Source organism: Scleropages formosus, chromosome 21, assembly GCF_900964775.1.
Source record: "Scleropages formosus chromosome 21, fSclFor1.1, whole genome shotgun sequence".
NCBI classification, from domain to species: domain Eukaryota; kingdom Metazoa; phylum Chordata; class Actinopteri; order Osteoglossiformes; family Osteoglossidae; genus Scleropages; species Scleropages formosus.
In genome coordinates this window covers 8,975,935-9,118,380 of record NC_041826.1, presented here as the reverse complement: position 1 = coordinate 9,118,380, position 142,446 = coordinate 8,975,935, and the positions used below count along the sequence as shown (strand labels likewise).

Below are 142,446 nucleotides of genomic sequence, written 5' to 3'. Positions count from 1 at the left end.
TTCCCCTCTCCGTTCCGCTCTGCTCCCAAAGATAACAGACATGACCAATGGATTATCTTCATAAGGTGTCAGAGCAGAAAGATATGTAATGAATATAAAGCAGATTCCATTAACTCTGGCACCGAGCACACCGTTTCATTAATAATCCAGTGCTGGGAAGCTTAATGCGATGGACCGAGTTTCCGGGTTCCTTGGCTCTGAGGGGCGGAGTGGAGGTGTATCTCTCTGCCGGGGGTGGTACTCTAGACAGGTGGATTTATGGCCTTTAGGTCTCCATATCGCTGTCCTGTCACCCTCTTCTTAGACCCCTTAGTGAGCGCACACACACACACACACACAGCTATGCTAATAATTTTGAAGGTTCAAGTGAGAGCGGGGCCCCGTTGTTTGACCCTTTGTCAAAGTGCTTAAAATAACTCGGTCCTGTAAAAAAATTCATCTTAAGAAATGGGTAAAATTTTGAGTTGCACATAACTAACACAAAGTGTTAAACAACATTCCAAAAGCCTACATTATAACCCTGTCACAAATATTCCAGCATACTCCATGGATCTATCACAAATAGTGCCACGTGTATGTTTGGTGATACTGGTTAACATGTGGAGTCTGATGGAGGATGTTACTCAGTGTCACTGTGCTCTCCTCGCAGCCCCAACACACCAACGTCTGTTTCTGGTACCTTCCCCCCAGCTTGAGGGGTATGCCGGACTGCCCCGAACGCCGTGAGAGGCTGCACAAGGTGGGTCGTTCTGCACATGCCGTCCCATCCCCACGCGACACAATCGCAACCTATTTGCTTAGGCAGCCGGCACCCTTGAGTGTCTAACCTGAAGGTCTTCATCTTTTTGCGACGACACAGGTGGCACCCAAAATCAAAGCCATGATGATGGAGTCCGGAACCACCATGGTTGGCTACCAGCCTCAGGGAGACAAAGTCAATTTCTTCCGGATGGTCGTATCCAACCCTGCTGCCACAAAGTCGGACATCGACTTCCTCATCGAGGAAATCGAGCGGCTAGGGCAGGACTTGTAGGGACGCCGTGACGATGGCCACAGCCGTTCCCTTTTTGTTACCAGGTTTTACGTGACCAGCCCCAAGGGGACTTGATGCCAGGTCTCTGGCTCCTGATGTAGTCCAAGCGAACCCGTAGGACTTTTAACCTTTGACCTGTAGGTTTTTTTAGGCACTGTTGACTTTCACAGATTCTGGCAAGTGTTCAGTTTAATGTGTTTTAGTCTGCTCTGTCTTCTAGCAGTGATTGTTCTGCCACGTGTCCATTGTGTGGAAGGACCCGCTGAAGCCGGCGGCAGCGTCTGCGTAGCTGTAGGCTCCCTGAGCGACCCTAAGTAACCCCTTCAACATCCGTGACATGTGTAAGTACAGTTCAGAGACCCTGATGTGGTGTAGAAATATATAACGCTGTACGTGTTACGATATCTTAACTATGGGTGCTTGCTGTTGTACTTGTAATTACGAAGCCAGACCAACCATCTTATAATCTACCTGTTCTTCCCATGTGGTGTAATACAGTGTGGAAGCTGTGCGATCCATTCATTGTAACACATATTACATTTTATTTCCGTGTTATGCCGTCTGATTCAGTTTTGTGCACATTGTATATTACTCTAACATTGCCTTCGTGGAAGTCATTTAAACATTATAGTTTTAATAAAAGAGACACTGAAATAATTGTAAATCTATGACATATAAGTATATAACGACATATATGTTTATATTAAGGAATTACTTGTGTTAAAAAGTTGTGTTGTATTTTCTTCCATTTGTAATGTACCCTCATTTATATTCCAAGATACTCTATTACCTGAAGAGGTTTTAAGTCATATTAAAGTATTTACGTGTTTTTGTGAGCCAAAGAAAGACAGAATTAGTGGTATGTATGTACATATGCTGCCCTTAGAATAACAAATATGCATACTGAATATTCCAATAATTCTGGCACAATATTTGTAGAAAATGTATTTTACCACCTTGTACCTTAGTGAGATTTTCTATGTTGTGTACCTGTAATATGTGGCTGTATATCACACTGGCTGAATGTTCTAGACTCATCCGTCAGACTAGCTGGCACTTTAAATAGATCTTTGAGCTTTGGCAGTTGCAGTACGGCCGGTTATTTCTTTTGATAGAAGCACAACGCTATACCAAGATGGGAAATCTTTTCCCAGGGAGATAGTAGGACTGTGTGAACTGTTTAAAATACATTTGTATCAAAATATATGTTTTCCTATCGAATGGTTTTAATATAAAGGGGCCGATTTCACCAAGGTGTCAGACTTGTCAGGCTAAAATATTGCACATTGAATATAGCACTTTATTTCGCCGTGTGTACATTCTGCTTTTTTGTTTTCTGATTTGAAATTAATCATTTTGTATGTTCTCCAGACTGAAGAATTCATCGGTGTGATGTAACCTTGTGTTGTCTGAATGCTATCCTAAATGTGAGATGTTGCCCACTCAAGCTCTGGCACTTTACAAATCATTCCATGTGCAAATTTTTATCATATTTACACTACCAATAAAGTATCTATTTAAAAATCTGCACAAAATTACTTATTGTGGCAATTTTAGCATCATCTTGTATGAATGTGCTTTGTGAGGTTCTGCAGCTGTTGTCAACATATTTGGGCCAACGCGTTCCTGTGTGTTTTGCAAAGCTGGTGTTAATAGTGTGAAATGCCCTCGCGGCCTTGACACCGAAACACCGGGGTATATGAAACGGAACGTGGCGTTTGCCAGAACGGGTTTTCATGCAAAACTACTTCTCCAACTGTGCACCTTTCAAGCTATAAATGTCAGGGTTAGTAATGTTGGTGCATCTGAACCGCATTACATTTAAATTTGCGTTTATTCTTTTCACAGACTCTTTAAACTCTAAAGCGACGTGCAAAAGTGCACTCAATTGCAGACGAAAGGGCTTCAGACAGAGACAAATGATTATTAATGCACCGCTTGATTGTGTGAGACAGCCGTTCTGCTGGTACACATATCTTAGGTAGAACTGATCATTTCAGTATTGGTCAAGTCCTGGTCCCAGGCTTGTATTCTAGCAAGAAGGACACCTTAAGGGGCCTCACTACCGCTTTCCATGCAGTGTTAGTTTTCAAAGATGTGCTTCGGCTTGTCTATTGCGAACACAACAGAGCGTGAGTTAGACGTTTGTGCTGCACTGGCTTTCACTGCTGTTTTTGTGAAAAAACCTATAAGTCAAAATCGAAACCTCAGCATCTCACTTCACCGTGTTCCCAAAGAGCTGTCTGAGTCTCGAGGGACCACCGAAAAAATATCTGTGGAAACTAGAATTAAAAAGTGGTTGACTGCATGGCCATTTGAGAGGTGGGACAGCTGGTAGTGTAGTGGTTAGCAGTGCTCCCTTTAGATGCAAAGGTCATAGGTTCAATTCCCCCCTCTGGCTGTAATACTCTTGGGCAAGGTACTTACTCCTGTAAAAATGACCTTGCTGTATACAGTGGGATAGGAAATGGAACAAAGGTTTAAGTGCTACTAGATTTCCTCGTTACTAAACAACAAACTACCACTGTTGGGCTAATCCTAAACTTTACTGTCTCAAGTAGTTCAATCAAGAGAGCTATTAGTTTTTTTTTTGCATTGACTTAATGATGATAATATTGTCTAAGCTAAATTGGGCTTATGCATAATTACTGAGCTAATGAGGAAGCAGGTGTTCCAGGCCTACGGAAATAATTGGAAGTTAATGAAAATTGATAAAGCAGCTTGCACTGCTGAGCCACAACCAGGTTATTTGGTTGCCTTTACCTCGGTCGCTCACAGACTCAGAAAGTCTTGAGAAAAACAGCTCGCCCTAAATAATTCTGCCTCAGAAGGTTGAGAGTTTGTCATCAGAATCTCAACATACAGTCCACTGTTACCAAATATTATAATATTACTCATATTATATTTGACAGATTCAGGGCTTCATCTTCAGGTAATTAAAACCAAATTGTATTTTAAAAAAAGCTGCAACTATTAAAACTGCAGCTTTTTAATTCCTGGACCTTAATGCGCGGTGTTCTAAGACTTAAAACAGTAAAACTATAAATACTAGCATATTTTTGTCTAATCCGTTCAACAACAATATAAAGGGCTGTTAAAAACAGCCTCTGTTGCGGCGCATAAAATCCAAGACAAATAGTGCTTTGCATTGCTCCATCACTTTGGTCAATGATCAGATATCCCATGGGTTTCAGCGACAAGCACTGTTAACCATGGCAGCGCAGTATAAACCACCTAGACGCCCTCATCCCACCCCCACCCCCACCCCCACCAGCACTGAAGACAGACTGTGAAACGTCTGCATTGTTGATGTTGCCACCCCCCAGGTCCTCTACAGTCTATTTATTCCCGCCGCCACTCCAGGAGTTCTGTCCACGGGGCTTTTGTGATTGTCTCTGGAAGGTTTCAGTATTTCAGTGTATCGTTCATGCTTTATGTACTCCGCTTTAACGTTGTTATATTGTTATCATTATCGCCAAAAATAGAGCTCTTTTTTAAGAAGTGCTTAGAGATCACTCGTTTCATGAGTTATATGGTTGTTTCTTCATGAATAGGTTCACTTTGCTGAGAAACAACAAATAAGATTTAAACTACTGAAATTAAAAATATATACTAAGGACACGAAGCACATTTTAACACAGCGACGCAGAATATGCGTATACCACATATTTACATACAGTATTTGTACATAGTAAATATTTGCCAATGACACATTACTGTATACCACTTATTTGCCATTTGACGTGCTTTCATTTGTGTTTCGATTTTTCATTTGCATGGGATGTGTTGTGTTTTATGTTGAGTTTCCTCTGCTATGTGCTTCGTGATAGACTCAGTGTTTACTATAAGCATTATTAGCAGAGTGATCGCAGAGCACAACCGAGGGTAACGCATCAATCATCGTCTACTGAAAATGAGTCTGAATTGTGAGAAGTGCACAGGCAGCTAGAACATCAGCTATGGACATACAGTATCTGAAGTGTTTGAAGCGTTTAAATCAAATGAAGGCAAAGAACTTTTTCTACTACTGACAGCAAATGTTTCCATCCAAAATTGTTTACACTTTTCCATATTACTGATCTACGCGGCTGGAGATTTAAGGAGAATTCAGGTTAAATACCTTGCCAAGCTTTTTCTTGGAATCTACCACCTTTGCCAATCGTTTATCATCGATTGTCACGAATGAACAGGAAAAGCAATCACAACTGTTAATTATTATTTAAATGCATGCTCTTTGACTTCCAGAACAACAGTAGCTGTCCGGTTCTCTTTCAGCGGGCCCCTTTTTTCGTTGCCTGCGTAGTTTTAACTCGGTGCACGAGGCCTCGTCTGTCTGGAAAAAACAATTTAGAAGGAAAAAGATAAAATTCAGTTCATCATTGACTGACTCATCTTTCAAGCTATAGTGGCTGAATTCCTAATAGGTCTCTTGTTAAGGCTGAAAGGATGCTACTTGTTCCCCTCATGGATGACTTCTATCTCCTAAAGCAATCAACATTTGCCAAGTCCAATTATGCTGCGAAGAGGACCGGAGCCCGAGCACCCGAACGCGCTCACGTACACAGGGAAAGAGGCAGACGGAGCGGCTGGACGTGAGCACGGCGCAGTCCCAGACACATCTACCGAACAAATCGTGGCTGCGAGAGCTGGACAGACACGGCTCCTGGGGCTAATGGACCGAGGGCAGTGCTGTTCCCAAAGTCAGGGCTAAAGAGACGTGCTGCAAGGAGCTGTTTTTACAAATGTGTAACGTGTGCATCTGACATGTCAATACTTTGCCGTCTTAGGCTTCCTGTACTGAGGCATCACTGTCTGCATACAAGGTACAGTACAAAGTGCAAGCTTGTATTTTATTGCTCTTATGGCTGGCAAAGGTGCAATTAAGACAAAAATGAATATTTTATCATTAAAAGCTTTTCACTTGTCTCAAGCCGCAATTACATTTAAATTTGCACATTTGCACATTTTGCAGCTGAAAGTGAGAACTGTGAAGAAAATTTATGTTTTTCACTGTTCGGCCAGCAGTGTTTTCCCCCTTCTCTACCCCGAAGCACCCATTATCTGGCATCCAGAGAAATGCAGCTGCCCCGGCCTGGCCGTTGCCCCAGGGGCAATGAACTGTCACAAGGGGACGTGTCATTAAAACGCAAATCTGCAGAAGAATCAAGGTGATTTCCTCCTCGTGATGGCAGTCGCCATTAATGATGCCAAAATCTATCTGGCGCGCAAGTCTGAGCCCGACAGGCACAACGTAATGGAGCGGGAGCAGCATGGCTGAGGTGCCTTCCTCCCGCCTCCTCCCGCCTCTGAGCCAGCAGCGCTGCCAGATGTGCTTCGGTGCACTTCTCCTGTCGTTCTCACTCTCACCCCACACAGGCCACAGCTCCTGCTCCTGAGCACGGCTACTGATCACCCAAAAACAAGCAAGTAGCGCAGAATACAGCCCATGTCCCTTCTCCTTTGCAAATGCGTGGTACACGTGGTAAAAAGGAACGCAGCGCAATATCAGGACTGCTTTTTTACTAACCTTAAAAGTGCTTGTCACATCCCAAATATCTCTTCTATTTTTCTACTTTTACCATGTTGCAGTGGTTATAACACCATTTAAGTAATGGTAAAGTATGGTACAGTGTTTGACTGGGCAGAAATTGCAAAGCCATTGATATTTATCTCTTGATTAACCATAATCACAGCAAACTAATTTCAGTTTCCACAAAAGGAAGACGAAAAGCAAAGCAGAGCTCTATAAATGCCCACGGACACAGAGCAATTTTCCTCCTGTGTTCTTGAAAGCATTGCCTGGAAAACGCGGCCATTTCCCATGTTCTATTAGAATGGATCAAAGGATAATAATCATTTGTATTTTGACTTTGAGAAGCTATTGGACTGAAGAGGTGCAGTATCTGTGAAAAGCTGAGTCATTCGGCTACAGAGATATTATTCCATTTAGACAAATTGGTGTGCCTAAAATGAGGGAGAAAATAAACTAGTACTTAATATAAAGAGTACATATTGTCTGTCTAAATCAGACTTGAAGCATCTCTAACAAACCTGTGTTCCTAAATACTTCCTTGCAACGTTCTTCATTTATTTTATCATCATAGTACACACACACACTTTCTGAACCGCTTGTCCCACGTGGGGTCGCGGGGAACCGGAGCCTATCCGGCAACTCAGGGTGTAAGGCCGAAAGGGGAGGGGACACACCCAGGACGGGACGCCAGTCCGTCGCAAGGCACCCCAAGCGAGACTCGAACCCCAGACCCACCAGAGAGGAGGACCCGGTCCAACCCACTGCACCACTGCGCCCCCAACCATCATAGTCTTATATCTTATTTAATATTTCAGATAGAAAAATCCTGCTTAACACTGACACAGAAAAAAGCACATTGTTCATACTTTTGTAATATTAAGTCGAAAGGTTCAGTTGAATTAAAGGGGCAACAGGTAGTGCAATGGTTACACCCAATGCTTTGCACCCTAAAGGCTCGGGTACAAATCCCATCTCTTGATGAGGTACTTCTGAGGCAGGTTCTCACCCTGAAGTGCTTCAGTAAATTTATTAGAAAAAAGATGGGAGAGCAATCTTAAACTTTGTGAAGTACTAAACGACTTAATTTGCATGAAACACAAATGCGGTTCAGCCAAGTGACTTCATCAGCAGACATGTACGTTACGTAAAGCGATACGGTATATATAGATATAAATATCAGGATTCGTCTATCCTGAGTTTTGTGCACCTGCCTGTGTGATGAACATTGGTGCATAAAGAGGAAAGAAACAAACTAGGTTTACTTAAGATTCACATGTCTGCGACTATGTCTCTTTCTCTTAACGTAATGCACAAATTGGATTTTCTCTGAGATGTGCGTCGCTTTGGAGAAAATCGTCTGCTAAATGAATAAATGTAAATGTAAATATATGCAGTATATAAATGTATATATGTAGTATATACAAAAGGATGTGTGACAAGTTATGACATTATAACTATTCAACAGCTGACTGAATGCATAAATACATAAATCACAGGAAATAAGGACAGTATGTGGATAAACATAACACCCATAGAGTTAAAATAATGGGTGACAAAGTAAAATGAAAAATATGGTGGAGGGATGAAGTACAAAAAAATTGATAAACATAGTGCTGGACATTGAGTTTTTTATATGTCAGCCCTCTATCAATAGTTTATTTTTGTGCCTAAAATGATGGAAATTCTTGTAATGAAATATATCCAGGCAACTGTGATGCTGTGGATCCTGCAAAACACAGCTAGAAATGTATTAAGTCGTCCTTCATTTTTAACAGCTTGAAATGTTAAGGAAAAAGTGGTGTTATCCCCACAGAAAGGACTACTAGGACCACACGGTATGGCAAAAGCAGAACGCGTTGTTCATGTAGGTGACAGGGCTCTTACTTACTGCAGGCTCTAATCAGGAGTGACGCACAGTAATGGTGTTTTCTCCGTTTACAAGGCACACGTTATCATAGAAAGACTATATATAGACTATAAGATGCTTTCCAAGTCATTGTGCGGTAAAGAAAAGGTTTGATCTGCATATGTAATGATTTGCATTTTCAGTATTCAACAATATATTTCTCGTAATGTTTTAATGTGCAGAATACTCCTCAAACACGCACACGCAAAAGAAAAACAGGATTGCGATGTGTATGCGTACGATGGCACGGAGACTTTGGTTTAGTAGCACCGCAACTAAGATACAGCAAAATGGGTTACCACTGAGTAAAGAAAAGGGGTGGGATGGAATGAGATGGTTTAATGTGGCATATAAAAGACAACTGGCTGTATTTGTATAGTAGAATAGTGCCACATGATTAATAAAGCAACAAATAAAAATATTATATATTAAATGTTATACTTATTTATCACCAAAGTTAAACATGTAAACTGCATTTCTAGATCTCCCCCATGCTCTTCTTGAACTCTTTAAAGGTTATGTAAATGTCCACAGTAACACTTGCACAATCTATAGCCCTAAACACACATCATTCATATGTGTTTTTTTCCACCCAGACTACAGAAGCTGACTCTCTTTATTCTTTCTGCATTTGTCCGGACATATTACTCTTAGATACACACACGTGAGCCGGAGTCTAATCTGGCAACACAAGGCACAAGGCTGGAGGGGGAGGGGACGCACCCAGGAGGGGACGCCAGTCCGTTACAAGGCACCCCAAGCGGGACTCGAACCCCAGACCCACCAGAGCACAGAACCTGGCCAAGCCTGATGCACCCCCACACCCCCTTCATATTCCCTATATACATACTCCCTATAACTTGGACTTAGATGGTTTCAAAATTAATAGCAGCAAGTGATTCATTGAACAGGGCTGGTGTACAACCTATATAAAGGTAAATCACTGTAGTTGACTAGCTTACACTGTAACTTAAGTCACCTTTGGTAAAGGCATCATCTAATCAAAGGTTATAATAATAACAGTAACTAACAACAACTATTCTTTTTAACAATAACCTTATTATTATTATTATTATTATTATTATTATTATTATACCTGTGGCTTTTGAAAAATCTTTCTGGTTTTATTGGCCTGTTGTGGCCGCTGAGCCCTCTGCGCCCTCCTCAGGCCGCTGAAGGAACTGCAGCGAGCCGGGCCGTTCCCGGTGTTCTTCCTTCCTGCATCCGAGTGCCACGTAAGAGCAGCAGCGGCGCTGCGTGTCGAGTCCGCTGGAGGAGACGCCACAGGAGCGCCTGAAACCCGTCGAGACACAGCGAGGAACCGGACAAACATGGGCGGCTCGCAGAGTGTCGAGATTCCCGGCGGAGGCTCCGAGGGTTACCACGTCCTCAGAGTGAGCAGTCTCACCCCGCTACGCCGTCGAGCCGCGTCGTGTCGCACGAAGCCGCAGCAGGACGAGAAGAGACTCGGCGGCGCCACAGCCCCAGCCGGGCCAGGCGCGCTAAATGAGGCCGAGGCGTCTGCTGTGGCCTCCTAGTGATGCCCCAACCTTTGGGGTTTAGTTTTAATTTTTGCCGGACTTTTCGGGTGAATAATGCGTTCAGTGAAACACGCGCTTAATTAGAAGTGTGAAGAACGATACGGGCTCGCTTGTTTGTCATTTTACCCCCGGTTAATATCGGGTCACGAGAATCATCATCAATGCTACCTTAAGCTTAGCCAGTAGCTAAGTGGCTAACCTGACAGCTCGTTCTTAATGAAAAATGTTCAGCATTTAAACGAATGTCCGCACGGGCTGCACTCTCTGACACGTGTTAGTTTATCATCACTCGGCTGTCCAAATGTAGTCGTGCGTGTTAGTGTTAGTTAGTAGCTGTCATACCTGTACAACCTGTCCTCAGACGTGTATTGTCTCCTGAATTCAATTGGTAGGCAGGAGGGTGTGGAGCTCACATACTGACATAGCTTCTTAACTTGTTCTTTCCTTACTTGGCCAGTGTGTGTTGCTAGGGGTTTGATCTCTACAAAGAATGCAGATCTTATGGAAATTCACACTGGCCTCTCTCTCTCTCTCTCTCTCTCTCTCTCTCTCTCTCTCTCTCTCTGTGATTCAGCTACTAATGCTTGTAGTCCACCATACCGATGAGAGGCTGTGAGCTGAACACATGCATTTGTGTGTGTCTTTCCTGTGTTTGCAGGTACAGGAGAATTCCCCTGGTCATCGGGCAGGATTGGAGCCCTTTTTCGACTTCATTGTGTCAATTAATAATACTAGATTGGTAGGTCCTTCCTGGTCCAGTAACCCAGCAAGAAACACATATTTCCTTATTCAAACACACATTTCCTTATTTTCTGTGAGATGTAAGTCACTTTGGAGAAAAGCATCTGCTAAATGAATAAATGTAAATGTGTAAATGTATTCATTTAGCTGTTAATTTCCTCCAAAGCAACTTACATTGTTAAGCTGCTACTGTTTTTTTCTTTCTAAACTCATTCTCTTGTTATATGTCCATTGACCCCCAAAAGGAACATAAATTAAGGTTGCTTAACTTATAGGGAAAAGTATCGATTCCTAATGAAATTGCAGTGTCAGAAAAACCTCACGCAGCTTCATAAGTTACAAGTCCCATGAAAAGAGTAATAAGACCCAGAGTGATCATTTTACTCCTTTACGATTCTTCATAAGGGTTTGAGTCAGCAGGTCACTTAGACCCAGCCAGCAAAGATGCAAAGATCTCATTAATCCTTGCCGAACTGTACATTCTGCTCTCGCTGTTCATGCCAATATGAAATAGGCATTATCTGAATGTTAAATAAACTCATGGATTGCATGGCATGAATTATCCTTTATATAACTTTCCTAGACAGTGCAGTTTCATCCTGTGAGTCGTATGCTATTTGCGAGTCTTCCATTGCTGTGGAATACCAATGTGTTTTATTTTGGGGACGTCCGATGGGAGCAGAACAAAGACAATGACACTCTGAAGGACCTGCTGAAGGCCAATGTGGAGAAACCGGTCAAGATGCTGGTGTACAGCAGCAAGACGCTGGAGCTGAGGGAGACCACCGTTACCCCTAGCAATATGTGGGGTGGCCAGGGCCTTCTGGGAGTCAGCATCCGTTTCTGCAGCTTCGAGGGAGCCAATGAAAACGTGTGGCACGTGCTGGTGGGTGCTCTGTCGAACGGTCGGGTCGACCCTTTCGCTCTTATGACACAGTACGAGTTACGTTGCCTAGATGCTGTGAACCAGTCAGATAAACCTTTTAAGTGAAGCAAAAAATTAATTTAAACTCTTGCCGAGTCCAGCGACATGTTGTCATTCATAATGTATAAAATTTATTTGTGGAACAAACCAAGGACAGTGTAAACTACTGCTCTGTTTGTTGAACCCTCTGTGCTTCGTGTTCTTGTTCTTTCATATTTCAATTAAAATTCTGTAGGGCTCTACAGCTTTTTCCATAACCCGGTGCATGTTGACATAAGGACTGGGATGGTGCTGTATTTCTACTGCAGGCAATTGAACTGTGATCCCAGCAGGTCGCACCATCTGTTTAATTTACTGCTTGTAAACACTGCACATCTACTGTGCCCAGGAAGCTCCACTCACTAAATGATCATGGTGGTAAAACGTTGCAACTGGCATCTTTGCGTGAGGAAATATATTAATAAGTGCTGACTTGTTCTTTTATTGCTCTTTGTCCAGTTAAAATTCCCCCAGTCAGGACTACATTTTGGGTGGCATGGCAGCGCAGCAGATTGCGCTGTTGTCTCACCGTGCAGGTTCGAATTCAGCTCAGTCCGTGCAGATTTTGCATATTTCCTTCAGGCGATTCAGTTTTATCATTGGCTCTGAAGCATCTGCAGCATTTGCATGTCTGAGTGAAGCTGTGGCTACCCTGCGATGGACTGGTCTTCCACTCGTATTTTTGGAGTAGGCTCCAGACTACCGCGACTCTGACTAGGAAAAGCAGTTAAAGAAACCGAGTGAGAATTTTCATTGCTGTCTCACCTTCGTTTCCATATTTGTGTTGTCACTAGGAAGTGGAGCCCAACTCCCCTGCTGCCTTGGCAGGATTGAGACCACACGCAGACTACATCATTGGAGCGGATACAGTCATGAATGAGGTGCGTCAGTCCTTTGGCTAATTTCTGCAAGGTTCCTTACGTTACTTTTGTAAATTCAGTGACTGGTTTTACAGAAAAGTCTTGCAGAGTGAAGACGGTTGTGAATGAATGTCTTGCGTTAATTTAGGGTTCTATAACTCATTAATTTCTCCAGTCAGAAGACCTGTTCTCACTTATTGAAACGCACGAAGGCAAGGGTCTGAAGCTGTACGTGTACAACACGGACACGGACAACTGTCGAGAGGTGGTCATAACCCCCAACAGCGCGTGGGGTGGTGAGGGCAGGTACTGTATGGCCCTCGTCCTCCAGGGTGGCGGTGCACAAAAAGAGAATGTGCCCTAACAAAAGAATATCTGGTCTTGTCCTCTCCAGCCTGGGCTGCGGGATTGGCTATGGTTACCTGCACAGGATACCCACCCGTCCCTTCGAAGAGGGCAAGAAGATCAACTTTACAGGGCAGGTTCCCAGTGAACCTGTTAATCCCATGAAGGATGGTTTCACAGAGGTGAGGCTTCACACAGACTGCTGTTTCTGAAGCCCATTTTATAGCAATTCGCAACCAGAGAATAGATACCAACAAACTTTGCCATTTTCACTCATCTACAGGAAGTCAGATGTTTAACTGTCAGAATTTTGTGGTGACACTTGCAAGAACTTTAAAGATTCTGAGCTCCCGGGTTTTGTGGAAAAGCTGTTGTGGAAATTCGCAGCCAAAATTAAGTCGGCAAGGCCTGTGTAACAGGTCTCGGGGAGAATTAGTAAACTTGAGTAAAAGTGTTCAATGCCTAGAGTCTTAACACCCTTAAATGGCTGAAATAGTAAAATTCCACCATTTATATTCATTTGCATTTTGTTGGGGTTTTTGGCCAATTTTCTGCCATCTGCCACAATAATGTGGCCTCATTTCACTGTCCTGTAGAAAGTCTCTGAACTGCTGCACTTGCTCAAACCCTCATCATGAGTGCAAGTGGGATTCGAGTGCAGAAGGTCATGACTGTGAAATAAGGTGTTCATTTTGCTTATTAATTGCTTGGCTAGATATTCCTTCCCTGAGCCATCCATCAAAAACTCGTCTCTCTCTTTCTCTCAGGTGCAGCTCTCTGCTGTCACTCCCCCACCTGCTGTGCCTTCTGCTGCCCCTGGGCTCGAAGAGGGGTTGTCCAGCCTGTCAATCACCTCAGCCACACCCACTATCCCAAGTGTTTTACACACAGGTAGTATCTCTTTTTTCATACCATAATGTTTCATGCGTGTCCTTTCTCCTCTCATGGTGAAACCCACAGGTTTACTACATTCCGTTGAAGTAGTTTTCTGTGTAGTTACTGGATCAAAATAAGCTTGAACCCCTACCCCTTTTGGACTGCTGTGTTCATGACTTTTTTGCCTTGTGTTAAAAGGTGTCCCAACTGTGCCTCTATTGCCCACACAAGTGAGCCCGTCATTGACCACAGTACCTTCCATCGGCCCTGCCACCACACTGCCCGGTCAGACACACTCTGTCCCGTAGAGCCATTGGCTCAGTTATTTAATACATACGCTTGTGTTTGAGATTTACTTACTCTTTGCTCCTTTGTACCACACAGGTTTGACTACCTTACCAGGGGGTCTGCCTCCCCTCCCCAGTCTGCCAAACATTCATCTCAGTATACCAGACTTCAGCGCAGGTTCATTGCCCCCCATAGGGGCGCTTCCACCAACTTTAACAGGTATTTTAGACTGCAGACTGTGTGTAATGTGTATCAGACAGAGGGATTCGTTCTAACAACGGCCTTCATCAACTAATCAGCCAGTCTCTAAAAAACAAAGGGGATTCTTTTATTGATTTTGAACATGACCATTTTGAATATCAAATTAGAGAGATGAAATTGTTAGAATTCTTAAAAGGGAAGACATGAGTACACATCTGTGGTTACAGGTGATTTAGAATCCTTCTTGTCTGTGTTCCTACAGGCTTCACCCCGCTGCACCCCATGCCTCCGATCAACCTGCCTGGCATGGCCCCTCTGGCTGTGCCCACCATGCTGCCCCCAGTCACAGGCATGACCCTTCCCCCATCTATGACCCCTGTTCCCACTGAGCAGACCCCAGCTCTTATTCTGGATGCCACGTCCTCTGCCAGGTCCCTAGGTGAGGACACACCCACAGAGACGGTCACTGCGGAAACCCATTCCCCACAATCAACAGAGGCACAGGTGTCCTCAGAGTCCTCATAATAGCAACGCTTCCCCATCCACTTCCGGCTCTCGCTAGAGTATTTATTAATTCGCAGGAAACATCACACAACCTGTTCACATGAACCCCACGTACAGCGCAACACACATCCAGCAGAGACGACGCTAGGAAAGACAGCGCTCTGCTGCCTGCAAAGTACGTTCAGAGCAGAACAAGGACATCCCTTCCTGTCTTTCTGTACAGCAGTGATTCCCCCCCCTTCTTCCCCTTGTCTTTGCATCACCTTTGCGCCATTTCCTGTGGTAGACCCCCATAATCTCCCGTTCATTATTCATTTGAATGGTTTGTGATGGGAAGTGTTAGGCTTTCTTTCAGTTTTTCTTTTTTGTTTTTCATGACTGAGTTTTGGAATCTGGGAATTTATCAGTGTCTCTTGAAGGAGGGATTAGCCATCCTTTTCCTCAAAGGTCCCACTCTACAGGTTATATTTACTTGCCAGTAATTACTGATGGGTCTGAGACACAAGGTGATGTGATTTATAAAAGCAGTTCACCTTTGAGACTTGGGATTTGCTGTCCCTTTCTAGTGCAGTCTTGGGTGATTTCTCACTCTTAGCATGTTGTTTGCTGCAGTAAGGTGAAGTGACTGAAAATTACAGGTGCTGTTTGGTTGGAAACCAGAGGAGGTCACTGTAAACCACATATATACAACACCTTGTTCACATACTCGAGCAATAAACTCAAGGAATTTTACACTATTCCTCCACTAGTCATTGTCTTTTGTTCTATTTTCAGTTAAAATCAAAACCTGTGTGTATATACATACATATATATATATATATACATATACATACATACACACACACATTGCAGGTTTTGGTTTCAAAGGGTGTTTTCGGCGCAGCAATCTTATGCTACACGATTTCTTGGTGGTAGAAGACTGGTGAATAAATGTTAAATGAATGATATAAACATGGCTGTGCAGCAGTGTAACAGGTCAGTGGAGCAGGATTAGTTTATTTAGCGGATGCTTTTCTCCAATGCAACTTATAACATTACCCCATTTACAATTATTTGCCCATTTATATAGCTGGGTAATTTTTACTGGAACAATTCAGAGTAAGTGCAGTACTAAACTTTGTCAAGGTTACTATAGCAGGAGGTGGGATTCAGCCCAGATCCTTTGAGTGCCAGGCTGCAGCTCTAACCACTGAATCACATGTTGGGCTGCTGGAGGCTGGTGCTGACGCTGAACACGGGGCAATACCATGACTAGCAATACAGAGGAACCAGTCTTCCAAAGCAGGATTCTGTTGCAGTGTCAACTGATGGATGTATTGATGAAAGCTGGCCAGAAAAAGCTCGCTTGCAGAAAAAAGAGATCTCTTTGAAGGAATGTATTAACACCTGAGGCAAAAACAAAAGCAAGTAACCTCAAATACATCTCAAAACTAAATAGCACCTCACAGAGGTTTAGTGCGGTTTTAGGTTACACGTCTACAGGTCTGGCAATTGGCCAATGGCAGACAGGTTCGTCCGCTAGACTTCGACGGCCTCTGACACTTAGCGGTTCCCCCGTCTGCATCTGGTCAGAGACTGACACCTCCAGCGAGATTCAGATGCATGCAGTTCTTAGGAAGGTGGAAACTTCAGGTCAGTGTTAGTGTGAGGACATAACAGACAAAAGGGGCTACTGCTGTCACAATTACTTAATCGCAGCTGGGCTGTAAATACATTAATTCAGTTGCCCAGGGGAAGCCCACCCACCCACCAGGGATGAATAGACAAATTTCTCATTCGTAACAAAAATAGGCAGCCTTGGAGGAAGAGTTCTGTGTTTTCAGCCACGCAAAGTGTGAAAGATGCACTTTGCTGTCAGGTTAAAGTTTATCTGACACCTGAAGGGTGTCCAAAATCTGCTGCTATGCTACTGTCTGTAGTGTGTCACATGCAGCTTAACTTGTAAATACATCTATGCATCAGCAGTCCGTAAACAACACCTTGTTGAAATGCATAATAGTGCAATACTGTATCACTACATTCCATGATAAACTGGATACCTAAAAGTAAGGAAAACTATTGTTTATACCCAAAACACTTATTTTGGCATTTTATTCATTTAGCTGATTTTCTCCAAAGCTTATGAGGTTTGTATGTAATACTAAGTACAATGATTTACCGAGGGGAACAGCAAGGTATTCTTACTGCATCAACTTAGGGTTAGCATCTTAAGGGTACTATAACAGGAGGTGGGACTGGGATTCAAACTATAAGGTCCAGCTATTGCAAAAGGTCAGTTCTATGCTGCCTCCGGACCATATATGCAAGAATATCCTTAAAGAGGCGTTTAAGTTTCTCAATATATTTAATCACAGGATAAGATCTCTGCCTGACTGTGGAAAATTGAACACAAAAATGTAAAACCAGCTAAAGGTAGTTTTCTAAATGTAAATTAAAGGCCATTTGCAGATGCACACATTCCACTCCAAAGCAGCGTTGCAAACTCCAAGCACCCCAGGTCTACAAAAGCCCCTGGACTGCCAGGCTCAAGAGTGAGAGGAAGGTCAGCCAAACAGCAACGAATGTTCATGCAGGAGTTTCCCATTAATTCCAATTACGAAAGAACTGCTCTGCACCAGTCGGCTCAGCAGAGCAGGACTCAGTTTTGCTATGTCATCATCTACTCCTGGAGAAACTTACCCCATTTTGACGACATGCATAAATGAAACCAGTGTTATGGAAGCACGTGAACTGACTGATTTTCTTTAATGACAAGTATTTCCAGAAAGCCATGGTGCATTGATGTCTTAGAATCATGGTTCATGTTGACCCTTTAGCCTACATTCTCTACAGTTTCAGCAGCACCTTGAGAGACAGTCATCCTGTTGAATGTACAGTGGAGAGGACGCTTGCTGCATAAAGCGGTATGAGCAGTACCTTGTACTTTGGGCACGAAAGTGCAGCCTGTCAACAACTGGTAGTTTGCAAGAAAATATATATATATTTTTTTAAACAAGCATTAAATCTGGTTCATGGCCATGAAGCCAATACTGCTAATACTGACAAAAGGGAAACCAACTGGTGGTCTTCTCTTCCACGTCCAGATGACTAATTCTGGAGCATAAAGAATGTGAATTCGTTCCCTACCGCTACAGCAAGAGAAGTGACAGGACTGGACTCTACCAGGCAGTATCGGTAGTTTCATGGCAATGGCTTTTTCAGCTTCTCTGAAGGCAAGTGCCGCAAGTCACACTGCCCCGCAGCCGACTCCCCTCATCAGCATGGTTGGGAATGGAAAAAAATTCGCAAGACAGCTTCTAGCCCAAGAAGAGTCTCATGACCAAATTTTACACATGCTGCAACTGGAAATAGTTTATCAGAACTATACAATTTGTACCTAAAGTAGATTCGATCATACTGCCTTTCTGAAAGTAAAACATCGATAGCAGCAAAATAAACACATTCCAGGGAATAGGATTTATAAGAAAAGGGGGAGGTTCAAAATTTGTACAGAATATATCAGATCAGAAATTTGAGAATAACTGAAATTGACTCCTGTACAGTAAATATACATTTATTTTCTAAGAGGGATTTTTTTTTCTTTTCCCAGTCTCCCTGCATAGGATTCTGTACATTGCTGTTTGTCTACATTTGGTTGCTCTGTGCGTCTCAATGTGACTCTGCCTGTGGCCTCCAGGGGTCGCTGCTCTGCTCCCATTCAATTCCCTTGGTCAGTCAAAAGCAAAACACCTTTTCCTCAAAATAACTAAGGGCACAACATCTGGTAGCAACACTGCTGTTCATCTACAAAAGCTTTGAGGGGGAGCTCCTGAAATAAAACTTGTAGCAGGTGAACCATTCATGCCAAAGCAGGCACAGAGTTAATTTTACCTAAACAGCAGGCGGGCGAGTCTCCCTCTACGCCTTCCTAGTCTTATAACCAGAAAAACGTCCTGTTTCAAGCTACTTCATTGCAGTGCTCTAGTTTGTGGCCTTCAAGAAGCCCACTTCAAAAAAAAAATTGTTTTTTTTCTCCACATGTCAGTTTTTGTTGTGTTTCAGTGAACATCCATATCTAAAAGAGTACAGCCCGAGCAGTGAATGAGCCCGGTCGTTCTCCTCCGTATCACCATGGCAACAGTCGAGGGACCGGGCTAGTCCTTTCACTTGCTGACAGGGGGCACGCCTGGTCCTGCGAGGCGTGGCTCAGGCAGGAAGACGGGCCTAGTCCGTCAGTCAGCGCAGGCTCTTAGTAGGAGATGATGCTAGAGGAGGCGGGGCCTGAGCAGCCAGACCCACCCATCTGCAGGTTCCCTGAGGAGCTGGACCGTCTCATGTGAGGAAGCAAGTAGGAGTCAGAGCCCAGCTGGTGCACATCGAAGCGGTCCTCCTTTCGGTAGGCCAGGCAGCGCCTTATGAAGCCCTGGAACACAAACAATCTCTTATGTACACTTTGCATATTTATTAACATTTCAGATCACACCTGCACAACAACAAATCGCAAAATCACACCAAAACCAGAGACGTAAATAAGATGACAGTCAATATCAGCCCAGAAAAAAAGTCAGTGGGACAACAGGTGACACAGCGGTTAGAGCTCCCACCTTGCACTCAGAAGACCCAGGTGCAAATTTCACCTCCTGCTGCAGTGCCCTTCTAAAGTAAAAATTACCCAACTGTATAAATGGGCAAATGTCTTTAAGTAGCTTAACACTATGTTGCTTTGAAGAAAAACATTAGCTAAGTAAATGAAAATGTTTAAGTTCATGGTCAGAATACCAGGTGAAACGCTGATGGTTATAACAACCTTAACCAGCAGAGGCCACCTGAGACACTGACAGTTTTCAAAACTATAATTATAGCATGCACATAAAAGCAGCGACAATTTTACACATCCATGTGAAAAACATCCGTATCCATAAAACAAATGCATTTCCTTACTGTAGAATTTATATCTCACCTTGGCTTCATTACTAGCAACAGGCTTGACAGGGAACTGAACCTCCGTGGCTTTCAGTATTGTGTTCTCCTGCAAGATGTCCTGCTGAGACTGGTTGTGGCCAAATGGCTGGAAGAAAATGAGGACATGCGTTATTTCTAAAAATCAGTGCATAGTGTTCTGCCTATAACGTAGCAGGAATGCTCACGTAAAGCTCTTACCTTCCTTCCATACAGACACTGGAAAAAGATGACACCCACTGACCAGACATCCACTTTGTTGGAAATCTTTGGTGGTTCTTTGCCCACCACAAAACATTCAGGAGGCAAGTACCTAAAACACACGGACGACAAAGAAGTGTGTGTTTAAGCCAAGAGGAAGAAGAGGCGAGTCAGCGGCGACTGTCAGAAGAGCCCTGGCAGAACGCAGAGCTCAGACCTGGGTACTTGCCAACAACACTTCACATTACTGCAGTGACCAGAAACCTATCAGACCCTTTAAGAGCCATGCTGAGAGCCCAAGCTGGACATGGTATTTATCAGACATATTGAAGAGTCTTACCAATAAGTTCCTGCTCCTTGCGACGTCAGGTCCATGCCATCCACGCCATAGTTGTCGTCATCCATGATTTTGGACAAACCAAAGTCTGTAATTTTGATTTCTCCACACGCCGTGCCATCCACCAGCAAAATATTACCTTCGCACAAACAGCAAACATCTGTCATCAATGATCAGTATAACCAGTGTATAGCGTTTTCTCTTGATTGTCCTTCTAAGGAAAAAAAAAAAAAAAAAAAGATTTAAAATCCAACTGAAATTTATAGGGGGGGGGAATTCTACACCAAACACATTCCTGGCTAAAATCCACAAATATACATCCAGTTATTAAAGGCCTTTGTTTTAACATATATTTATCTATACAATGATGTAAAAAGCACCCAGTCTTTCAGTTCTATGGTTTAACATATGACAGAACTAACCCTTCATGAAGTCCTTCCCAAATCTTAACTGGAGATCAGTTTAATTTTGTGACAAATAAGATTTTAAAATTTTATCAAATTTTACTTTAATATCTGCTCAACCTAAAAAGTCAACAGGCAGAAGGAGCCATCTGTGGAAAAGAAAATTAAGCCCATGATTCAGAACATCCTTTCAGAGCAATAATTTCAACAAACTGCCCTCAGTATTTAATTCAGATGTGGAAAAGGTCCTCAGATGTGCTGATGTATACTCAAGAAGTAAGACTACAATTGGTAGAGGTGGTATTTTCTAGAACTGTATATGGATGCAAAAGCTGGGACTTTTAAGACTCCCTTGAACTGAGATTCGCGATAAAACTTTCAAGGACACAGTGGACAACAAGGAACGCAAACAGATGGATATTGAATCAAATCAGGCTGCACTTTTATTAGCAGCAAAAATTATGAGACAGGATATTGTTGTTTGGACATATCACCCATAGATCAGATTCTCATCAAAAAAAAAAAAAAAAAAGACTAAAAGTTGAAGGGAAAAAAAGAAGTGGACAACCAGCAACCAGGCGAATGAACTGAACCACAGCAACAAATGGACATGCCTTTCAACACTAAGGATGCAAGAGGAAGACAGAACTTTTATTTATGTGGTCACAAAGATTCATCATTAACTTGATGGCACTCAATTCCAGTTTTTATTGGCCTCCCTTCTCATTACACAACTGCTTCAGCTCAACGATGTTTCAGGGAATACTTTATGCACAGCTCTCAATGTCCCACCATGATGTTTGAACACGGTTGAGATCTTGACTGTGATTTAACCATTTCCGAACCCCGATTCTCTTACTTTTCATTCTGTGCCGAAGCCTCTGCTGCAGAGAAAGGGTGTTTTCCTGTTTTCCCTTCTACAAAATCCACACTCGTTTAGTCTTTTTGTAAAGATAGTTGAGAAACTCCTGCAGATACCATGCTGATTGCAGCCAGTTGATCCCCGGTATAGCTTTTGATTTCTTTTTCAATTTCTCCGAGCATCACATTGTCTGATCTTAATAGTGAATTTACTGGCATTCCCAATCCATGGATAAACCGTCTTGAATGCACCACTTGTAAATCATCGCTTTCACTGCAGAATGCCTAACTCTGTATTGTTCAGAAATTACATTATAACCTATTCTAGACTGATGAACATCTCCGAGATCATCACAGACATCTTTATGTCCTCGACATCCTGTGAACATGAACCAGAATGTTCCAGACCAAACCAGCCAAGTTTCTGCTTTTACAGACAGGTGGCATCCCTTCCTAGGGATCAACTAATCATGTACACTTTATTAACAGAAATTCTAATTAATTACCTTGATTTGGAAGCACTAGTGGTGCACACTATCCACATATGGATTCTGCATGCTGACTTATCTGTTTGTTGCATGGTATCCACTCCATTAGATATAAAATGCTAGTTCCAAAACTAGCCATTCTGTGATATAAATATTCCCAGCAGACAAGTTGAGTGCTTCGCAGAGTACAATTGATCTCAAAGAGCATCTTATGACCTATAGCTAAAAGACCCAAGGGATGAAATGAGCTGTACATGATGGTGCAAAGATGCGTATGCATGTGCACGTGTGACAGGACCTACCAGGCTTGAGGTCGTAGTGAATGATGGGGGGCTTGATCTCATTCAAGTATCGCAGCGCATTCACAATCTGCATGACGATGGAACGAGCCTCCTTCTCAGACATGAGTTTGTGCTGCTTCAAGTAGAAGTCCAAGTCGTTGCCTTCACAGTACTCCAACACCGTACAGAACCTGCAAGAAAGGAATACAAGTATTTTAATATTTCGGACACCATCTAATGTAAGAATACTGAACAAATGCAAACGTACAAAAAGACCCATTGAGGAGTGCATATAAACAATGATGAAGATCCATGTCTTCACTTCAACCTACTGCTGACAATGACTCTCCTAAACTGGCAAGTACCAAATGTATCATGCAAAGGTGTACGCATACTCCCATACTCTCAGTTACAAGTTTTGTGTTAAGTAGCTACAACTAGTATGCCTTTACTTGGTCATTTAACTTTTTTCTCCTCTTCTCTCCACTGCAACAGCAGCACCGCAAAACCAGTTTCTACTCTATCACAATTGATCATAAGCAAACATAATTCCAAGTGGCCACAGCAGCCTCTGAACATCTAAAAACAGAAAGATGAGTCACTCACGTGTCTGTATCTAGAGAGAAGTAGTCATATAGCTTCACTATTCTGGGATGGTCCAGCTGCTTGTGTATTCTGTATTCCCGACAAGCATGTCTGCAACAGGATGACAGTGACATGAGGACAGGGAAGAACTCCTGAATGCTAGGACTGTCAGTGTGAGTTGAGAAAGGAGGGGAATTCAGATTTTCAAAAAACAGAACAATCAGTTCTCTCACTGCAGGCAATATAAATCCACCCAAAAAATGAGATTCAGAAACCACCAGCCTAGTCATTGAGCCAAGAATCCAAAAGGATATATCTGTGGTACAACATGGCATGTTTTGACCGAATAACAGTCTTTCACGATAACTGACCCACACAGTAATAAGCATGTCAAGTGCACATGTACTGTTGTGAGATAGTTTGTGAACCCTGTGGAATTATCCAGACTTCTGTGTGAATGGCTAACATGCAATCTTTTCTTTATTATTAGGACTTGGATGAAGAAAGGTTAAACAAACCTGTATATTCTTATACATTGTCATGTCTTTATTGAACATTGCTTTTTTATTTCCAAGTTTAAAAGTACAGAAAAGGTGCTTTTGAATATTTATGAATATTTAACATGCACAACTATGTGCATGCTCTTCTTTATTCAGACTATCTATTATCATAACTTGGACAAAGACTCAATCACATTATAGAAGTCATTCATGCAGAAAATCAGATAATGCAAAGAGAAAACTTCTTGCAACTGTATGCACAAGTCAAGAAGAGGAGCATACTTGTGGTAGTTCTCCTTCTTCTCCTCCCTCCAGTTCTTGTTCAGTTGGTGGATCTTAACCGCAGCGTACCGCTGTTCAAACAAGTCAAAGGCCTAGAAGAGAGAGCAGAAGGATGCAGGACCACCATCATTTCCCTGGCTGTCACTTGGTCATGTTCCCTCCTTAAGAAGCAGAAGTCAGGATCATTAAACAGCCTACCTTGTAGACTTCACTAAAACCTCCTCTTCCCAGAAGATGTAACAGCAGATATCTTTCATTCAGAGTTGGGTGATCTTTAAACCTTGAAAGAAATGTCAATTAATATTCCCATCCACATTTAAAATATTTTTCTAAAACATCTAACACTATAACTGATCAGTATTGTGCATATTACAAAAAATTACTTGCATAATGCATTCAATATAATGCAGAAACACTGGTTTCTTATTACTGAGATCCACAATTTGGCAAGTAGCATAAAAGGCACTTCTCAAAAGTTCCTCCGTAGAAACAAAGAAAGTTTTCAAAACTTTCAGTACAATCCCCTGTTGATTTGCACATATAAAATTAAAAGCATCAAATCATATTCAGCTCCTTCAAGTGTATTCTTACAACCTTCCTAATCTCACATTCCGAATGATGTTGAAACGCAGCAGCAGTATATTCAAACTGTAACGTATTTTACCATGTCTGGTTCCCCCCTACCTCCCCAGCTGATTCAAAATTCAGAGGCCCACCTGACTGCACCCAGTTCATGGCAGCTCCACAGACAGGCAGTCGTATGCAGTGAGAACGTCATCCTAGCTGTTTGCCACACCAGGCCCAGAGTGCCCTACCCCCCTTGGTCCTACTCACTGCGAGCTGTCCTCATTGTTGATCCTCTTCAGTTCCCGGATGTGAAGGTTGCGCACCCTCTCCAGGCGCTCCAGCTCTGCCTGGATTTCAGCTTCCTCCTATAAATGATTCACACAGCCGCATGCAGACACAGACGGAAAGATGATGTTCTTCGAATTTATTTGTACTCAAGATGACTAATCTCACATTGAATATTAATGTGTTATTTGACAGTAAAATAAAAAAAAATAAAAAAAAAATCTTCAAACATAGTTTGAAAGCAACAGAGAAAACCAAAGTGTAGCTGGCTGATGGAACCTATCTATTCAAAGCCCTGTCGGTTTCACAATGTTATCCAGACATAGTGAGGGTACTGAATAATATAATTTGATTGGACAGGGCATGAAAAGGGTCTATGGAGCCTGAAAAAGTGAGCAAACCTTTTTAAGATGTCCAAGTCGAAGTTTAAAGATTTCCTCCTGTTCATGATACTCAGCTAGAGTCAACCTTTGAGATGAAAGAAAGGGTCATCATACAGAGAGAGAGAAGAAAAAAAACATTCCATCAACACAAAAAAAAAAAAAAAAAAACCATCACTCCTCAAAAAACACATCACTCCTCAATGGACAGAGCAAAGCTGAGAAAACCCTGCTGAGACAGAAATGCAGGCCAGTTACGCACAGCTGAGGGAGGCTGGGTTTGAGGAAGGGGTCGTTTTCCGCCCCATTGACAGCCTTAGCTTTCCTCTGCTTTGGCTCAGAGTTTGTGGTTGGGGCCTGGGAGCTGTTGGTCGATGGAGGTTTCCTCTTAGCCAAGAGCTTCCTCTGCCTCTCAATCTCCTCTCGTTGCTGGTTAATCCACTCCTGCTGTCTGTGGGGTGAGGGGGGAAAAAAAACTAAATGCACAACTTTTATAACATCCATACAAACACATCACAACTGATGGCAGAGAACAACATCCAGCTTTTTCCTGATCCATTTAGCAAGATGAGAGGTGACCAGTGACAGGGAGAATGAGCAGAGCTAGGAGACTCACTTGACCAAATTCTGGAAGGCGAAGCCATCTGTCCACTGCTCAGTGAAGGAGGCCCCGTGTCGCACCGTTGTAAAGTGACCCAGCCGCAGACGGTCTTGCATGCTTTTCTCCCGGCATGCCTGCTTCTCCTGGGTGCTCTGAAAACAGGACGACAAGGCAAAACATGGTCTCTGTCACAAAATACCAAACCCTGCTGTTTATTAATGAAGCATGCTCTACACACACGGACTTCAGCAGCTTCTTGCAATAATCTTTCAACATAAAGGAACATTATTTTCAGATTGCTTTAAGGGCTCTCTAAGAGGTTACAAAAGGAAATTCATGGGATACCAACTAGATTTTGAAAAGGAAAAAAAAAAAAAAAAAAAAAAAAAGGCACATTATGACCACCTAACCACATTTTTGTCAAAGAATGAAAAGACACTACCTTTTCAATGAGCAGCTTCTTGCTCATTGTGATACATTTATTTAAGCGTTCTTTGTACTTCTCAAGTAATTTTTGCTGTTCATCTATTTGTCTCCTGAGATCACAGTTTGCCTATGAAAATTAAAAAAAATACAACATTAAAATTAAGGTACAGAAAGTAAACCATGTATTAATCCAACAAATTCCATCATGAATGCATCCATCAATTTATGAAACTATATTTTTTTTTTTTTTACAATTAATCCTGGTGTTAAATTTTGTTCATTATCTTGGCAGAAGAGAATACAAAATCTTCTGGAGAAATGTGTCCATCAAAAGCATAGCATACTTCCCCATACACAGGTACAGCTCCTGTTTTTTATTGCACAAGTATAGCTCAGTGACAAAGAATTATGTGGGACTTCCTACAAATACATTTCCCTGACCAATGAAAGTATTTTCTCACCCTAAGCAAATCATCTATCCTGCCCTCTTTCTTCTCAAGGTCCAGGTTCTTATTACTTTCAAGAGCAGCCAACTTGAGCACAGTAAGGTCAGTCTGTGTTGAGATAAAATAACAGTGTTCAGAATCACATGGCAAGTGCAAGTCGCAGCTTCAGCAGCAACAGAAGGGACTCCTACCTGAACACATTTGAATGACAACTGCTTTGAATGGATCAGGTGGTCCCCAAAAGACAGACTAGTAGGAGATGAATTACTTTGCCTCATCTATAAATAAAAGAAAGAAACTTATTAAACTATTTATGAAAGAGAAAATATTCTGCTGGAGAAACATCGAATGTTGTCACTCACCGTGGAGCTCGGAGTGGAATGGGAGTTCTGGGGAGAGCGGATGACTGGTGGGAGTCCCCTCACTGGACTGGAACCGTTCCCCCCCTGGAACTTGGAAGAGAGACAGCATACAGAGATGGAGCCTTCTTCGTGTATGTCTCAATTAACATGTCTTAGTTCTGCGAACATTAGGCTGAGCTCATATAAATGGTTAATAAGGACTCTCAGTGATACAGTGAGATAAACATTTTTTCCATTTGGCAGACACTTATCTCAAGCTGCTTACAAGGTCAAAGTGGTGCAACACAATCTGTGAATATTCCCAAGAGCAGCTACATTTAAATCACTAGTGACAAAACTAAACAAGTAAAAAACAGCTATAACAAGTTATACACATGCAAGTTGGTAGTGACCTGAACAACATGACAAATCAATATTACGATGGTGGATAAAATTCGTTTAACAGTCCCCACATTGCCTCAGCAGTGGTACATACAGTACTGGTGAAAAGTGAGGACATGTGGGCAACCTGGGCCACATTTGTATGGCACAAACTGGACATGAGAGAAATCAAAAAACCCACAAGTGTCCGTCATCCCTGGGAACCGCTGCAGAGGAGCTGGGAAGACGATGCAGCTCGTCCCCTGATTGGTTGACACATCCAAACGCCTTGTGACAAAACCAGTTTCAGCAAGTGTACTCAAACTTTTCACTCATACTGCTGACAGTTAAACTGTCCCCAAGGCAATATGAAAGCAGTATCTTTACTATACGCTGCTTTCAAGAGGAACATGTTCGGATTAAGATGTAAAATGAAACGGCTGATATGTGTGTAACATGAAGCCACAGTAATACAAAACAGTGCTGAGGCATGGAGACTGGAGCCCTGTGCTTCCTTCAGCAGGCCTTGGCATCCCCGTTACCTCAGAACAAAGAAGCATTTTACTCACATCAAAGTAGTCACTAATTTTGGGTCCTCTGGCAGCAGACTTCCCTGTGGAAACAGAGTAAAGGTAAAGAGAAAAACATCACTACGCAGGCTGATATCCACTCCCAGGGCCTCCGCTGAAATCAAGCCTCACCTTGACTGCACTCAGACTGGCTCTCCGCTTTCCTCTTCCTCCCCCTGCCTGAGTCCGAATGCTTCTTTTCAGGAGTCTACAAAAGGACAAATTCAGCGGCTTCGGTAAAGAGTCTCGAACAACCACTACGACACACACTATCTGTGTCACACTCGATTGTGTCCTTCCTTAAGCCACAATACGTACCTCTCTTACATTTACATTGATTCATATAGCTGACCCTTTTCCAAACAGACTCATAGCATTAAGCTACTTACGCTGATTTACCCATTTGTACAGCTGGGTATTTTTTTTACTGGAGCAATTTAGGGTAAGTACCTTGCTCAAGGCTACTACAGCTGGAGGTGGGATTTGAACCTGCAACCTTAGGGTCCAAAGGCAGCAGTTACCAGCTGCCTCTTAGCCGATTACAATAAAAACACAGGGAACAGCCTGACAGGAAGACCGTTACTAAATGTCACAAGAGCATTGACCTCAACATCACCACAGGTGGAACCCCTGACTTTATAAACAAATCTTTTCTGCAGACAAAGACAAATTGGTCAGTCTTGGGTTTCCTGGCAAGATGTTACCTGTGGAAAGAACGAAAAACCCGAGGCTAAACGCAGGTTGGCTTTGCATTGTCCACGAGTGCAACCAAAATTCTCCGCCGCATCTGAGGCCTGGCAGGGCTGCCAAACAACGCACTGTGGGAGCTATGTTTGCTTTCCAGCGCCGAAGCTCACTGTACATGCTGAACTACCACATGTCTGCTATCTTCATTAAAATGTTACACTGAACACAAACAGTCACATATATATGCATGCATTCTGATTTTTTCTTTAAAAAAAAAAAAAAAAAAAAAAAAAAGAGAGCGAACAAGTGTTGTTGCGGTACGTGCCACAAACAAACATCCCCTAAACGGATTCAGCCAACAGGCCTCAGACAGATTTCTGAAATATGCATTTGAACCCTCAAATGAGACGCACCAGCAAGGAATTATCTGTTCACCCGATAACCAGCTGTGATTTCGAGTCCGTAAGAGACGCTTGTGTCAAACCGACACGCGAAAGCTGTGGTCTGAGGAGAAACAAGCATCCCCAAACCCTCGTCATGCAAAACCAGCTCCGGCCACTTGCTTCCTGTCAAATGGCCGCTCAGAGGGAGCCGACTGCCGTAGCTCATCAAACGGAGTCATACGTACGGAATATGCAGGAGAACTGCCCCTCTTCATGTCTGAGCCCTGCACAGAGACGTAGCGAGGCAGCAGCAGGAAAGAAACAGCAGAAAAGGGGTTTAAATGAATCACATTAAAATTGGGAGAGCACGCCAAAGCAACTGCACGGCACACACTCTCATATTTGATCTATTGTGACAAGTACAAAAAAAGGTAACAGACCATACTAATGAGGTCTCAGCACAGCATCTTAGCAAAGGGAAAGCAGCGGACATGGATGACCTGAACCCTCACTGCTGCCAAGTTCATACCACAATTAGCTACAGAGACAGTACAAGCAGAGTAACAACATTTGTAAAAATGGTTGGCAAAATATGGATGGAGCAGTGAAACTGTTTTACTGTACACTGTTTTACCGTATCCCCTCTTTATCCCATGAGCATGAGAAGTTATTTTCCTCTATTAATTGTGTAGCGCTATATGCTTACAGATAATGCAGATTATTTTTCTGAGAAACCCAAGATATATTTTTCATCCTGGTTCATGAGTATGCCTCATAAAAATTTAATAGCAGAAAAAAAATATTTCATATCTAATAAGCCATGGCCTGACTGCAGCCCCCAACCCCGAGGACTACAGTCTCCTCCCACCACATATGTGAGGATCTGCCACAATCCAAATTGACTCTTGTGTTCCAAATGTGGTACATCAGTGCCTCTTATTTAAAACAAAAAGCCGTAGGAAGCAGAAGCAGGATTCCCAGGAGGCCCAGACACTGCAGAAGCACCCAAGCACCAAACAGTCGGCAGACGAGACAGGGCTCTCGGCAGCGGCGCTCGTGACAGGTGCCGCTTTGATGGAGAGCGTGCTGGGGCTTCGTTAGGAGGTGTGCGAGCTACCGTGAGCATCTGTGCCCTGTATCTACTCACACTCGGTAGCTTGGTACAGGAGGACAGGACAGGGAGGGTGCATGCTCTCTCGGTTAAAAATAGACGCATGTACACACAAACGTGCACAAAAAAAAAAAAAAAAAAAAAAATGCATTCAAATACACGCACACCCGTTTTACGCAGTCGCACATGCAGACATTTGACCACGGCCCGGCACAGCCAGGCAGGCAGACACACATCCAGCAGGTAGGCAGATGTGTGTATGCCTGGCTGTGCCAGGCCGTGGTCAAATATCTGCATGTGCGACTGCGTAAAACGGGTGTGCATCTATTTGAATGCATATGCACACACACGCACACACACACAAAGAGGTCTCCAGCAGTGATCAGTGACCTAAAGAGAGACAGGCAGTGGCCTAAACAACATGGTTCATGATGAACCTGCACTCCACACTGCAGCGGTGCCACTGCTAGCGTCTACCGAAACAGAGGGCCTCTATGGGGACAGTTAGCCACCACACCAAGGACAGGCAGACAGCTGGACCGAGATACATTCTAGCAGAACCACTGTACAGCAGGGGTCAAAGCTCAAGGCACAAAACAGACTGACACCATTTAATTATTGCAGCGGTTCGCCGATTGCTCCTTTACTTCATTTCCACCAGTAAAAGACATATAAGAGGACACCGCGAGGACTCCATACTGTCCCGTTTACCCTGGTGACCCTGCAGTTCCCAGACAGCTATATGTTCCACAGCCAGTAAGAACACTCAGATAAAATGGTATGAGTATGCAGACAGAGCAGAGTAAACTCCTACAAACCCAAAGATGTGCCCAGCAATGAAAAATGTACCATGTCTATATCCAAACACACACATGCACACTGCATGCTATAGAAACACTTTGGGAGACCCAATTCTGACAAATTATAGCAAAAAAAAAAATACCTACCTCGGATTCCTTGTCACTTGATGAGCCCAGACTTCCAAAACTGTGGTTGGAACATTCATTGTTTGTTAAGCCCTAGAAAAGGGGGAGGAAAAAAAACAACATAATTTCAACATGATATGCTGCTCAAAGGCATGTTATCAATTTATATGTAAGAAAATTAAATTTGGATTATGAATTTAAAGAAAAATCAAAAGTCAACATCTTATACAAATTAAAAAACAAGATGTATAAAAAGCTATGAAATAAGCAACACCACTAGTCCCCCCTAACATTGTGTTCATTTTGAGGACCATTACAATACAGTCAGTGACACGCAACAGATTTTGCATGGAGGGGTTAAAAGTATGCGAGCACCCTGATCTTGGCTACATCCTCTCACCTTGGTGCCCCCGCTGGCGCTGCCCGTACTGCCCCCGGTGCTGCCCCCAACGCCCCCCATGAAGCGGGCCTCCAGCAGCTCCTGCCTCCTAGGGTCCAGGCTCTGCAGCTCGTCCATGGCACCTGGGAAGAGGAACAAGGGTACGGTCACAGAGCTCCGTACAGCCCTATGGCCAGACCTGCCCTGCGGCACTGAGATACGGAGAACATCAAACCTCAAACCCAAGCCCCCTTTGTACACCTCACAGTGGACACTGTGATGGACACTTATTAACAGCACTCTTCGAGAAAGACCCTGTGTACAAACACAAGTGCGTTATGCAACCACATAATAACCATTAGCTCCCTTCAGCGTTCGCACATGGACCAGTCCACAGGACTCCACCAGTGGCTCACTACATATTTCCCTCACTTTCATGACAGCTGGAAGCACAAAGGCATATTGCTGAGAGATGAGTTTAAATTATTCCAAATGAAACGGTTTGGAAATGCATCAAACCCATAAATGACTCAATCTTCTTACTCACAGCACACTGCTGAATTTAAGGATGAGGAAAATGAAGGGAGGGGGGGGGGGGGGGAGTCAAATTTTTACCAATGTGAGCGCTTTGAATTTAGAAATTTCGGTCCATTTCAGCTTGCCAGGAAATCTGTTGGTTCACACTATCAACTTGCAGGGAGGGGCTCGTTTTAAAAAGGCAACAGCGAAAACATGTTAAAAAGCATAAAAAAGCTAATGGGCCAGACAGCTCCCTTGTCACACATAAATAACAGCTCAAAGTAAAGTTTGGTTTAGACATAAACTACCCTTATCATCATATCAGAGCCAAAAGGGATATATAACTGCATTTATTTTCAAACTTACTTCTCTCAAAGTACCACTTACCAACAGTAAACAAGAGTGTTAAACACAAAGCACGTTGCCATAATAAAAGCCTGGGCTCCCTAGACTGAGTACATGACTGAACGAACCAAGCATAATGACAAAGATATATTGAGGACATTAGAAACAAAAAAAAAAAAAAAAAAAAAAAAAAAAAAAAAACTGTCTTCGATTGTTTAAATGGCACTGAGCTGGGTTCACCGAGTCTTGACACCGTGTGGGGCCAGGGTTCGCCCAGGCCTATCTTGACTAAACAATCCTCGTGATTTTTGTTTCCCCCATTTTTAGAGACAGAGTGATGCATTTGGCAGGATAAAACCCAACATTTGCTTCTTTCAGTTTCACAGCACCTTGTATAGGATGCTGTGACCCTCAATGCTGATGCAAAGCACACAGACTTAGAATAATGGCTCCTTAACCACTGATCACACCTTTCTCAACATGAAGGTGTCGGAGCAGTTTGCGAGTCTCGGACGTGGGAGGAGTCTCCCTCAGCCTCCCACACTCGTAACAGATGTCGTTTGAGACCAAATGGAAAGAAACAGAAAGAGAACAAAAGAAAACAAGGTCAAACACCTGCATTCTCATTTCCACTAACTGCTCTGTTCAAACTGACATGGAAAATACATCGAATTAAGACATGCAGCTCTTTCAGCTCATTGGGATATTCACGAAACTGAATATGAGCCCTACAAACACACAAAAGACCCAGAGAGAATGGTACAGAACGCCAAACACTTCCTGATCAGAATCAGACAGTCCTGCACTCAGCGCACCATTAACTGCAAAACACGAGAACCTAACGTCCGACAGGTTTCCAACTGTGGTAAATCCGACACGGAGAAACCCACTGTGGACTCTGTCAGAAACAGGCGAGTCCCATAAAGGGGATTCAAGCTGCTGCTGCGCCCCCCCACCACCACATCCCTGAGCACCAGCACACGAATCACAGCACCTGCACGAGGACCCAGCGCAGCTCCTCTGTTCGCACCTCCACCCGCGCCTCCGTCGCGTGGGCTGGGAACACAATGCAGGCCTGTCTCTGAGAGGACCATGTCCTGTGCAGCAGTCCTCAGGGACGGCACTCCGGCTGCCTCACTTGGCTGGGACACAAAGGCTGGAGCAAGATGACACTCCGCATCCCTGTCTTCTCCTCACACCGGCACGCTGAATGCTGTCAGTGCCAACAGCCTCTGACCCGAAACATTCAAACAACGTGAATTCTGAGGTGCGTCAGTGTGACAGACCGTATCTGAGGACCATGTTCCAGGACGCTCACAGGGACATAAGAACGGTGTCTGCCAGCTCTGAACAGGACCTTAGGGTGCAGGGAGAGCCAATGGGGACTGATAAACAGGGCCTTGGGACAAAACACAACTGGTGTTAGAGTCGCCATGGTTTCACATCGTCATGGTACCATAACTAGGGTAATTTTAAAGAGGTTATCCCAGTTTTAATGTAATGTGAAGAAGGACTGAGACGATCCAGCAGTAACTCAAATTAGCAATGCGAATACTGACTGCTGTACACTCATCTAAGCTCTGTCATCACTCACAATCACTATTATTGAACAAATCTCTCAAAATCAGCAGTTAATGGCACAGCCAATGCTAAATATGTTGGAAATAATGTGCAGGATATTAAATATGTTAGAAGAAATGTTCTTTTCGTTGTGACATCAGGAGTGTTTTTGAAATGAAATCCACAGATGGACTGTTGAAAACGACTTGTTTGCACATGGCTATCATACTAAAGAAAATGGAAAAATACAAATCAAGTTTCCCTTTGTCATCTCCACATGAAACATGTTCACAACATGCATCCATATGTATTCTGTGTAGTTTGGTGCTTACACTTCACCAGACACAAGTACAAGGACGCCATATGCTACAGACACTGACACGCTTGTCGGTTGGTTGTGGTGGGATCTAGTATTGAGACAAGATTCTGGATCTCATCACAGCTTGGATGGAAAAGACATTGCAAATTTTAGCCTCTGACCAAGAACTGCCCATCTCTCCAAAAGAAAAGAAAAAAAAAAAAAAATTACAAAACTGAAAACAATCACTTCAGCAGCTGAACAATATAAAGTAATAATTAGGATTATATTATTAGAACATCAGAACCATTCCCGATATTATTGAAACATCCAACGTTAAACATCTGGCAGCACCTCCACTGCAGTAAAGGCCATCATCTGACACACCCACAATTCAACTCACCCATCAACTCACCAGCAGTTTGTTACCTAGCAACCACGGAAAATACAGGATGGGAACACAGGAACTGCATCCAAAAGTACGGTGTGAGTGGAGCCATGTTGGCTGTAAGCAAAAACTACAGAGCAAAACACATGTCGCAACCAGTAACAGTTACCTTCCTATACATTCATTTAACTGACGCTTTTCTCCCAAGCGACATAAAATGTTAAGCAACTTACAATTATTCACCCATTTATGCAGGCGGGGAATTTTACTGGAGCAAGTACCTTCCTCAAGCGTACTTCAGCTGGAGGTGAGGATGGAATCTGCAACCTTTGGGTCTAAAGGCAGCAGCCCTAACCATTACGCTACTAGCTGCCTCCTATTAGACATTACAATTATATTACATTTACATTTATTCATTTAGCTGACACTTTTCTCCAAAGCAACTTACAATGTTAAGGGCACAGTTATTACATGCTTACAATCATTTACCCATTTTACTGAGAGATGAGCACCACTATGGATAAATTCAAACTGAAAGGAAATACACACGTTTATTTTCTGGCTTTGTTGCTAAAACCTCGAGAGCCGTGACAGCTGTCAACCTGGAGAACTGGCTGGCTGAAGTCGTCCATTACTACTGCTTAAGTTGTGCCCTCTTGAAAGAAGAAGAGCTCATCAGCGACTGTCCCTAAAACATTAAAAAAAGACAACCTCAAGAAGAGCACAGGTGAATATGGAGACCTTCTCACACATCCACACACTTCTACCACAAATGGAAGACCGTAGTAGTTCGCCGCAAGCCTTGCCATCAGCAGCAGCCAATCCCTGCACAGAACGAGACCCCACCCACTGCTCCCGAGCGCACCTCCCCGTCGCATCCTCCTCCGCCACTGTGCGCCTCCTGCCGTTTGCCTTGAAGCCTGGGTTCCACTGTCCGCCCAAGAGGTACTCCAATCACCCAAACACGGGGGGGATTCTAAGTACAAGCGTAATTGTATAATAGGCCTAATGGCTTGTAACCAGATGTAATTTCAGAATAGCTTTATTAAGTCCTCGTTAGCCTCTAGCCTAATTTTCCCCCTCAGATGTGAACACTCAGAGACACCGCATTTAAAATATATTACCGTGTTAACACAGCGTGTCAGGCAGACACCATTAGAGTCGACTACTCATTCGAATAAGGGTTGGAGATGAAACGGCAGCACAACGGGGAGCTGCTGCTGACCTTACTACGGGGGGGGGGGGAGCGGTACCCAGGAGACACAAATGATCAAGTGCTGCAGGCTCTAAGACGCCCAAGATGGATGCCACCTTTCCATATCGTGGGGGGGGGGCCTACAGTTGTGGAGCTCTCGGTTAGCAACCATTGCACCGCATGCCCGATATTGATCTTCAAGGGGCTGCGAAACAAAATGCCATTAATCAGATGTTCATTAACAAACAGCATTTTAAGAAAACAGCAAAATGGTCAGTGTGTGTGTACTCATCACCAATGATCAAAGAGGTACTTCCTCATTCTTAACCAGCAACTGTTCAACAGTAGTACATCTCCATAGTCAGCATGGAAATTAATAACCTCATTAGGTAGCAACACAGGCGCCTTTCAGCAGCCTGCCAAATACTCAAATACATTTTTAAGGGCACCACAATCTCTTGATACGGGACATAACAAATGGCCAAGGAGAAGCAGCTCTTCATAGTGATCATAGGAGAAAGGGAACAATGGGGCAGTCACGTGACCGGCATCAGACGAGCAAAGAGCGGACGCCACATTTGTGACACTAGCTACGGAACAATGCGTGCTTGCCAACCCCAATTTGGCAAAAGCACTCTGAATTCAGCGCAGCTCTCTGTCCGCCCACTTCAAAACACAACGTCAAAAACCCAAAAATTCAGTTAAGTCACTGTGGTTACAATAAGAACTTGCATTACAGACCGGGGGGGGGGGGGGGGGGGGTTGAGCTTGGAGATGGTGCTGAAATGCTGAACGTTAAAGCCGATGCCTCCCTCTGCTTTATTAAAGCAAGCAGGTCTTCTCCAGGTTTGCATGCCAGCTGGGTGTGGAGAGGCAGTGTCACAAGTGAGTCAACACAAACACATTTACACTCATTTGACTTGGTTACACAAGACCGTCATCAAGGAAGAAAACTGATTGCAGGGGTTCGTGCATCTCATAAAGAAACAGTGGAGCGCCCTTAACAGGATGTGTTTTTGACAGGTACTACCTCAATGTGGGATGCTTACGTCAATACTCATTAAATCTAACGTCACACTCACTGGCATTTGTTTACTCTTCACTGGACTGACACTGAACTGTAATCTGCCCCCCCCCCAATTATTTTCACAAAAATTTTAAGGAAGCAAAATTAACTGGAGCCATTGTTACGATTTGCCTAGTTACAACAGTAACCACAGTAAACGCTTGCTGATTAAACCAGGCTGAGTAATGCTGTATGTTCTGCATTCTGCTTGCAGAGAAGTAGAGGAAATGCAACAAGAACAGAAAACTGAAAATGAAACACAAACAAAAGTACCCATCCAGTTTTACGAAGTACCTATAAAGACAGAAAAGGAAGGAGGGTAAAACACGAAACATGCAGTTTAGTGCAGTGCTCAAATTGTACAAATATTTCACAACTGTTCTTGAAGAACTACCAAAAACACTGTGACCGTCTCATACTAAACACCCTCTAATAAGATTGAAGATGCCATCCTCAATTCGGAAGCACAAGTTAAAGACAATTACTAAACGGGAACAAAAATCATAGCCCCAGTAAAAGAGTACATTTCAACAAAACTACCCTTACAGTATTAAGACTAAGTTCAGCTCACTTCACTGTATATGTCTGCTTAAAAGTGTCTTTTTCTTAATATAGCAAACATTTGTTTTTTTTGGTTCATAATCAAGGCATTGGCATTGCTTAAGTCCCCCCTTTAATTAAAAAAAAAAAAGTCTAGTACAGTATACAAGACACAATGGGGAAAGACAAACCCACTAGAGAAACATTTTGTTCCTTCTGTTAAAGAAATGTTTTTGTCTGTTAAAACATTAGCAGACATATCTATTCCTTAGCGCTGACACAAAATATCAAACATGACATCATGGTGTCTTCAAAATCTTATTTCCTTCTGGAAAAGACCAGTCTAGAAAAAGTGTGATGACAGAAAATTTTGAAGGAAACTAAGTTCCATTTGAAGACACTAAGGAGCAAGCAGAAAGGAAAACTGACCAACATTTATTTACTCACTATGACAATATAAACATTATAGAGGCTAATCTGATTGTTGACCAGGGTTGCTATGACAACCAGAATCCTCAACAGGCACAATTTCCAGAAAATGAGGATGCATCATCCAATACTAGGAAGGGTGTGGGGGGGGGGGGGACAGTTCCCAAATATGAAGATGTGCCCTTTTCGTAACACCCTTCTTAGTAAATCAACAGCAATTTGATTACTGTGGTGAAGACAAGGTCAAACTGAGGATGTAAAATGTCAGCTACAGCACTTGGACAGAGGAACACAATGATCCCAGTTAGACATGGTGCTCCCGCCATTACTGTCCAACGACTCATTTGGCGTGAGCCGTCGGTCCTGCCGGGCCATTCGATGCCGAGGACTCGAAAAAGGTGTGAAGACAGGCAACGCTAATAAAGCGAACAGGGTCCATTCGAAGACATCAAGTGCTCAGAAAACACACGTAAAAATGTTGAAGTGAAAATGTTTAAATCGGCACTATTGCACTGCCTCTAGATGTGTTTCAAATTTTTAAACTTTTACAGGCAATTGAATGAATACTGTATATTGACCCAACCTGTAAATATGTTACTTTGATTAAACAGCAGGGACATAATAGTTGTACTATTCAGATTGAGATATTTTAGTGCGATTCATAGTAATGTATAATATTAACACTTTCATTTTAAATGTATAACGAAGTTTTTATTTTAAACATATGTGTGCTAAAGCAGGGGGGCGCAGTGGGTTGGACCTGGTCCTGCTCTCCAGTGGGTCTGGGGTTCAAGTCCCGCTTGGGGTGCCTTGCGACGGACTGGCATCCCGTCCTGGGTGTGTCCCCTCCCCCTCCGGCCTTACGCCCTGTGTTGCCAGGTAGGCTCCGGTTCCCCGCGACCCCGTATGGGACAAGTGGTTCTGAAACTGTGAAACTGTGTGCTAAAGCTTTAATTTTTTTCCTAGAGCAAATCAATTAAATCCATTGCAACTAATCAAACAAAATCAATTTGGGATTTCTTCTGCACTGTTAGGATATGGGGGGGGGGGAACCACACTATAAAAGAGCAAGCTACTTAGCTGTAGAACTCCAGTGTGTTAAGATGTAGCCGAAAGTGGTTTAAATACGTGTTGTGAACGGAATACAGAGAGGACTCAGCCTGCTGCGGTAGGGTCACATCACCATCAGTCCTCAATAGGCTGACACATACCATTGCTGTAGGTATAAATTATTTAAATAATACATATATTTAAATGCGCGCACACACAGATATCTGTGTGTGTGTGTAGATATATATATATATATATATATATATATATATATATATATATATATATATATATATATATATATACACACACACATACACACACACACACACACACACACACACACACAAATACACATAAATTTGCTGCATTAATGTGTACCAGTATTTATAAAATAAATCATTGGACAAAATGTCAAAAAGAGGCAAAATATTTTTCGACCTACAGGCAGTGTTGTGGTTAGAAGAGGTGTTGCTATAGAGATTTCCCTTGCAGAAACTTCCGAGCCATCAGGCAGCCGACGCAAAATAGGCAAACACAGAGCTGTGCAAACACACTCACGCACCGAACATGATTTGCCTTTTAGAAGCTTGTTCAAATTATTAAACTGAATTACTCTTACAGGAATTTATAACTTACTTGCTGTGACAGAGAAAGTAACAACTCTGCCATTTTACCAGATGTAAAAAAAGCCCTATCAGCATCTTCACATTTTTACTGAACCTGAATAAGGTAATAGAAATAAAAAAAAAAAAAAACACCAGTTTTATAAGACTAATTTATTTATGTATTACTTAGCTAACCCTTTTACCCAACGAAACAACAGTCAATATACACAATGGGGTATATTTACTGTGTCAGATGAGGGGTAAATACACTGATGACGCAACCACAGCATAAGTGGGATTTGAACCAGGAGCTTCTATATTACAAGACAATGGTCATAACCACTACTACTGCCCTCTGCCCACATATAACTTCAATAATACAAAGACCAAGCCCTGCATATCTGGTCTTCGGAGCAGGCTGCACCCATACTGCCAGCTCTCATCAACATTTTTTCCAATACCCAAAAGTCACCCATCGTCTGGTGTGGTACAGACCTCTGGCACATGACACGAATGCTCCTACGAAGCACTTATTAAGCAGTAGCAATATATAACTTGAGTAACAGTAAAAAGAAACAACATGCCCTTCACCTTGGCTTTAAGCCTTGAATGGCTTACAACACATTTCACTATTTAATCCAACTGCATGTGTAACAAAGCAGTTCCAGAGAAATCTCCCATTCACTTGCACAACAAATTAAAGTTTTAACCCATGCGTGGAATGCCATGGATATTATGTGGAAATCAAACAGGGGGGGAGCAGATGATACCGCAGGACCACCACAGCTGTAAACCGTTATTTCAACCTGCAACTTTCTCATAGCAGCTTCAACTTTAGAAACAGTGACATATGGCTGAACCCCTAGTATTTGTACTCTGAATTCATACCACACAAGAGAACATATGCCAAGACATATACCTGTACATCACAACAACCAAGCAACAGATCAGGAATATTTCTTGTAACATTATGACATAATTGGACCACACTGACAACAAACTGCAGTTTTTCCATTAGTAAAGTTCCTGTCATTTTTCCAATCCATCTCCCCATTTTGTCTCTCTCCACTGGCTGTCTGTAGTTGCCTGTATCGAGTTCAAGACTCTGGTTACAGTGTGCAAGACCACCTGCACTCTGATACCTACGACCTGATCACTCGCTACACCACAACCAGACTGCTACGCTCCTCCACCTCTGGCTGCTTGACAGTCCCATGCACAAGGGGTCCAAAATCAAAATCCTGAAGGTTCTCGCTTCTGTGGTAGAATGATCTCCCTCTCTCTCTCAGAATTGCTGAATCCTTCAGGAGGTTCAAAAGAGTTCTAAAACACATCTCTTTCAGACTCACTTTTCTCCAGATCTTAATTTCCATTTAAAAAAAAAAAAAAAAAAAAAAAAAAAAAAAAAACTTTTTGTATTTCCTACAAATGCTATATTTTGCTACTCATGTAATGTTATTGTTACCTGTTTTAAAAGTTTGAACACTCTATAAATTCTATATGCTGTCATCCACTTAACATATCCTGGTTAAAACAGAGAAGCAAGGTAAATTTACTGTACTTCAACAATCAAGTGTAAATCTATGTCTCTTTGTTGGCAAAATGCACTTTTGTTCTTTCTGAGTTGTACTGCGCTTTGCAGAGAAGTGTCTACTAAATACATAGATGTAAATGTAAACTACACTGTTCTTTTTTGAACACTATCAGAAATATCTTCAAAATTATACATTAAGCTACACTGCCAAAAATCCTGTTTACAACTGCTCCCTCTCACAATCATATCTGAATGCCTGAGAAAGGAGTACTTCAGATCCCTGGGTTATGATCAGACTGAAAGCCCTGCAGGCAGCATCAATATATTTCTATATTTGTGCGTGTGAGAAAAATCTGGTAGAACGATGGCACGTCCTGTCCACATCCCTACACAGAAACCAAAAATGCAAGACCAGTCCATCCGCAGAGACACACAGAGATCAAGATGTGAGAGACAGATGGAGACAACAGAAAGGTGGTACCTCACAGTGGAGGTTCACCTTCCCCTGTTTGCTCCTCTGGCTTCTCAGAGCCAAGAGCTGAGAGTCAGGTGCCAGCTGCAGCGGCTTTGCGACAAGGATCAATTTCCTTAGGAAGCCAAGACGTCACAGCCGTACACCAGTTATCTCGAACGACACATTAGCGTCAGCGGTGGCCCGTTTAGGGACATCGAGCGCAACAAGCACAAAGTCTCCTTCAAGAAGCATTGAATTACGGGTGTGAGCTTGTTTATTGCCCAAAAATAGCCTGAACTTTGTCCTCATGGAAATGGGGAGGGGGTGGAAAAAAAAAAAAAAAAAAAAATCACTACAAAAGAAAACAGATGAAACTCAGCATAACACAAAAGGACCGAGAAATTCAAACATACAAGAGCAACACACAAATGCTGAAGTAGTGTCTGAACGCACTCTGAATTCCTTTTTGTTTAAAACAACTCGCCGTCTGCTTTTCAACAAAATTAACGATGTTAAACGACACAAAGCAGTCACCGCAAACATTCCCTGCTTGTGTAGCACAAAAGATATTAACACGGTTACTTTCCGCATTACGAGACCCCTCAGTTTAGCAGATGTGCTCCCCCTTATCTGGACTCATCCAATGAGTATCACAGTTAACACGCTCCTGTAAATTTCCACTGCTCGGTTCAAGACAGCAAAATTACTGGACCCAGGTATGCCACCCTTCTGACCCTGCTTAAAAAGCCATTTTCATTTTTACATATATTCATTTAGCAGGACGCTTTTCTCCAAAGCGACGTACATCTCATAGGAAATACATTGTGTGCATTACAGTAGCAGAAAGAGACTTAGATGCAGACGTGATTCTAAAGTACAGTTTGTTTTTTTTCCACCATTTTTAAATAATCAAACGGCTAACTTGCCAAAAAACCAGTAGTCATGTTCATGATGACTCATCATTAAAAGTTTCCAGATTCGGGTCCAAAGAGAGGCCAGCAAGCAGGGCCAGCAAGCGGGGCATCCTTAACTAAGGCACTCGATGTTTGTTCAATATGCTCTGGTGTAGTCGCCAAAGGCATCGGCCACAAGTCCAGGTGCTCATTTTGTGAAGTTCAATTCTGAAATTCAGTCCTCTTCTTAAGGAGTTCTAAACGGGACATGACAAATGGCACATCTGCTGACAAATCATGATTAAAACAATAAAGTAAAGGACCACGACTTAGTGCTGGGAAGAGTCCCAGACTCATTGGAGGGCACAGGGCTAAGCAGACTGTCCACGCATTCGCCCTGCAGGCCGCCATCAGACCCTCACAGCAGTACAGGATCCCCGCATATATTTCCGATGCGAGTCGGACATTTTCTGACACCGCAGGCAGGCCCTGCCATCAGGCTGGGCACGGATACACAGTCCACCATGACAACAGCAGGACCGAACAGGAGGAGCAGCAGACAAACGCTCTGTCAGGTTAGGCGAGGACTGACAGGCTCAATGGGAAGGAGGTGATCTTTGAAACCGTCTGGTCACTCGTGTTCTCCCTCTTACTGTATACTCCGGTGCCCACAAATATTATTTCTATATTTAATGACGTATGAGATATAGATCCTGTTTCAAACTTCTACCACAACGCATTCAAAATCGATCCACTCACAATGAACTTTCAGTATTTTGCCAAATATATGTGAACTGACAGATCTAGAAATTAGCATTTTACGCAGTCAAACATTTTTAAATATTTGTGACGAGGAGGCTGCTCCTTCCAATAAAATTATTCATAAACAACAGCAGAACACGTTTGCAGCATGCAGCATTAAGGCCCCGGGTCGGTGAGAACACCATGCATTTCACTTCCAGCATGTGCAGTCCGGCGCCGCGGAACGTCCACCTGTTTATGGCAGACGCTTAAAACGCTCATTCTCAAACATAAGACTTAAAATGGAGAGCTCCTTTTTCACGCCGCTCCACAGCACAGGCCAAATCTTTTTTGCTCAAACATCACCGCGTCCGTCGTGACCTATAAAGAACGCTACAGCTGCATGTTCTCCGTCTTCTCGCCTTTGAATGTCTACCAGGAAGCACTGTGCACTTTAACACACAGTTAATTCTATCCACTTCTGTTATGATCAGGAAGCTACACAAACCAAAAAATAAATAAAATTATTGCAGACTAGATAGTAGATACGATGAAAAATCTACCACTCATCTCTTAACATGATGTCTGCCCATATAATATAGAAGAGCTTACATTTCAATTAACCTTTCCTTCCATCACAGAAACATATAGGTAAATATTTGTGTCTTAGGAGGAGTTGGATTCTGAACCTTTTTCAGTTACTACACAGTAACTGAGGGTGAACAATCAGTCATATGACTGCTAAGTCATATTTCTTGTTTATTATTTTCAGCACTTAATACTTCACATTCACCCCATACTGTACAGGTCCTTCTGTTGGAGGTCACGGCATTTATTCTCTCCACTGACGACAAGACACTACACCTGCAGAGAAATAACGTATCAAATGAGTTTTAAAGTTCATTAAAGACTAATTAACCAGTCTTGTTGTAAAATGACAAATAACGGCTCATTAACATTTCAGGTCACGCAAACTCCACAGTACAAGTCGTTCCTGACTTAAAGAGGCTGTTTAATTTTCTTCCACCATTTTAGCTAGTGAAAAAAAATCTCTCCCCACCGCCAAAGGTTAACAGTACAGTGACAGATCCCAGAACTATCCGCACTGTGATTAATGACCAGCATTCGTGTGAAAGCACAAGATCCCTTTGAGCATCATGGTAGCGCAAGTCACAGCAAACCGTAGACCCCGCAGATGCAGGGCCGCGCCGCGAATGACAGTTTAGTCACTGCTGCGAAAAAGCGGCTTCTCCGTAGAACACGACGTCCGAAGGGGAGGCAAGTGGCCAGTCGTCAGGCGTACGTGCATACACTTCGATAACACGCCATTCATGCATTCTCAAGATGATGCATGCATGCACACACCTTACTAACACCACTGTCAAATGTACGCACATACACACTCCAACAACACACCACTTTTAAGATGCAGGCACACACTCCAACAACACACCGCTGTCAGATGCATGCATACACCTTACTAATACTGTCAGATGTAGACACACTTCAATAACACACCGCTCTCAAGATGCAGGCACACACTTCAATAACACACCACTGCCACTGCATGCATACATATCATCAACACTGTCACTCACACACACACACACACACACACACACACACACACACACACACACACACACACCAATAACACCACTCTCAAGATGCGCACAGTCACACTTCAGTAACACACCACTGTCAGACGCGGCATGCACGTTGTTGTTAAAAAAGCCTACTGAAGCTGCCGTGCATCCCTCCATGATGCACGCGTGTAATACAACAGGGGGGACACAGTGCCGCGCGCGCACGCACGCGCGCAGGCACGCACACGTTTAGTAACACACCGCTGCGAGACACGACTGTCACCGATGCCCAGAGAGAGCGAATCGAGTGGCCGGCTGCCATGGATGTTAAGAGCAGAGAGAGCGCCGCGGCCAGCTGCCCTGTGCTGTGTGCGCGCGCGCACGTAAAGAACACAGACTCTGACTGAGCGCCGTCGGACGCGGCTCGCGCGCCGCGCTGTCACCAGTTTGGCTGCCGCCCGATCGATTCGGGGAAGCACAGCATTCCAAACGGTCTCCAACAAAATCCGCGTCCCCTTCCTCCGGAGACGCGATCCCTTCATCTTCTTCGCGCTCACACAGCGAGCAGCGCTAAAAAAAAAAAAAAAAAAAAAAGCCGAACGCACTTGTAACGCGGAGCTCACACTGCTGACCTGATGCTACTCAAACTGAGGCAAAATCCGTCATGACGCCTCCGCCGCGACCCGCAAACATGCGTTAATTTAGAGGGCGAAATATAAGCACATCGCCGGTGTTCTAATTCCGCGCGCCCCCCGGGAGGGTTGTCTTGTTGCCGTTGTTGTTGTTGTTTGTCTTGACACTGGCCGGGTACGAGGCAGACACCTCCTGACTGCCGCCTCCACTGTACTACAGTAGCCACCTTGCTTGCCCACGGACGGCCTCGGCCGGCGGACCCCGGGCTTCGCGTCTCGCGGCGCCGCTCGCGGGCTCGCACAGCAAGGCCACGGCAGCCGCGAATAAGAAGAGGCGGTTAAAGAGCGAGAAAAGCCCGTACGGTACCTTCTCTGGACTTGAGCGGCGCCGCGGGAGGTTGCTGAGAAAGCGAGCCCGGCGCTGGGGACGTGCAGAGCTGGGACCAAGATGGCGTCCCCTCCAAACTTCCACCACTTCCACTGTTACTTTGGACACTCATCAAGCTACTTTTTAGGACGAAAAAAGCGAAACAAATGCATGCGTCAGTGGCCGCGCAAAGCGTGCGATTTCTCGAACGAGGCGGAGAAGAGAAAGAAGAGAGACTTTACACTCCGCCGGCTTCGGCGAACCTACGAAGTGCGTCCGTGCCCACATTCCAAACGGTACATTTTTTGACACATACCTCCCCGCACCTCTGCAGTGCGTCTTCAAGTAGCTCGCGAGTGTAACCTTTTGCATCGCGCGTCACGCGCCGCTCCGGCGAGCGCTATCGCGAGGCGCGCGCGCGCACCCCGGGGGCGAAAACGCCGCTGAGGAGGGAGGCAAAACAAAGAGGCCTCAGCAAAAATAAATAAATAAATTAATGATTTTAAAAATTAAAAAAATGTATATATATATGTACGAATGCAAATAGTCTATTTTGGGGTTGCATGTTACATATTCAGACGGAATAGTTTATAGTGTATTTACGTTAATTAACGTAAAAGATTCATTCGCCACTTTTGCGTGCTCAGTCACAGTCAGTGGACAGAGCAGGCAACGCAGTGTCAACATATATCATAAAAAATATGTGCGGGGGTATTGTCCAACAAAAGGTAAAATGTACACTAGCCGTCCACTTTCGATAAATAAAACTGGAAACTTCAAAAATATTTTTTGCGTAAGTCAGTATAATACATTCGAACTAATGAATACTAAACTATTTAATTCCTCACTTGGGCTGACCGTTTGAGGGGGGAAATGAAGTATTTCAGGTTTATTTTACCCATAATTCACTCTGGTCGTTAAAAAATGACGTCAACGAAACCCCTGCTGGCGTCGAACAGGATTCCCAAGTCCACTGTCAATCACATAGCCATTCGTTAAAAAAAAAAAAAAAAGGCAAAAACATTTGTGGTGTCAATAAATGTGAATATTTACTGTTGTCAGTTTTCCAATCAGGATCAATATAGAATACAAGTGAGCAACAGACCACGTGATAAGTGGCTCTCGTCCAGTGACGTCCAACATGGGGTCTTGTTCTTTAGTCCTTTGGCAGTTCTGCCATAAATGCCATTAATTGTTACGCAACAGAACATATTAGTGTAGACATGACAGCAAAAAAGACTCGTCCCCATTTATGTGTTTGCTGTGAGGTGTTGCTGTGTCGCTCCTTTTTTAAGAATGAACTGGCCTGCGGAGACATTACATCACGGAGAGCGTCATTTTGCTGAAAAGTAAATAGCGTAATAACTCTCCAGGTGAGCATTAAGCACAGATACAATGTGATTCGTATTGCTTAGGCACTGCAGTTCCCACTAAGTACTAAATTTGCAAAAGTTACTGAAAAAAGTGACCAAAAACCTGGAGACAGAAGAACAGCATAGTACAAGTAGCGGGGGTCTCTTTCATGAACAGAAATATGATGGTAGTCTGATAGTATGATAAAAATAGTCATACTGCTTAATGCGGCAGTACTGGACAAAAGAGAGTTTCATTGCATCCAGAATAAGTCAGTACACATCGAAATTTCATAAACTTTGCAGACGAGAAAGGTCAGTATCAATATTGGTACTTTGTTTACCTATAATTAACCAAAGATGTAATATGCAAAGTATGATAATTCATAAATCTGATTAGAATCTCATTGAAAGAGTAGAGAAACTGGTGTACCCATAAATATGTATAGACCACTGACAGATTCACATGGGATAATAATAAATTATTTATTTCCTTTTTAATATCTTTTTGGTTTTCTTTGTGCTTAGAGATATGGACATTACACAGCATATTTATTGCACTGAACACCACATTGCACAGTCCAAGTTTTTCCTAAAACTTGTAAAAAAAAAAAAAAAAAAAAAGCACTTTTTCTGTCTCTGATGTGCTTTAAATTTTTTAATTTTCTCACCAAAATTGCACTTTGTTCTAAAATGAGGAACATGTTCAGTTTTGTTAGTTACGCTTACAGTTAAGATACTTGTACAGCTCCAACTGAGTCATTAAATACATATATGCAGTTTTTTAATTCAGCCCTGTCTCTGTGCTATGTGTCTAGTGACACTTGGTCCACAACCCTGCTCACTCTTTGTTTAATGCTGTCTAGGAGGGGTGACCGCAGTGGCTCTTTGGTAAGGAAAACACCCAAGCTTAATTTCACACACTCTACACTAAACTCCCTTTTTCAACTCACAGTCCCAGAAAGTCACATCCTCCAGCCCCTGCTTTTGTCTGTTCACTGAACACTCTGGAACTTCTTCACAGTATTACTCTATTGCACAGGAGGACATTGTGGCTCAGCATAAACACTCCAAAAATGGAATAAATAAGGAAAGATCCAAGTGGTGACAAACCTTGTTATAACTCTTAATAGGAGGGCAGACTTCAAACCCTGCTGCTGTGTGTTGAAACAGCAGTTGTAGTATAACTAAGAAATTCAGGCATATTTGTCTTTGAGATGCAGAAATGCATCATATTTTCCAAAGAAGGTCCAGAAGGGTGCCCCAGTAAACAAGCTCACTTGCATTCAGAATACAGTACAATCTTTACTGGGCATTGTAAACGTTTGGTAAATTTTTGCAGTTCAAATGAAAGGGTTTCCATCCAAGTTGCATATGCATAGGCAGTGAACAATTAAAACAAAAATAATTATTGAACAAAGAAACAGCTAGAAACAGCAAACAGAACACTTTGTCATGACATGGTGGCTCACATATGCTCCAGCCAAAACCATCCCAGAGGATTACACATGTTTACCTTGGGTACTCTGGATCAGGTAAATGCAGTACATCTAATATGCGACTTAACCCCTTATTTTCAGACAACAACCAAAAGATGAAATGTATTAAATTTCTTGTTGCTAACCTAGCAAGGCAACTTACATAATCAGAACATGTTTCTTATACATACAAATGGTTAGCAGAATGAAATAGTATGAACACTTTTTAGTCACGTGCATGTTTCCACTGAAGGATATTTTAGAGATTAGCAATTAGATGTTTTCTCTCATAAGAAAGCAAACCCTTTTCTACATGATTGCAGACATTAGACAAATTAATGCCTATTATTATCAGTGTTATTTCTAGGTAATGCCAATAATATCTTTGTGACAAAAGCATATTACAGCCATATTTACTTCCAAGACAGCTGGAGCTGGGGCAATATGTGTACCAATGATTCCAAATTTTACCTTGAAATCATAAAAGTTTCTGAAAGCATTTATATTACAGATATATATTTCAAGTAGTAGGAAGGCACCTCCTTGAAAATGTATCTGCAGTTACTGTCTCCATCAGTATATATACAGGGACAGGCAGGAATATGTTGAAGTAAAGATGACTGGTACTGAAGAGTACGACTGCGACACAAACACAGCTGATGGCAGCTGACTCTTCAACTTCTGACAAGGTCTTCTCACAAGGATCTTTTCAGAAAGGCAAAAGGCAGGACAACACGGTAAAGAATACGAAGTAGACGTTAAGATTTTAAAAAGGGTGTGTGCTCGCCGAAACATATTTGCGTGACGTTTATAGTTGTGGGCGAGCCTTCGTTTGTTTGCCGTGCCACCGTGTGGCTTTTTGTCTCGGAGGGAGAGATTTCAGATGATGAAAGATGTAATCAGACCAGTGTCAATACCAGTGGAACCCCAGCATTAAGTACTCTATTCAGACAGCTCCTGAGAGAAGCGACCAGATGTACATCTATTTAATAGCTACAGTTACACTCGCATTGTAAAAGTACCAAGTCGCTGAGTTTGATAGAAAAAACACTCAACATCTTGAACTCCAATGCTTGCTTCTTTTTACATAGGCACATCTCTGCAGGACACTCGGCACAAGCTGAATACATGAAAGAAGCCTGTTGTCCGGACACCGAATTGCGTGACGCATATTTCTGAAATTCACAACATTTCTAAATGACAAATGATACCCACGTAGACTGATGCTGTCAGAGGATAACTAAGTGAGGTTTTCACTGCTTTGACACCGAAAGGTTTGTGCCTTCAACACTAAGCTAATACATCTTGTCTGCATAGTAGCAGCCATGTCTTACAGTGTGGAAAACAAGGAGTGATTGATTTGCTTAATAATGTGGTTTCCATATGTACCTGTGAACTGTTCAGTGAGTTCTAACCACAGGCCACGTGCAGTCCACTAGATGCCTTACTCCATTTCAGTTTTTGTTGTGGTTGTGTGAAGCTGTGGGTGGTCCAACTCAGAATAAGGGTAGCCGGCCTAGGGACTTCAGGGAACATTGACCGACGGACAGGTATCCCCTGAGAAGCGCTTTTGTTTTTTGTTTGGTTTTGTTTTGCCTGGAAGGGCCTGTTTCAGTTCTGTTTGACTGCTAATAAACCCTCTTTTTGATTTAAAGTCCAGCTGTCCTGGGTCTTCGTACTGTCATGTGGCTGCCTCTGCCCCACAATCGGCCACAGGTATTTTTTTTCCCCTCTGTCTCTATCTAGCTATATTTACCACAAACAGAGGCCACCTCATCAAGCGTCAAATCATAATTAGCTGGCCAGTTCAAATATTTATCTATTCAAAATTCACCATGTCAGGGGCAGTATATATTTTCTGTAGGTAAAAGTATAGGTAACATACTGTAAAGCTGCAATGACAAATTCTCATTTTCTCATACATCTCAGCCTAAAGTTAAGGGGGAGGGGGAATTTACATCAGAATATGATGAAATAGAGGACAACCTGTTAAAGCTTGCTTAAGAGTGTTTGCTGCCAACCAATGTATAACTAGAATTTCAATTAGCTGATATATGTTAGCAGCCTCATTTTGCAGTGAAAATGTCACTACTTATCAGAAGGTCAGGCCAGAGGAAAGTAAAAGTTCTTTACAGTTTAAACCTAATTTTCTTGGAATCATCTCTCCACATTAAAGCAATCTTTCTTCTGCGCTATTTCTAATCGCGTACTAACATACCTTTTCCATATCCTAACTGTAATTTTGCATAGCAAAATTTTATCGGCATTCTGCTGCACGTAAATGTTTCACTGCAACATTAAGTTGTGTACTATAGGCAAAGACATCATAGCTGAGCATCTAAATGTATATGATATGTCTAAATCACAGAGGTCTGACTGGTGAGTTTTGCTGTTCACTGTAGGCGCAGCATAAGTATTATATGGATCGTATCATTCAGCAGTTATGAAGAGCAGCCCTTGGCCAGAGGTACATGTTAGAGACCTTTCACTGAATAATGTAAGGGTTAGTCAGCCAGGGTATCTCTGCTGTCTCTGACAATGTAAGTCATTGATCTGTCAGGTGCCTCAAAATTGACTGCTACCAAGGGTGAGGATTGTGTCACCCGTCCCGTGGGAACTTTCCAGCAAAGCGCCATGTGATTAGCGGTGCGAAAAGAAGGCAGACTTGGCAGCGCTGGAAACGGCTGAGCACGCATCAGATGCCCCCCGTATCCTTGGAATGGAGACGGCGAATGTGTGTAAGGAGTGGTGGACAAAGCAAACGAGTGAGTGTATATTCCGAAACTTCACCACACATTTATATCCGAAGTGTGGTGATGGTCAAATTGGATGGGCGATTAATGGTGCGCCCACTGCACTTTTGTCTCCCAGCCATCACAGTGGATTACGTTCAGGCTCAGGGGAGGAACGGGAAAGGTGGACGGGCTGCAGTGTCCTAAATAAACGCATGACACAGAGATGAGTTGTTACAGGCAACACTATATATATATAGAGAGAGAGAGAGGGGTCTGAAAAGAGATAACATGCTTCCAGAATAAATTCAGAACTGTTCCTTGTGTCAGACGAACATCTCCTGTGGAGGAAATACGAAGGATTAATTTATAGAACAAATGAACGGAAAGGCAAATTCAGCCGAAATTAAAAAACAAAACACGCAGACACAGCGTGTCCCAAGTGGGATCGCGGCGAACTGGAGCCTAACCCAGCAACGCAGGCTGGAGGTGGAGAGGACGCACCCAGGACAGGATGCCCGTCCGTCACAAGGCGCCCCAAGCGGGAGTCGAACCCCAGACCCGCCATCCAGTGGGACCCAGCCAAACCCGCCGCGCCACCGTGTCCCCCCAAAGTAAAACATTAAAAATCTTAAAAGGAGAAAAATGCGAGAATATCCCACACATCCTCCAGTCCAGGAATACTTAAAGAAGCGAAGCTGCTAATGAGGTTTAGAGGTTATTGGTCCTGCAGCCTTCCTGTCATCTAGTTCCTGTTGCAATGGGATGACATCAATAACAAGGTCCGGTTAAAAACGGAGAGAAAGACCAGTGCAACGTGTTTTTGCACCTGCAAACTGATGACATGAAAGGAAGCCTGAAGTTTCTATGGAAACTGAGAAAATGCCCAGACAGGCATAGCTGGTTCTAAAGCTTCAAAACTTATATTTCTTTGGGGAAATACCTATTGCATAATCCACGCAGCTAGACATCGTGCTTCACGAGTCCAACAACAAGGTGAAATCTAATTATTCTGAGCTAGATTTTTTTTTTTTTCCTCTGAAAAAACACACTCGAGCGACATCTTTTTATGTATTGGATCTGTTTTTAAAAGGAAATGTATGCAGCCAATACGTTTTTACAAAGCAGGGGGCATTGTCCTAGATAACAAATGACTGGAATACACAGGTTGTTCCTGTGAGATCCTGTTAAATCCTTTCTTCAGACAGAGCCGTGGCGCTCCTTACAGAGCCGCTGTTCAATATGGCTGAAATAATGAATTCAGTCAATTCAGTGCCCGCTGCCATTTGGTAAAAGCCTGAGCATTCCAGGAGCATCAGATGTCTGCTGGGCCACGAAACAGAGGGGGAAAGTTGGCAGCTATTTTTATAGGCTGACATGTCGGTGTCAGGGTGACCGGGGATGAGCACAATAGCAGCTGAAAACCGTGTTTGTGCTATTTTAGATTTAAAAAAAGACATTTTGGGATATTTTGCAAAGACTATGGTGTTCCCTCCAGATCCTCCAAGACTCATTTGAATTATTTCGAACAAAAACGTACCGCTGTTTTGTTTGATTTTGAAACGATATTCTTAATTCATGAACGAAATGCTGCAGAGACTCAATAAACAAACAAAAATATTTAAACGTATTAAAGTTGAATTATTTTTTCTGCGTATACAGAATGCTTTCAGACATTTGTCTCAAGAAATAGCGTTACAGACAGCTTTCAAAGAAGTAACACATTCTCTTCCAACAATAACTGTGTCCCCATGGGCCATACCAAATGGCTGTACCAGGGACGGATCTGGCTTATAAGCCGTTTGCTTCAAAGGAAAACTTTCAAAAATGAAGACCAAAAATGTACTAAATACTGGAAAAGGACAAAAGCGCATGAAAAAGCACAGGAGTTGCCCAGCAACATTTTATTCCTGTGGGACCTACGGTAAGATCCTGCCATGACTGGTGTCTTGGTTTTGCACAAGAAGCACCTGTCAGGAAAGTAATATTCAGCCCAGCAAAACAGCGCTCAGGATTTCTCTATGTAACGCGCTATTCAAAACGCCGAAAATAAATAATATCTTATTATGGCATTTCCGAGTGTGCAAAAACTGATAGATCACTTTACCTTTCAACAGTTAAATGAAGGACAATGTGATTATAGGCTGTCTTGCGCCAACGTGGTACAGATCCTGCTGTGTCACATTACATCACTGGAGCAATTGCTTGTAGAGTCGAAGGTCAAAGGTTGCATTAAATTCTCTTAATTTCGTGTAAGGTATAAATGCTCATGCCAATAGGTATACATGTTCACGATCATGCTCGGATCAGTCCTTTACACAGCCACTCCTGCAATGTAACGTAAATGTTTATATGCATCTCAAAAAAAAAAAACAAAAAAAACAGAAACTACTAGGAAGGTGATTAGAAATCAGCGATATTCTGGTAAAATTTAATGCAGCTACTTGTGTGATGAACGTCGGTGCATATGGTGAAGGAAACTAACTACTTAAGAGTCACACATCTGCAGCTAGTTCTCTTTCTCCTAAGGTAATGCATAAACTGTATTTTTGATGAGATGTACATCACTTTGGAGAAAAGCATCTGCTAAATGAATAAATGTAAATGTGCATTAGAAATACTGATAAAACAGACACAACGGCCTATAATTGGACAATATGTTCAAAAGTATGCCAGAATACCCATATCTAGCTGTAAAATGCCCAGTTAGATAAAGCAAATTAGAATTTCAGAAAAATAATGCAAAACCCTGTCGCAATTTATTTCTTCGCTTCTGAACATCTTCAGAAAATGACAAATTTGCAAAACGTCCAAGGTATGAAATATTAAAGAACAAAAACATACGAAGAGGGGAAAAAAACATGCACAGTTATGCACATTTTGTAAAAAACAATAACGTTTTATTGTGCCGGCAATTATACAGCATTTAACGAGTAACAAAAACTATTACAATTGACAGCTCGCAAGTATTTGAATGTTTATATTCATGCCTGACATACCTCGGCAAAGAACAATGTTATTCTGTGCCATGCTGGGATAACAAAAGAGTTCTCTTTTGAATAGCTGAAATAAAAAAATGAATAGCCTTCAAGAAGGATTGTTGGCCCCCTGCCAGCCAGCTGTTTCAACTGTAATCGTACGTGAGATAAATTAACATGTCACGGGTACGTTTTATTGTATTGCTGCTAATGTGTTGCTGTGTTTGGAAGAGATTCACGGATCATTATAGACCAATTCTACTTCCATATCAAATGTCGAGAAGAACCGGCCTAAAAATACGAGGAACTGCGAACAATGTATAAGAGAGATTTGATAAAGAGCCAGCGCGGGCCTGTCGGAAAAATTAAATCAAGGAATATGTCATATTTTTGGAAACCCAACGCTGCCCGTGCGTTCCAGCTGGTGCGCCGCTCATGGAGACGGTATCTAGGGAGTGTGTGTCTAGCAGCCAATTCCGAATTTTCGCTGTCACCGTATATTAGCCACACACTCACACTCCTCCCGCAACACACACTCTCACATATACACAGGCACGTGACACACATGCGCACGGTGAGTTTACTGTTAGCTGCCAGAAGAAGATAATAAAGAACAGACATAAAAAATAAATGGAAAATTTGGGCACTCGGGTTATTGCGCTACCACGTTTTCGCTGACTTCGTAGAATTTCTTTTACTGTTGATTATTTTACATTTTTTCAGCATTGTATAGCAAGTATTATACGGCATCTAATGGAGTAAACATCACCTGAGCTAATAACACCATCATTTTCTCATTTTTACTATAATTTTCCTGGTCATAAGGAAATAGAAGTACCACAAGGCTATATTCAATTTTTTTTTCTGATGCACAACTACAAGTATTAGGTTGTTACTAGCTACATAATCCCATCAAGATTGAAGTTATATATCCTTACATGAAGAATCTGTGTCACTATTTATTGCTGCCTATTGATTGTTTTAACAGGTTAGATAAGGTTCGGTTTGATGGGTTACTATACAAAAATGAGGTAACAGTAAAAAATATATAACCAGCCCGCTCATCATAAAATAATAAATTCATGCACGTAATATTTGGCAGCAAAACCTTAGCGTACGACGTTTAAAACGACATGATTACATTTTGCAAAGCGAACACAACACTAGTGGTCCTTGGTAGAATCCACTGCACAGACTCTGATTCCAGCGTTAAGTTATTAACTTAAAGTTGAGAATGTAGTCAAAAGCTTTCATAGCTCATTGTTCTGCGAAAACAAATGGAAGGTTTATTTGTGCACAGAAAACGTTTCTCTAAGATAGTATGGAATGTTCATTTGAGGCCAGAAATTGACAGCTACGTCCTAGCGCGACTTCTCCTTCCTGAAGAAACTCGGCCCTGTGTAAAAATTGCATCATGATGCCACGGGTCTGTTCTACTTCACACATTATAATGCTGAACATTAAACAAGTTTCATTCTGACCAGCTGCTGATGACCAACACACATGGGGACGGCTGGTAGTACAGTAGGCAGAGCTGCTGCTTTTAGACCCAAAGGTCACAGGTTTGAATCCTGTCTCCAGCTGTAGCACCTTTGACAAAAATAGTTACCCTAACTCATTCAGCTGTATATAGTTAGTAAATAAACAATTGTAAGTTGCTCTAGAGAAAAGCATCAGCACCATGAATAAATGTAACATTCAAACTCTAACAGGGTGGCACAGTGAGTAGAGCTACTGTTTCACAGCACCTGGGTGGTGTGAAAGGATGGGGGTTCGATCCCTTCTCAGTCTGTGTGGGGTTTGTATGTTCTCTCTGTGTCTGTATGGGTTTCCTCTGGGTGCTCTGGTTTCTTCCCACAGTCCAAAGACATGCTGTTCAGGTTCATACAGAGTGTGTGTGTTCCACTGATGTATGGATGAGTGACCCAGTGTAAGTAGTGTATCTAGCAGTGTAAGTTACCCTGGTGAATAAGGTGTGTGGGCTGATAACACTACACAGAGTTCATCACAAGTTGCTTTGGAGAAAAGCATCTGATAACTAAATGTAAGAGGAGAAATTTTAATGAATTACACTTTGACACTCTGAACACAAAAGCTAGGTGGCAGTAACAACCCAGAAAAGATATTATATTGCATTCTGGCCAGAATATGTTTATTTGCAACAAGATTATGTCAATAACAACCTCTGGTTAAGAATGTAGAGAACATTTTCCCCGCTCGCCTTGTGCCCAGCGTTTCAGTGATAGCTCCAGACTGCTGTGACCTTGACCAGGCCAAGTGGTTAACATCAGTGAGTGAGTGTGAACATGATGCCACCAGCACAGAACAACATAAAAAACACAGAAGCAACTTTATGAGAAACCAGAATGAAATGAATATCACTTTGACAGCTGCGATGTGTTTTAACAGCATTTTTGCTGTTGGATCGCTTGCTGCATTTTGTACAGTGTCAGGTGGTCCGAAGAGCTGAGGATGTTTTCTTATAACGAAGGACACGAGTTTTCAGCCTTATCCAAATTTTGGCTGCAGCTGTTAAACACGTGCTCTGTAGACAAAACGCTGGACTATGGAGTTAATTTGTTCTGCATGGTAAAACGTGGGAATGTAAAACACTGAAAGTGACTTGATCTGTTACATGTTTTTCACAGAAGTGTTCGTGGCTATACATTTCCCATGTATATCTATGAAGTGTTAATATCTGTTTAGACATATTCATAAATGCTGTTAAAACACATTTCATCTGCATATGCACATTCTGCACAAATGTGGTTAAATTATTACCCCAAAACACATTTGTTTTCTTCCCTAAATTATGGTTTGGTTTCAAGATCTTTAGTTACTCATACTCTTAAGTAAGCACACCATTAATCATTTCAGCTATAAATACCTCATATTTATAGATGAAAAATTGAGAAATTTCTAATGAAGCACTATATAATTGAAGAGAAGTACAGGTGGTCTGTAAAATCTGGTCATTTATTTTCTTAATAAAGTCTTAAAGAGACTGATAACATTTTTAAACACCTCGATATATACCAGGTTCCACCTTTGGTATTCTACTCACCAACAACAGGGTACATGATCCCTGGTAAAGCTGAGCACCTTGACTGATCTAAACTGTTGCCAAGAGTCTATTGATTGAGCACATGTGAGGTGGTGTGGTGTTATCATTCAGGAGTCAGGTGGTCTCATAAATTTATTAATGCATTAAAGACGACCCCCTTATTCTGCTATCATAATTTGATTGTTTTGAGCTTAGAAAACAACATACGCCTCCTATGGTTTAAGGCCTGCCTTTTAGACTGATATATGAATAATTATATCTGAATTTGATGTATTTCACTTTATTATTTTTATACTTGTTTAGAGGAAGGTCCCTGGGAGAAACATGATCTTCTGGCATTTGTGGATGAGGAGCAAGGGACAGCATGTGTGTGCTGATCACCACGATGACGCGAGGAAACCACCTGTATTTTCTCCAAAAAAAAAAGGAGATTCCATCACAAAAGATCCACCAGACACATGTTGTGGATACAGTTTGCGATCGTCCTAGTTCCGCACTGCAGCTCTCAGTACAGAAGTGTTCTTATAGCATCACTTGTTTTGCTATTTGGCTCCAGTGTACCTACTCAGTCTGTATTAGCTAATAATAGAGATTGTTCATGTATCACATCATCTATTCACTATCAGATTTTTTAAAAAATTTTATGAAAACCAGTTTTTACTGGCTACATGTACAAGTGGATCTGTATCAATGAGCCTCCGTAGTTCTACAGATTATTCTTATGAAGTGTGAAGGATTTTTTACATAAAACTCATCTCAGCATTTGAAACAGATTTTTTAGTTGAGCTGCTATGAAAAAAAAAAAAATAAAATAAAAAATAAAGAACACTTTATCACATGGAAAAGATCCTTCAATTAAACTTCTCACAGGGAAACAGTTTTATTTAAAAAAAATATTTAAATAAGAATCCATGCAATGAGTCCAGTACACTATACTGTATTAAAATTGGTAATTTATCAGTTATTTGCTATCTTAATAATGGATTCTTAAGATAGCATTTTGAACAAACAGCATGTATTCTTATTTATAAACTTTTAATATGCTCACTGGTATTATAAGACAAAAATATTTATAAAATGTCCAGTTACTAATAACCCGAGTTTGAAAAACAGTGTTAACTAATCATTCCATCTTACTAATACTATTTTTTCAATCATAGTATTTTTAAAATTTGCTTAATTCCTTGACATTGTGACTTAAGTAACTTCACTTGAACACAGGATCATTCTGTGCAAAAAAAAAAAAAAAAAAATAGCACATTTTTATTATTCCTGTCATATTCTGTATTACAAATATCTATTAAGTGTTTCAAATAATGCAGCTTTCAGGGTATAATTTTCACATGAAATTGGAAAAAAAAAAAATCAAGGGGGTTACTTCAGGTGCAGAATTAAATTAGGTTGTAATGTTGGCTAATATTAAACATTATATTCTATTATGCTGAGCATATGTTTGAGGAAAACGCAGTTATCCGAACAATTTATTGCAAACATATTTGCCTTGTACCAAAACTGAAGAAGTCCTACAGAATTCAGCAACTCAATGAGTCCTCACTTGTATGAAAATGAATATAACAGAGTAGAGGGAATTTAGGCACAAAAACCGCTTTGCACAGCCAAACACACACAAGACATGAACCCATCAATACCAATTTGGAGGCTTGCTGGTTACAATGTCCTCACCCCTCATGGTAAAATCAAACTCTTCCCTTGAAAAACTCATGCCCCCAATTCCAACTGATTGATGTTAAAATTAAAAAATGTATTTGCCATATGAAAGGCATCTGACATTCTGCAGATACAATTAAGAGCTCTTACCTTACTGATGTTTTGAGTGACAGGCAGTGTTTTCCTACCTTGTTCTGACCCAGGAGCACAGTAATTCTCTTGTCCTATACAATATTGCCCTTATATTAAATGCAGTTAGTGTTTTTGGTGTATTCTGTAAATGTACAGTGGTTTTCTTTAGCATTGAAAATAATCTCTCTGCTGTAGACACTTTTGCTCCAAAAGGGAAAGTGATTTGGCTTTTACATTAAAATCCATAACATAAGAAAACCTACATGTTAAAACAGACATAAGTGTTATTTTTTATATATATATATATATATATATATATATATATATATATATATATATATATATATATATATATATATATATATATATATATATATATATATATATATATAATATATATATAAAATAAGTGTTTGGGTAAATATGGAGGGGAATACAAGTGTATTAAAATGGGTGTCAAAATACAGTATAGCTGTCTACATTCATTTTGTTTGCCATAGAAGTGTAAAGAGCTCGAATACTGTATGTTTTCCTAATGGGACTGGCAGACTAAAAATACATTTGTGGCTTTTCATAATTGTCCTGAATGTCAAGAGTCTGGAGAACCACATGCTGAGAAGCATTGCCTGTGCCCCAGAGCGCATCCAGAGAGTGCTTCTTCATTTTCATTCCTTGTCAAATTAGTTGACAGAGTAATCAAATTCAAATTTGTCTTTTTGCCATTTAGATCAAAACTGTTTTTCCAGACATTTTAATTACTTCTCCCCATCTCTGACTATTCCAGTTCTTGATGAAGGCAGCCTATTATCATTTCAAGAATGGAGAATTCAGGAAAGGTGGATGTAGGCACTGTATTGGAAGAATTCGAATAGAGCATTTCACTGACCGTGTTGAATTGCTCAGCTATTAAATTGCACATGCAGAATACACATTATGTCTTTTATCTACCCATATCATATCCCACTGTCAGTTTATAAACAACTGTTTTTCACAGCAGGCAGTTGACACTGTGATGCCAAAGACAGGGCATGTCCTCGAAATTTTTCCACAAATGTGTTAATGGCAATTTCCAACAAAGTGCACTTTTAAAGTCTTTAGTATAGTAATTGTAATGGCATTTCTACCATCACAGTGGTTATGGATGTGGTTTTCTAATGTGAAGGTCCTCAGCTGGAATCCCCTTGTTGCTATAATACCCTTGATGGAAGTACTTTGAGTTGATACAGTAAGAACACCCTGCTTTATAAATGAGTTGATTGACAATGGAGTCAGCTAAAGGTAATTAATCAGACTGAAGTGTTGCCATACTGTTCTTTACTTTTTCAGGTAGCTCATAGTACAGCAGTTACAGCCACTGCCTTTGGACCCCCATGTTACAGGTTCAGATCCCTCCACTGGCTGCAGTACCCTTGAACAAGGCACTTACCCTAAAATTACCCAGCTGTATGAAAAGGGAAATAATTGTAAGCTGATTTGTGGAAAAGAGTCAAATTGATGGAGAGATGTTTTGAGGGCAGCATTCTGCTTGGGAAGCCTGACATTCAGTACCGTTTCTGGCCACTAGGGCGCACAGAGGTCCCTGAGGAACTCCGCTCTTTGTGTACGACGCGTACTGACTGTCCTTTCTCGGCACCCGTAGCTCTGCGCTTTCGCCCTGCTGTTAGCGACGTGAAAGAAAGACAGCGGGTAATTTACTCCGGGGATCCAGAATTGTGAAGAAATCCAAGCAGCTGCACAGGTTGGTTCATCCCGAATGAAAAATGGATTCAGAAGTAATCATAATTTAATGTGCGGCATTCTGGAGTCGTGCGCCTCGTACCGCCCTCCGGCTCCGGTAGACCTGCCTGGACACAGTCAGTTACAGTACAGTAGCTCTTCAGTTCTTCTTTGCTCACGGCGCCAATGATGTGTTGTTTCCCTCCTTAACTAGTTAGTCCGCGTTCATTTTCGCGACCGCCTGCCAGTCAATGTCCCACTGCAAACTCGGGAAGAAGTGGACACAAACGCCGTTTGAAACGGGCCGCGTTCGCCGGCGGCTGTGCACTCACTCAGTCACTGCGGTGAAGCCTGGGTGGGGCCGCTGCTGCCGCTGGACCGGCGGGAGCAGGGAGGAGGACCGCTGAGAGCGCCGCCACTGTTAACAGAAGTCGGAGCTTCGGTCGCCTCTTCGTTCGTTCGTGTAGCTGAGAATGGCGGCCGGATCGGGATGGTCTGCGCAGCGACGGCGTTACCTCTCCGCCCAGAGAGAGAGAGATGCGGAACACACGGCTTCACCGACTCTTCTGCCGACATATTTATAGCTCTGAGCGCTACTCTTACTGCAGTACATCCACGAGTGATATTTGGCGGGTATTATCGGCTGGGGCAGACACGGCGCGTGGCATGATTTAACTTAACGGTCGGCGCTGACAGGTGTAGCGCGCGGCGTCTTGCGGCGGACGCGACAGCGGTGACGTCATCGCCCATCGCGCTCTTTATTTCCTTTCACCCTTGTTGTTGTTGTTGTTGTTGTTGTTGTTGTTTTCAGTTTTTTGTTTCTTAGTGAAGTATTCGGTAAAAACAGTTATGTTTTTAGGGAAGTCATTTTTGAACGATTGCTTCTTTTCCCCTTCTGCCACAACTTTGCAATGGAAGTGACAGTAGTACGAAGAAGTTCATGTAAGTTACCTCAGAGAATGTAATTAACTTTTCACTTACGAAACTTTTAACGTGAGGCCTGCTGTACCACTGGGGGGCCTGCAGTGCTGAGAGGGGACATCTGCCGAGCAGCTACATTCAGGTCCCCCCCCCCCCCCATTAATTAGCTTATTAATTGAATAATAAGTTAATAGTGATTTCGTCAGCATTATTGCCTGAATGAATTGTATAGTGCAACCCAGACGAGACCCAGGGACTCGATAATAAGATCTTAATGGCGTGGCAGCGCTAGTCCTGTAGGGTGTGTCTGGAGTGAAATATCTTCCATCGGTTTATTTGTTCTTGAACCACGAGCGGAGCGGAGTGGCTCTGACCCCACATTGGAAAAGTCAAAGTACATATTTGTTGAAAAGCTGATAAGTTTGTTGTTGTTGTAAATGCTTCCCTGAAATGAGGACCACTATATATTGTATGCGAAACTAAGACACCCCCCAACTCTGACTGGCATGTATCAGGGTTAATAAACTATCAATAGGCCCTAAATCTTTTGTCGCTGGATTCCACTTAATATTGTGTGACTGATGTGATAATTTAAGTAAGAGCTGAATAATCAGGAGTTCAACTGGATCCAAGACCAGTGGGTGACTAACAGAAGGGTCTAAGGGTCATTATCTAAACATGACATTTTTGCTAGGAGGTTCATATGTCACTCAGGAAAGAAACTTAGTTTTGATGTATTATCATATGGTACTGTATGTGTGAAGCCATCGCTGCTCATTTAAATCTTTCATAAGAAAATAGATAATAGTATATTGAATATTTTATTCAGTCTTTTTTTGCCATAAAACCCGTAACAGTCATCTCCATAAATATGTAATTTACTGTTATTGTCTTAGCTTGATCAAAACAGTCATTTCAGCCAGTTTATAAATTTAATTGCATCTTAAAGTGATAGATTAAAATACTACATGGCTGCATACAAGTATTTTTATCATGCCATGGTGACATTAACTTGTAGGGTACTGAATACTTAATTTCACTAAATTTAAAAACTGATAATTGTGTGATTGAAAGTAGTGGAATGTCAGCTGGCGCTGTGCTTTTTTCGTAGTTGTATTCTTTCATGCTGAATGCTAGTTCACATTTGGGCTCCATAATAAACATTTTGGCTAGTTTTCTTTGGCTTTCCAAGACATTGCATTTGGTACGGAAAGATTTGAATGTTGCATATAAATGAAGTGCAATAAAAGGAGCCTCAATAGCTCTGTAGAATTTGAAAAGAAGTGGCTCTTTAATTTAATTTCCCTTAAGTTTTGCAGTAGAGAAAAATGTCTTGAAGTGGCCGGCTCAGAAGATGCTGAAAGGGTCAGGTGCTGTTGGCTGAAGGAGGGCTGTTAAGTGCACCAAGGGCCGCCACAAAGTCGCTCTTCAGATTATGCACATAATCTCTATGAGGGTGCATTGTGGAGGATGCCGTTGAGTGCTTTGGACAAAGGAGGCGTCGCTGGGCCTTTGCTGCAAAAGAGGGACTTAAAAGCCAGGTGGTCAGGGCCCTGCCAGGAGGCAGATTGTCGGTCGTCACAGCACCGACGGCACAGTGTGCTCTCGATTCTCCCGTTTGACCTGTGCTTCAACCCACGTGCGCCGACTGAATTAATCTCACTTTTCAAACTGTGCAGGAACTTCATGTACAACAGTAACTTACATCATGCAGGGAATCCAATTTTTACAGGCCAAAAGGAGTAGGTTTGTGGAAGGAAACTAAAGCCGACATAGCTACCGAGCCCCGTTGTATGCTCACCTGTGTGCCTATGTGTAGGTGTCTCAGGTTTCTCAACATGTCGGACAAGAGTGAGCTGAAGGCAGAGCTGGAAAGGAAGAAGCAGCGCCTGGCGCAGATCCGGGAGGAGAAGAAGAGGAAGGAGGAGGAACGGAAAAAGAAGGAGGTGAGCCTATGTCGGTGAAAGCTGTCCCTTGCTGTGTATTTGCTCCAGGAAAGAGCAGGTGTATTCTGGCGCTCTGTGTGCAGGGCTGTGTTGTCAGTTTGAACAGAGTAAGTTCTCTCGCGTAGAATAACCAGGTACGTTTCTTCACTGGATCACAGCAGGATCTGTAGAGTTCAGAAAACTCAGAGGATTATGGGTGCAGTAGTGTGTTTATTGGCCAGCGGCCATCGTGAACTCCTACATCCTGTATGTTACATAGGCGGACCAAAAAAAGGAGATTGTGCCACCCCAGGATGACTCGGACCTGGAGAAAAAGAGGCGGGAGGCGGAGGCCCTTCTGCAGAGCATAGGGATCACTCCAGAGGCGTCTGTTGGTGAGAGCGCCGTGTGTGTCCTGGGGTCTGCGGTGCTCTGCACCCGGGCAGTGGGCCGACAAATGGTGGCAGCAGTTAAGGATGGTGCTCAAATGCCTTAAGAGCCTGGTGATGACATTGTGGGTCCATGTGTGATGGCTGACTCAGCCAGGGGGTTGTTTTACTTTGTTGACACTAGGGTGCGCAAGTGCTCCATGGTGGACTCAACAAAGCTAAAGCACATCCTCCTGTCTGAGAGCAGTGATGTCTTTTTTTTTTTTTTTTTTTAAACCATCGTGCTGTCTCTGTGATTGTTAAAAGTTAGAAAATGTGAATGTCCTAATATTACTCAGCAGTGTTTCCATTCATGTCATTTTTCTGTGGTTTAGCTCTCATTTAATGCTGGTACACTAATCTCAACATATCTGTCTGTGGAGATTCTCAACATATTTTGCATCTTCAGAACTTTGCACTACTATAACTTGATAGTATGTTTTGTAAGTAAAAACACTAAATTGTTTTGTTGCAGCTCAGTATTTGTAGTTAGTAGATATTGCCCAGCCTACATTAAAGCACTGGTTACACTGCTGGTATTTTCTTATTGAATGTGTATGAGCACTGCATTACTGCATGAGGACCAGGCACAGCAAGTTTTAACCATCCTTTTTCCTTCTCTCTTTTTACCACTCATTCCCTGTCTCTCCATTTTTAAACTCATTTTCATTTCCCCTTTTAAAAAAAAAAAAATGTTGAATTTTTTTTTTTTTTTTTTCCTCCAACCAACTGCCATCATCACGCTGAATTGCCTTGTCCCCGTGCTGATCAGCCCTGCCCCTGCGAATAGTAACAGAGGATACCTGTCTGTTTCACTATCTAGTCCCTCCGCCCATGTCCCCCACCTCCAAGTCGGTGGGCACGCCAAGCGAGGCGGGGAGCCAGGACTCTGGGGATGGCGCCGTGGGACCCAGGTATAATCACACCCGCGCCACATCTTAATGACAAAATGCTTTCCGTTTTTTTTTTCCCAGGCAGCAGTGTTTACCTGAAAGCACCCATGCAGCACTGTAATTGGGATGCCGGGGAGGGTGGGCTCATAGAGGGAGGAATGCAGGGTGGGCCGCCTTTCCACCGGAGGAGCAGTTTGAAGTCTCTGTTCCGACCTGTGTGTGTGTGCCCATATTAAACACAGAGTACACAAAGCAAGTTGAAACCAGGTTAGGGGGCTTGCCTGGAATGATGTCTCTCTCTCTTTATGGCCTTTTCATGCGCAGTGGCACTTTGTCTCCTTTTTCATTTGCACTCGTAATGAGATTTGCACAGTTCGACTTACGCGTCTCTGTTACGCGTTCCTCTCACTGAATCAGGATTGTTGGAGCTTGTCTGTTCTGAAGAATTGGCCTTTTCATGCAGCCCAGCCCGCCTAAGTTGTGATGAGCTCCTTTGACAGCTTTTTTTTTTTTTTTACAGTAATTTTCTCCTAATTAGATTGTTCACCTTCAAACGGAAATGTTTGGGCACTTTTTAGAGTTTTCCGTTTCAGTGTTTGTGTAAGGTGCAAGCTTGGCACGCTACATTTAAGAGAAGCTTCTAGCAAGGAGCAGTTTTGTGCTGCTCCTTGTCCGTCGCCGAGCTGTATGTAAATCCCATGGCCAGAACCTGGGGATTACTTGAAACTTTGAGTCTACGTCTTGAGCATTTGCAGTCCCAAAGTACCAAATTAACTGAACAAAAAAGTAAAAGATGAATTATTTTTGGCAGTTAAAGAAAAGATGCCTGAACATTTATTTTCTTTGTGTGGCATTTAATTAGCCGCACACAAAATGAATAACTGAAGAGCTGGGTCCCATGATGCCTGGGGCAGTGTTTAACCTCTAATTAGAGCTCCGTCCCCCTGCTAGAAAGCTTGACCCACCCCCCCCCAGTGCCCACACGGCCAGGGGGCTCTTCCTCCACCTGAAGGCCCCTACGTGTTGACTCATTTCCCGTTCCAGGGCGGCCGTTTCCTACGCACATGGAAGTCATGTTTTCCCCCCGCGGCCATCGTGGTCCCCCGCGTGATTCACAGCCAGCGCAGTGATGGACTCCAGACTGTACAAGTCTACAGGGAGCGCTTGTTATGTCTGCTTGCCTTGCGCTGGAGGGGGCTCGCATGGGAGGGTTCCATGTTTGCACATTGTGTATCCATCTTAGACAAACAAGAGGACTTGTGTATTTATTTGCCTTTGTATAAGTTCCTCTCCAGCCTCACGACAAATAAGATGCTTGGTTTTCTTTGCGTATGACTCAGGCGTTCAGGAAATCAGAAAGGTGCCAAGTGGTCTTGTGAACCAGTTTGCATCATCCTTCATGTGTTTCAGAGTGGTGTTGAAGCTCATAGGTGTGTGTATGCATGTGTTGAGCATGAGAATTGTGACCTGCCTGCTGTCTGGTAACTCATTCTTTCTCATTACCGCTGCCCTGTGGGTGTGACACTAACCAGGACTCTGCACTGGGACTCTGACCCGTCTGCTCTCCAGCTGCACTCTGATCTGGGGTACTGGTCTCTTTGATTTCACACCTTTGCCTCATCCTTCTCCTCTCCTTGCCATGTTCGCCGCAGTTCTTCCCACCTCCTCTCCCCTTTGTCATTCACTCCAAAGTTTACGTTTATAACTTCACACAAATTTCCATCAAAACTCGGTAGAAGTACGTGAGTGCAGATATGTCTGCTAGCATTGGAGCGGTGAAGAGTTGCGCTTCGGCTCCGTGCCTCCCGGCCCCACTGTGTTTCAAGCTTTGTGTTTCCTTTCAGACGAGGACCCCTGAAGCTGGGCATGGCCAAGATCACCCACGTGGACTTCCCTCCGCGGGAGATAGTGTCCTACACCAAGGAGACGCAGACCCCTGTGATGACACAGCAGAAGGAGGGTGAGACCCACCAGACTCTGCTGGCTCCTCTGTGCCAGTTTGTGTTTATATGTGGCCCACCCTGCTCACCTCATGTCTGGCAGCAAACGGCTAATGCTGCACAGCTGTCCTCATGGTGGCTGGCTCACGTATGCCCCCTCACCCCACCCCTGTGGCACGATGACACAAGTGAGAGCGGGAAAATGTACTCCTAGCGGACACGGCGTGCCCTTGCAATGCCCAGAGATGAAAGTTGGGGGAAATTGCAGCCGCCTGGGAAACATAAGACAGCAAAAGGAAAGATTAATTTCGCTCAGAGGCCCGCAAGCCGCCGGCACCCCTCTTCAGAGCAATATGGTCCCGCTACGCAATTAGTCCCCAGGCCGAGAGGCGAAGGAGAGGCAGGAGGAGGCTGGAGGAGGTATAATACACGTTAATGCTTGGCCTGCTAATGTACCTGAAGTATGTGAAGATGTACGTAATTGCTTCACATGGGCTTTTATGTGGTCGTCTTTGCTTGCCATCAAAAGGCTCATGAATATTTAAGTTAGCAGTGTCCTTTATTTATTATTATTGGCTGAAAAGCTAAACATGCGCATTAAAATATAGTGGTTACTGTTCTTGCTGCTGTCATTCAGGTATAGTTTTTGTGCTGGGATATCAAGTCCATTATCAGGTTGCTGTTATTTGGCAAAGATCAAAGCTGACGTTATTAATTTTTGTTATAGTGATTCTCTGTGAGGAGTTGCTGGGGAAGAGGTGTTATGTTTAATCGTGTGAGACCTCTGCTCTACAGTCATCTCAATGTGCTGTTAAATAGTGCTGTCAGAAGATCAGAGAACACCAGGACTCAAACCCCGCAAGTTCACTGACTGTTAATGCTGAATCTGCCTTGCTGAGATTAACCCTTTTCATTCCGACATGGAGATGTGACCAATTTTAACAAAGCCTTAACATATGATTTGTGGTTGTTGGTTATGAAGGAGTGTAAGTTGCTGTTCATGTAGCTGCAGGAAAGTTGTGCAGTTCTGTGGAAGACCCAACACAGTGGTCTTCCTGCTTTCTGGACAGTCGGACTGAGTGTGAACTACGGGCAGTTTCCACGAGCCTACTTTGTCCTCCTCTTCCTCCTCCTCACCTGAGGTGCGTGGGCTGTAGGTTCAGATGTGGGTTTGAATCCAGCTCATTCTGCATGGAGTTTGCATATTCTCTCCTGGGTGCTCCGGTGTCCTCCCAAATTCCAAAGACATGTGTTTCAGGTGAATTAGTGACTCTAAATGATCTGTCGTGTGTGTTGCTTTGAGCTGCTGTGTGGATGGATAGATAATTGTAAGTAGTTTAGTGTAGCGTATCTTGCATTATAAGTCACTTTGGACAAAGGCATCGGATAAATATGAATCAGTAACAATGAATGAAAGTTTTACACCCACACGTCGTCACGTGGTAACAGTCGTCACCCTCTTAGGCCTCTGCGTTTGTTTTGAGCGATGCGCTGCACCCTGGTTGGGAGCGAAGCACGGCACGGTACTCTGAAGGTCAGTGGGTGGAGCTCGTGCACAGCAAGCCATGCGAGGAGACACCACCTTCCCAGCCCAACTCCCAACAGCTGATTAGAAGGCCTAATTGCCCTGCTTTCTTCGACAGGGGCGGCCCATTACACACAGCGCTGGCACCACCCTGATGGATCCATCCCTGTGCATTTAACTGTGAAGCGAAGAAAAACCCATAATGGCCAAGAGTCAATTGTTAAAAAGTCCTTCGCTCTTCGTGTTTCTCCATGAGATGGGGATCACCCCTCTTTGGTTACTTTGTTTTTAATTTACTTCACTCCTATTAAGGGTTGTGGTTCAGTCTCAATCTTGTGTTTACGAAAAGAGCAGCCAGTATTTATACATCCATCCATCCATCCATCCATCCATCCATCCATTTTCTATCCCGCTCGTCCTAGTAGGGTCGTGGTAGCATTTACTGAATCGGAAACCAGCTCTGTGACTGTGTTTGGATGGTGCGTCCACAGGGTTTTACACATGTTGTAGAAAATAAGGTACTTTGCTGAGACAAGGTGTAGCACTGCACATAAAGCAGTCAATATGACAAGTTCATCACTATCACTCAGACGAGTGGTTGTAATTATGGCAGAAGCTAGCGTTTGGAAGTGCAGGAAACGCTACAGTATCATTGGCCCTCGTGGAGTGGTGCATTTGAGGAAACGTGGAATCTGAGATTTAATTAAATGGAATTATTTTAAATTACTTAAAATTCAGAGGGAGGTTAAAACATTTTATAAATGAAAGAACTTAAGGGCTCTTGTGACAAGTGCCTTGCTTTAAATGTAGTCACCTCATTTACCCGGTAATTAGCCAATGGCCCGCATTGTTTCGGGAAGTTGTCTGCGAGGGCGCACACGTATTGTTATAACTGCCGTAATGGCAAGATGGGCAGTTCAGGCCTGGATTGTGAAAGACCAAAGGTGCTGCTGTGAAGGTGCTTCACAGGGATGAATTGAGAAATGTGCTGCATGGCCGTTAGAAGGTAATTTACCTGCAGCATGGTTCAAAAGGGCACGACGTGACGTCAATTGCGAGCCCCCTGCGGACACCTTTTACGCTTTTGAATTAAATCTACGTCTAGACACAGGTAAGAATGTCACGCAAGCTACTGGCTGGGCGTTTAAAGCAGGAGGTGTCTGATCTGCACATCGACCCATGGTCTGCTCACATCGTCTTAGCATAACTTGCCTTCGCCTCGTCTTTGGCTTTGAAGCAAGAACGTCATTGAGGTATAAGAGAGCAAATGCTGGCCAAATAAATATATAAACCACTGTCATGTTGGTCAGATGGGCCTGAATTCTCAAAGTTTTAGAATGCAGCGATACCACACATTTCTGTCTCAAGGTTATTTTTTAAGACAGCGATCATCTGTTCTCGCCTCATCGTTTAATGAAATGGTTCTTCTCTCACCTCAGCTCACTGACAGTTTCCTGAGAAGTAACTAGTGGCGAAAGTGAGTAAAACTCACTTAACAAAAGCCTCCCATTTCACAGATGATTTCACCCTGATGAACCTGCGTCTCAGAGAGGCATTACTCAGAGCGCCGGGACTCGGCCTTGCTGTGCTAATGCAAGATGCGATCCCCCCCACCACCATCACCACCAGGGCCCATCACGATTTCTGACAGCAAAAAAACCGAGCAGAATAGTGGCAGTTCACCTTGGGGTTGGCTTTCATTAACCAGGAGGTCGGAGCACAGCTCTACCTGCCACTTACATTCCCAGGTCCAGGACGAACGGTGAGCTTTGTGCCAGAGAGTCGAACCCAGGCTCTATTACATTGGAGTCAGCAGTACTGTGCCGGTTCAGCTCTCAGCAGCCCTTTATTTCCTCCCAAGTTTCGGCCAAGTTTTTTACTTGGAGCCTGTGAATAAAATGAGCACCTGCCTTTGCAGAGGTGTGGGAGGAGCTCTGTGCTCTGGTACCTCAGCCCTCACTGCACTGTCACGAGTAAAGTTGTCTTTACCCTGCTAGATATTGTGACGACACCCTGGGCTGAAACAAATAGTTAATAAAATGATGTCATCTCATTTGCTGGTATGAATTCAAACCGTGATAAGTATTAAAGTGGTGATCCCATTTCTTTTGTTGACAGGCGCTGTCATGTGAGCCCTAAACGGTGTCCCTGCTCTCCAGTCGGTTCTCGATCTGCTGGTAATAAATCGCAAACATGGGTGCGACTTCAGTTCCAGTAACTGGCAGGTGTCTTCACAGATGACTTGTCAGGATGAAAGATCCCGGGTGGTTGGCCACTTGAGTGGAGGGACTTAGTGGCAGTAAAACTGGATTTTTCGGGGTACAAGGCAGCCCAGAATCTTTTGTGCCCCCCCCCATTCTCCTGGCATAAAGACAAGCAACGGGACCTCCAGTATGTTTAGTTGAGTTCATTAAAGTGGAAATGTCCAGTTTACGTTTATGTGCTCTGTTCTGGGTGTTTTCGACAAATGTGTGTACACACATGCGCACACACACAACCTGGAGCCCCAAGCAAAGGACACTACTTCTCTGTACCTGAATAACCGGGGACCCCCGTGTGTGCTGTGCTTTACATGCATTAATATATTCTCCTGTGACAAAGAGCAACAGGCTTTATGTTGCTATGCACTATTATACCCCTCCCCCCCCAGAGCTACACTCTATCCTCCCTCCCGAAAAGCTTTCATTTCCTAAGTGGCAGAAAAGACATAATTGGGTCTGCTTTGTAGGGAGGTGGCAGCGGGCAAGAGATCGGAGATCTCTCCCAGTTCTGTTAAACGGTTCTTTCCTCCTGGCACGGCACAGCCCCCCACCCCGCACCCCGTCCACCCCCAGCGGGGTCACCAGGATCACATGCTTTTCTCCAAATGGCCATTTTGGTTGGCAGGTGCATTATACCCTTCATTTTCAGATTGTCTTTCCGCTGCTAATGCCTGGCAGGTTGATTGCTCTGGCTGCATTGACGGGGAAAGGGCTGACGAGCGCGGCCGGGCCCCGCTGAAAGACAGTGATTACTGTTTTCCTTTAAGCTTGATTGAGGCCCTTGAAAGGAAGGATTTTACCCTTCTCCATTTGGATGCCAGAATACGGGCATATGTTGAAACGGTTTGTGCCATCAACCCAGTTCTGTAAACTCGTCAGAACACCCTGCTCCCCTTATCATCCCCCAGCACCTAAAAATGGGGAAAAAAAAAAGAAAAAAATCAATTACTATTTAGCATAGAATTGTCAGATGACATTATCATTTTGATTATATAATTGTGAAGGGACGGTAAGGCCTGCGCGCTTCACGTGCCGCGGCGCTGATTTCTGCGTTTTGTGTATAAATACGTGGTCGTGCGTGAATGTGGGTTGCAGGGCAGACGGAAGCAGCCGCCGGATGTGTGTTTGAAGAGGCCAGGGCGTGGGTCGAGCCCGTTTGTGGCTTGGCAGCTGGCTCGGCCCACAGGCCACATTTTTGTTGTAAGGCTTTAGGGGGCTGAATAGCTGTCGCGGGACCCCCCGGGTGGCCAGTAATTTCACAGGCTTGCCGTATGGGCCGGCGATGTGACTGGAGGCGGTGGGGTGGAAGAACGCTGTGCCATCCCCGACACCACCTCCAGGCGGAATCAGGCTGCCATCTGCTATATGCTGTCCTGCCAGCTGGTTGGCTAGTGGGACCAGGGCCCTGGGCAGCTGGTCTGTGCCCTCAGCCCCCACCAGCTCCTGACCCGGAAGACAGCAACTTGTTAGCTGCACCGGGGGGGGAGGATGTGTGCGCTAACAAGTGCGCTCCCTGTTGAATGGCCTCTGGCTCATTAAGGGAAGACGGTGTGGGGGTTGGAAGGGTGAGAAGCAGCATGACTGGGACCCCCCTTTAATGACAGCCGTCTCTGCCCTGCAGCGGAGACCTTTTCAGGGAGGTGACATTGTGTGGGCGAGACGTACAATGGCAGTCAGAGAGGCGCAGCAGCTCCATTTCCATAGCCACGCCAGGCCGCTCACACCTCAGCACACCCTCAGTTGCAGAAATACTGTAACTGTAGCGCCCCCTTAGTGGCATACACGGGACATGGCTCTTGCTCAAGACCCGCACTGCACTACACCACTTAAAACGAGGTCTGTGTCGGCTCTCTCACCCACCAGGACCGGCTGTGATTTTCTCAAGTGTGACGCAGCTGATGGATGGAGTTCAGTCCATGTTTCAGTCCAAACCCCCTTTTTGCAATGTTTCAAATGGAAATTGAACTGTGTGCAAATGTTACTTTCCATTGTTGTCCTCTAGCTGTGTTTATGCTAATGTTTTTGAGGGCCACGTCCTCAGGAGGATGTTGTTTTTCACTTTAGATGTTTGCTTATGTCATTCTACCTTTTCTCCATGTTGTATTGATCTACTTTAGTTTGGCAACTGTTGAACTGCTGTAAAATGCAGGGGTGACTGAGCCGAATCATAGACAGCACCGTGTGGGGATGTCGATAAATGTATGCTCAACTACAGAGTCTCATTCTGGATGGTGGAGTGTGTATCTGTGTGACATGGAGTATGATTTGTCATTCACAGAAGAAGACGACGATGAGGAGGTAGCCCCGCTCCAGCCAGTGCAGCAGCCCCAGGAGGAGAAACCAGCTCAGAAGGAAGAAGAAGAAGGTCAGCAGCCTGAGGAGTGTTTAGAGCAGATGTACAGAGTGGATGTCAGGGGCACTGCTACACACTCACTGATTGTACAGGCTTGCGTTGCGTGTGATCTGAGATGGTTGAGTAGATGAGGCTCAGCGGTGTGAGAGGCTGTGTGTGATGTTTCGGTATGTGCGCACTGCCTCCAGCCACCCCCCGTGAGCTGACGGAGGAGGAGAAGCTGCAGATCCTGCACTCAGAGGAGTTCATGACCTTCTTCGACCACAGCGCCCGCATCGTGGAGCGCGCCCTTTCTGAACAAGTGGACGTGTTCTTTGACTACAGTGGCCGGGACTTGGAGGACAAGGAGGGGTAAAAAGCAGGACACGCCCATTTCTTTTTTTTTTTTCCTTTAATTCTCGGGCCTTTTAAGTGTCACACCTGTATGAGTCTCAAATGTGGACATTTTGTAAAATTTGGAAATCCTTGTGAGGCAAATTGAAAATCAGGCACGGCAGAATCGGTGAGGCTTAAATAACTGGCAATGTAGCTTAAGTAATGGTCAGTTGAGTTGAGTGCTGTATTCGGAGTCATCCCTGCAGCCCCCAAACACTTCCTCCCCTAAGCTTCTCTCAGCAATTGCGTACCAGGGTAAGAATCAGACTGCCTGTTCCCCAAAACGAAGGCCAGTGTCCCGACTAACTGTCCTTCTGTCCGTTGTTTCAGGGAGATCCAGGCTGGGGCCAAACTGTGTCTGAACAGGAACTTTGTGGATGAGCGCTGGTCCAGGCACCGTGTGGTTACCTGTCTGGACTGGTCCCCCCAGGTAAAGGGGCAACTCCCCCAGCAGGGTTCCGTGGGGCTTCCGCACACACCTGCCAGTAATGGGCAGTCTTTTTACCATTTACCTTTGTTTGCCTTCACTTTTGTAATAACATTATGCACTTAAACGATTAGGCTGTGAATTCTTAATGCGATTGTATAAACGGTGCCTTTTTTTTTTTTTTTAAAGTCTTTATAGACAAATAACTCCTCTTGAATGATGTATTCTCAGAGTGGGTATCACATATTAGCCAATGGCACTGATTGCCTTGTGCTGGTGGAGTGTACCCTTCATTTAACTTGTTTAACGGAAAGACAAGCAACTCGTTTGTTTTCACGTGTCTTTAAGGGCACCCCTTCCAGTTGCTTCTTTGTTCTGTGATGATACCTGATGTTGTTTGCTGTGCCCTGGAACGCAAGGTATTTTGTCGTGTTCCTTGTTGCCCTCCTGTGGAGCAGTGCGCTGGCTGACCTGTGTGACGTAGGCCGATGGTCAGACAACATTCAAAGGCTCTGCCTGCAAGAGGCTCCTTGCGGTAAACTTTGTGGAGGGCGAGGAGTCCAGCCTGCTGCCATGTGTTTGAGGTGGTTTTGTCTGTCCCCAGTACCCCGAGCTGTTGGTCGCTTCCTACAACAACAACGAGGATGCCCCCCACGAGCCGGACGGCGTGGCACTGGTGTGGAACATGAAGTACAAGAAGACGACGCCGGAGTACGTTTTCCACTGCCAGGTAGGAGTCGGGGGCTCGGCTCGACCCGGTCCAGCAGACGGGTCTGTCATCGTCCCAGCTCCGTCAGCCTCTCCCACTCGTGCCCACGGACATCGTGACTTCACTAACGTGGCATGCGCCTCCACCACATGTACACATAAACGCATGGCGCCTGAGAGCAGGAGGCCAGCCACATTGCGGTTTTTCTTCCTTCTGAACGCCAGGAGTAGTGCAGGGCTGCAAATGTGAGGGCTCTGCCGCTTCCCAAAGTACCGCAAAAGTTCACGTTAAATGTCTTTCAGTGACCGTGGTGAAAATTATTAGCTATATAAATCAGCCACAAGAGTGAGATTTTCAAATCTGAACTTTCACACCAAATATAGGAAGTTGAACTGAACGCTCGGAAGTCCTCCTCATGTACACGAGGAACGTCCGAGTGAAGTGTGTGTAGGACGGTCAGCGTGAATAACGGTGCTGCATGGAGCACCGAGGTCTGCCCTGCCTGCTCAGTTACAGCAGCGCTGCCGCAGTTTTCCGGAACAGGACAGCCTGAGTAGAAACATATGTGCAGCCTGAAAAGCGGATGTCGCTGGAGACGTATTCCTCAGACAAATAAAACAGAAGTGTGAACTCATTTATCCGCCACGACCAGAGTTGCAGAAGAACGGTATTTTTCACATTAGTCATTTTTCAGAGAAATCACAGGGCTCTGTTAGCAGTAAAGTGGCTGGATGGGGTTTTATTACGAAGACTAAATCCTGTTTAATCACAAATGCGTCTCTGAGAAGATGTACTTTATCATATGTCCTGCAGATACATTGCAGGAATATGTAGATGTAATTCACACTTAATTGGCTGTGTCGGGTGGCATTTGCGTTTTTAAGTCAAGGTGACAAAGGGAATGCGGTATGGAAACGGGCAGCGCAGGAGACGTTTGTCCGTAACACACGGCTGCTCCAGAACACCTTATTTTCAAGCAGCTGTGTTTGCGGGTTGCAGTCAGCGCAGTCACGGCTGCTCCGTGAAGTCATGTCGCGCCAACGATGAGCCGGTCCTGCGGCTCACTGTCAACCGCCCACCCCCGCAGTCTGCCGTGATGTCCGCTGCCTTCGCCAAGTTCCACCCCAACCTGGTGGTGGGGGGCACCTACTCAGGGCAGATCGTGTTGTGGGACAACCGCAGCAACAAGAGGACCCCCGTGCAGCGAACCCCCCTGTCTGCAGCTGCGCACACGGTAGGTCGAGCTTGCAGCTGCTTCATCGCACCCTCTGGATGAATGACAGTTGCTTCCCTTTACTCTACTTTGTTATTACCTGTAGTAACAGGGTACTGTTACACTGCTTTACGCTGTCCAAGTGATCTGTTAGTGTTGTGGGAGGGGTCATCTATCCAGCGGGGAACTGACTGACCTTTTCTGCACAGCACCCTGTGTACTGCGTGAATGTGGTGGGCACCCAGAACGCTCATAATCTCATCAGCATCTCCACGGATGGGAAGATGTGCTCCTGGAGCCTGGACATGTTGTCGCAGCCACAGGTACCAAAGGCCAGCCATCCCAAACCGTCACCATCCCCTTAGCCACATCATGCAGCAGCTAGTTTTTTCTTTTTTTTCCTATTTCAGATAGTTAAACACACAGATTGATTCCCCATGTCACATTGAACCCTGGTTGTTAATCTCCTTATCTCTGAGGAAGTGTTGGTCAAATTTTAAAGTGGGCCTGAATGATACATGAAATTAAATACCATATTGAGCTTGTTTTGTGTGCGTGCGTGTGTATGTGTGTGTGTAAGAGAGACTGAATGGCACGAATTGCAGGATTTAAGATGTTACACTTCACAGTATCGAAAGAATAGCTTTAAAAATTGTGTAAATTTGGGGTTTGTACCGTTTCCTGCAAACTGATGTGTGTGACCCCCCCCCCCCACCTAATACAGAGTGATTCAGACCCCTCCCTCACACAGGACAGCCTGGAGCTGGTGTTCAAGCAGTCCAAGGCGGTGGCCGTCACCTCCATGTCCTTCCCCCTCGGAGATGTTAACAACTTTGTGGTGGGGAGCGAGGACGGCTCTGTCTACACCGCATGTCGTCATGGAAGGTACGCCACCGAGACGCCCCCACCGCTCTTCCTAGAGGGGAGCCTGTAGAGCCGAGGGGGGTTTGTCAGCACTCTTTACCCCAGAATGAAACACCCCTCGACCTGCCCTCCCTCCTCAGTTGTATCGTGCTGATGCTTCTACTCCTGGTTGCCCTCCATCCATGGATGTCAACCCACCGGCAGTGTCTTTGAAATGGAAACTGCTTTTTTCTTTTTTTTTTTTTCTTTATTTTTTTTTTTAAAACTGTCATGCTGTAGGTTCTGGAAAAAGGCCCCTTTGGTGTTGGGTTTCCAGCACACTTTGCGCACACACAGTTTCAACACATCCCTGGGGGAAATACCCTGATGTGGTTAAAGCAAATGGCGGGTGGCAGCAGCGCACTCACGTCAGGTTACCGAGACCCTCCTCTGCTTTGATGCAGCGTAAAGTCCCGTTGCGGCAGGGAGGGCTCCTCGCTGAGCTTTACATCGCAAGCCCACAAGCAAACCGGGCCTCAGTTGGGCAAATTGGGAGCACTCCAGCATCCAGTGTGATGCGGAAAGGACTAGTGCAGAAATGTGACTGCTCGCTCTCGGACCCCTGCTTTTTGGCACCGCAATAACTTTGCATCCCCTGGACTGCTCCTCCATTAGTGCATCCTGAACACCTCCTCTGTCCTTCCATTTCAAAGATGGCAGCACTGTACTGAGCAGGGGCATCTTGCATAGCCTGCACCCCCTCCCCCGGGGAGAACACTGTGATAGGCTCCAGTCGCCAGTAATTACACATCGGGCTGTTTGCATCGCCACGTTCCCTCCACAATCAGACCAAACGAAAACACAGCCCGATCCACAGTGTGTTTGTGTTTCTGGTGCCCATTAAGCAGTCAGTGGACACCCGGTGTGTGCTGTGACCAGAGGCTGCTGAGTGTGGCCTGTTGCACTCATATCTGTTCTGTGTTGTACTTACTTGGACAGCAAAGCAGGGATCAGTGAGATGTTTGAGGGACACCACGGACCCATCACGGGCATCCACTGCCACACTGCCACCGGGCCCCTCGACTTTTCCCACCTCTTTGTCACCTCTTCCTTCGACTGGACCGTCAAGCTCTGGAGCACCAAGGTACAAGTGGGTTCCCACCAAGTGCCACCATCCAGAATCCTGAGAAGCGCGCTGTCACCACTGTGGAGATACATGGTGCCCCTGATAGCTTGAGAATGACTGTGTTTCACACGTGTTGATTACCGTGCATAATTTCACTCTTGCAGTCAAGATTTCAGCTACTCCTCAAGGCGACTGCATGTATGTGGGAACTGCGATGATGTCACTTGTTCTTGCCAGGTCAGCTACAGCTGCAGGCCTCTTGTCTCTTGCAGAATAACAAACCTTTGTACTCGTTTGAGGACAACTCGGACTACGTTTATGACGTCATGTGGTCGCCTACCCACCCCGCCCTGTTTGCCTGCGTGGATGGAGTTGGGCACCTCGACCTGTGGAACCTCAATAACGACACGGAGGTGAGCGCATTCTGGCAGCCGGCGAACAGGTGGTCATTAGGGCTCTAATGCGCACGTGTGTCCGCTGAGGAGACGCCAAGCAGATGAACTGAAGGTGACTCACTCATTCTTCCTCGTGTTGACGGCTTGATACGAGGCGCTGGAAGCTGTAGAAGCGAATATACAGTATGTAACATGAAATTAGCACTTCGATGATGCAGCACTGGTAATGGGAGCGTCTCCCGTGTCATCAGTCATGGTGCAAGTCATCCATGTTGGTTGTTGGTGGCAATAGCCATCAATAACGATGGAGATGAAGATGGTGCCATGTGTGCTGCCACAATGCTGAGTCCTGTTGGCTCGCAGTCTTTTAAGTGGTGCTCGCACTGTTAAAGGTTCCCACAGCCAGCATCACCGTGGAGGGGAACCCGGCACTGAACCGGGTCCGATGGGCCCACTCCGGGAGGGAGGTTGCTGTGGGTGATTCCGACGGACAGATCCTCATCTATGACATTGGAGAGGTGAGCTGCTGAAAAATGGTATGGAGCTCTGTAAGCTGAGCCTGCAGCAGTTTGACTAGCAGTGATGTCAGCAGGTTGTCATTTGAAAATGTTGTCTTTTGTGTCATAGCAGACAGTAATCTGGACTGCAAAAAATCTTAACAGACTTTCTAGAACATCACAGCAAACAATACTGGCTTGGATATGTTGGCTCTACTGTCCTTGCCATCTCCGCTTTGGACTCAGTACTGAGCCCACCCTCCACCCCCCCAAGGATCACAATTAGCCTGTTGTCAGAGTTCAGCTTCCAGAGGAGGGTTCCGAGTGCTGGAGTGATTCCAGTCATTGACAGCCGAGCATGCACAGAGCACCAGCGCAGCCCCTGCCCCCCACCTCACCCTTCCAGCAAAGGTTGGGTTTCCATGGCAGCCAGGAAAAAAATGACCTTGTGACCCTGGCAGGAGGAGTCAAGTGCAGACGATCTAATTACAGCAACGACGGAAGGGAAGTACATGTGCCTTTATACTTTTTTTAATGTAGTTTTTATTATTCGCAGCAAATTGCAGTCCCCCGAAATGACGAGTGGACACGCTTTGCCCGCACACTGGCTGAGATCCACGACAACCGCGAAGATGCAGAGGAGCTGGCGGCACAGCGCTTGCCCGCTTGATTAGCCTAGCAGCGTAATTGTCCCAACGCGTTTCGCGTTTTGAGTGCCGGTGGAGAATGTGCGGCTTGGAGGAAAAAAGCACAACGTCATCAGTGCTCAGGGGTGTTCGTACATCTAATATTTTAAACAGACCACCAGAACGTAGTTAACTTTTTGATATGCAGACTGTACCTACATTTTACTATCGCTGCTGAGGCATTTCCTTCTGCAGGTTTGTAATAGGGGAATTTTTTTTTTTTTTTTTTAAAAAAAAAAAAAAAAACGGTAGGAATTGGGCTACAGGGATCTCGCCACAGTTAAGTTTTTACAGTACAAAGCAAAAAAAAAAACAGGCTTCAGTGGAAAGAACCCAAGGCCTTAAAGCGAACACATCCGCTACTCAGAGAAAAAAGCAAAAGCAGTGTGAACGTGGTATCCCAGCATGCTGCGTTCCACTAGAGCACAGACCATCTTCCCAGTGAAGTGGCTGAGCTTTGGTGCTCACAAAATTGTTACACTCCTGTCAGACTGTTGCTACCTGTGTTACAGCCCCCATGTGAAACACATTGAAGTCTAATCATATTTTCATGAGTCAACTGTAATGTTCTTGTAGAAGAGGAAAAATTATTGACCTGTTCTGTGCACCCATTTCCAGTAAAGAGCCCTAGTTCCCAAATTCCATTAGCTTCATTTACAAGCCTGTGTGACAGGGAGCTTTTCACTATCTGCCTTAGGCTTGCATGTGTGTGCGTGCTCCAGCCATGAGTGTACCTTAACCTCCAACGTCCATTAGCAGTTTTCCTGTGTGGAAGTGTATATGGATGAAGCTTGCTCTGGCCCTGTTAAACTGGGATCTGTATTTTTCAAACCTGCATGACTTTGCAGTTGAAAAACTTGTGTCCAGAATAGGGGCACAAGTCTTAGCTTGTCCTATGTCAGCCATTATAAATTACCCTTCCCTAAAATTTTGATTCTACTGTGTAATGAATGTTAAAATATGCTTTTGGCACACATCTGATTAAACGATTTATTTCAACAAAATGTTTTTAAATTACAGTACTAACATCCTCATGTTAAATCATGTCTTTTATTAAAACACTTTGAAAACCTCTATACACCAAAGTCACCTTGTGTCACCGCAGAGGCCAGAAAGTGAAATGATTCTGCTCAACTCCATGATATCTCTGTACAAAGATGTACAAGTATGTACAGCAGAATGTGCAAGCTATGTAAAGTAAATCAAAAGGGTACTAATGGTTAATTGAAAAGTGTTGCAATGAGACCTGAAAGGGGTATTTGAAAATTGTCAGGGTGGGGGGGGAATCACATTAAGGAATCTTGGGGACATTGGGTGCTGGGAGCAAACAGCCATGAGGAGTCAGCCTGTCACTCGCAGCAGCTCTACGAGCCGTGGGACCCCTCCTTGCCTGCAGTCGACTGGATTGTCAGCACACCAGAGGACTTGAACTTGGGCAGATGCAATCCAAACTTGTTCTCCACTCCTGCAAATGTGGCAGCGGCCAGCGTGTAGCCCCCCAGGTGGTCTGGGTTAACTGGCGGCAGCTCGGAGATTCGAGACTTGGGGGTGGGCTCCGATCCTGCGGGGCGGCTGAAGAGGAAGAGAGCAGCGAAGGGGAGACGTCCATTTACCTACGTCGGAGGCTGCTGATGGCACACGTTCCAAAAGCGTAAAAGTTAAAGGTACAAACACTTACTGTCCTCCAAAATCAACGTAGAACCATCTCTGGAGTAGTTCATAGGTCACCAGAGTGACGCCAAACTGAGGCGAGGACCTAAAGACACGGGCTGAGAGAGCAGCGTAAATTACAAAGCTGGAACTCGCATCTTTTCAAATGACTCCACCAATTACAGGAACGACGGCACGCCTCATTTCCCAGTCGTGAAACCACTTATTTGAGAGGTGTGTGCCTACCTCCCGCTCCTTTCCACAGGGCTCGGAAGCCTTCCTCACGCATAATCTTCCTGAAGCAGTCGATGACTCCGCTGTAGGTTGTCTGCCCGGCGCGGGCTGCCACCTGGAGTCTCGTCTTGATGACATCAGCAGGGGTTACCAGGGAGGCAGCAGGTACACCTGAAGAGAGATTTATCAAGCAACATAATGAAGCGGTTTCATAAGGTGCGACCCGTGTGCGACTCCCTGCCTCGTGAATGCGGCATTGAGTGATTAGACTCGACGCCCAAGAATGCACTTTCGCTCTGATGCATCACTTTTCTTTTAATATTTGAGAGAATATATCCCCCCCCCCCTCCTACAGCATTCATGTTATCACCAGTGACCAAACACTGCACACGGGTGTTAAAACTAACTGATCGCATTAAGTCTTAAGAGTGAGGTTCTGCAGTGGTGTATGTATGCGGCAACTTCCATTAGTGTGTTAATATACCACTGAGTAACACTGGAAAAAGTGCAGGCACCTACTACGAGCTACAGGTTTCCCTGCTGGAAGCGCAGAGAGCTGTGTATCACCGCGGCCGTGTGTGGCTCACCTGCGATGGCTCCAGCGGTCAGTAGCTGCAGCGGTCCCAACCGGCCCTGGTCATCAGCCAGCTCTGCCTTGGTGTGGGCATACACCGGGAAGTAGATGGCCGAGAAGGGGATGTCACGCAGGAAGCAGGCCTTTGCCCCCTGGAATGCAAAACAAGCCACGCTGAGACCCTCAGAAACCATCCGGCTAAACCGCAGGACAAGTCCAAACGTCTTTTTCTCATTTTACCAACCGCACCAGAAAAACACCAGTTCTGGGTTAAACGTACAGTTTACTCCACAGTGAAACACTGAACACTGTAAAGCAATGGCAGCACTTGGCCTGGAGCAGAGTGGGGCTTTTGTTAGCACTGAAATGTATCTACTTGTCAGATCCACTCGGGGGTTTCTCTACAGCACTGAGCCCCAAATAAACATGTGGCTGGAAAATGCGTAAGGCTCTGTGGGTGGTGCACGACGGTGCTGTGGTTCTGCGGTCTGAGGCTATGACGATCGCCCAGGGTACGTACTTCTTCAGAGTCTCAAGAGTCCTGGGGGCCTCATAGAGGAAAGAGAGCTCACGATGTAGCCCACCTCTTTTTTCCTCTCACACACACAAGTTCACAACAGGCTTGGTCTCCTGTCCATTGTGTTCATTTGGGGAAGAGATCACTCAAACCGGTCTGCTATTCGTTAAAATGACGAGCAAGAACATATTCTAAAGATGGTCGAAAAACTCACGAGGACTTGGCACAGGAGCAGCTGTGAGTCTGCAGGATGTAATCTGTGCCCTCAACTGGCAGCTCCTGTGTAGTAAATGTTGCTGGCTGTCTAACTGCGTGACGACCACAGTATACGATGTAATCCACTGTCAGCACACTGCGCCTTCTCTAGCTCACATCTCTAATGTTTTAATTACCAGTTAAGCAAAGTCTTTAGTTTACCTCACCAAAAGCAGACATCAACATTGCATTTTCCCCTATTTTAACTATGACAATTTCATGGAATTTACTGAAGGTTCAAACAGAGATCTCTACAAAATCCTTGCTACATCAGTCAGAGGTTACTCATTTCTTGATAAAATTCCACTGTGGTTCTATGGGTCAAATTATGCTATGTTTTCTGTGTATACAGGTAGCAGACAAACCAACACACCGCTAATCAGTACACTCCCTGAACATGGTCTTCAGGCCTAATAGCAGGGATTCCACAAGGATCTGGAACTGTTCTGCCATAATCTGGACCCCATGTTACCCCAAGAAACTCCTCTAGTTCATTCAGCTTTGATGGAGAAACAAAATGCAACAAAAGTATTCCTACCAGCCTTTCAAAATACTGCCAGAGGCAAAGGTTTGCTGATTGGAAGGGCCATGAAAGAAGGATTCCATCTTCCCTGAACACCTAAAACTAGTCATTCAAGATACAGGGTGTTTATTTGGGAGCCACTGGCCACCTGTATGTCCTACACCCTTTCATTCAACACTAGGGCCATTCACTGTTATGAAAGCAGACTCCTACATGTTGCCAACAAACCAGTAAGAAGAAACTTTCCCACCTTGTAGAGCCCAAAAAAGCCCAGATCCCGCACCACATTGAGGGCGCTGACCCGGGGCCCAGTGGTGATCTCCCCCGCCACCTGTAGCCGGATCTTCACAATCTCCAAGGGGTTGGTGAAGATGACCTGGGAACCTCCAGCCTGCAGGAGGGAAAGAATACAGTGTGTCTTAATGTACACACACACACAGACTGGCCATGGACAGTTAGCTTCCACCAGGTGAAACCTTCATCAAAATTCATATGACCTAACAATGAGTGGAGCCTGCACCGTGTGACAGCTATGTGTTGACTGGACAGAATCTAACCAAGGCTGCTCAGTATATCCTTCTCGAAACCAGATCATCCTCACCCACCTAATCCATCTCAACAGAAAAGTGAGACAACATGCTGACATTGAAGCATTCCCATAAACAGCACAAGCTGCAGTCTCTTTTTCACACCAACAAGGACTTAAACACTTTCCGGAAGTTGAAGTATAAGTTAAGATAGATACAGTGCTATTTTTAAACAAGCCCCTGTGTAATGTAAAGACAGCCCTGACAGGCAGGAGAACAAGCAGGCATTATGAGAAGAGGCTACAGGGGTCAGGCTAGAACAGGCCAGGGGTGATGGGGTGCCAGGTCCATGGCTGGAAGGGGTGCTGCTCCCCACTGTGCTCCCTGACCCCAGCACCCGCCCTCTGCCCCTTTCCCTTCCACCCCAAGCACTGAGTCACCCTATCTGTGCTGGGGCCTGGCAGGAACGCCCCGGGGACGTGCCAGCTCTCGGTCCATTTATCACCCTCCCAAATCTAATCACAGCCATCGAGGTCCGCCGCTGACACATGGGGCAAGGGCCCTGTCTGTAAACATCCGAATCCGCTCCTAAAAAAAGATCCAGCACATTTAGCACTTTTCAAAGTACAAGGAGGATATGCCCATTGATGAAGCCTTATTCATCCAACCCCACCCCCCGCTGTCAGTCCTCCTCACGTAACCCATCGATCTACGCTGTGCACATGGCATTACAGCACTGCACAGTGCACCAGCTGCTGGCGCACAAAGTGTGTTCCAACTGGCCCCTTGATGAGAAACGCTACAGAGAAACCACAGCTTGTACACTAGCTTCAGAAAATCATGGAAGCAAATAAATTTAGAAAATGGGGACACACACACACACACACAAAACAAAACAAAAGCGCACAACATTACTGAGTGAGAAACCTGCGGTAAAGCAGTGATGCGAGGTGAATCGAGGCTGCTGTCAAACGCATGTGGGACTGGTGGGTTTGTGTCCTGTACACGAGGCTGTGACAGGTGAGGTCTCAGGAATGCACTCTGCTGTCAAACTCAATCACACTAGGGATGGGGCAGCCATATCCGCACGCCTCCAGGCCTTCTTCCTCCAATTAGGGGCTGCCAGAGGTCACAAAGTGAGGGGCAACCCTTCTCCACCACATTGCCCATTTCTTCAGGACAGCCTGTCAGCTTCAGCCCAGTGGGAGTTGCAAGGCCTCCTAGGTAGTGTGGGGGCACTGGCTGTCTTTAATCTTGCCACATCATTATGAAATGTTAGGATTCCTGTGTGTATATTTAGCCAGGGCAGAAGTAGGCTTTCACAGGCGTAACTTTTGAAATGGCTCCAAATTAGAGGGTTAAAAGACCAAATGGCATCTTTTCAAATTCAGACTTCCCACGTATGAAACTCGTGGGAGTATCAACAGGGCCGCCTACAAATGCAGAAAGCGAGCGCGAAAGGTGTTACGGAACGAGAAATGAAAAATCATTCAGAAACTGCTCGTATGCTTGACAAAAACCATAGCTGTTCTGAAAAGAAGAAAAAAGAATTCAGAAAGAGGACATATCTACTGCTGTGCGGCAGAAGCGCATGCTCCCTCACAGCAACAGGCAACATGGTACTCACACATCCGCCAGCCAGCACTTCGGCAAGCACTGGTATGGTATTGTCTTTTCTGGTGAATTTGTCTCTGACAAAGTCATTAACCTGAAGAACAACAACTCAGGGTCAAATGACAAGGCGAGACTGAATTGTGACAACAATAACAACAAAATGGGTTTTCTCTCAGAAGATTTACCATTTACTCCCATTTCCTGGGAGTAAGTATTGAGCTATTGAGCCCTTTCATTTCATTTACTCCTGAACGTAATACATCGCTAAATACACTGCGGTGAAAACAGACTGAATTAAGGGAAGGCATACCGTGAGTTTGATAGCTTTCTCTGGAGCAACTCCAATAAGTTGTGGTAAAAGACCTGAAAAACAGGTTTCATGGAAACTTTGACAACTAGGCTGAAGAAAACAATGGCCTTTTTTAAGCTAAATAAATATCTCAGAACATCCCAATTTTGCTGTGCTGACACACAAGTTGATATATACATTTAATGGTGTACATACACAACAACGTCAATACCAGCTGCAAACAATGTCATGCTATGCCTATCAGTGAACCCCCCCCCCTACCCAATCCAGACCGGTATGTTTGTGAAGGAGGCACTGACTGGCTGTCCTTGGCATGGGGCCACAGAAGAACATTTTGCGTCAATCACTCACTTAGGAGAAAAACAGAGCAGGACAAAGGGGAGGAGAACAAGGAGACACACGGTGGTGGGACGAGCTGCAATGGTTGAGGCAGCAGCAGATGGCAGTCTTGACTTCTTTACCCTTCTAACCTACATACTCGGTTTCTACAAGCTCAGTCATTAGGTCTCATAGAGGTCATCTGTTTGTGACAGGAGCAAATGCTGAAACCACTTGCACATGAAATCCAGAACCAAACTGAGTTGAACTGTTAGTAAACACTAGAATGTTTACCCCAGTCCATCTTGTACTTACCATTGATCATTTCTTGTAGAGCATACACCGCGTGAAGGGAAACAGTTGTAGGGCTAGTTTTGAGGAGCTACTAACGTATGGGGTGACCCAGGCTCACCTCTGTAGAAGCCGAAGACTCCCTCGTAGCGTAGCACTTTCTTGGCGCAGTCAAAGCTGTTCTTGTACATGAGCTCACCCACAAAGGAGCCCGTGGAGCGCTGGTTTTGCATGCGCGTCTTCACCAGGTCAATGGGGTACACAGCTGTTGCACCCGTGGCTGCAAGGCAAAGGTGCAGCTCAAAATACGTCCAACCCCTAACTGCCACATCCCTCGGGATCACAAAGCCAACCACAGACCAAACATCAAACCCCTCTCATCCATATATAGGTAGTCTTACAAAGCAAATTTTGTTTTATGAAACCTTTAAAGTGCGTCAGATAGCATGTTTTTTTCTTCCAATGACTCAGTTAGCTCGCAGTTACAGGTACTTAAAAAAAGGCAGACAGTTGTGAGTGTATAGAGTCTGTGGGAAAGTGTTGTGGACTGAGAGTCTGACTCGTCAGCAGCGCGGAGCGTTGCCATAAACACGGCTCTCAGCCGCAGTGGCTTGTCACTTCTTGTCCGACATCAAAAGCTCCACATTGCCTCCAATCTCCACTATGCAGACCTCTGTCTCCTACCCCCCGTGAGCACTGAAGGAGGAAAGAGGTTCCTGTTATTGTTATGGGGATTTATCCATATTTGGAAGACTATGACAAACTTGACGTTATTCCCTGACTGTACAAATCCAGGTAACAAGCTGAAAACAGGGCAGAATCTTCGGAAAAAGCCCCAGACTTTGTGCTTAGGCTTGTGAAAACCTCAGTGGCTGTTGTGTCACAGGTCTGGAACTGGCAGTAACAGCTCCGCATAGAGCTCTCAGACAGAGCTGACATGGCCGAGGGACGTGTGTCACTGACGATCTCCGTCTCAAAGACAGCCCGGAGCCACCGCAACACCATGTGAGGCTGTTGGGTTGGAGACCGACTCCTTCCCCGTGATGCCCATCTGCCTGGCTCAAGTTACACTTCATCCGAGCTACACCGTCACTCACCTCCGGCAATGGAGCCCAGGGTGAACCTGTATGCAGACTCGGCTGCCTGGAGCCAGATGGGTCGGCTCACGTCCCCATATGCCTGCTGCAGGAAGAGAAGATAGACCACTCAAATCACTCTGGGGAAGGAAGTAGGGAATCGGAGCAGATCTCACAAAGTCACATCCACAAAACTATCCTGTGGCACATACGGCGTGGAGCAAATGGGTCACTCGGTACAAGGGGATATCATGAAGGGCAATTAGTTGTTCCACGGTAGTACTACACGTCATCCACGTGGCCCACATTTGAAGGAGTGTTCTCGGCAAGGGGAGAACTACTCTAAGAAGGCTGAAACAACACAATCCCCAGCAAGATTGCGGCAAGTCCTCTGGAGAGAACGGATGTTTCTTCTCTTCTTTCAACAAAACTTGACTTTCATCCTTCATGTTGGTCCACATGCTGAAAACTGACTCGTTTGCTATTTTTTTCTGCAGCGCAAGTGAAGAGTAGCTTCAACAAGGGTGTTCCACATGCAGATAAGCATGTACTTGAGTCGTCTCTCTGCGTGACTGCAGCCCGGAGTGTGTCAGCCCTCCTCAGGGCAGAGTGATATGTCTGGCTGGCCTCCTTCGCAGCTGGATCCACTGCAGGCGAAGAGCTAACAAGAGCACGGCCCTGATCAAAGTGCTCATATAATTGCTGACTTCCACAAGAGCAGCTAGTGGAACTGCTGGATTTCCACAGCCCCCACCCTGATATGACATCTCAGACCTCACTATTCAACTTGGAGCAGTACAAGTGGCCCTCCACGTACAGCCCTGACACAGAACGTCCTCTCTGTGAGAATTCGTACCCTTTCGACGAGGCCCAGCCTAACTAATTTTTTCCCCTTTCCTAACACAAAGATCGCCAAGGCTCCTCGGAATCAGAAAGTCTATTAAAAAAAAAAAAAAAAAAAAAAAAAAAAACAACCTGAAGTGTAACTATTTTTGTCTGATGTTCATGTTGCATTTAAAACAACAACATTTTATTGATAGATAACAACCATGCCTTGTGATTCAGGGAGGTAATTGTAAGGGACTTGTTTTTTTTCTATAAGATTTATGTAATACACAGTTAAGGACCAAGAAATAATATGTATGAGCACTGCTATTATAAAAAAATTCTTTCATGGGCTTTGCAGTGTTGAGTAACTCACATAAGCAAGGATGAGAAAACAGTTTAAAAAGTGGTTTGTAAAAGCTCTATACTATGAAGGGCTTGTTGCTTTATTTAACCTACACTGAAGCTCATGCTACGTTTTAGTCATTTATTCTATTCATCAACCCCCTCAGCGTCAGCCTTCGTGCGTGTGTGAACTGTATCTAGAATGGCCTTTTCCCTTCTGCTTGCCAACAGCCCAGCAAGGGTGTAGCCTTCCTGTCTACCTGTCGCTGGACTTCGGCCAAGTGGTATGGCAGCGACCCCTCCTCCAACGGCGCTATTCTCTCAATGTCCGCCAGGTTCAATCGCCTGCAGGGCCACACAGCGGGGGCATGGAGTTGGAAGATGCAGCTTGTTAAGGGACCCCCCCCAAACATCCCTCATGAATACTGAAGTCACATTTTCCACAGATCTTTTACTGGCCTTTAACTGGGGAGCTACTGCTGCTTTAACGTGTGCGCATGTAAACAGCAGACAAACAAAGCTGGCCGCCTGCAGGCTAAAGTGGGCCAAGTGCTGTTCCAGAAGAGCATAGTCTCCCAGCCAAACACAGGCAAACATGCATTAGACAGGCCAGAGGTATTACTGAAACTTCACCCAATAAACAAAGCAGTAAACTCTAACGAGTAAGCGAATGTAGACTGGATTATGTGAGCAATTCCAGATAGATTTAAGAAGGAAAGAAGAGTGAAAAGAGTTGCCATCTTCATGAAGGGTTTGACACTGAACATGGATTACTATGAAGACAGTGGTACTGGTACCAGGATGGTCAGAAGAGACATGTTTACCCTGAAGGAGAGTGGAGACTGGATAGCTGGTAGAGGATATCAATCTCCATCGGTGTGATCTGGCCAAACTTGTTAGCGGCATGGACAAACTCCTCTGGTTTGCAGAGAATGACAAGAGGAGAAAATTTCAAGAGTCAGAGTTTGCAACACACAGAGAGACACTGATGATTTCAGTTGCAGTTTTTATCTGTTCCTCACCACAGGAACAATGAGAAAACCAATAGATTAAACATAACTTACTACACCATCAAATTAACATAACAGGTATGTGAACTAATATTTTAAAAAAAATCCAAGTTGTGAGATAATGTCCCTGAACAAAATATGAAAATAATGAAGACAGTTACATGGTACATCTTTACTAATACAAAACCACTGGAAATGGACTTGCTTGCATCTTGACACCCAGACCTGTTTCCACAGTGAAGTCCTCAAATCTCCCAGAAAGGTTTTGATTTCACCCTGTAATGAAGTACCTTTGGTGACGAGTGTGTCCTTCCGCGAGCCAGCCAGAGTGCTGTAGATCTTGCGGATGAGTTCCATGTTGTTGAGGAGCGAGTTGAAGGCGTTGAAGTAAGAGAAGCTCACCAGGTGGGATGTGCCTCCACCTACAGCCTAGGAAAGAAGAATGTATATTTTGACCCTGGATCAGTACTACCTTATATCTCCACCATGGACTAAGCATAACAATTTGTACATCTGTACAACCACTACTTTGGCCACTCACCGAAACCAAATTCTCTTCGACAAAAGGAGTGAGCATGTGGTGACGGATGGTGACCATGATGTCACTGAAGTCCAGGGCTGGGATGGTGCCGCTCTTGCTCTTGTCTTTCTGTGCAAAGGCCTGCCGAGCATGCTCCAGCTGCAGCTCCTATGGGGTAAAGAAAGAACAAATTTCGTTCATGTCGACACCTGAGCAAAGACCAGAGAAATCTATCAAGATAAACAATACATATATATGTTACTTTAGGAGCAGTTCCAGTTCCACGTGTGATTCTAACCGACTCAAAATTAGGACTTCGGCCAACATTCTGATCATGGACAGAATGCAACTACACTGAAGCTCATGACACTGGGGCTACTAAGAGGCTATGCAACGGATAAATGTAAAAGGGTAATGGCTGATAAGAGCATAACCCCTGCATTCAAAATCCTTTAATACTATACACATCATAATTTACCCAATGTTCCATCAGAGATGCTCAAAACAAAAACAACTCTTTCTACTGCTTTTCTCATCTAAACAAACTAGTAAACAGAGAGGAAGCACACCACTACCCCTTCTCAACATCCTCACACAAAACCTTACCTAACATCTCGGATTAAACCTATTAGTAGGTCTTTGGCTCAGGTTCAGGAGAAAGGCCCAAAACCTCAGGGGGATAAGGGCAGCTGCCAAGACAATGTGCTGCATAGCAGAGACCAAAAGGAAGGTCTGACTGAGTGGAACTGCTCTGAAGAGTCCTGCCAGCTTCATGGCTCCAGGGCCACCCTGGGTGCCTCACTAGACCAATAACTTGTACAATGGGCTTATAAAACCACACATACATACGGCAGGAGCCTGGGTTGATTTACTGGCCTGCTGTTTCAATGCCCACTTCTGGATTTGGCCAGTATTATAGTCCCCATGTTGCCATAAAAATAACAATGCTGGAGGAGTGAGGTAGGACCCAGAAGGGCAGTACTATGGAGATTGAAGCCTGACCCATCTCTCCTCCCTTCACAGAAATGCACCCTTTTACTCTCCCACGCACCCTGCCCCGAAGTCTGTACACCTACCTGAAGAAACTGAGTGAACTCCAGGTAACTGAGATGCTTCTTTCGATCGTGGCCAAAGTGCAGCCGGATGAACTCGCAGTCCCAATTGAAAGGAATATGGTGGTGCACTGTTGTCTGGCTGAAGATGTCCCTGACATTTTCTGCAAAACCAAAAAAAGATGTCAAAATAAGAAAACAGAAGTCACTTTAAATTGCAACATCACCTGTCAGTCAACACTTGTCAGAACTAGGCACATCTTTCTTCTCTTTTTACTTAATACAATCACTGAATTTAAGGGGACAGTATAGACAGCTTTTATGGGGGACACGGTGGCACAGCGGATAACGTCTGTGCTTCACAGCTCCTTAGCTGCTTGGTGGGTGTAGAGTTTGAGTCTGGCTGAGGGCATGCAGAGTTTGCATGTTTTTTTTCTGTGTTTCTACCCTGCAGGCATGCATGGAGGAAGGCATTGCCAAACCACTTCTGTTCCTCCCTTGCTTTGGAAACCACGCAAGTGGTCGCTGTGACTTGGAATCAACTTGAAGGCATAATGATCACAGACAGCTTTTACTGACAAATATAACCGAGTACAATTGTTTTGCATCCAAAAGCAATGTGAATTTGGAAAACAAAAGACAATTCTCACTGCTACAAGTTCACATTGTCCTCCTCTTTCAGTGTTTGGGACTATGACTTACTCGAAACTGTGAGCAATGACACAGAGCTGAACAGATTCACCAGAACATGCATCTTCTTTAGTGTTTGGGATCTTGACTTCTGCTGCTATGCTCAGTCGGCCTTGTGACAGCTCTTTCTTCAACCACAGCCTTGCCCTTGAGGTTGGAACCATACTGAGGGTTCCGGCTGAGAGTGACCATTATAAATTATATTACGGGATAATATATCCATACACACGCATACAAATATACTGTATATACATACAAATATATACACACACACACACACACACACACACACACACACACACACACACACACACACACCAGTACACTTAAGACTTCATTTTGGATCCCTTTAATCCTTTAGACATTTGTACAACTATCACTAACTTCCTCAGGATGCCATTTGGAAGCTATTTTGGTCTTTTTCGGATTCACTGCCTGGTACAGAATTCCTGCCGGGTTTTTATCCAATGAAAAGAGGCCATTTCTTTACTGGTCCCAAGGAAATTTGTTTTAGCTGTGCACTTCGAGCTACCAGACCACAGGGTCTGAATATGTATGCAATATTACTAATCTTGCCTTTGTTTATGGTAACTAAAGATTAATAATTTTGCTTCCAGGATATGACTTTACATTTAAAATTCTAACAAAATGACTCATTTCACAGTATATAATATCTATATATATATATATATATTATATATACACACACACATATACATATAGTGTGTGAGTGACGCAGAGTGACTGTGTTCCACTGATGTATGGATGAGTGACCCATTGTAAGTAGCACATCTAGCAGTGTAAGTCACCTTGGTGAATAAGGTATGTGGCCTGATAACACTACATAGAGTTTGCTGGAAGTCGCTTTGGAGAAAAGCGTCTGCTAAATAAATTAATGTAAATGTAAATTTCATTTTTAATGCAGCAACATTTGGAAATATCTGCAGTCTTAGTACTTTTGTAAGACATATTACATAATTCAGAAATGTATTCTCCTCTGATCATAATGTTACGCCAAACACAGCTATCGCGTTTCAGTAGAAGGCACCTGCGATGTTTGCCACTCAAGGCTAAGAAGTCTCTGAGGTACGTACCAAATGAGATGTCCCCTGTGCCAGTCTTGTCAAACAACTGAAAGGCTACGATGAAAAGAGCATCAGGGACACACAGAACGGACTCAAATGCCAGGAACTCTGGGAAAGAGATCAGCCTGTTTGAGGAAAACAATGTTATTTAGACAAAACAGAAAAAAAATAAAGCTTTTATCCAAGATAAGGTATTGCAACACAGAGGACTCCTGCTATAGTGCTTTGAGTGATGTTATTCCTTATTTGTGACTACATGCCCCAAAGACAATTTTATTCAAAAGATACGTTTTAGACTCTGAAAATGGCTCCAATTATAACTCAGAATTCATTTTGACTCAATTAAAACTTGAAAAGTCTTTTTATATTTTTTTTGGGAAAAAACTTTTTTTCTGTTTTTTGCAATTACATATAATAAACAAAAAATGTTTTTGTTGGAAATGCTGCACTGAAACATAACCTTCATAGTACAGGACTGTGTTCTGTACAGCAGTGAGAGGTGTTGTAGCCTCTGGCTGTTACTGCATTCAGTTCAATCTGCTACGAGTAAAACTTTCATTTCTATACATCTAGATTGTTTAAAAATAACTTATTTTCCTTTAAAAATTTCGGTTACCAACAAAAGAACTTTTAGCAAAGATCAGTGATGCTAAGCCAAACAATTGTGATCTTTTTCATGAGAAGCTGACCACCCCTATACATAGTGGGGTTAATTATAAGATGCACTATATGATGCACTTTTTGTCCATATTAACATGGTAGAACAGGGGCCCCAGTACACTGAAAATATGTAACACATGGATATTATCTTTTTTAGAAGCAGTAAACACAAAAAACAGAGCAACTACATTCTCGTTTCCAAATGAATTCCACCATAAAAACAGTAAATTCACACAGAAAAACATACACAAAGGACAGAGTTGGTCCCTGACTTACGAACTTAACTGGGATGGAGAGTTTGTTCATTACTCAAAGCCTGTAACCTGAGTGTGACACAGCAGGTCGGAAGCTCCTCTTTAGCTATATATGCAGCTGCTTCCGTTATGTGTGCCGGAAAAAAATTGTTATATGACTGTACTTGAGTGCCTGCATCTGTATGCCTTCACCTGTTGGTGGAATGCACTTTTGTTTACTCAGAGTTGCATACCCCTTTGGAGAAAGCATCTGCTAAATGAATACATGTAATGTAAATGTCAGCAACCCAAACAGCTTGACAGGATGGGAGGCAACAGAGGGGTCCCTTTCCTGACAAAAATAGAGCAGCACTGTGGACTGCCAGTCTCTCCCGGTGAGGGGGAAGATAACCCCCTCTCTGGAGGGCAAGGACTCCTCGTGCGTGCACCTGGGCGTTCCGAGTTCCCTGACAGGAGTATTTACGACAGTATGTAAGAAAGCCCAATAAATAACCGTCGCCCAGAGCTAGACCAGGGCATACTGGTGTTCACCTGCAATACCACAATCCCTTCCTTTACCTCACTTAAAAATTCACTAATACCAGTGGAATGATGATAAACAAAAGCACAATTGTTTAAATAAAAAAAAAAAAAAAAAAAAAAAAAAAAAAAAAAAAAACAATGCAAGTTGTCTTATTTACCTTGAAGCAAAGAAAAACATGCATCAACTCTAAGCCAGATATATTACATGTGGGTGGATGATGACAGAGAGGCAGCAGGCTCACTGACAGATCAAAACCGGTAGATGAACAAGCTATAGATGATCCTATGCTTCTGCATCTTCTGGTTGCTGCTACATCTTCTGTTTAAAAGCTTTTAAAAAACTGAATACAGTGTTTTCATTAAAAAAAAAAAAAAAAAAACTTAAGACAGCTCTGTTAAGGCAACTGTTTGAGAGCAATATCTGTTGGCATATCAGGTAAAACTTTGTAATGCAATTTGAACTGGTATACTAAAAAAATTAAATACTCAAAACTTGTATTGGCAAAGTATAGTACTTAAAAGTTTGAGTTAGTAACCAGTTGTGAAAAAGCTTTGTGCTATCTGCTAGGCTTGGAAATCCATAACGTGCAAAAAAGCACTCAGAGCGCAAGTGTTTTTTTTTGTATGTGCATATTTTTGCAGGGGGGGATCGCTTATTTTATAGTGTGAAAAAGCAGTTTTAATCATGAATTTAAAAAACCAAAAATACTCAATGTTTTCTTCATCACGCTCTAGAAACCCCTTAACCCACTTAAGATATCTGCACAGATCTAACCTGGTCATTTAGTTCAAACAGCTCATCCTATGATGTGTCACTTCTTCTGTATACCCATTCGCTGGCCCACTTCCTGAGCACCTACAGTCTCATGAAAATCTAGTAAGAAGAGTTTGAAGGACGGTGGCATCTCATCAGCTGCTTGCTTGCTCCACAGTGAAGCTCCACTCACCCATCTTTGGTGGTGTCAGCCACACCAGCAAGCAGCTGCACAGTTTTTGCATTGTGGTGAGGCTGCGTGTGCAAGCCCAGAAACTTCTGCACAAAGTCAGCAGGGGTCATGTAACGCTCTCCATCCTTGTCTGTCACGCTGGCGTACTGGAGACATAGCAACATAAAAATAAACATACATACAAACACAAAACAAACATATGAAGTGCCCACCGTGGATGTGTTTACACCCGGGTAAGCATGAAGAAAACATTCACAGAAGACAAACACTAACTTTGTATCAACGATCCACAAAGTAGATATTGAAGAACACTCTTTAGACTTCTTCTCTAAGCAAACATCAGAAGAAATGGTGCACTTCTGAATCTATATCCCTGTTGTCGTCTGTGAATTCATAATTCATTTCTGTAGCTCCAAATAAAAGCTATCCATGCAACTGCCTGTACATAGTGATGCCAGATACTTAGACAACATCTTTTTTGAACCGATTCCTTTGTGTGGACCATTATTCCTGTTGCCTTCAAAAGTCAATACTATTGATTTTTATTTCTCCAAGTTATTTCTCTATTCAAAATCAAATCAATCATCTGAAATTTACTGCTCAGAGCTTCTGTGTACGCGAAAGGAAGAAAGTCAAGTCATCATCATCCAATGCTTTCAATCAATTCTCTTCTGGTCTTTTCATTTCAGTATTGAGTTGGAGGGTGGGATTCAGCAGAGGCACAGCAACTGGCAGCTTTGTTTTGTATAAACCACTTTGCCAAGTATCACTTGACCATTTCTGCACTTACTTCCTGTAGATTAAGTAAGAAAGTTCCCTTTACAATTTATATGCCTATTCACCAAAGTGGGACAGCTTTACATCTTAACCATCAATAAGCACCAAGCAAAGCACCCACCAAATGTCTGAATTTGACAGACAAAAAAAAACAACAACAAACCCAAGGAAAAAGGGAACGTGAAGCATTATCAAAAGAGAAAGATAACAGAACACAGCAAAGGAGGGTGCATAATATGTAGCCCTTTGGTTCATGCTCCTCCTGGACTCCATGCCCGGAGTCCACAAAAACTACCTTCTATTGTTGAAGGCAATAACAATGCAGTGCCTATTCAGTAAAAACGCTGAATAGTGAAGAGAAAAAAGGAAGAAAAAAAAAAAAAAAGCACACTACTTAAAAACACTCCTTACAATGGCTGTAAAAACTGAAGGACATTTGATAAGGTATTCCAGGAGAGACCGCTCAGAACATTTCAGCCTGGTAAATACAGAGAGAACTAATAGCCAGTGCCTGTTTCAGACAGAACACAACATGCTCACCAGTTAATATTTTAAGTGAGAGTATTAATTCCAACCAATTTGTCTACAGCTTCACCATACCACTATGCATGATTTCACTAACATTGTGTGCCTCTTAACAAGCACTTAATCGTCAAATGAAGCAAACAACCGAACTGTAATTTTCATAACTGGTCTAAATGGTCCTCTTACTTACAGTAGCCCATTTACCCAATCATTTTAAACTACAGTAGCATGACCTGTTGAATTATTAATTTTTCATGGCATATTAAAAGCTTTTGTCACAGTTATTGAACGGATGACTTTTTGGGCAGGTAAACTGGAGAGAAGTGGTTTGCGCAGCGAGGAGGCGGCCTTTGGAGCACAGAGGGTCAAAAGCACAACTTCGCCTGCAACAAGGTGGCTCTCATCGCCATCGTTCCCTCACCCAACACGCGCCCACTAGAGCTGACGAAGCCCGCACTTCATCATGCAAAGGGGAGGCCTCTCTTCACAAAAAAGGAATCTATCCTAGATCAGCTCTGCACCATGTTCTGAAAACGCACAAATCTCAGCGAGAGTGCAGGAAAATTAATCCACAAACGTATCTGCACTGCAGAGAAATGGCAGGAGAGTCACCCTCAGGAGAGGCCGGATAGGACAAATTTCAGACCGAAGGTGAACCAGATTTAGCCGAAGCATGTACGTAACCTTTCTGCACACAGGACAGACACCAGCAACAGCAGGCATTTACTCAACACAAATCATCTTACACGCCACACAGGGGAAGGGTGTGATAGGGCTGATCACTCAGAACTGTCTTCCTCCAGCAGAGTAAAATAACCTTTGGAGAAGGTGAGCAAACACTATCCATCGTGAGCATTACAAGCATAATCAAGCTCATGGTTTGATAACGGTCCTTTCCCAGACAAAGAATCACATCATTTCCTCCTCTGCACCCAAACAGATCTATTCAGAAACATTATCGTGTACATAATTATCAAAAAGCACAGTAATGCCGCCATGTATTTTAGTTAAAATAGAGAATTCCAGTTTATAGGCAGATAAAGACTCGGAGACTATAACAAAAAATTCCTTATTTACCAAGCAAGGACATGCAGCAGCTTTGTATCAGGGAACTACCTTGAACATGACCTCCGGCGTATACCATGGGACACATTCCTTGGTAAAACATTAACTTACACTTTTATTATGCCATCATAAGATAAACTATTACGATACCATACATCACCACTGCATTTGAAAAACACAGATTAATAAAAATGATCGTATACGTGGAATGCCATCGGCCAACTTTGAAAAGAACCATAGGATTCCTTTTTTTTTTAACGGTGCAAGCAAAGGTACACCTGTTCGCAGGTATTAACAGCGAGGACAGGGAGGCACAGTTTACAACACAAGTTGGCGACTTATGGAAAAAAGTGGATTAAACATTAAAGGGATGAAATTGTTGTAAAGTCGTCTCACCTCGAGGAAGACGGCCTTCAGTTCGTGGGGATCAGCTCTTTTGGTCGACTGTACCTAGAAGAGAAGGAATAGCAGAGAGATTATTGAAAGGGGGCAGAGCGTCCAACTTGAGTATAAACAGATGTATATACAGAGCTCCTTCAGTCCTAAAAACAACCCTTCCCATAATAAATAAATTATGAAGCACAAAGACATAACAAGAAGGAACACAGCAGGAAGTAAATCATGGTGTGAAGACAGAGCAGCAACACCCGCGGCGAGCAGCCATCGGGAAGGTTTTATATGAGGCAATAATATCCTCATTGAACTGGGTTATTACTTATTTACCCCTGAGCGATAGATAAAGTTATGAGTAACGAAGTCAACGCTCCACGTCCTCAGACAGTTCGCCGCGTTTATTGACAAACAACAGCTGCTCAGTACTGCAAACACCTTTTTTTTTTTTTCTTTTTCCAAAAGCAGAAGTGTAGCGAAACGACGGAGACGGTGAAGAGAGTGAGAAAAGAGAGGAAGGAGAAGGGAGGACAGGTAAAGGAGAGCAATAGGAGCGGAAGTGGCGGGAGGAGGAGGAGAGAAGGAAAGCAGCAGGAGCAGGATGCTCCGATGCTCGGGTTACAGTTTAACCGCCGGCTCCCATCCCAGCAGTGGCCGCGCGGGAAATCCTCCTCTAAACACCCCACTCGCCACGCAGGTAAGCCCCCAAAAAAACGCACTGCCACGCGTGTCACCCAAGTGGGAGGACAACAAACAAGCACGAGTTAGAGTGATGTCGGGGAAGCTCAATGAAGCCGGAGTCACCTTGACCGCCATGCTTGATGTGACGTGATGAGTTGCGACGCATGCGCAGTTGCGAGCAGGGCAGGGCAGGGCAATTCTCCGCGCTACTGGGCGGGCGGGGACGCGCGGCGGAGGCACGATGCGCTCCGTTGTGCTGCGTGCGCAACTTCTTAAAAAAAATATTCGAATTCATTTTTTTTTAAAGTGGCGTTGGGAATCTCCATCTTTCAATAATTAATAATTAATAAACATGCGTCAACCTGGCGACTTCTGTGCTTTCTCGTTTGCCTTTTGCTCATTTTTCCTTGTTTTATCATCATGTGTGTCGTTAATCACGAGGGAGGTACTATCACTATGCGGGACCTTCTTGCAGGAACTCACTTGCCATCTTCAAAATGAACTCAGAAGAGTACAAGGCAAGCCAGAATTAGTGAAGAGTTTATAGACATGTGCCGTACACGTGAAAAACGAGCCCCTCTGAGCCTAGTCCATGAGCTCTGTACTGTAGTGGAAAGATGATGTGTGTCACGTGGCGTGGCCGTGGGGAGGATCATGATGATGCCTGGGAAAGAGACAGCCCGTAATACTTTGCCAAGCGAGAATTTACATTCCCAGTTTGCTTGTGAGCGAACAGGCTATATTATATAGTGGCATGTGTGAAGGACCCGGCATATCCAGCGCTTTTTTTTTAACTGAAGTTGGAGATGATGAGAAAGTGCGGGTTTTGTCGTGCGCGATGCTGTCAGATTGCCAATACGCGCAGTGAGAGGCCAGAAGACATAGCGCGCGGGAAAGGTATAATCTAGTACCACTGCAAGGGAAGAGGTAAAATTATCCAGAGTTGAAGATTATTGCTGAAGTCAGGTTTCGGTGCATATGTTGGACGCCAGGCTGCCGTGGCAACGAAAATAACGGCGTTTTTTTCGCACAGTTCAGCGCACCTGGCTTTCCCTGCTAGAGTCATTTATTTTATTGAGCTTTCACTCTGCCATAAAGAAACCATCTTGGGGGGATTTTCTCAGGATGAAATGCTTTATTTACAACTGCAACGTAAAGTAATAGACCAGGAGAGAGTGACTGTTAAATCTGACTGTAGCAGTGGTATTTTACTTTACATCCATCCATTGGCAGTAACCGCTTGTCCTCATCAGGGTCGCAGTGAACCGGGGCCTTGACCAGGGTTATGTTTCCTAAAATAACCACATGGATGGTCTGTGATAAGAGCATAAATAAACTTGTCTGCGTTATGATGCAATACTGTATTTCACACAGCGCCAACAGACACTCTCTTATCTTTTATCAGAGAGATAATGATTGATGATTTCCTCACAAAGGTTATCAAAGGCAAAGACACAGTTTTTCTGCTCAGTTCTTATCATAGTACTTCTAGTGTAATGTGTCCAAAGTTTTATGCAAAAAAATTTGCAAAATGTCATGGAGTAAGAATTAAGATGTTTTGGACTTTATTGGGAAAACCGTTAACCGTCGTCCAAGAAGAAACAATTTGAGCAAAGCAAAGGTTAAGTTTAAATATGTCGCTGTGAAAGGAAGCGCCCCATCCCCTCAGTGTAAGTCCGTTTAATGGTTACGTACAAGTGGAAGCCCGAGAAACATGTGTCATTTAAGAAAGTTTGCTGTTTTTGCTGCTGCTTTGGTTGCAAACCCATGTATTTCTTCTGGTCATACATATATAATGCAGCAATGAGGAGCCTAAGAGGATTTGCCAGGCTTATCTATAGAGGTCACACTAGTTCTGGCCTCACTAAAGAGCATCACACTGCTCTAAAGTAAATATTTAATTCACTTAAATTAATAAATGAAGAAGAAAAACTAAAGAGCAAATTATGGGGCTCCAGGTAATGCCCCGGTTAGGTCTGTTGCCCTGTAATCTGAAGGGTCCTAGTTTGAATCCTGCTCATGCCACAATGCCCTTGATCACTCTATTTACCATGACTTCAGACAATGAGAATACCCTGCTGTATAAGTAGGTAAATCACCATAAAACTTATATTCAAAATTTTAAATGACCTTGAACAAAACTTCAGCAAACAAAATGATTGTTGTACATCTGCCTTAAGTCTTTCCATTTCAAAGCCACAAATAAGACATTAAAGTAGTTTATCATTTATCAGAACCTGTACCTAAAACCCCATATATTTTAAGCAAACGGTTCAATTACTTGCAAAGAAAATATTTGTAACGTTTGACATTTAAAAGGGAGTCTGCATCTCAGTATGTGCAACGCCCATGAGTAATGTCGATCACATTTTTAATTCTGACATCTGTACGCTGCTGCGATTATTACACCAAATTCAAAAACTTGTGAAAATGTAACGTAAGTCTTAGATCACGCAAAATGGTTGGTTTCACTTTTGCAAACTTTAAATGAACAAGGAAATAATCATTCAGTGTCAACTTTAAAGGACGTTCTGAGCTTGCCAATATTAAGATACTGTATACATAACGATCTTTAAATGAACAGCCACAGAACTTCCGCTCAACTCAATTTCCAGTATTGATAGTGGATTGGACGAAACTTCTAATATGACGTAACAAATGACGTGTAACGCTGTTGCAAAAACGCGGCATTTTTATTGGACGTTTGGACCGTCGCTCGTTACAACGGAAACACGTGAGTAAATAGGAAGCGAGTGGAACTGCGCGGGTCTGTTGCGCTTCCGTCGTTCTGCAGAAATGGCGGGTAAGTTACATGGATGGTGAAAACGCATCGTAACTCAGATCATTTTCTTAAAAATCGTTGTCGTGGCCACGTTATAATAACATTGTGTTCTGTTCTGCTGTGTTCATGTATTCAATGTCATTTTTATTTATGCTCAGCGCGTTTTGTATATGGAATAAAATAGGTAGCTTGCTTGCTAGCTCTGGGGGGGGGGGAGTGTGTCAGAAGTAAATCATTAGCAGCAGCGCTAATCAGCAGTGCTCTAAGCAATTTAGTTAATTTTAGCCCTGTACACCAGGTTTACCTGTACTTTCCCCCTTAGTGAAAACACTGTGTACGCCAGCAAGTGCTCAGCTGTCTAGGAAGTTAAACTTTTGAGTTGTGCACGCAGTGAGTGATCACTCTGTTGACTTAGTTTCACGGCCGGGTACTCAGTGTGGGCGGCCACTTACCCGTTAGTCCAGAGTCCTGGTGGATACACACACACACACACACACACACACACACACACAGCACCAGGCCGCTGTTTGGTACATGTACAGCCTGGCATGTAGTAGTGCTGTCCCAGAAATGCCCCCACAGGTGTGTGATGTGTGTTACAGACAGCCTGACTAGGGCACAGTCACCTTTTCTTATTTACTGGCAAGTGTGTGTGCGTCTATGCTGTTGCTCATGTGTTGTGTTTTTTTTTTTTTTTTTAGGGATGGATGCCATGGAGAAGAAGTTGGCGGAGTACAAATGCGATACGAATGAAGCGATTTGTCTTAAGTTAGGTGCGTGTATCATGTGTATTGTATATACCAGTTTTACTTTCCATTCTTTAGTTTTTGGAAATGAATCATTTTATTTTTGGGCCAGAAGCTAAGGTTGCATTTCTGAAGTTCCCCAATATAGTAGAAATAATGCTGTGTAAATGACATATGGTAAAGTTAATTAAGTTTCTAAGTCACCTTTGGAAAAGGTGTGAAATAAGGTAATAACATCTTGCTGTGACCAATGAAAAAAGTATTTGTTGATTCATTCCTAGGAATTTGGTCAGGTCTCACCCCGAAATATGTGATGTTGTTTAAATGCATACGATGTTCTTTTTAAGGTACCGTAGGTTCAGCAACATTTAAAAATGTGTTTTGTGAGTTGTAAATTGTGTTAGTAAGGGGGAATATGGGAAGTCTCCTTTATAAATAAATGACATCACATGTATGTGTGTGTGTGTGTGTGTGTGTGTGTGTGTGTGTGTGTGTTTTAATTTATTTGTGAAGTGCATCCTCAGTGTGAGGTCAGGGAGGTGATGAGTTGTGTCTTTGCAGTGCGTTTCCCAGAAGATGTGGGAGATGAAAGCACAACGTTCCATCCTGAATACAGTCATCAGCTATATGGGGATGAGTAAGTATTGTCAAGTTTCTTCATTATGATGCCTCATCTGCTAAGTTAGGAAAGGAATACTCATTTGGCATAACTGGATCTCTGAAGATTATGACACATCTGTATAATTTTGTAGTGTGTGTTTGCACTGAGAGTAGAAATTATACAGAATGATAGAATTATGCCAGAACTCTGTACGCATTAAAATTAAGTAGCTGAAATGAACTTCTTATGTCGTGATGTAAAATATTGAAGTTTGTCTATAACTGTTTGGTCAAGGATAACTGAATATTTTTTCCCATACCATTTTATAATCCAGTTCAATAATTATCTTTTGTTAAATGAGACTTGATGAAATATAGGCTTTCTCTCTTTAAAATAAAATGTTTCCCACACCATCAGTTGTCATGGCTGCTTTAGTTGGTGGAGCATAGTACTTCCTTTTAAAGAAGTTTGTCTGTTGAAAGTTGGCCGCTGGAAACTTAATCATGACTAGTATTAAAAAATGACTATTGTAGGCTTATATATGCTTAAGCATACTTCAGTAGATGGTCCATTTTGTGCTGTTCTTTGCATTGCTTTGGAACCCAATCTGCTTATAAACTTTATTACCAGGTTTAAGAATGCACAGAAATGATACGTCTCAAAATGTATAATTTTTTTTTTTTGATTTTTTTTATTTAAAATCTCACACCTCTAATTTCTCTATCTAAAGATGTGTATTTTTTTCATTCCAGTGAAGTGGCTTTTGGATACAAAGGCCTCCAGATCCAGCTGTACTACACCGCAGGAAACCTAAACACCCTTTTCAAAATCAAATATACAGCCAAAGTGTCTGAAAAGTTTGACTGTGTCGAGGTAACTAGACAGCACTACAGCAACTTGTACTTTTTTTTAGCTGTATTATTGACACTAGCTCTCAAGGGTAACTGCTTAATCACTCCAGTGTGTTTCAGTTGGGCAGCACCTCAGTGAAGTGTTTGGATGTGAAGTTGTTAGTGATGTGCTGCTTGTTGATTTCAAACGGTTGTCTGTCGGACTGGTGTGTCCTCTCCCAGAGTGCCATTTACGGGTTGCAGGGGCAAGCCTGGACCGGCTGGGCCTCCAGAGGTGAGAACGCAGCAGTGTAGTTAAAGATGTCATCTTCAGCCAGGCTTGTCTGAGGCCAACACACACCTAGGGGGGATGCTAATCCTCACAATCCGAAAGGAAGAGCTTTTCAAGGTCCGGGGGGGAGGATTACTTTCTAAATTGAGTGCCAAGACGATGTAGGATGTGGGGTCCTCTGGGTATCTAAAGAGACCACCTTCTTTGCTGTCCCAGCATCTTTTCAAGTTAGAAAGTGGTCTTGCAAGTAAATCTGGAATAAACTTCTAAGTAGGGTTGACTCTCGCTACTTATTGGCTAACCACCCTACACTGGAGTTTTTGGCTTCTCGTCACATGTTGTGTGGCTCTTTTTGTCTTTTGTGCATTTTCAGTTTTCAAGCTCCTCACAAGAACTGCAGTTCATCGACGTGAAATGTTAGGAGCACGTGTGCAGCGTTTTGATATTGCTAACTTGATGAAAGACTTGAATACATGTTAAATGGATTCTACTACTTGAATACTTCACAAATGAGTAAAAAAAAAAATCTGAAGCTTCAGATTGCTCGTTTCCATGTGAACTTCTCTTAATAGACATGATTGTTCCTTTATTCTTGCTTTTTCCCCTTTGCATCAGAGAACACAGTTGAATATGTTGACCCTTCTCCTCCCACATCTGCTGAAATAGTGTAATAAATACAAAGACAGTATTTTTGTTGTTCAGGGTCATGTGGTTATTGAAGCTTGGGATTTGTGCAGTGGCCTTAGCAGACAGCTGCATGTAAAAAATTTAGAACATTAATAATTATCCATAAATTTAAATATACATCTCAGTAACACTTATCAAGATTTTTATTTTAAAAATAATATTAGGATGGAAAACTCCATTAAAATTCAAGGTTGTAAGTTTCTTGTTTTCATTAGCATAATTTTTAATAGTCAGTAAAAACAAGCCACGTACTTACTTTTTTTTCCCCTGCAGTCAGTTTCATTTTGTGCTAAAGATAATATATTTTCCAAAAGAGACAAAAAAGCTTGTTAAATACATTCTCAGCTTGCATTTTAACTGAAGTATTTGTTCTTTTGAAGAGAAACTTGAGCAATTCGTAAGTGGCGTACAGGCAAGGGGGTGGACAATGTCACTTGTTTATCCTGGGCCTCCCTTTGCGCCCCTTGTTCCTCAGAAATGCGCTCGAGGGGCCACAATGGCGGCGCGCCATTCAGCCGCAGGTGCGTTACTTCCACTCGGACATTAGGTGATGTCTGAAAGGAGGGGAATTAGCGGCGTGCTGCATTAGCCTTTTGTAGTGCATTTTGTTCGGGCCGTCTTAATTTCCCTGTTTTGAATGCGGAGCAGCAAGGGTCCTGGTAGAGAACTAATGGCCATCACGCATGTAAATGGCGTGAAAGGGCTGCTTAGCAAGTAAATGCCAAGTGTTCTCATGTGAGCCCTCGTGGAAATGGATACAATGCAAACATTACAGCTGAACTAACCACACATTCTGCTGAGTAAAAATCCTGGGAATGAGGCCCATTGTGCCCGCAGACCCTTTGAAATGCGGGGGCAAGTTACTTGATTGAATTCGCAGGCAGGGATTAGAGATGATGGGCTCATATTGATGCACGCCGGTTTTGTTAAATCCAGATTAATTCATTAAATTTTATTGCCCGGTGAGAAGCATAAATACATAATCGGGAGCCTTCATCAAATATTCATGGTTTAAGATAAGTAGTAAATGTATTCAATTAAGTGGTTTTCACTATGGGATAGAAAAGGGGGATTTTGGCTCTGCTCAGCTGACTGTCCTAATTGCCTAATGGCCTTCCTTTTCTCGCAGCACAAAAAAGTATTCCTTTTTTTTCTTTTTTTTTTTTTAATTCCATGCGCCCTCCATCAATCACGGTTAAAGTATACTCTAATAGCAGGACAATGGCAGCTTATTTCGTTGTCTCTTCGTTGATTATATTTAGGGTATTTCAAGAAAAAGTGGTAATCGGAAAATTTGTCTTTCCCTGCTTTTAACTGGATGGGAGATTACAGCCTTTTTTTTTTTTTTTTTTTTTGGTCCAATCGTTTATGACCCTCGCCTAGGTGTTAGCCACGCGTTTGAAGTAATGGTCATGCCCATAAGGGCATATGGTAGTGTAGTGGTTAGAGCTGCTGCCTTTGGACCCCAAGGTTGCAGGTTCAAATTCCAGCTCCTGATAGAATAACCCTTAGCAAGGTACTTCCCCTACATTGCCTCAGTAAAATTACCCATCTGTATCAATGGATAAGTAATTGCAAATTCCTTTCTGGAGAAAAGCATCAGCTAAATGTCAATAACTACATCTAGGTTCTTGTTAACAGTGCATTTTATTTAGTTGTCTTTCCTACCACTCCAGAAGTGTCATTCCTGTTCCCTTTGTGTCGTCCTCACCGTGTCTTTGCTGCTTTTTATTTCCCTTCAGCCCGATGATGTTGAATGTAAAATCAGGGAGAACATTCCACCGGGTTTCTGCTCGAACACAGATGACTTTATCACGTTGCTGGAGAAGGAGGCCAACTTCAAGCCCTTTGGGAGCCTGCTTCACACATACAGCGTGCACAGTGGGGATGAAGGGGAAGACATCACTTATCAGATCTACAAGGCAAGACCCAGTCCCTGCCTCATACGCCCCTTAATGGAGACATTGTACTGGCAACATTTGTTCTGTGTTGAGGGTGTCCTGCTCTTATCTTGACTGTGCTGTGTGGCTCTCTGTCTTGTGTCACTGTTCTTGGAACGTGAAGTAGCTACGCAAGTTGCATTTTGAGCCAGTGACGTTGGGTGTTGTCTTATTCATGTCATCAATCAACCCCAACTGCTAGAGCAGTTTCTTCGGGCTTGGACACTGAAACCTGCTTTTCCCCTACGCAGGCCGACATGACCTGCCCTGGGTTTCAGGAGTACCACAAGCGCCTCCAGACTTTCCTCATATGGTTCATCGAGACAGCCAGCTTCATCGACGTAGACGACGATCGGTGGGACTTCTTCCTCATGTGAGTGCTTCATCCTTGAGCGGCATGCCACCCCTTATCTTTTCCATGCGGCCCCGTGGTTCTCTTTGTGGGGGTTTGTGACCAATTACCAGGCCCGTTTAATTATATTTTTCTCTCAGTGGCAGCACATTGTTGATCTGGCAAGAGTTCCTTTTGTGCTTAGGCCTCTTCTTGTGTTTTTTTTCCAGGGCAAGAGTTGAATTGAACACTGTTGTCTTTTGAAAGATTGAATGCGAGATTAAACAGTAAAGAGCCTCTGCCAGTGTTTTCTTTAGCTTGTCACCTATTCATGCCCACAATGGGCAAATGGACTGAAGTGATGTAAAGAGGTTGCTGCTCCCACTCCCCATTCCGCTCCCCCCCCCCGCCTAAGTTGCTGAGCACCAATTAAGTGTCTTATACATTGAGGCCGTAGCAGGTGTACGAGCTTGGCCCGCTGGCTGCGGCGTGCTGACACTGGGATACTGAAACACTGGAGCCTGGGATGCAGAATGGAGGGGAACGTGCATGTAATTGACCCACTTGCCCGTGCATTTCATCTGCAGATTTGAGAAGTACAATAAGGACGGGGAGACTCTCTTCGCCACTGTTGGCTACATGACAGTTTATAATTACTACGTGTACCCAGACAAAACCCGGCCGCGTGTAAGGTAATTGCTGGGGTAGAACATGCCCTCCCATTCTTTGGTGTTTAAAAAAAAGTAAATTATACATTTCTGTCTCTCTTTCTGCTGTCCTAAATTACTGGCTTGGGTATCCAGCTAACTCATCTAACGATGACTTCATGTTGAAGTCAATATAATCAGTCTTAAAAAAAATTAAAAATAATGGAAGAATGACTGAATGAATGTCTTATGTTGTCTGTTGATGGACATAACATAATAAACTATCATTAAGATGGCTGTGATCATATTAATTGATCATTTCTCTTGTCTGAACGTTTAGACAGGGAGCAGGTGGACATTCAGTTATTAGATGTTTAATGTTTAGATTTTTAGACGGTATAGCAATATTTCAATGACATGTAGAGGTAGATGATCAGTTATTTAGCGATACTGACTTTTTTTTGTGGTGTTTTACATGTAAGTAAGTGTGTTACTAAGGGCAATTTGGTGATGAATAGAAGTGATGAAATGGATGGCCAGTAACACTGCTTTCCTTTGGTACCCCCTGACAGCCAGATGTTGGTCCTGCCCCCGTTTCAGGGTGAGGGCCATGGAGCCCAGCTGCTGGAAGCAGTGCACAGGTTCTACTGTACCTTCCCACTGGTCCAAGACATTACAGGTGCTGCTGCTCACATTCCTACAAGCTCCTTCACTCCCATCGCTGGATTTTTAACACATGTACATCTGTGTGCCTCCATAAAGAGGCATAATATGCAGTTTACTGTAGGGAATCTCCATGTGTAGGGTAGTGATGTGATCTCACACAATTAACCAGTGGACTGTGATGGTTTTCAACAAGCCCTTGAGCTTATTTGTACTTCCAGTAGCTTGGAGATCTCACTGCTGTTGGGAATATGCGTTCAGTGGGTAAGGAAAGGATCCAGTAATGTTAAGGTAGAGAGAAGTATCAGGAAGCAGTGTTTTTGCCCAGGAGAAAAGGTTTTATTTGTATTAAAAAAAAAAAAAAAAAAAAGCAATGTGCTCCTATAGATACTCCCCAGACTTCCTGTCCAAATGAAAATGTGATGTTTGAATTGCAGCAATTTGTCCCCAACCTATTGCCACTATCATGTCTGTAAAACAATACCAGTGTCAGAATAAGTGTTACATATTTGACTTTCAAACTGAAATACTTGAATTTTAAAAAGGATATTGACTGTTCTAGTTTGTTTCATTTCTGAACTTTTCCCCCCCCCCCCCTTCTGTTTAATACACGGTTTCAGCGGAGGATCCCTCTGAGAACTATGTGAAGCTGAGAGACTTTGTTCTTGTGAAGCTCTGCCAGTCGCTGCCGTCTTTCTCCCCCGACCAGCTGTGCGAGGGTTTCAGCGAGGCCATGGCCACAGAGGCTCGCGAGAAGTTGAAGATTAACAAGGTAAAATGCCCCATGGGTACAGCAGCCTACAGATTACATAGTGGCGTCAAAGACTGCTGGTGGAATTCTGAGAACAGATCCTTCCCTGCTGTGTTGTCTGTCGAAGTTGGGTTACAAAAACGGTGTGTTTGATCTGTAAGGGAACAGCTGGATTGTTGCTTTGTTTCCTCAGGCTGTGTTAGGAAAGAGCAGCACTGATTCATTCTGTTGCCTTCTTAGTACTGATCACTCACCCCACTGTGGTAAAGGAAACCTCAGATTTGCAAAGGCTGGAGTGTTGTTATTGTTGTGTTTCTTTTCTTCGACTTTTCATTTCAAACTGAGAATTCATAATACAGTCTGCTGGTGTGTCTTACACTTTCCTGCGACTTTGATTTTAGCTTCAGAAAGTACTTCTCTCTTTGCTGTTCTTTAGAAACATGCCAGACGGGTGTATGAAATCCTGCGCTTGCGTGCAACAGACATGAGTGATGAGGAGAAAGCGAGATCATACCGCCTGGAAGTCAAAAGGAGGCTCTTTGGCCCCTACAAGGTACGGGTGCTGCCAACATTGAGATTTCATCAGAAATGTCCATACACATTCCCTCCACCTTTAGGTTGAGGAATAAGGATGCAGCCGTCTGATCAAAATTTAAATAAGGTGCAGAGGGACCTGAAGAACGGTGAAGTAACTCTTTTTGTGTATTGTCACATTATAGCTGCATATATTACTCTCTTTTTATGAATCTTGGGAAGTTCTTGCCTTTTCCCAATATAAATTTAAATGGTTAAAAGTTACGTGTAAGTAACAGTGAAAAGCCCATAGAAAATAATGTAAATTCCTGCCATTTATTATTACTTCAAACAATAGCAGGGTCTGTATGTAAGTACAGTTGTGGAATTCATATCGCCACATGTTGATTAAGGGGACTGGGATGTGTAGGCCTGTCCAAAATGTAAACAGTTTAGCTTCCATTTTTTGTAAACTGTCCGCACGTGAGAAACTTTAGCAATTTTTCTCTGGATTGTTTGACATGGACTTTCTTTGCAACGGGCCAGGTTTTCCAGTGTGTACTGCACTGCATGGGAGCAGACAGGGGGTGCTGACATCAGGCTGCCTGGATGAGATGCTCCTGATAGGGTCTTTCGTTCAGCTCCAAGGAAAACGTCACAGGTCCTCGTCCCCAAGGGCAGAAAAGTGGAACAGCCCATGCGAAGCCCCCAGTTGTGCTGTCCTGTCTGTTACACAGGTTGGCACACACATGTGACCACTGTCAGTTGAGCAGAAGCCCTGAAGAACAGTCTGATCAGTCTCTCGATCTTTGAGTGGCCTTGGCAGTGTACCAAAGCTCACACTGTGTTTTCAAAGCTCAGGCTCTCTTTCTGACTACTGCTGTTTAAAACCCAAAGTAAAATAAGCATGTCGGTAGGTAAGCTTTTTTTTTTAAAGGTGTCGCCCACAAACATTGTATACATCATGTTTTTTTGTCGAAAGTGGATAAAAAAAAAAAAAAAAAACAAAACAACGTCCTTTTTCAAACTGAGCGTCCGTTATTACAGCTTCAGTATCTTACCGGGTTTCTGTGGGGAAGCTAATCAGCAGCAGTAAATGACTCTTGCCTCTACCAAGGATTCAGCTCAATTCACCTGTCATTACTTGGGATTTGCATCTCATCTAGCAGGGTCCTTCACAGAGAGTGCTGCCAACAATACACACTTCCTCGTACACGCGTTTAAAGAAACCACAGGGGAGTCGGGCCCAGATGCCCACAGGAAGTTTCATTCCAGCGTTATTACCGTGCTTTTGAAGTTTTGTTATCTCGATGAAATGCACGCTCGGCATCCATTTGTAGTCCCCCCTGCAGTTTGTGTTTGCCTATGGCCAGTTTCCATTACGCTATCGAATTGCTGGATAATGCTTTTGAAACAAATCCCTCCTGTCCAAAAAGAGGGGGGAAGGATGCGACACGTCTGATTTTGATACATCGCATAGGCAGTTTGCATGCTAGCTAGACAAGCTTCAGCAAGTGTTGACTCCCGGTCTGAGAGCGGCTGTTCTTACAGCAGTGAAGTGTCAATTTAAATTTAAAGAATTGTCACTCTGCACTTGAGGTTGGTTGTATGCATGTTGTAGCACTTTTAGTGATGTCCTATCACTGTCAGATGTAGATAAGAAGGCATCTCCCTCAGATGCCACCCAGCAGAGCAGTGTGGATGCCTTTAGAGGAATGGGAGGAAACGTGAATATGGAGGAGGAGTTTGGTGGGAGAGGTCTGGAGACCAGATGGAGACCATTGCCCTGGGAAAGGAGGCAGAGCTTCCCTCTTCTTTGCCATGTGTGGAGAATTATACTGCCCCCAGCACTGCGTGCAGTTCCCTCCCTTTGTGTGTGTGTGTGTGTGTGTGTGTGTGTGTGTGTGTGTGTGTGTGAGAGACCGAGAGCACACTGAAGCTCTGTGGTAGAAGTGGATATTCTTGGTCCACTACCAGAGCTCTTCAGTTCTATTGCCCTGCACTTCCAACATCCCTCATGTCATATTTTCCAGCTCACATATTTTCCAGCTGGCATCTACTGTCTTAAGGTAATATGAGACTAGCAGTTATAAAACTCTAAAAACCTTAAAGCGACATTTTATGACATGTTACACTATTTTTCCCAATGTTTGTGTCTTAATTCAACAGTTGGCAAAATACAGAAGGTGCAGTGTTACTTTCTCAGTGGTTTGTTCATCGCTTTATTATCATGGTTTAACAATCTGTCTGGTGTGTTTTCATTCACTTCCGGAATCGTTTTGTGATGCACCCAAGTGCTGAATTTAGGTTTTCACAATCTCTTGAAACGTGTGGTATGGTGGAAGATCAGGCCTATCAGATGATGGTGCACAAAACTCTGGTTAGCTTCCTTTGCTGTTTCCTTGGTGCTCTTCCATGGGAAGCGCTCACTGATGTGTGGCCCATTGTGTCTGCAGAAAAACCAGAGGGAGATGACCAAGATGATGAGGTGCTTGCGTCCCGAGGAGCTGGCCTCTCACATCAGCCAGATGGACACCAAACTGCAGCATGAGGAGCTGGAGAAGAGCTACCAGGAGCTTCTGGGAGAGTACAGACGGGTCATTGAGAGGCTGGCGAGAACCTGAGACCCCCGTGTAGATACCCCACCGCCATCTCTATGTGTGTGATTTAGATTATCTGCATAGCTCCACTAATGAGGGCCTTGGTGTGTGTGTGTGTGTGTGTGTGTGTGTGTGTGTGTGTGTGTGTGTGTGTGTGAGACAGAGAGAGAGAGAGAGAGAGAGAGAGAGACTGTATTTGTAATTGAACCATGGATGACTGAAACAAGTGAGGGGAACAGTACTGTGTTTCTGAGGAACCATCACCCTACTCCAGTGTTGATTCAGAGCTTATTTCTCCATAGCATTTCTTTTCTTTGCCTTTTCTTGAAAATATTTAGGTTTTGCGGCACTTAGAGACAGAAAATGTTTTGTACATTGCATAATAGGATGTTCTGTATTCCTGTTGTGCTGTTTGGACATGTCGTGACCTGACTGTGACTGTTTTGACAGTGATTATTAAAGAGCCTCTTGTACTTGTTGTGGAAATGTTGTGATTTTTACAAGGCTCTTTGCCATCCTGTTAACCTGGCTGGTCAAGGCCTCCCTTTTGCCAGGTTTTGTTCAGTAAAGGTAAGCTCTTCCGCTGTAATTTTGTGCAAAGGCTAATCGGGGTGATGTTAATTAAAAGTGTATTGACCGGGTCTCATCAGCTTTCAGTCGCTCACTCCTGCGCAGCCCCAGCGTCATCGGCGGCCCTCGCAGTTACCAAACCTGTGGAGCTGGGTGTTTTGCTCTAGGTGCCAATTATTGCTAATTGTACTGGGTTCTGCTCTGCTGGGGGGGACTTGGCTGAAACTAATCACAGCTTGTGTGGAGGTGACACTAGCGAGGGGCTGTGGACCAGCGCCTGGGGCCTACCTTGAGCCTGGAGGTGTGGGCTGTGTGCAGCTGTCACCCCTGCAAACAATCAGGTAATCAGAGTTGGGAGGAGCCGATTCATTAGCTCTAGTTGCAATGACTGTTGCGGGGGGGGGCAAGAATAGTAGTTCATCTCTGCTTCCAAAACCTATGCTTTTTTTTTGGGATCTCCTTTCATGGCTTGTACTTTAGGTGTCTAGACTTTGTCAGATGTGATGTCCATCAGATACACAGGCAAACCCCTCTATTCACCCTTAATCTTTTGGTGAAAATGGGGTAGATAATGACATGGTGGATAGCGAGAGGCCATTTTCCATTATTCTTTATGGCAAAAAATTATAATTGGCTCCCAGCCCATCCCAAAAACCCCAAACGTTTCAGAGACGAATGTCTCCAAAAATGATATAAAACACTTCAAATAAAATAATAATGAAGTACAACAGTACACTACATGATGTTTAAGTCGCCCAGAAATACTGTAAGAAACTGCCCGGATTGTGCTGTCAGCAGCGTTACGGAAAGACGGGTTGGGAGACAGAAGTGCTGGAACGCGAGCTTTATTGCACCGCCACATTGTTATACAGCAGCAATCAACATGCGCGCGCACACACGCGCACCTGGCCGAAAGCTGTCGAACAACACAGGAGTCATTAATCCCTATAACTCCTCACAATGGTTGCCCAACAGCTATACAGCAGCAGTGCTGCATTATGGGAGCGTTGCTGCTCCCGTCGCCGCCACTACAATGTTTTATAGCATTTTTTTCAGTAGGACCTTTGTTTCAGTTTTTTTTTTTTGTCCGTTTCACAACAGTTAGAACTTTAGATGCAGGCAAGAAGAGTTTGATGCCAGATTTTGCCAGCACACATTACAGGAGTAGCTGTGTATTGAGTTAAATGTCATAGGAGATATAAAGGTGATGGTGACAGAACATGTTTGTTAGAAGATCAGGAGATTCGTGGTTCTGGAAGATGCATTGTGAGAGCCTTCTTGAATGCTGAAAGGGGCTCATCTGTTCTGAGAGAACAAGTTGAATTCTAAAATTTGCAAGGACTCTGGTGCTTATGATTACTCATAGCATTAGCAGTGTCAACAGTTAATTTTAATGTTTACTACATGGCCTCATTTTAAATAAAAAAAAAAGACAGCTGCTTTGTTTCAGAAGTGTCTTCATCTTTTCCACTGAGTAAATTAAGCAGGTTTTGTCCAAGGATTTGCTGCGTGTGAAATGGGTGCACAGAGCGCGAACACCATATCCGTCCCCATTTTTCATGATAATTCTGAATAACCTTTCATTTCTCAGTTTTATTGGAGCTTGTTACTAGCGCAGCGGAGAAGGCGAGGTGGACACGATGGGCACGGACGATCAAGGCCACGAAGAGGGAAGTTCTGCTTCCATATTCGGCACAAGAAGGTGACCTTGGAGCATCGCAACCCTTTGAAAGCTGCTGTGAGCCGAAGACGCCGAATGAGAGTCTCGGAAGACGCCGAGTGCCCGGGGTATAGATGTTAATTCAGTTTGGTACGTCACTTTGAATTAGATCAATTTGCCGTGGTAATTCTTTTTGGGCTCCCTCTTGTGGCTGGCGTGACTTCTCTGATCTGATTGCGCATGTTGAGTGTTGGGCTAATGAGCAGCGCTGTGCCTTTCAATTTAAAATCTCTTTTCTGTCGCATAGTCTACTCAGAGAACTCATTTTAATGGCCATCTGTGAAAGCTGCTGCATATTTCATTTTTTTTTTTTCTCTTTTAAGAGGGTGGCAGGCCATAATGAGGTTAATTTTTATATTCCATCTTTTCCAAATGAAACGTACGGAGGAAGCCTTGTAATAACCAATTGGCTCTGTTTAAACCGATGAGTTAAATACGCTCGTTTACCTACTGTTGTGAGTCTCCGAGGCTGTGCTCCACCTCGTGTCTCTACACCGGCGTGCTAGACCCCTGTCGCAGGCACGGTGATAGCTGACCGTGAAGGAGAAGTGATGCCATGTGGCCACAGGCACCGCATTTGGGCTGCAAGTGTGAAAAAATGAAATCCAGGAGCCCAGGGTGACCACAGGCTGTGAGAGCCATGGCTGGGCTTGGGGCTCCAGTCCGTTTCCCACAGCTACCCTCCGCACATCCCATTCAGCACTGGTGACAAAAGTTCAGAACAATTGCGGTAAACAGGAGTTAGGAGGGGGGGCTTTCTCTCTGTTTCTCACGGTGGCAACATAAAGCCCATGGCAGTGCTGGTTGGACACCTGCATCTCGGTACAGTACATTCAGTACACGCTTGATTCATTGAACCCACTGTCGCCTGGTGTCTGTCCGAAAAGTGTGCGTGTGTATGCGATTCCCAGACGTACAGAAATCATGCCAGTATATTCAGTGTAACAGAAAGAAGGGCTGCTTTCTTAACAGCCGTCCGCTCATTGCAGCATCTCTGTCTGATTGACTTAATGTTATTAATTAGCCATAAATCAGATTTCCTTCACACGTGATGCAGCAACAGAAAATGAGTGCGATTCTGCAACAAGTCCCCAGTGTCGACGAGCTCGGCAGCAATCCAGCAGCTGTAGCGGGTGACCCTCAGCGTCCTCCCAAACACACACCCGCCGCCGTCTCTTGTCCTCTTGACACCGGCGATCATAAACCCAATGGGCAGAGCGGATGACCCGCCGTGACGGACGCGCTGCCGGCACCGCGCCGCAAAGTGGTTGGGGAGGGGCCCGAATCACAGGGGTTTCGCTCTTTATTCTCAACCTCATGTTTCAGCCTGGGATTGTGTGATAGTGCTACTGTTTTAGTCTGTATTTGCAGGTCTAGTGTTTCGGACCTGCTGTGGTTCTTCGCACCGCCCTGCCATCGCACCCATGCGTTCGGGAGAGATGTGTCAGTACTCGCTGCGCTGTTGACGCTTTGATGAGTTGGTGCATAACACTTTGGGGAGGAGGGAGGGGTCGGACCACCATAAAAATACATGCTTTATTTACCATTTCTTTCTTGCTGCCACATTGTGGGCAATGACTGAGGCTGCAATTTTACTCTGGGTGGAGGTGTCTGGTTACAGCTGCTGGCACGGCCGCCCTCCGCCGCTGTTACCTGATGGCGCCTGGCTATCCTAGAGCTCAGACGAGCTGGCAGTTTGGAACCCGGCCTGGCCGCACAGAAGGAGCTGCTTAACATGATACCGCCGATGAGGAATCCCACAATCCTGCTCTCCTAATTCTCAGGTAAGGGAAAGGTAACCATGACAGTGGTCGCGCACACACACACACACACACACGCACACACACACGCACACACACGACATACAGGCCGTACGCATCTCTGATTACCTCCTTATCGTGTTTCTTCCCCTTTGTGCTCCACCAGTCAGCTATTTCCCCTGTAGGCCATGCAGGGCTCCGCTCGGTTGCTAAATCCAGACTTTCGTTTTCTCCAGTTCTCCTGTGAACGAGGCCTCTTTTACACAGCGGTTCCTGCGCCGACAGGCCAAGCTAAACATCGCGAAAGAAACTTGGTTTGACATCTTTCAATCGCCGGTGCCAATAAAGGCCTGCCCTCATCTCTTTCGCCCCGGGAGATGCTGGGTCTGAAACGACGGCACGCCCTAGTGAGGTGTTGGGCGAAGCCTGCAGGGGTTGGACCCCACGAACCCTGTCCGCTGCGGCGCCGGCGCGCGACTGCGGTCCTTGCGCGTCTGGCCTCCTCCTCTGTGCCTCGGCCTCTGCGCTGCGTTTACCCACATTTACCTGTGCCATTTCTCCCAGTTTTGCTGCGGAGGTTGTCGCTGTGTAGTGTCTCGCGTCTCCCTTCAGCTGCAGCTTGGCACATGCGAAAAGATCGGCTTCGCGTTGGCTCGCGTTTCCGTGGATACGGCGAGTCCCGCTTATTGACGCGTTCGTAAGACATTAGGGGAGCAGTTAGAGCTGAATGTTGGTGCTCTGCAGTAAATGCTTCGGTGTGTTTGTAGTAAATGCTCTAAACGTATTAAGGTGCTCTTGCGCTGATGGCGGCAGGTGTTTTGCGTAAGTCGCTCGGACTACTTTATGCCCCGCTGGTTTACATTAATTGCGCAATACTCGAGGAGCAAATCGCAGAAAGAGGATAAATATAAATATATGAAATGAATCAAGAGTTATTCAGAAACTTCTTCACGTGCCAGATTGGAGTGGATGTGAAGTAAAAGGCTGCGGTGTGTTTGGGGTCCAGTTTAAATGACTGACAGTGATTGAAGAGTTCCAGTGCGCTGCTTGTTATTTTTTGTCATTCGTGATGTATGTTGGTAGTGCTGGAGATGTAAACAAGCCTTTCCTGTATCACAGCTCGATAAAACCCTGGTTTCAACCTCTGAGGAGGACTTTGTTCTGGCTTGGCGGAGCAACAGGGTGAAATACATCAGGTTTTTGTCTGCCTCCTCTCATGTGGTCATTCATTATAACGTTTTCCTCCCTGGTTTAGCGTCCCGGCTTGTAAATTATTTTTAACAAATGTTAATTGCCATACGTTATTAGATGGAACATATGTGTGACATGTGGTGGCATGCCTTTTCTCTACATTAAGCGACGTGATCGACGCAAGAAGGAAGTTGCGGAGCAAAGAATAGGAAACTGAGCTGGGAGCAGAGCTTCCTGGACCTGAGATAATTCATTAACGCTCACCGTGGTCCGGGGCCTTGGGCATAAATCTCTGAAATGAGCCATGTGGCGGAGGAAGAGGAGCAAGCGCTCGCAAAACGTTGTTTTCTCATTAAAACCCAACAGGAGACTCTGAACTGTCTGGGGGTGCCGAGGAAGCCTTTGGGTTGGGGAGTCACTGGGAGATAGCATCAAGGATGGAAGATGGAGATCCTCCGTAATCTTGTCAGGTTTCGTATCTGTTCGGTGGGACGCCGATTTTGTCATCATTACCCTTCATTGGGGACAGAAGCTGCGCTTGCGTTCAGGGGCGTCTTAGACATAATTTAAAATCACTGTCAACAGGTTTGCTTACTGCTCTATTATCTGACAACATCCAAATTGTCATATAGATTAATGGATCTCCAGGGCATTGGGAATAGTCTGGTCATTTTTCTTCAAAAAAAAAAAAAGAAAAATTGACTTAAACCCTTTCTGCATTTTATATGTTCAAAATGACTTATTTTCTGTTTACGTAAAGCTCAGTGGCGTATGTCCCTATTAAGAAAATATTTCTTCATCAAGTTTAATTGATTATATGTTGGAGTTAAGAACAATTTATTTCCTGTTCAACCCCCCTGCGTGCGCGCACACACACACACACACGCACACACACACACCCATAAATGCATACAGATGGATTCACTTGAAGAGTTTGAATAATTCATGACTATTTAACCATGCAGGTCCACCGCGGACTACATTTTGTAATCGTTTAAGCAGCTGTCTCCAGAGAGGTGTCGTTGAGGTAACGCTTTAAAATCCGAGCTTAAGGCTGTCGTTTGTCTCACTTATTTCCACCCGTGCGCAAGCAAGCGCTCTAGTGGTTGCAGACCTACAAGGCCTTGATCATATTTTTAGGCTAAAGATGTTGACTCTTCGAGGGCCTGCCGGGAGACGGACCAAAGCCGGAGGGAGACCTAAGCTGTAACGGTCCTTTGCGCGGTAAAGCACCGCAAGCCGCAGATCCGCACGCGAGCTGTTCCCGCACGCGCACCGTGGGTTCGTTAAGTTTTATCGAGAGCAAAACAGCAGGTCCGTTTGTTCAGGATTTTGACAATTCTGCTTATTAATACTGGAATCGTGCCCTTGCCTTCCCATCGCGCGCCACCAAATTCTTGCAGATTCTAAGTTTTTCTTTCGCGGAGTCTTCCGGAAAGCCATGGGAAAAGAGGAGAGGGAACGGCGAGCGCTCGCGTTCCGTGCACCGTTTCCAGTTTATTTGGAGAGGACTGCGTGTTCCGCAGCTCGCCTGTAGCTTCGTAAGTCGGTAGGAATGCTGGCCGCGCCGCTCGGAGACGCGCTGAAATTTGCCAGATGCCGCGCGCTAATTAGGGCCAAGTATTCCCCAGGTGTCGCGTGTGTGAGAAACCATAAGTGCGCCGATGCCTGACCTATTGGTCCCGATGCTGGCGAAGCCACAAGTGTTTATATTCCAAACACTTCTTGTTTTCTCGTCCTTCCGTGAGCGCGGAGGGCGAGAAACGTGCCATCTCGCCGTGCTCTTACGCATGTGGTTTTGGGACGGTGCGTTCGGGCTCAGGTAAGTAGGCCTCCTTACCTGACTCTTTGCACAAAGTGTGTAGGAAGATGAATACAGCAGAAACACCCCCCCCCCCCAACCCCCCACCCCTGCTGAGCCACACACACACGCTCTGTTTTAGCTGCAGGGCTGAACTGCAGCTTCCTGTAGGGCCTTCACAAAGAGGTAATTTTATTCAGGTTGTGCCGGTTACGTTTTTTGCACCTGTATTCCGTTTTTCTTTCTTCGTGCAACAATGCAAATGCTCCGTAAACGTAAAGAAAAGCTCCGGTTTCTGGTTCGCCTCTGCGCTCGTTTTTTTTTTCTTGTCGGAGACAACCGTTCTTGTCCCGTCATAAAAGAAGGAGAGTTGTTCGTTCCGACAAGCCGAATTAACGTTTTTTTTTTTTTTTTTTTTTTTTTGTGCGTATGGTGGGGCGCCGGGGGCCAGGCTGATTAGAAGGCCCTGCGGAGCCCGGCGACTCCTGTGCAACAGGACCGGGCTTGCCTCCTCGAACCGGCAGGAAGTGCCGGCCCGGCAATTTGCCCACTCCCGGCGGCACGTGCGGCCGCGGCGGCCGAGAGGAGCGGCTACAGAGCAAAGTAATTAATCGGGTGCCGGCTCCTCTGCCCATTACCAGAAGGACAGCTGCTGGCTTTTGTGCGCTGCAGGGACTCCGTCCAGAGCAGAGGAGAGGAACGCGGGTGCCACGACCCGCTACTTACACCCAACAATGTCTTGGTGTGTTCCTCGGTCATTAAAACGTCTGAAAGTGGTATTGTGGTGCTTCCTCTGCAGAGATGGGAGAAGGAGGGAAGATAGACTGGATCACTGAGACATTTTACAGTGGGGCGTATAGCTGTGTGTGCAGATGTTGGAGGAGGCTATGTCTTCTCTGGTGCTGCAGATGATGTCGGTAAACCATGGTAGTGTTCGTTTGTTCGTTCGTTCGTTCGTTTGTTCGTTTGTTCGTTCGTTTGTTCGTTCGTTCATTCTCTATCCTGCTTATCGGGTTGAAGACGGCGGTATCACAGCAACACGTAAACATAAAACAAGGACCTGTGGAAAGTTGCCTTTGATAAGTACAGGTTCTCCGTGCGTTACAGAACCGCAGACTGGAGCACCGTACGTACCGCGGTGAGAAAGCTCGGCCCGTGAGTAAAGCCGCATTAGAACTGCGTGGCAAACCTCAAAATTGCAGGGCTCTGCTCAGGAGTGATGCTTTCGCTGACTTCCTCCTCTCCGTTACGGCGTCTTGATGTTATTTTAAGTGCGAAACCAGACAGCCGTACAGTGTCTTTCGACGGCAGTGACACTGTTCCTTGTAGTAAAAATAGTTGTACTTTTTAGCAAGGTCGCCGTAAGTCTCGTCAAGCCGTTATTTATTTCGGAATGTCTTCTCAGTGTATTCTAATGAAGTATTTCCTGCACACTGGACACCGAGTGCTTACTGAGCGAGCGTTCGGCACGAACCGGTGGAATATGGGTATGGACGCAGTCGCCCTGCCGTCGACGACATCGGCGCGATGGCTGCGGCGCGTCCCGCTTTCGGCGCTGTGGCGGCTGGGGGCGGAGCCTGCCGCGATCTCGGTCCTGGGTTTTTCACGTTGTTATTGTTAGCCGGCCGTGCCCCGCAGGCCCCCTCCTTTCGTGTGAGTGGAAACTGCAGGTTCTGGAGAGTCTCCGGTGCTGGAGAACAGCTGTGCGGGTGAGAGCCAGGAGTAGGGCCCCACGGACCCCCAACCCCCTCCCCACCTCCCCCCTCCCGCCGCCCCCTCCTCCCAAGTTCACGTACCCTGGGGTGTCCTGCGTGACTCGGCCGTGTTCGCGCCGTCTCCGCGCGCAGATGTGCGTACGGACTCTAGATGTGTCCCGACGGCGAGAATCGCGCTGACGCCTACCGCCGCCGGCGAGGAGCGACAGCGTCGCCGACGGGTGACGGCGCAGTAGAACGGAGGGACGAGGAGGCCTAGCCCCTTCCCTCCTGGTGTGTAACGTGAACACAAAGACAAACTCTGTCATTCTGGACATTTTCCTGAATGTCTTTTCATTAATACGGTGATTAATGCTTTTGCCGTAAGTTTATATTGATATTTTTAATTTTGTATACATCACACAACGCAACAGAAATTTTATTATGTCGGTTTTTTTTTTTTTTTGGTGCCTTTTCCATTCAGTTTTGTGAGATTTTGGCGTTACTTCGAACTGTGTGTCAGTTTTTCGAAAAATATTCCACATTTTTGAATTTGGCAGATTTTGACACCGGATTCCAGACGCCGAGTATTTAATACCATTCAGGATCTCATGCTTTCTAGAATGTCCTCATGACTGTAAAGTACCAAACTAAAACTGGTACTCTAGTAGAACTCGTGGTATTTTTGTAGCCATAACCTTTCACCAGTCGTAATCAACGCAAAAATTTACGTAAATTTTAAAATTTTTATTACACCGTGTAATATTTTAGCCATAAGTTAATATTGCTATTTTAATTTTGTACACACCGTTTACTTCTTATTCCGTTTTTCTGGGAACTTTAATTGGGGCCTGTTCAGCCTTACGCACAGCGCTGGAAATTGCATCTGCCCTTTGACTCGGGCTCTAATTGTGCCGCCTTTGCGGGGTTCAGCTTGGCGGCCACAGCCGTTCACCCCCTGGGGGATGGGAAGCCCGACGCCTGGGGCTGTCCGACGGTCCGGCCCGGGTCTCGCACAAAGCTTCGCTTGTTTCCCCACCTGTCCTGCTGCCTTTTCAGCTCTAAATGGAGATGAGCAGGAGGTGCTACTATTGGTTAAGGCCCTCGTAGTTTTGTGTTATTCCGCTACACGGGTGCCCGGAGGATACGGCCCCTTCCCTTCCCTGCTTCGGGACTTGTTTGTGTCACCAGGACAGAACCTTTTTTTTTTTTTTATTTAATAAAAAACCGACGGTGCACTTTCTGTGCCGTCTCACTTATGTTCAGTGTAATTATTTTGGCTTTGCTTGCTCGTGAAACAAAGCTCAGATTCATGAATCTGTCATTAGGATCATTATGATCTCATCTCGCAACGATGCCAAAAGTTGGCTGTGTGCGGAAGTCACCGTATGCCTACACCGATGGTGATTAGAAAATTTTAGGTGCATTTCAGCGATGTTAAACGAGAGCTGGACCAGAACTTACTGAGCTGTTAGATACTTTTCAGCACAGCGAAATGGACATCCAGCGGTGCCTCCAGCAATGAGATCATTTCACCCTGGCGCTTCATCATGCGTGTGACTGAGGATCTTCTCGATGCTTTTCTTTATGAGCTTTAGTGGCGATCGTTTCGAAACGAATCGTGACTTTGAACCCGGTAACTTGTCGACCTTGAGCCTCTTAGAAGGGTTCAGGGCAGCGTCGGTGTGAAAAACACTTTCTTACCCTTCTCGAGTCTTAGAAACGGAAACCTTTATAAACACAATTTTATTACATGCCCTCTCATAAACGTTAAGCGGAGCTGAGAGCGGGATTTTTCAAATTTCTTGTTGTCGGCGAAATTATTCCCGCGCATCACCCCTACGTACGTGATTAAAAGTGGAGTGAAAATGCAAATCGGTGAACGCCGACACTGCGCTGACCGTGAGGAGAGTTACAGCCCTGCGTCCCACACCCAAGGCACGAATCTTCATCACCGAACCTCTTTCTAAGGCTGCTGGGATTGCAATGATACACGAGTCTTTGTCCGCGGGTTTTTTTCCCCCTTATTATTTGCGGCACAGCTACGCCGAGGGAAGAAACGCCGCGGAGCCCCGGCCGAGGTTGCCGCGTGTGGATATGTATACAGGCCGCCGTTCCCTCCCCGCTGTTCTCGGACCTGAGAGCGTTTAGCGTCATACTAGCATTGCCAAGAATGGGCCTTAAACTGTCTCTCCAGCATCGCCTCGCGGAGGAGCTCCCTGCTGCTGTGTCCCCAAGACCCTGATTGGGCGGTGATGAGTCGATGAAAGGAGCCGTTGGGAGTGGGTGGGGGGCCGTGAAGTGAACCGGGTTAAGCGGCCACTGGAAGGAGGCCTGCACTGTGTCCAGGATGTTGACGGGTGCGACGCTGCGCCCCCGCCGGGTTCCACTCAGGGTCTGATTGCCCCTGTAAGACCCCCCTGGCCCATCCGCCCCCTCAGGGCTGATCTTCCCTCTGATTGCCCCCGCCATCCCCGGGTGCTGGCCCGCTTTCCTTCCCGCCCCCGGCCAGCTCTTGTTTAAACAGGCTGTGCGGCGGTAGGATGGGCCTGTCACGCTGTGCTGGGCTCCAGACCCCCACCGCTGGCTGCGCGTGCTTCCTTTTCCGCACGCGGTACGTGCTAACCGAACCTCCTCGCCGACGTGAAGTTCGGCGGCTCGCCGCAGCGGCACAGGCTTCGCCCCGCGCTTCCGCGCAGAACTTCGTGGAGCGGTATTGCGGCGCGTGGCTTGCGACCCAGAGCCCTGGGCGACGCTGAGCAGAACCCATCAGGAGAGAGCCCTGTTGACACGGGTGGAGGTCTGTGGCGAGCGCTGCGTTTCCGTGCCGCTCAAATTAAAATTGAGTTTGCAAGCGTGAAATGCGAATGTGTCTGAAATGATTTCCCTGTAAGAACATTTAATTTATCATGAATAATTATTGTGAAGTGCCACTATGCCATTGTTTTAAGCCCAGCCCTACCACGCTGCGCAGGAGCGGGAGCGCATTATTGATATTAAATAGTTTTCTTATGTTAAGTCATTTTTGGCAATAATTTTTTTTGTTAGGGGGGGAAAAGAAATCTAAACAAAAACATCCTTATTATTCATGGTCATACCTGTGTGTCCGTTGGGAAATCAGTGCATTTTAATAACAAATTAATAAAAGGCAAACGGCTGAACAAGCCGGGGTATGTATTCAGCACAGGAAGGGGGGCCGCTCTGGAGAGCGGCTGGGTCCCGGGGCTGCGGTGCTGCTCTTCCTGGCATTCGGCACCTCCTCTCAGGGTGGTCACACCCTTAAGCGTCCAAGTCTGCCGCTCACCTGAGGAAAGCATCCGCTCTCCCAGAAAGGAACGCCTGGAACGCCGACGGAAGACCCCCCACGCGCAGCGTCGGTCAGCAGCCGTTGCGCTGCGCCCCCGTCGGCACGTAAAGCCGACACCTTCTACCCCAGGGTGGGGACCCTTCCAGCTTCCAGGGTTACATGTGATGGATTGCTTTTATTGTGTTTTGGAAGTGCTCCACACCATTCGGCACTCCTTAGGTTTGTAATATATCCAGGAAGCCTCGTGAAGCAGTTCAATAATTAATAACATTATGACAGGTTGATAGAAAAGGTTAGATACATTATATATGCGCGGTATATTTCTTCTTACGCCCCATTTGAATTTGGAAGACCTTCCCTTTTTTGTTCATTCACAGGTATGTACCGCTCTACGGCGCGTCTTGCAATTTACGACCTGCGCGTTTGCGGCTAGCGAGTAAGAAATAATATTTTAGGGATATTGTCAGGTACAATTTATCTGAAACGGATTTCTTCACTTGTACACTTTCGGCACGTTTTGGACCGAAGGCGTGCGGGGAAATGCAACCTCGTGTCAACGAGTTAAATACGACGAAGCGGGAATTTCGAGAGAAACATTTATTGGTTTCTTCTCGAGTGAACTCTGTAACAAATGATGTAACGAAATGTTGGATCGAGCGGCGCTGAATCAAACCGAGGGTTGAAACCCGAAGGTGAATGGCCTTGCCGGCACGTTGCGTTCGCGTTCTCACGCTGGGCGGCGAGTTGTTTTCGGCACACGCCGAGTGCGTCCAGCGCGCTTTAAACTGTAGGAGAAACGCGCTCCAGGCCGCAGAGCTCGAGAACCTCCCGAAAAGTCCGAGAGGCGGCTCCGCTTTAAGGGGGCGACCCGGGCTGGAGAGGTCGTACTGGGAGCGGGTTGAGCGGGGACCCTACCGGCGGAGGTCCTTCCCGCCGGAAAAATCTCGGGCCCCCCGGGACAGACTCCAGCCGGAGAACAGGCCGGGACCCCCAAGGCACTAAATGACCCCATTGTCATCGTCATCTACAATATCGCTTTCCCGTTTCCCCTCTCCCAGGATGTAATGAGCTCAGACTACGTGACGACAGGCATTGTACCAGACGGGGAGGCTTTGCTTGGCGGGTCTAGAAGATCAAGATCAGGTTCGGGGGCTGCGGTGGGTCTCTCGGCTGGTGTGTCGCATCCTGCAGCGACAGGGAGGAGCTCCAAGGAGCAGGGCCGCGAAGAGGCGAGGAAGCGGACGCATCCGCGTGGCGCCGCACGCAGGGTCGTGCGTGCGCGTGTGCGTTTTTACGTGCGGAATATCTAGACGCTCGCTTTGTGTGCGTGCGCGCATTTTTCCGGATGCATGTGCCTGGTTTTGTGTAGGAGGCACAGAGCATTAGAAGTTTGCATGCGAGGGTGCGTGTGACTTTTTTTTTCTTCAATAAGTCTGAATTACATTTTTTGCAAGGGCTACATTGCGTGCGTTCGTGTACACGTCAGGCCGACTTTTCTAAACACCGACTTTTCTAAAACGCCGCGTATCTCTTCATCTCTCCCAGCGTCAGATCAATACCGTCTTCAGGCTTTCTCTCGTACATTTGATGCAGATCTTAGCTGACAGACGGGATTCATGCGAAAGCCCCTTTGTTGTATACATATTGCATGTCTGCGGGTTTCCTGCTGGATCATTTGCAGGGTTTCGAAGACCCACGTCGCTGAAGTAATTCGCTCATCTGCGGTCTCGGATCACACTGTAAACATCTGAAAGCACGCGGCGGAGGGATCGCAAACGCGCGGCTCTTCTCGTATCCCACGCCGGACCGCTTTTGTGCCCTCGCAATGCAGCTCCTCGGGTTCGTCTTCTCCTGCCGGAACGGAGGGAGCGTTGGGTTGAACCGGCGCCGGTGCTTCGGCCGAGCGGAACCGCTCCGGGCCCGGCCCTCGTTCCTCCGATGGAACGCGCTGACAGAATGGGCTTCGTCCCTTATCGCAGGGCGGTGCGACACAGTGCGGAGACCCCCCCCCCCTCTGCAACGTGGATGTCTTCCAAAACCAGACTGTACCCCGGCCGAACAATGCGGCGTGTCACCGTGTCACAGTACACCTCAGAAGCGTCCGCCGCTTCGCCTTCCGGTCCGCCGACGGGGCCTTGGCTGGGAATCCCGGGTCACAATCGAGGCAAAGTAATTCACGGCTCCGAGACGCGAGCGGTGCAGCGGAACTATGAGAAGATGAGAAGATCCGTCCAGGCGTAAGACAGAGGACAGACGGTGCTTTGTGTCGCCGTGATGCGCCTCGCAGGTGCCGGGTGCTGCGGTGGCGAAGAGCCCTGGTCACGAACGGGGATCCCTGCGCGAAGTTTGTTTTCGGACGTAAAGCCGAGCCTGCGAAAAACTGACGAAATGGTCCCCGCGCGCCCTGAACGCACCGTGTATTTGCGGCGCGACTCGGTTACGCCGTTCCTTCCCGCCGCACACGTCACGCGGGTCTGCGTACGTTATTTACCCTTTTCGCTCGACGTCGTCGTCGAAACGACGCGGTTCGATTCCCAGTTCGAATCCGGCCCGCGTCTGCGTGTGGTCTGGGAAATGTTGTTATTTAAACAGCTCTGATTGTTGGATTTGCTATTAAAGAGCCACAAATAAAACTGGTTGTTTGCTTGGTCTTGAAGACGTGATTAAGAACAAGATTGCATTTTTGCCCCCCCCACTGCTTTATTTGATTACGTCAGCGAGCAGACTGATATTCCGATAACGTCCTGCGTCTCAACGGTCAGTTGAGGAGAAATTAGTTTAAATTGCCGCTAATTTTATGTTGTCTGCCGCTTTCCTGAATGTTTGCCCAACGCTGCTTTTCTGAGAAACTCCCTCTCCCTCTGTTTTTCTTATATCTCTGCTTAACGGCCGCGATTTCGCACGGCCCTAGGTTCTCGGTCGGCCGCTTCGAGAAGATGTTATCGGCACCGACGTCGCCGCAAATGAGTCTCCGCCCCTCTCGGCGGAACATGCGGACGGTTTATTTATGCACGTGTACAGTAAAGGCCTTTGTCCGCTTTGACGTTTCCGGGAGAAAAGGTAGATGGGAAACGCGGCGCGAAGACGGGTGTGCTGTTTACTTGTGGGCCCATGTGCAGCTTGCGAGTTCCCGGCTCCCTGGTGTAACCCCCTATCCCGCTAGCCCCGCTAGCCCCCCCCACCCCAAGCCGCTCTCCACCCTCGTTCCCCTCCCGCCTGCTTCTTGATTCCGGGCCGCTTTGCAGTCAGACCCCCGGCTCAGACAGGCACGGGGGGCTGGAACCACAGGCGCTGAGATCAATGCGGCCCTGAGTGAAATGTCACGCGGCGGAGGGACCGTAATGGCCATTGATCCGCTGTGGGCTTAACACAGAGCTGCGTTTCCGCTGCGTGCGGGCCAGCTGCAGTCGCACCCTCGCACGAGAGGAGAGGGGCGCGGGGCCGAGCTGGATGGGAGGGGCAGGGAGGGCGGCATTTTCCTTCCTCGCTCCGGATTGATCTTCCTCTTCCTGCTTCCAGCCGGGGTCTGTCATTATCCCGCACTGTCATTAGGGGCTTCATCGACAGCCGCGGCCGAGACGGCGACGCTCTTCCCCCTTCCAGCGAGACCCAGCTTGGCGCTTCCAGCATCCGACGGCGTCTCGGGCGCCTTCGCCCTTTGCCGGTGACCGCGCCGTGTCGTGCTGCAAGCGCAGAGGATCGGCGGCGGACGGTCTTCGAATGGTCTTCGGATGTAATAGTCAGAGGAACGGGGTGTTATTTATGTTGAGATACCGCGTGAGGCAGGGGGGCACGCTGGTTCAGCGCCCGTTCGTATCGTATCTTGGGGCCTCGACTCTGTCTGAATGAAGCTCACGTGTCGTCCTTTCGCCGTCTAACGTGTCGTAAGACTCGCATTTCCAATAAATTTCCATAGAGAGTGATCGCGAGTGAATCGGTGTGTATTGTGGCTCTGCCATGCCGTTCACTCTGGGTTTACCGTATGTTCTGGATCGAGAGTAGGGTAAGGGGTTATGGAAAAACAATGTATGGATCTTTTTTTTTTCAGGTGACTGATACGTCGGGAGGCTGCGCTGGGTCATGTTGGGCACCGATTCTCCCTCTCGCATCCTTTGGGACACGTTGGAGACGAAGGTGTCCTTCCATGGAACCGCGAGTTTAGCTCTGAGGCTTATGGAACAGCTGTAGTCAGGAAGTAAAAGTCATACCTGGCAGCTTCTTTATCCTTGACCCCCACCCCAGACCCTTGGCATTCCTTCCCTAGTTGTAATATTTTGGCTGAAAACACAGACTAAAACCTTGGGAAAGTTGACCGATGCCTTAATTGTGTCATTCGAAGAAATTCGTGACAATTCTTCTTATTACTTAGATTTGTCTACCAGCTTTGTTCAGGAAAAAATACATTTATTTATTTGTGTTTTTCGTCCATAAATTAGGTGTTATCACTTTTTGGCTGCGTGACAACCTCTTAATTACAATTAAACGATCGCTTTGTTGTCACCAAGCTTTCACTGTCTTTTTTTTTTTTTTTTTTTTTTAAATACCGAATCGCTGTAATTAATAAGTTGACCGATTATGTTATAGTAAATGTTTGACGCTTTATAACGACTAGCTTAATCTGTCCTCGCTTGTATTTGTATCACAACCCGTTTGAAACGGCATCTTTCAATGTTGCCCTTTTGCTTAAACGCTCCACTGCAGACCTCACGATTCACAGCATTATTAGCAGATTAATATTTCTGCTTCTCCGTTTGATTCGGAAGGAGGCGACTCCAGCCTTTGATCCGCACGCGTCCTGCGGTGCGACGGGGACCGTGCCGAGCGAGGCCGCGTTTGAGGTCCCGGAGACCACCTCTCGGTATTTTGCACTCGGTTTTTCTCCCGCTCTCCCGTGGGGCTCCGGTGAATGAAAATGAATTGTTTGCCCCCCCCGGTCCTGGCATCCACACCAGTTGTCATGGACACTGTCAATGGTGCTGCCTGCTGCTGCAATGCAAGTGCTTTTGTCGCTGAAAATTTGAACAGAAGTTGAAACGGTGAGATGGTGCGCCGGTGAACTGCAGCACAATTCTGGGAAGAAGCTGACAATTGTGTGTTCGGTATCAGATGTGAAGTGTAAATGAATCCAGTGCATTGCTGAATTACCGAAGTGTCCGTGGTCCAAAACACGGGTCATATGTTACAGTTCAAGAGTTTGGTCTTACATTGTTTCCAAGCCATCTGATGACTAACTCCGCATGATAAAGTCTGCTACAGTCTTTAAAAAGGGCCACCATAACTATGGATTAAAATTTAGTTCAAATTTCTGAAATTTACTTTGGCACATTTCGTTTTCCTGTATGTGTTTTCTCTTAATGAAAGGGAGATGTTGGCCATGCTCTCTTGTCCCGGTTGGCCTCTGTTTACACCACGGTGGCTCCTTACAGGTTACGTGTAGTGGGGAAAAACATGGTGGGACGCTCAAGGACCCGTGGATAGTAGGAGAGGGCACCCGATGACCATCTCAAAGGGCCGAACACCATCCCGTTGGGCCAAGGCTTCTTAGAGGCGGTGACGTCGGACAACGAGATGTTGCCGGAGCTCTGGGCGTCAAGCTCGAGAGAAAATCTACGCCGCTGGACGTGTAGCCCGACTTGCCTGGAAGTGTCTTTCCAAGATCAGGGGTCAGCAGCCATACATGTGGCAACGGTTAAGGTTCATCTGACTGAATGGATGCTCTGTGGGGGAGGCCTGCGCCAGCGTTTCGGAAACGGACAACGTGTAGCGGCAAGAATGCTGAATGAAGCACTGATCAGCCTCTAATAGCAGCAGCAGCAGAATTATGGAGTCCGTAAGGTTGTGGGTTTGAAAACAACTTTAAGGTTAGGAGTCACAGGGCTGTGAGAGCAGGGCGCCATACGTAGAAAAAGCAGACACGCTCGTCAGAGCCTTAATATCCTCCTCGTCTGGACGGCGCGCGCGTCACGACGTTATATCTGAGGATCGCCGCATCCCTGTAAGTGGTTCTTTCAAGGTTTTTTTTTCCCCCCCAAAAAATATCAGGGATACGGTGGACTTTTTATTCTCAAAATAGACTCAAGACCACTAAATCAATACAGTACAAAAAAATGTAAAATGTGAATGCATGCAGAATTATAATATACCTTTTTTGTTCATGGATGTGCTGTGCAATTACTGAGGCGCGCTGATTTTTTTTTTTTTTTTCCCTCCCTCTTTGGAGACTGAAATTAGAGGCTTGCTCCTCCTTGCAAAGTGAAATTTCGTTCTTTTCTATGGGGAGGAAGTGTTGAATCCGACACCCACTGGGAAACAAACCACAGTAATGCATATCTCACTGTCTCCCCTGTCCGCCGGCATAATGAAATTGAAATTTTAATGCAGCTGTAGTTTTGCAAATGGAGAGAGTTGATAGACAGGACTGCCATGTATTTGTGAACACCCGAGGCTTAATGTACCCTAGACTGCCGGTATTCTTGTGTTCCATCCAGCAAAATATGTTGCGCGGCACAAAGAAGAGTGAAAGTATTAAATTCTTCCCCAAGTGTTCTCCGAAGGCCCAGAATTCAGAGCTGCCGCTAAAGGGCACGGCAGCTCCTCCGATTCTCATTCTCGCCGAGGTAATTATCCTTTTCCTGTCACGGAACAACAAATGATCGCTAACAACTGGGACGCGTTTTCGGGAGCTGAATTTGTCGACGGGAAGGAAGAAAGAAGCTTTAATTCTTCTTCAGCCGCACGTGCGCATTTAGTTACCCTCTACAGCCGCGCGCTTGCGTGCCTCTCCGTGTCTGTCTTCCGTTTCGTGTATTTCTTTTTATTTGTGTTTTTTTTGTTCATGTGTTGCTGTGCGCATGTGTGTGTGTGTGTGTGTGTTTTTTTTTTTTTTTTTTTTCCTCCTTTTCCCTCCATGTTTTGGGGTATTTGTGTACGTACGGGAGAGTCGGCAAGGGAGAGATTGTACGTCCGTGTTTGGCCCATTTTAACATATTTATTCATAGCCGCTACACTGTTTTTAAGTCTCACCTTTTTCTCTACTGTTTTTCACTTCGTATTGTTCAAGTAATTTCCCTTTTTGGGTTTCTGTTTTTTTTTCTCCCCCTTTCAGAAAGACCCATGAATGAGAGGAAAATTATCACAATTACTCATATAATTGAGCCGTCTTTGTTGCAAGTGCGGCTCCAGTAGCCTTTTTCCATCAGGAAAAATGGTTTCATTATGGGGGTTTTTCATATTCCCTGACACGGGGCTGCGCTGAGGGCCCGGCGCGTGGATGAGATGCAGCGGGAACAGTGCGGATCATTAAGGTCACAGTGGGAATAATTATCCCAGCTATGGAAAGAGCATCCAGGCTTTCTCTCCTCCCCGGCACAAATGCACTGTCCGCCGGAGCTTTTAGTCACAAAGAACTTTGAAATAAATGGAGCTTCCACCTACTACTTATACAAAAAAGAGAGAGGCAGCCAGAGAGACTTGTATCAACATGACAATTTTCCATCATTAAGACTAATGATAGGCGCAGACCACAGGGATCAAGGGGGACACAGAAAAGGGGGAGCGCATTCAGGTGTTGGCTGAGTGCTGACCTCCTTCCTGTCTTTGTTGGTGACTTAACTCTTAACAAAAAGTAGAAAAGGGGCGCTGCTCTGAACCCCAGGCTGCCGCCGTCAGTGCCACGGAGTGCTTAATTGGGAAATTTGCATGTTGCCCATTTCGGTCGGGGAATTAAGCCGCCGGGACACTTGCGGTCGCTCTAATCAGTCATTGTTTTTAAAGGGGGCCGAGGAAACGACGGGGGACACTTCACGCGGCTCTGTTGCATTGTGCGCCGCGTTGCGCGCCGCGTTGTGCGCCGCTTTGGCCTCCTCTCCGGATCGCCCCGTTCGCTTTTCTTCGAGGCAGCTGTTTAAAATCGTGCTCGAAATTATTTTTAAACTTATGTTTTTTCTTTCTCCTTTCAGTTCGAATCGTCCTTTACGTGAGGATCGTCGCTCCGGATCCATCCGGGAGCCTCGCAACAGCCCGTCGTGTTCGTCGTCCCCGGTTCGGGACCATCTTTCTTAGACCGAGCCTGGGCCCGTGTTACGGTGAAGGCAGATCGAGCAGGAGCTCGACGTTCGAGCGTCTAACCCTACCCACGAAGGCGCCGAAATCGCGGAGGAAATCTTTGCTTTTGCGCTCCGTGGTAGCCAGCTCATTTCAAGGTACATTGCGCGGAGAGGGAGGACGGTGCAGGATGGCGAAATGATGAAAACATTTGTGCGAGGAGCGTTTTGGCGGATTTTGGAGGATGTCGCAGAGAGCACGCCGGATTCGATGCGAGAGTACGTCACACGTGCCGGGGAATTATGGGAGATCTCATCATTCGCTTACAAGAGGCCTCCTCTTCCGCAGCGCAGCCCGGATGGTCACGCCGAACCTCCAAGATGTAGGAGGTCACTAAATGACCAGCTGAAGTACTTTTCTTTGCCCAGGTGTAATTTGCTGGCTCTGTCTGGAGGCAATTATGTTTGAATGATTTCCTAAAGACTTCTGTGGAAGAATTCAGCTATAACCCCGTTTGACACAGAAATGCAAATTCGCTGCATCCTGAAAAAGAGCCGCCAGAAAAAAAAAAAAAATCTTTATGGAAAAAAAACTTTAGGGAAAAGCCACACACCGTACATTGTAAATTCAAAGACCTCCGCATATGATAGACATTTAGCTAGGTAATAAATTAAGCAGAAGTAGTGGTACTTGTATTTGAGTGTCTACCATTAACTACAGAAGTGAATGTAGACAAAAAAAAATATAGAAATGTTTACAGCAAACTGGGAATAAAACATCACACACGTGTGGTACACCTGCTTGATTCTTGTCTTTCTGTTATTTATTGAACTTTCTTAAGGTCTTAAAGACACAAAAGCAAAGCTGGTAAGGTGGCTGTCCTGGCTGGTTCTCCCATCATATTCCCAGTATAATATAACGAGCAGTGGAAGAGTCGTGTTGAACTTGGCGCCGAAGCAAAAATGAAAAATATGGCTTTCCAAAGACATGAAAGAGATCGAAAGGATCACAGAGAAAATTTGCTTTTTACCTTTTTAATTTTTTTTTTCCACATAAATGATACTGATTTCCCTTTAAAACTGCCACTGCATAACAGAACATAGTGGGATACAGGTGTGCCCATATGTCCCTGGTCATCCCATGTATCCTTGTTCCTCAGTCCTCTTGAAAATATTTAATTGTACAAGAGCATCAAAGAAAAGGTTAAAGTAAGGCAAGCAAACCTCACCTGAAGCTACAGTAGAATTTACTTCTGAAGCTTTGACTCCACTGAGTACAATTGAAAGGAAATAGATATTTATATTATACGTATATATTAATAGTGTCCCATCCAGCGTCTACCCTCATTAGTCTTGTGCTCAGCGCTACCGGGATCTAGGCTTTGGGTCACTGTGACCCTGCTCAGGACAAGTGGTTATTGAAACTGAATGGATATACATGTATTATTAGGTGTTACTTTTGGTTTGTGAGCAAAAGTGTGTCAGAAATCCTCAAATGGAAGATGTCCCTGATTTATTTACATTTATTTATTTAGCGGACGCATTTCTCTGAAGCAACTTTCGATGAACTCTGTGTAGTGTTTTCAGCCCACACGCCTTATTCACCAGGGTGACTTACACTGCTAGATACACTACTTACATTAGGTCACTCATCCAGACATCAGTGGAACACACTCTCTCTCTCTGTCACTCACACGCTATGGGGGAACCCGGACAGCATGTCTTTGGACTGTGGGAGGAAACCAGAGCACACCCACACAGACATGGTGAGAACATGCAAACTCCACACAGACTGAGCAGGGATCAAACCCACGTCCTCTCACACCACCCAGGTGCTATGAGACAGCGGCGCTACTCGCCGTGCCACCGTTTAGAATTGTGTACTTAATTAGAGGTCACTTTCCCTTGTCATGGTTTTATTCTCAGCAACATGACTTGAGGCAGCCTTCTTTGTGTCTTTTTCATGTGTCCTAAGTTGGTTTTCACCATCAGCTAGATATTGTCAAGAAGACAATACTTGGACATAGCGAGTCACCTTGTCCTGGGTGCGGGGGGCTGTCGCCACAGACACGCTGGAACTGGAAAGCGGCATCTCTCGGATAGTCAGCTGACATGTTAGCTGAGGTCAGGACAGCAGCACTAGTCGCTGGGTCGGGACAGCAAAACAATCACACAGACCAGCTGATGGTCTGCTGAACATCTGAAGAAAAACAACGCAGCAAACCCACTTCACAACAGAGTTAAACATATTTAAAACAATGGCACAGCAATTAGAAATCAACACAAAAATAACCATCTGTAACAAAAAAAAAAAAGAATTCCCACGATGAAATATTGCTTGACCGTATTTATTATTTATATATGATCACAACTGTTTATTTTACAATTTATTAGGGCACTTAAATGTTGAGATAGACACAGATGTTGAGGTGCACATGAGTATGGTGAGCGTGTTACAGATTGGCCCACTACTTGAGGAACCCTTCCAGAAGAAGTCGGCTGAGCGAGCGGACAGTCCGCTCCAGACCTCCGTTCGCACGGTCGCATCGGTTCTGCTTACAGAAAGTAACCGCAGCTGCTTGTCCAGCGCAACTTTTAATGGTAAGAAATGGCGCCATTGTTAGTCCTCTGCGTGTCTGAACAAATCCGGCTGTTTAACTGTTACTAATTCTGATACAAATGCTGGGATTTAGCGAGTGGAGATGTTTGCCATCATTGAAAGCACTGCGTTGATGGTGCAGCAGAGAGTGTCAAGTGTTTTGCTGCAAGGTATATACTCCAGAGTAATAAACAAATCTTGATTATTTTATCTGCTTGTAGGATGCCGCTTTGTGGAACGACGGTCAATACGCACACTTTCTGAACCGCTTGTCCCATTCGGGGTCACAGGGAGCCAGAGCCTAACCTGGCAACACAGGGCGTAAGGCTGGAGGGGGAGGGGACACACCCAGGACAGGACGCCAGTCCACTGCAAGGCACCCCAAGCGGGACTTAAACCCCAGACCCACCGGAGAGCAGGACCCGGTCCAATCCGCTCCACCACCACGGTCCATACAGCTGCCTTTATATTCTCTTACTCCGTGGTTGCTCTGTGCAGGGTCTGAGTGCGTGACTTCGCGTGCGTACGCGACAAACGTTTACTTGCCCACCTTGCAATTGCACTGAACGCGCAGCCCAGGCATGACGGCAGGATAGTAGGGAGGAGTTCAAAATCCGTTCGGTTTAAGCACGGGCAGTTTGGAGAGCAGTGGGGCACAGGTCGTGTCCTCCGCGCTGCGAGCCGCTTGCTGCGTGGTGGTGTCACTCGCTGGGACCGACGCCCCTCCGTGGAAAAAACAAGAGGACCGCAGAGCTGCTGATTAAAAAGGACGGGCCGGCGTGTGCTGAGAAAAGCTGTCTTCCTGAGAAGCCGGTATTGACCGTCTTCAGTTGCTCAACAATGGAGAGCGTGCGGTTTGTCGGCAGCCATTCAGCCGGGGGACAATCCATACATCGCAGGGCGCCGTCTCACAAAGCTCCAAACCGGTCCGTCCTCGTGCTTCTGGGCGCTGGGGTTTGCCCGTACAATGGAGAACCCAGCAGCTTTAGCTCGCAAATAAAAAAAGAGAGGACCATCTTTTTGTCTTTAGTGTCCTTTGAAAGGCTGCCTTCACGCTGCCCTCCCAGGTGCAAGCAGTCATCGCAGGCGGGGTCACGCTCAGGGTCCGCCGGGTCTTCAGCGGGGTGTCGGCCAAGGGGGGTGGAGGGGGGCTTCGACAAGCTCACCTGCCTAATGCAACATGGCCAAAAGAAATGAATGACCAGCATTTATTTATGGGGAAATCATATAAAACACCGTGATGCGATATTTTCCGGGTTAAAAAAAAAAAAAAAAAAAAACTGCTATGTAGCATTAAGTTAATCAGTGGCTGAAAGAATACCAAAAAACGTACAAAGTGAGCGCACCATTAAATGTGCACATTCTGAACTGGTGTGAAATATTTACACACTTGACAAAGTCACTGCGCTTGATACTCGAAACTGAACAGATTCTGAAACCGAATAAATAGTTTTCCTATAGCTTGCTTGATTGACATATTTGGAAGAAGACACTGACAGGCTTCAATTTGCATATGTCCCCTCGGCCTCAGACGGAGCAGCGCGGAGCAGCCATGGCAACCAACAACAGTAATTAATGTTTCACGTGCTCAGACATCTAATAGTCTCTCCAAAAGTTTTAGCCAATAGCAGCCAGCAGACGGCACGGGATTCTGATACATCCTTGTATCGTTCTTCCAGAGCGGCAACCTTTCTTGGCGCGGAATACGGTGCGTTTTCCATTACCGATGTGACAGAGCGGTTGGCCTCGGCACACCTCTGGACCACATGGCCACGCAGCTATCGGTGCTGGGCCCTCCCCGCAGTCAGGACCTCGGGAAAGCCGTAGCGGGTGTTAAAACACAGCTCTGTGCCATTTTCCAGCCTCTAACTACTCCTCTTCCTCGAGAATTTCCTCTGACTGATGCCTGCTGTTGTGGCTTTATTTTTATATCCGCACAGTTTGAGTTCACCATTGTGGTGACAGGTGTACTCCGACCAAGCTGCCCAATAAAAGCTCTCAGACTCGTGAGGATGACTGAACGCTTTCAGATGGCAGTGAACTTTCACTCCCCCCCCCTATTTTTTCTTTCTTTTCTTACAGCGTATTAACCTATCTGTTGCCAAACGATGGTAACCTAACCTTTTCTAATTGTATAGATTCTTTAAAATTTGCTCAGTTTGACCAAGTAAGTGCGGAATAGGCTAGATTCATGAATGCATTTGGTAATTTGCGATATTTCCTGACTTTATTAGTGCCGCACTCGTGTGTTTTTCTGCATACGAAGGCCGACATTGCTGCGTTCGGTCACGGGAGAAACGGTGCAGCGATTTGGCTTAGCTCTCCATCATCTTTTCCGCGTCGTTGCCGTGCACAGTCAACTTATGTTGGCCGGCGTTCTTCACGTCCTTTATTAGCGAGGAAAACACAAGGTGTGTTAACCTGGAGCCCACCGAGGAGCGGCAGATTTTGCTACCTCGCACATATTTGTCATTCGCAGTCGGAGTTTGCAGCCACCATAATCAGGTTTCAGATAATGACATGACAGAGACCCTCTCTCATCCACGGTGGGCCTGCGATAAACCAAACGTTAGGATTATAATTATTCCTTTTATCAGTATTATTATTACTACTGTTATTATTATCAGCACTATTTTCGCTGCTGTCAAGGGATCCCTTGTGCAAGTACCTCTTATTCAAAGATGATTTCTGATTTAAATTGCCTCAAATTGGTCGGTCTAAAAAGGGACGCTAAAGTGTAACGTTTGCTTATTGCACTTAGTATTTATATTGAACAGCTCCCCAATACCGGAACGTGTGGCCATCGGAGCGCTGGAGCGCTGGAGCGCTGGAGCGCAGCCCTCGCCTCGCAGGCCGACACAGTGCCGGCGGAGCTTGATGAACACTTCCAAAAGTTGCTGCTTCTGCGTCTTTCGCTTCAATTATGTAATTAGGTTGATAATCACAGTGACGGAATTTAACTGCCTTTAATTTGTGGTTCGTGTGGAGAGTTTGAGCAGCCGGTGGAAGAAGAGAGAGGCTCTCCGCTCCTTCTCCGCTCCTTCTCCGCTCGGGCTCCATCCACTGCAGCAGGCGGAGGACGAAGGAGAGCAGGAGCTCCAATGGATCTGCGGACATCAGCAGCGCAGCAGGACAGTGACGAGCGGTGCCGGTGGTATGGAATCACATCGCCTGCTTCTTAGCTCCTCTTCTTCTTCTTCTTCTTCTTCTTCTTTATTTCTGTCACGCGTTCATTTCCATTTCACCCTATATACAGGGACAGGCTGCCTGCTCCCTCCACACTGTGTCTGAGACAAAGATTCATCAAGTTCGAAGCGTGTGCTGTTTTGCTGGCAGACCGATCAGGACCGTTATTTCGCTCATTATTACGGGCTGCGGACAAGAAGAATTTCTCAATTCGCAAAAAAAAAAAAAGACAAAAAAAACAAAACAAAATATAAATTGACTTATATACATACATGCGGGTGAGGGGCAGGTGAAGCGCAGAAGTCATCATGTGTATGAAACAAATGATTGACACTGAGGTGACAGTGCGGTACTCGGGCTGTGATTTAACGGAGGACTGGGCAAATGCAGGTGAACCCTTCTGCAGAAACTGACATTTCTCTCAAAATGGTCAAATATGCAGACATGTTAAACAATGACGTCGCTTTTTTATGAGGAAAATGCATTTAGTTTTTTTTTTTTCCTCCTTTTTTTTTATTGGGGAAATCGGATTAAGGTCAATTAGTGTAACATTATTTGTGCGTGTGCGGGCATCATAGGATTACCAGGGAATAATGTTATTAGGGGCGAGGGTTGACCAACCGCTGTGTGGTAACGGGACCGTGAGGCGGTGTTATTTATGGTGCATGATTTACTGCATGATTTATGCCTGCCATATCTGCTCCATATTTAATGCACTGTGAGTCTTTCCTACTTCTCCGTTGTTGCTGCCAGCTGACTGTAATTCGTTTTCTTGTTTAGGTGTATTAAGTAATCACAATATGATCATGCGAACGAACGCATTTCAAAATTATTGAAATATGAACGCATCTGGACAGTGTTTCTTCAGCTCCGTCCTTCTCCCGGCACTTTCCGCACACAAGCAATGCTTCAGAAACGTTTTTGAACAAGAATTGACTTAAAGAGGACTTTACTCAGTATAAATGAATCCTGAAATAAATCCATTAACTTCACCTAAAAAAAAAAAAAAAAAAAATCCTGTAAGAAATTAATTTTAGCACTCGACAACATTAGCGCTCTGGTTTGCCTTAAAAGTATTCAGCTGTTCCAATAATTTCTTGAAATGGCATCCATATATATATATATATATTTTGTTAATTGAAAATTTCACACGTCAGAAATATATATATATTTTTTTTTAAAATAAACGGTCCACTACAAAAGAATAACCCTGAGCGACATGGATAAATTTAAGAATGACACAATAAAATTATTCTTGATCTACATGTAATTATCAGATGCTAGGAACGAAATAATTTATCCATATTAAATGATGCATGAATTCCCCTAAATAATGGCATAAAGAGATGACAGTCCCGTCCGATGTGAAGTAGTTGCAGCCACATTTTTCTGACCTGCTCTCCTGTTATTTGAGGTGCGTTTCAAATCTCGGTCACCTTCCAACTTGGAGGAGAAGAAAGAGAAATATTACACATGGCAGGCCGTGCTTCTTTCCTGTGCTCTTGACGCGTGACACTGAGCTGCTTTGTGACAGAAAGGGTGTCCCACAAACACACAGCGCCACAAACTTCCACACCTGCCAGATCCGCTCAGTTCGAACCATGGGCCACTCGGCTGCTCGAAGGCGAACAGAGACGGTGTGCTGCCCGATGTGTTAAATATATGTCTAATTATGCGTATGAAAATGAAACATCACTGTTATGCTAATGGGGCTGCCTTCAGCTGTGGATCGGGCCACTTGAGACTAGAATTTAATCAAATGAATCGGTGAGTAATATCCCCCATGTGCACGTGTGGACCCCCCAAAACCAAGGCGCACATCACAATTTAGACGTGTCTACGTTCCCGTCCCGTCTCCACCACCAGCACCTTATTATTCCTCCTGTTTGTTATCATCCAAAAGCCACATTTAAAGGTAATTGTTTTCTCATTACTCATATCATTACCATTACATCGTGAGTTAAGTTTTCAGTGTATTTCATTTTTTTTTTTTAATCGATTCAAATTTGAAAATTATTTTTGATGTTTTTTTTTAGGCAGGTAATGTAAATTGTAATTAACAGGCCAGAAATTGTCAACGTAAATTTTCGACAATTTAAAAAAGGTGTTATTATTAAAAACCCATTGCTCCTTTCCGTATAATAATTACATTAACGTTTAAAATCTAGTCGTAGGCTACTGTTAGGCACATTAATTAAAAAAAAAAAAAAAGTCTAGTGACAGTGAGTGAAATCCTGAAAATCTTAATTTCAATAAGTAAAACATCAGCAAAGGCTTGTATATACATGTATTTTTTCTTACATAAGACGGTCTTCAACAGGCGAGTGGCACACAATAACTTGTATATATGAACACATTTAACAAGAGAACTGTTTTTCAGAAACAGCTGCCACGCTGAAAATGAACGTGTTAATAAGAGGATACCATACACCTCCCAAGGGGAGACACTGCAAAGATGTTACAAAAGTTGGGCAAAAGGATATCACCTGAATCCCAGGAAACGGGTTGTCTTGAAGCCAGAAAGATTTTTAGATCTAAAATAGCCCTAATTTTCCAGCTGCTCTCTCTGTGTGGCTCATCGGTACTGTGTTTCTTTATTGACTTCTCAAGTCTCAGAATTGACTCTCAGCTTTTCCATTTTCCTTGAGTTTTGCAGGTCCTCCGGACTCAACCCCAGAACCACCAATTGGAGTCATTCCTGGAGGGAGTGGACCAATCAGCGGCCGTCTTTGATGAATATTCATGAGTCCTCGATTCAAACCTTTGAGGCGAGTTTGTGTGGATCCACAGCATCATGCGTGGACTTTTCACGGAGACAAACTACATTTTCTTATGAATGGAGGGAGAAAAAAACAGATCGGCTTAAATTGGGATCCATCCTTCACTGAGATCATAGAAGAAAACAAAAAGGAGGAGAGGAGATCAGCCAGAAGAGATGACAATGACTACAATGCCAGAAAGTCTTAATAGCCCAGTCTCAGGAAAGACCGTCTTCATGGAATTCGGGCCACCGAGTCAGCAAATGTCTCCGTCCTCTATGTCCCACGGACATTATTCCATGCACTGTTTACATTCGGCTGGTCATTCTCAACAGGACAGCTCGTATGGCACAGCTTCATCCTTCTCCAGATCTCTGGGTTACCCATATGTCAATTCAGTTGGCAGCCATTCCTCAAGTCCATATTTAAGTACAGTACAGTCCTACCAAAGCAACCCGACATTAACACAGACGCGGCTAGAAGAAACAGGTAAGAATATTCTTTCTTTTTTTTAAATTGAACGCGATTGTCAGAATTGCACGAAGCTGTCAAGGTCCAGCGCGCAAAGAAACGCGGGACTGGGGAATCGGCCCACTCGTTCCAGTATTACTCTTGGTAATTATTTATTGCGTAATGCTATAAACAATGCATGCAATTAAGGGTAATTATAGCTAAAGTACAGCTTGCAAAACTTGCAGTCCGATACTCGCTGCTCGGGAATGGCACGCGTGGAGATGTCTCGCGAGTGATATTTATTTATTAACCGTCTTTTTTTTTTTCTTTTTTCTGCTTTTTTTTTTTTCTTTTTTTTGCTGTTCACTCCCAGCGCCGGAAGCGGAGAAGAACGCCGTGGTGGAAGGGGGAGAGGTGCGGTTCAACGGGAAAGGCAAGAAGATCCGCAAGCCGAGGACGATCTACTCGAGTCTGCAGCTGCAGGCTCTGAACAGGCGCTTCCAGCAGACACAGTACCTCGCGCTGCCGGAGCGCGCCGAGCTCGCGGCGTCCCTGGGACTCACACAGACACAGGTGAGACTAATTAACAACGCTATAACACCACGTGCGCGCGTGAAGAACCGAATGCAATGCGTGTGAGAAGCGCGTCGACTGCGTTTTGCATGGCTATGCAATGAAGTACATGATTTCGATGTGGGAAATAATGATAATTTAAGCGGTTCTCTGTTTTCAAGGCGCGTGATAGTGTGTTGCACTTTTGTGCATGATTTAATGCGTATATATTCATACATCCAGCTCTTTGGGGAAAGTATTTATTTTGCTCAGCCTACATCGCGATGTCGCCAGCACCATGTTTTTGTGCACTGCTTTAATTTATGACAATGAAATGTTTACATAGTTCTGCCTCGTGAATTTTAATTAATTAATTTATTTATTCATGTATTTATTTATTTTGCAGGTAAAGATTTGGTTTCAGAACAAACGGTCGAAGTTTAAGAAGCTGATGAAGCAAGGAGGGGGCTCCATCGACGCCAACGCCCTGGCCAATGGTCGCGGACTGTCCGCCGGTTCTCCCTCCGTGGCCCCGGTGTGGAACACGACGTCCACGGTGAAAACGTCCACGGGCACCGCGAGCCCCTACATCCCCAGTTACACCTCGTGGTACCCCAGCGCACACCAAGAAGCTATGCAGCAGCCTCAGCTCATGTGAAGGCAGACTGTTGACCCCGCCCCCTACTCCAAGCCCCCAACCCCCAAGCCCCAGTTCCCCCCACCCACTGCCGCGGATCGTTCACGCCGTGGGATCTCGGACCAGCCGCTCGACGCGGGCCCCGCATCCCGGCCTGGTGCAGCCGGGCGCAGGCGGCGATGCGCGGTTTGTTCCCAGAGGCGCCGCAGCTGCCCGACGGACCGAGGGGCTCGAAGCGAAGAGGGCGGCAGGGCGCGTTACCGGTGTCCGGGAGCGAGTGGGAAAGACGTGCTGGTGGAATGAACGTCACTGAAAGCTGCTGTTCCCCCATTTCCGTGACCTCGTAGTGTGCGTAAAAGTCAATGTGCGAAACTGTAACCAATCACACCACATGATGATGATGATGATGATGATGATGATGATGAAAAGGCGAACATCCAGTCCGACACACACGGACGGTACCTGCACACTTCGGACGGCACGTTAACTGCTATATTACTGTTACTGCCTTTGAGTGTTAACCGGCGTTATTTATCTGACGGCGCCACTGCACTGGCCAGGG

General features: G+C 44.8%; 7 protein-coding genes across 21 annotated transcripts in view; 5 read left to right on the top strand and 2 right to left on the bottom strand.

Moving 5' to 3' along the window:
• Positions 1-5,897, top strand: part of LOC108920376 (glutamate decarboxylase 1) — a 21,305-nt gene extending 15,408 nt beyond the window's left edge. For 7 of the 8 annotated variants that reach the window (XM_018729103.1, XM_018729101.1, XM_018729106.2 and 4 more), the window contains 2 exons: positions 650-739; positions 860-2,549. In XM_018729103.1, the coding sequence (XP_018584619.1) occupies positions 650-739; positions 860-1,033 (264 nt within the window). In that variant the 3' untranslated portion in view covers positions 1,034-2,549. Of the gene's footprint in view, positions 1-649; positions 740-859; positions 2,550-5,521 lie in introns of those variants that run through there. The other variant, XR_001964992.2, reaches the window with a different exon arrangement.
• A 3,778-nt stretch (positions 5,898-9,675) lies between these two features.
• gorasp2 (golgi reassembly stacking protein 2) lies at positions 9,676-15,529 on the top strand. Its single transcript, XM_018728814.2, has 10 exons — positions 9,676-9,866; positions 10,672-10,752; positions 11,437-11,640; positions 12,513-12,599; positions 12,754-12,884; positions 12,973-13,105; positions 13,691-13,814; positions 13,998-14,084; positions 14,184-14,306; positions 14,551-15,529. The coding sequence occupies exons 1-10, from the start codon at positions 9,804-9,806 to the stop codon at positions 14,811-14,813; spliced, it is 1,296 nt and encodes a 431-aa protein (XP_018584330.2). The 5' UTR covers positions 9,676-9,803; the 3' UTR covers positions 14,814-15,529.
• A 2,800-nt stretch (positions 15,530-18,329) lies between these two features.
• On the bottom strand, positions 18,330-45,823 carry LOC108920336 (serine/threonine-protein kinase tousled-like 1-B). 2 transcript variants are annotated; one of them, XM_029247222.1, is made up of 23 exons: positions 45,673-45,823; positions 45,357-45,496; positions 31,173-31,294; positions 30,794-30,865; positions 28,981-29,019; positions 27,798-27,873; positions 27,666-27,709; positions 26,737-26,826; positions 26,566-26,652; positions 26,390-26,482; positions 25,945-26,055; positions 25,518-25,654; positions 25,164-25,352; positions 24,923-24,989; positions 24,504-24,601; positions 23,868-23,949; positions 23,670-23,761; positions 22,909-22,998; positions 22,324-22,493; positions 20,272-20,407; positions 19,932-20,043; positions 19,732-19,839; positions 18,330-19,194 (listed from the first exon to the last, which is right to left on the bottom strand). In XM_029247222.1, the coding sequence occupies exons 1-23, from the start codon at positions 45,726-45,728 to the stop codon at positions 19,021-19,023; spliced, it is 2,385 nt and encodes a 794-aa protein (XP_029103055.1). In that variant the 5' UTR covers positions 45,729-45,823; the 3' UTR covers positions 18,330-19,020. The 2 variants fall into 2 exon arrangements, with proteins under 2 accessions (XP_029103055.1, XP_029103056.1); XM_029247223.1 differs by lacking the exon at positions 28,981-29,019.
• A 14,404-nt stretch (positions 45,824-60,227) lies between these two features.
• dync1i2b (dynein, cytoplasmic 1, intermediate chain 2b) lies at positions 60,228-80,067 on the top strand. Of its 7 annotated transcripts, none has more exons than XM_018728940.2 (17): positions 60,228-60,498; positions 63,217-63,343; positions 63,603-63,717; positions 64,574-64,664; positions 66,176-66,229; positions 66,488-66,603; positions 72,648-72,734; positions 72,911-73,073; positions 73,428-73,527; positions 74,129-74,254; positions 75,321-75,467; positions 75,656-75,769; positions 76,171-76,331; positions 77,289-77,433; positions 77,688-77,828; positions 78,203-78,328; positions 78,864-80,067. In XM_018728940.2, the coding sequence occupies exons 2-17, from the start codon at positions 63,236-63,238 to the stop codon at positions 78,975-78,977; spliced, it is 1,908 nt and encodes a 635-aa protein (XP_018584456.1). In that variant the 5' UTR covers positions 60,228-60,498; positions 63,217-63,235; the 3' UTR covers positions 78,978-80,067. The 7 variants fall into 7 exon arrangements, with proteins under 7 accessions (XP_018584456.1, XP_029103276.1, XP_018584457.1 ...); XM_029247443.1 differs by having other exon boundaries at positions 64,523-64,664; positions 76,198-76,331; XM_018728941.2 differs by having other exon boundaries at positions 60,229-60,498; positions 76,198-76,331.
• A 200-nt stretch (positions 80,068-80,267) lies between these two features.
• LOC108920305 (calcium-binding mitochondrial carrier protein Aralar1-like) lies at positions 80,268-98,389 on the bottom strand. Its single transcript, XM_018728944.1, has 18 exons — positions 98,354-98,389; positions 97,556-97,609; positions 94,793-94,938; positions 92,419-92,534; positions 90,659-90,798; positions 89,604-89,750; positions 89,353-89,491; positions 88,877-88,970; positions 88,313-88,397; positions 86,904-86,988; positions 85,928-86,086; positions 85,198-85,250; positions 84,901-84,981; positions 82,997-83,137; positions 81,465-81,603; positions 80,890-81,048; positions 80,672-80,762; positions 80,268-80,565 (listed from the first exon to the last, which is right to left on the bottom strand). Exons 1-18 carry the CDS (start codon positions 98,363-98,365, stop codon positions 80,358-80,360), a joined length of 2,049 nt encoding a protein of 682 aa, XP_018584460.1. The 5' UTR covers positions 98,366-98,389; the 3' UTR covers positions 80,268-80,357.
• Positions 98,390-100,989: 2,600 nt separating this feature from the next.
• hat1 (histone acetyltransferase 1) lies at positions 100,990-132,481 on the top strand. The gene is made up of 14 exons (XM_018729080.2): positions 100,990-101,033; positions 101,714-101,785; positions 102,320-102,395; positions 103,112-103,232; positions 105,911-106,090; positions 106,360-106,481; positions 107,027-107,131; positions 107,659-107,765; positions 108,370-108,521; positions 108,937-109,053; positions 111,470-112,524; positions 113,775-113,993; positions 115,511-115,687; positions 131,615-132,481. The coding sequence occupies exons 1-11, from the start codon at positions 101,027-101,029 to the stop codon at positions 111,635-111,637; spliced, it is 1,227 nt and encodes a 408-aa protein (XP_018584596.1). The 5' UTR covers positions 100,990-101,026; the 3' UTR covers positions 111,638-112,524; positions 113,775-113,993; positions 115,511-115,687; positions 131,615-132,481.
• A 3,706-nt stretch (positions 132,482-136,187) lies between these two features.
• On the top strand, positions 136,188-141,959 carry LOC108920222 (homeobox protein Dlx1a). Its single transcript, XM_018728827.2, has 4 exons — positions 136,188-137,451; positions 140,140-140,731; positions 141,069-141,268; positions 141,654-141,959. Exons 2-4 carry the CDS (start codon positions 140,419-140,421, stop codon positions 141,903-141,905), a joined length of 765 nt encoding a protein of 254 aa, XP_018584343.1. The 5' UTR covers positions 136,188-137,451; positions 140,140-140,418; the 3' UTR covers positions 141,906-141,959.
• Positions 141,960-142,446: the final 487 nt, after the last annotated feature.

What these genes read in the sequence shown, in the direction of transcription:
- gorasp2 (XM_018728814.2), top strand. Translation starts at nt 9,804, where the DNA reads ATGGGCGGCTCGCAGAGTGTCGAGATTCCCGGCGGAGGCTCCGAGGGT. An exon ending in CGGATACAGTCATGAATGAG is followed by an intron (nt 12,600 to 12,753) that starts GTGCGTCAGTCC and finishes TAATTTCTCCAG; the next exon opens with TCAGAAGACCTGTTCTCACT. An exon ending in GCGTGGGGTGGTGAGGGCAG is followed by an intron (nt 12,885 to 12,972) that starts GTACTGTATGGC and finishes TGTCCTCTCCAG; the next exon opens with CCTGGGCTGCGGGATTGGCT.
- LOC108920336 (XM_029247222.1), bottom strand. Translation starts at nt 45,728, where the DNA reads ATGCAAAAGGTTACACTCGCGAGCTACTTGAAGACGCACTGCAGAGGT. An exon ending in AAACCCAGCCTCCCTCAGCT is followed by an intron (nt 24,990 to 25,163) that starts GTGCGTAACTGG and finishes TTCATCTCAAAG; the next exon opens with GTTGACTCTAGCTGAGTATC. An exon ending in CAAGGAGCAGGAACTTATTG is followed by an intron (nt 20,044 to 20,271) that starts GTAAGACTCTTC and finishes CGTGTGTTTTAG; the next exon opens with GTACTTGCCTCCTGAATGTT.
- dync1i2b (XM_029247443.1), top strand. Translation starts at nt 63,236, where the DNA reads ATGTCGGACAAGAGTGAGCTGAAGGCAGAGCTGGAAAGGAAGAAGCAG. An exon ending in GTCTGGACTGGTCCCCCCAG is followed by an intron (nt 73,528 to 74,128) that starts GTAAAGGGGCAA and finishes GTCTGTCCCCAG; the next exon opens with TACCCCGAGCTGTTGGTCGC. An exon ending in AGTACGTTTTCCACTGCCAG is followed by an intron (nt 74,255 to 75,320) that starts GTAGGAGTCGGG and finishes CCACCCCCGCAG; the next exon opens with TCTGCCGTGATGTCCGCTGC.
- LOC108920305 (XM_018728944.1), bottom strand. An exon ending in TCGAAGAGAATTTGGTTTCG is followed by an intron (nt 89,492 to 89,603) that starts GTGAGTGGCCAA and finishes CTTCTTTCCTAG; the next exon opens with GCTGTAGGTGGAGGCACATC. An exon ending in CCTGGGCTCCATTGCCGGAG is followed by an intron (nt 86,087 to 86,903) that starts GTGAGTGACGGT and finishes TTTGCCTTGCAG; the next exon opens with CCACGGGTGCAACAGCTGTG.
- hat1 (XM_018729080.2), top strand. An exon ending in AGCGATTTGTCTTAAGTTAG is followed by an intron (nt 101,786 to 102,319) that starts GTGCGTGTATCA and finishes GTGTCTTTGCAG; the next exon opens with TGCGTTTCCCAGAAGATGTG. An exon ending in AAAACCCGGCCGCGTGTAAG is followed by an intron (nt 107,132 to 107,658) that starts GTAATTGCTGGG and finishes ACCCCCTGACAG; the next exon opens with CCAGATGTTGGTCCTGCCCC.
- LOC108920222 (XM_018728827.2), top strand. Translation starts at nt 140,419, where the DNA reads ATGACAATGACTACAATGCCAGAAAGTCTTAATAGCCCAGTCTCAGGA. An exon ending in GACGCGGCTAGAAGAAACAG is followed by an intron (nt 140,732 to 141,068) that starts GTAAGAATATTC and finishes GTTCACTCCCAG; the next exon opens with CGCCGGAAGCGGAGAAGAAC. An exon ending in TGGGACTCACACAGACACAG is followed by an intron (nt 141,269 to 141,653) that starts GTGAGACTAATT and finishes TTTATTTTGCAG; the next exon opens with GTAAAGATTTGGTTTCAGAA.